The sequence below is a fragment of the Ctenopharyngodon idella genome, chromosome 20 (assembly GCF_019924925.1).
Source record: "Ctenopharyngodon idella isolate HZGC_01 chromosome 20, HZGC01, whole genome shotgun sequence".
Lineage (NCBI taxonomy): Eukaryota > Metazoa > Chordata > Actinopteri > Cypriniformes > Xenocyprididae > Ctenopharyngodon > Ctenopharyngodon idella.
The window spans coordinates 32153214-32287239 of record NC_067239.1 but is presented as its reverse complement, the minus strand read 5'-3'; the positions used below and the strand labels follow the sequence as shown (position 1 = coordinate 32287239).

General features: G+C 35.8%; 7 protein-coding genes and 1 non-coding gene across 16 annotated transcripts in view; 6 read left to right on the top strand and 2 right to left on the bottom strand.

The window, feature by feature from the left end:
* The window catches only part of LOC127501915 (MAM domain-containing glycosylphosphatidylinositol anchor protein 2-like), a 157920-nt gene extending 149479 nt beyond the window's left edge, over positions 1-8441 (top strand). For all 4 annotated transcript variants that reach the window (XM_051874239.1, XM_051874235.1, XM_051874236.1 and 1 more), the window contains exons 15-17: positions 538-671; positions 893-992; positions 3350-8441. In XM_051874239.1, coding sequence (XP_051730199.1) covers positions 538-671; positions 893-992; positions 3350-3438 — 323 coding nt within the window. In that variant the 3' untranslated portion in view covers positions 3439-8441. The remainder of the gene's footprint in view (positions 1-537; positions 672-892; positions 993-3349) is intronic.
* A 43439-nt stretch (positions 8442-51880) lies between these two features.
* Positions 51881-51962, top strand: trnas-gcu (transfer RNA serine (anticodon GCU)). The gene has a single exon. It is a non-coding gene; the product is annotated as a tRNA-Ser (tRNA).
* Positions 51963-54162: 2200 nt separating this feature from the next.
* On the bottom strand, positions 54163-55725 carry rps29 (ribosomal protein S29). Its single transcript, XM_051874346.1, has 3 exons — positions 55558-55725; positions 54403-54502; positions 54163-54274 (listed from the first exon to the last, which is right to left on the bottom strand). Exons 1-3 carry the CDS (start codon positions 55617-55619, stop codon positions 54266-54268), a joined length of 171 nt encoding a protein of 56 aa, XP_051730306.1. The 5' UTR covers positions 55620-55725; the 3' UTR covers positions 54163-54265.
* Positions 55726-56267: 542 nt separating this feature from the next.
* On the top strand, positions 56268-61489 carry mgat2 (alpha-1,6-mannosyl-glycoprotein 2-beta-N-acetylglucosaminyltransferase). Of its 2 annotated transcripts, none has more exons than XM_051874302.1 (2): positions 56268-56330; positions 59798-61489. In XM_051874302.1, exon 2 carries the CDS (start codon positions 60014-60016, stop codon positions 61355-61357), a length of 1344 nt encoding a protein of 447 aa, XP_051730262.1. In that variant the 5' UTR covers positions 56268-56330; positions 59798-60013; the 3' UTR covers positions 61358-61489. The 2 variants fall into 2 exon arrangements, with proteins under 2 accessions (XP_051730262.1, XP_051730261.1); XM_051874301.1 differs by lacking the exon at positions 56268-56330 and adding an exon at positions 56520-56687.
* Positions 61490-67347: 5858 nt separating this feature from the next.
* Positions 67348-73962, bottom strand: wdr20b (WD repeat domain 20b). The gene is made up of 4 exons (XM_051874275.1): positions 73676-73962; positions 72549-72731; positions 69951-71186; positions 67348-67803 (listed from the first exon to the last, which is right to left on the bottom strand). Exons 1-4 carry the CDS (start codon positions 73931-73933, stop codon positions 67750-67752), a joined length of 1731 nt encoding a protein of 576 aa, XP_051730235.1. The 5' UTR covers positions 73934-73962; the 3' UTR covers positions 67348-67749.
* A 4127-nt stretch (positions 73963-78089) lies between these two features.
* Positions 78090-84951, top strand: LOC127501923 (heat shock protein HSP 90-alpha 1). Its single transcript, XM_051874260.1, has 11 exons — positions 78090-78740; positions 80376-80528; positions 80631-80997; positions 81085-81218; positions 81304-81603; positions 81693-81858; positions 81956-82146; positions 82221-82368; positions 82457-82725; positions 82820-83153; positions 84609-84951. The coding sequence occupies exons 2-11, from the start codon at positions 80376-80378 to the stop codon at positions 84716-84718; spliced, it is 2172 nt and encodes a 723-aa protein (XP_051730220.1). The 5' UTR covers positions 78090-78740; the 3' UTR covers positions 84719-84951.
* Positions 84952-85058: 107 nt separating this feature from the next.
* Positions 85059-94043, top strand: hsp90aa1.2 (heat shock protein 90, alpha (cytosolic), class A member 1, tandem duplicate 2). Of its 2 annotated transcripts, none has more exons than XM_051874259.1 (11): positions 85059-85297; positions 86522-86671; positions 88112-88478; positions 88592-88725; positions 89937-90260; positions 90413-90578; positions 91381-91571; positions 91667-91814; positions 91895-92163; positions 93163-93496; positions 93659-94043. In XM_051874259.1, exons 2-11 carry the CDS (start codon positions 86522-86524, stop codon positions 93766-93768), a joined length of 2193 nt encoding a protein of 730 aa, XP_051730219.1. In that variant the 5' UTR covers positions 85059-85297; the 3' UTR covers positions 93769-94043. The 2 variants fall into 2 exon arrangements, with proteins under 2 accessions (XP_051730219.1, XP_051730218.1); XM_051874258.1 differs by having other exon boundaries at positions 88112-88484.
* Positions 94044-95733: 1690 nt separating this feature from the next.
* ppp2r5cb (protein phosphatase 2, regulatory subunit B', gamma b) lies at positions 95734-127131 on the top strand. 4 transcript variants are annotated; one of them, XM_051874270.1, is made up of 16 exons: positions 95734-95964; positions 96578-96637; positions 99076-99238; positions 110786-110985; positions 113713-113823; positions 114930-115022; positions 116341-116471; positions 116762-116821; positions 118241-118349; positions 118852-118905; positions 119167-119337; positions 119439-119566; positions 122558-122659; positions 122740-122812; positions 122988-123104; positions 125444-127131. In XM_051874270.1, exons 1-16 carry the CDS (start codon positions 95929-95931, stop codon positions 125576-125578), a joined length of 1743 nt encoding a protein of 580 aa, XP_051730230.1. In that variant the 5' UTR covers positions 95734-95928; the 3' UTR covers positions 125579-127131. The 4 variants fall into 4 exon arrangements, with proteins under 4 accessions (XP_051730230.1, XP_051730232.1, XP_051730231.1 ...); XM_051874272.1 differs by lacking the exon at positions 95734-95964 and adding an exon at positions 123643-123679; XM_051874271.1 differs by lacking the exon at positions 95734-95964 and adding an exon at positions 123640-123679.
* Positions 127132-134026: the final 6895 nt, after the last annotated feature.

Here is a 134026-nt window from a genome sequence, read left to right as displayed (position 1 = left end):
ATAATTTGTTCGCTTGTCTTACTACATTGTGAGTGCATGATATAATTTGTTGATATAATTCTTTTGCCTACAAATCAGGCGAATCAACCCTTCAGAATATAGATATTTATTTTTAGTTTTATTAAAGTGGAGATTTCTGACTCAAACTCACTGCCTTTAAAGCGATGGATTGTGATTGAAATCTACAAACGCAAATAGATAAAGTGCAATAAAATAAACACTTAAAAGTGTATTTTGGATGTTTTTTTTACACTAGTCTGATGTTAAAGAAGCAAAAATAGACCTCAAAACTATAAAAAAAAAAAAAAAAATGTTTTTGCCTGTAATGTCTTGCCTTAATGTTTCAACATACCTTTTGGCCAATAAAGCAGACATGTTTGCTAACTGACTAAGGTCGAAGTGTGTACAATCCACCTCCACTCTGTTTGTAACTGGATTGATAGATTGATTCTCCAGCAGCTTCAGATACTCTTACAGTCTGTCGGGCCGCACTGAGGAGGTCAGTTGTTAAATTAATTGATTGTGTTTTTCCCGCAGGCACTCTGAATGCGTTTGTGAAGCAGAAAGGTCAGTCGACTTCAGACGCAGGTCCAGTGTGGTCCCTCAGCGGGAACCAAGGGGACCGATGGAGACAGGCCAAAATTAGTATCCATCCTATTTCCTCCTTCCAGGTGAGTGAAATGTACAGTGAACATTTAGTCAGTATTTATAGAGTATTTATTCAACTGTATAGTTATGTTAATGAGATATGAGATATATACCGTGTTTGATTTTTCACTGCGCTCATCAGAATGCATTATGGTTTTGTGCACAACCTCTCAAAGATGCTGTCGACTGCAGAAGAGGCTCTTGAGACGAGCGTTTGTTTTTGTGTTCTATTTCCATCACGCAGGTGATATTTGAAGGCATCCGCGGTCCAGGGATCGAGGGGGACATTGCCATTGATGATGTCACGCTGGAGGAGGGGGAGTGTCCTGACCCTCCGTCCAATCGTATGTATCGAGCATGCATCTCCATGGTAACCAGGCAATAATTGCGTGCGCAGCAGCAAGCACAATGTTGTCCAAGAGAGCTCAGTAATTACACTAGAACAAACAGCGAGAAAAACAGAAATGAGGGCAGGTAATGGGCTGGAATTGACAAGACTGATGGTGAGAGCGAGACGTGGCTCGGCTTCTGCTGAAAATACGTGAGCAAATGGAAAGCCTTCCTTCTGGAGCCAAACTAGGGCTGTAATCATCGAGTGAAGTTATGTGTTAATCATTATTATTAGTCTGGAGTATAACAGCGCATCAGGTTTTCCATTATTATTAAAAGAGTTTCATATATCGATCTCTCCATCAGGTGTGTTTGTGTCATAAAATACAAGCTTCATGGATATCTAGAGAATAGTCATATGCACTGGAGGATGCTTGTGAATCACAGAAATACAGTTCTGACATTTATGGCCAGCCATAAGTGTGAAAAACATGAGGCGGATTTTAATGCTGTTAACTCGCTTGCGCTCCAGACATGAATGATTGTCAGTGTTTTCAGTGATCACAGTGTGTCTTTAGCACACCTAACTCTTAGTGAAGTCAAGTAATCACAAAACATGTTCATGTCAGTGTCTATAGGGCCATATTTGAACACCCTATAGCAACATGCAGAATACCTTAGCAAACTATACACTATATTGAGTAGGGCTGAGTATCAAAAATCGTTTCTATTTTAGAACCTGTTCCAAATTTCCAAGAACTGGGCACACGTGCATTTTGATTCCATTTAACGATTCCTGTGTTCCCATTTCAATGTGGTTTTAACCATTCAAGCGAAAGAAGATGCGAAAGAGAATCCAATTCGGCACTAGAGCGCTGTTTTCGGTGCTGCGCACATATCTAAAGCGTCCTCTCATGTAGTGCGCGACTAAATTGAGTTGTCTTTTGCATCTTCTTGCGCTTGAATGGACACGTGTGAATCAGTATATTGGATCCGTGCATTTAGTCTTAAAGTGACAGCAGCCTCATAAATCCGCTGAAGCCTGTCATTAACGTTAATCAAAGAACAAAAGAAAAAGAAAATCACTCATTGATCTTGACTGAATAACTTTTGTAACTTTAATAAGGATTAATCTATGTTTCATTAATAAAAAGTGAAAAAAATAAAAAGTAAAAATTTGATTACATTCTATTTCAATTTTTGTACCTGAACTTTGTTCAGTTGTAGGCCTATTGATTTGTGCTTTTGCTAATTTATTTAATTTAGCACAAACAAACCCAAGTTGGGTTGAAAATGGACAAACTCAGCGAAAGGGTTGTTTTATCCCAGCGATTGGGTTGTTTTAACCCAGTGATTGGGTTGTTTTAACTTAGCGAATGGGTTGTTTTGACCCAGAGATTGGGTTGTTTTAACTTAGCGAATGGGTTGTTTTGACCCAGAGATTGGGTTGTTTTAACCCAGCGATTGGGTTGTTTTAACCCAGTGATTGGGTTGTTTTAACTTAGCGAATGGGTTGTTTTGACCCAGAGATTGGGTTGTTTTAACCCAGCGATTGGGTTGTTTTAACCCAATGATTGGGTTGTTTTGACCCAGAGATTGGGTTGTTTTAACCCAGCGATTGGGTTGTTTTTAGCTAGTGATTGGGTTGTTTTAACTTAGCGAATGGGTTGTTTTAACCTAGTTTTTTTCTGCTGGGTAGTTTTATTTAACTCAACTATTGTTTAAAAATGACCGCATTGCTCACTTAAAATGAACATGTTGGAAATGAACATTTATTAATATATTTAATAATTGAATAATAATTAACCAATAAACATTTATTAAATTGTTTATTAATAAATGTTCACCGTTTGATTATTATTGTTGTCTCTAGTAATTATGTGTCTGATTTTTAATTTACAACCTACTTTGGGTTAATTTTTAAGCCAGATATATAGTCATTTTTAATCAATAGTTGGTTTAAATAAAACTGCCCAGCACGTTGGTCAAACATTTAACCCAACCACTGGGTTAAAAATAACCCAATCGCTGGGTTTGTCCATTTTCAACCCACCTTGTTTTGAAACCAGTATTTTTTAGAGTGTAGTTGTTTTTGCCGTGGTATTTTTGTTAAAATCACAGGCAAAAGCTCCTTGTGTAAGGTCTTTGGGCTGCTGATTTTTGTTCATGGTATTCAGCAACAGAATGTTTTGCAAAAAGACAAAATAAATATGTTTCATATCTAAATGTTTGACTTTTATTGGAATCGAAACTTGGAATTGTGATCATAATCTCTAAAATTCAAACGATACCCAACCCTAATAGCGAGTTTTTCCTATAGTGATGTAGTTCTCTGGTTAACGGTAACCTCTTTCTCCGTGTTTCCCCACAGCGATCAGAGGAGCGGCTCCACACACCGGCTCCAGTATATGGCCATTGAGCGTCACACTGTTTTTTACCGTATTCTTTCATCAGAGGTGACGCTCCACATGAGAAGAGACTCGAGATGCGTCCCGTAATATTTTATCACCAAAGATTTATGCTTTTGGATTGCTGAGAAGGCACAACACCGGGAATAACACCATGAAACAATGACAAACCTAAACAGAAAAGTAATAAATATTTTGTCGCTGTCCAGCAGAAACCTCGTATCTCCATATTTCGTAATTTCTCTTTTTTTCATAAATCATTACTATCGGTCAACCTTTACATCCATCTGTAGGTTTTGCAAATATTTAACCATTGAAAAGTATTAAAAAGAGCTTGTGACTAAAGCGCGTAACTCCATTGGCTCCTCACACTGTCAGTCAAACATCATAAGTTTAGCACGTCTCTGCTTGTTTGCAATGCAATGATAAATAAAGAGCTGTTTCTTTGAATAACTACAGCGTTTTCTTTCCTCAAGAAACACTAAATATATATATAAAGGCTAATGATTATGTATTGAGGAGTAGAGAAGAGTTTCTTGGTCTTGCATTTGTCTTTAATAACATGAGTTTTTGGTCAAATGACAGAAAAAACTGAAGCTACAATAAACTTTATAACTCATGAAAATGTAATTTGAAGCACTTAATTCTAATGACAGACAAAACACGCATTTCCGACATTCGCTGGTCAAAAACTCAACTTGAGCTTGATTTTGGTAAAATGTTAATAATATAATGACACATGCAAGTGTCTGACCATATATAAAACTAAACCACAGTAATAACACTGCGGTGTTTAATTATTTAAATAATACCGATTTTTTTTCCCATTTCCTGAAAAGTAGTGGTTTTGGAGATACGAGGTTTCCGCCCGACAGCGATGACGCAAACAAAAAAATATTTTCTGCTGAGGTTCAGAAGGATTCTCCATCACGTCTGGACCCGACAGAGGATTTGAACACAGTCTAAAAAAGCACAACGACTACTTCGCCATCTGGATGTATGGATTTAACCGAAAGGGAAGCAAAACCAGTTTTACACGCAGTTCCCTTTCGTTCAAGATTCAAACGCTGGTGATTTGGAGTACAATCAGCAGAACGTCTCACCTTCGGGTCTACCTTTTCTCACATCTCTTGATTTGTTCTTTGGTTTCATTTGGCTTGGTGCTTTAAAACGCAAATAAAGGAGCGTTTCCAGTAGCAGCCTGATTTCACAACACTGTGCTCACGTTCCCAAGCGGAAGACAGACAACATTTTGTGCGGTTACGAGCATCCGTGACGGTAGAAGACTCTGGTTTGTCGCCGTTCCCAGTTCCAGTTGAGTGACAGAATTTCTGCCATTAAAAAAAGAAGTGCCTTCAGGTTAAAAACCGATCCGTTAGCCTGGCCATCGACACCAAACGTCAATGTTTCTAACATCTCTGATGGGCTATTTTATACTCATTTCTATCGCCCCTCAAGTGCTGGAATGCGGCGCGACTGTGACCGTCACGAATGGACGACGCGGGGACGTCATGCAGGTGTTGCGCTGAATGTCTCACGCTCTCCATCGATAAGGAAACGCAAACGGGCCTTGGAACGGACAGGCCTGCCGTCCCTCCTCATGCCTCTGTCATTTATATACCGAACAATGTGCATTCTGAGAGAAAAAAAAAATGAAATATTCATAATTATAATAATATTTTATTACTCTATCCAGAATGTGTCTCAGCTTTTACACACAAACTATGAAGAAACGGTGGCGGTATCTACCTGAGCGCTCGGCCGGCCACCTTTTAAAAAAGGGTGTTGTAAAAAAAACTGTTTTGACAAGAAGCTGTGTCTCGTTTCTTCTTCTTATTTACGTTGAAATGTTCCAACTTTACTGTCTTTATTTCTCGTCGTCTCCCTTGCATTGCTGAAAATATCCAAAGTGGGCAGAAAAACGTCGACTTTGCTGGTTTGGTAACTGTACTTGTATATGTAAAGAAGCTCTATTCATTGAGATTTATATGAGATGTTTTATGTACAAGTCAAAGGAAGCACAACATCTATTCAACCATTAAAAATGCTGTTCTAAAACATCATATATGTGACCGTCCCCCTGCAAAACCAGTGTGAAATTAAAGTGCACGCTTGTGTTTGTGACGAAATTCACAGATTGTGGAATAATGAAGATTTTTTTGAAAGATTCTCTTCTGCTCACCAAGGCTGAATTTATTTGATCAAAATACAGTAAAAATTGTGAAATATTTTTACAATGTAAATCAGCTGTTTTCTATGTGAATATATAGTAAAGTGTAATTTATTTCTGTGATCAAAGCTCATTATTACTCCAGTCTTCAGTGTCACATGATGTTTTTCTAATATGCTGATCATCATTGGATAATCACTTTTTGTTAATTATGATTGGTGCTCAATTATTAATAATGGGTCTTATTATCATCAATGTTGAAAACTTTCATATTTTTGTGAAAAACGTTGTACTTTTTTTCAGGATTCTTTGATGAATGGAAAGTTTCGGGTCACTTCACTCTCGCTTTTGATCAACATAATGCGTCTGTTCTGAATAAAAGTATTAATTTCCTTTCATAATAAAATCTTACAGACCCCAAACCTTTGAATGGTAATGTATGATGGTTTCCAGCCACAAAAATATGACTGTTTTCAACATTGATAATAATCATAAATGTTTCTTGAGCATCAAATCATCATATTAGAATGATTTCTGAAGGATCATGTGACACTGAAGACTGGAGTAATGATGCTGAAAATTCAGCTTTGATCACAGGAATAAATTACACTTTACTATATATTCACATAGAAAACAGTTATTTTACATTGTAAAAATATTTCACAAATGCACTGTACTGTATGATGTTTATAGATATATATGAATGGTAAAGCGAGTCAGCTGAAGGTTGATCATGCAGACGTGTGAAGCCTCTCATTTCAACTCTTTCACTTGAATGGCCACAGAAATGTATTCGTACCTCAGTAGCCTGTTTATAACAGAAACATTTAATATTCTTCAGCGCTCGTCACATTGTCGCATTACATTAGTGGCAAACAACAAGAAGTTAAGAACCGCCGGTCGTGAATCCCCATACCATAATGTACAATTTCCTTCCAAAACAACCTTCAATTTGTGACCTCTAACTGAAATAGCTGGTGAATAATGAAGATGATCCGCTGGTTTTACTGGAGCGTGTCACATATATGTGCAGGTATATGCAGTGTCCCACAGGTCAGGTAGAAAAACAGTCACATGATGTAAAAGATTCCATTCACAGAAGAATGACTGACGCTCATTACAGGACTTCAGAATCGAACGTTTTAAAGGTCAAATGCTGAATAGTCTGTGTTTCTGTATGATGTTCAAATGGGCCGTCTACAATAAAACAAACCTGTACATGATATGAATTAAGGGCTTAAGGCATCTTAGCTTGTGTTATCATTGCCAAATGAATCGTGTATGTAATTCCAGCTCACAAAAATATGTTCTAAGAACGTTTTGCTAACATTCCCATTAAGGTAACGTTATTTCTGAAAGTTCTCTGAACGTTCCAAGTGTTTTTTTCTTGGTTATGTGAACGTTCAGTTTTGCAAACATTGTGAGAACGTTACTTTTGAATGTTCTCTGAACGTTCCAAAACAAGTCGTAACATTTAAAAAGCGTTAGATGAACTTTCAAATAAAATGATCCAGAAAAAATGTATGTATAAATATTGTTTTTGTGCTAACGTTTTGAGAACATTATTGAAGACCAGATAACATTGAACGAACATTCTATTAACGTTACTGGAAGAACGTTTGTTCATAACCTTGAGAGAAGCTGTTAGCTGGGATGTTTTTTCTTTGTAGAGCTGGGCGATATATTGAATACTCTGAAAATATTTGCGATGATTTTGCTGTTGATAATAAATTAAGCAACATTTGTGAGTATTGAGATGATTTTTAAGCACTTTTTTATGTCACTTTTTTTCATTTCAGTAAATTGATTAATCAGTTCCTCTAAAAATCACTAAAGTCCTTGTGTGGCATTTTTCATGCATTAAAATGTCTTAGTAAAAATAAAATGTAGGTGAATATTGCTGTTTATCATTATGTATTGTTGGTGCATATGAATGAAAAATGTTCTCCGTGTTCGTTTAGTGAGAAACAGTGTTTTACTTTTTACATCTCAACATTAGTATATTGAATATTGTCTGAAAAATATTGGGATAAAGATATCGCCCAGCTTGAATGCCATGATAAAATATTGATAAAGTTTGGTAAAATTTAAGCTAACAAAAATATGTTCTAAGAACGTTTTGCCAACGTTGAGAAAACATTATTTCTGAAGAACGTTCAAAACGTCCACTTTTTAAATATATATAAAAAAAAGAGTTCTCGGTGAACGTTTGATAAAACATTTTAGCATTTTGCAAACATCATGGGAACGTTACATTTGAATATTCTCGGAACATTCTGAAACAAGTTTAAAAAACATCAAACCAACTCAAATGTTCCAGAAGAGCGTTCCATGATTGACGTTATTGAAGACCAGATAAATCTGAACGAACGTTCTATTAACGTTACTGGAAGAACGTTCCCTGTCAGCTGGTCTTTTCCACCAGCGAGAGAAAATGTATGACTGCAGTTTTCTTCGAGAGAATCAATGTAGACGACGACCTTCCAGAATGTCCCGCATATGTTTCAGTGTTTAGAAGTCTCTCAGCTCGAGCATCAGAGTGTTTTAGTGCTTCACACTGGAGCTTCAGAAGGGCTTTATGACTGCAGATCATCCACTGCTTCACTCAGTCTGAGAATCTTTCACAAACACCAGTTCATGAATGCAGCAGCTTCTGACAGTGTAAAGTGTGTGTTTATTGTGTGTTAGTAGATCACTGGAAATGTAAGACCTTTGGTTGTTCTCTATCCATGTCGATGATCCGATGTCCTGTAATGATCCTTCAGTCATTCCACTCACTTATATCCAATAATGCTTCCTTTCACTGTATTTCTTTGGATTTACCATCCATTTTTGTGTCATTCTTGCAACTAATGATGAAAAAAATAATAAAGAAAGCTATTTTACATCTGTGTCGGTGAAACGCATTGCGGAAAATCTTTCTGCCTGTTCCTGGAGGAATTTGCATTCTAACTAGACATTATTTATTTATGAAAGTTTCTGTTTAGTCATAAACATTAGAGTCTCGACGACAAAAAATAATGGTACTTTAAACCGGGGCATGTTGTCACAGCGAGACACTGATTATTTGATTGAAATATGAAGTATTGTCAGGTGTAAAACCATCTTTCACAACATTTAAATGCATTATAGGCTATTTAATGAATAGATTTAAAGAATAGAGCAATTCAGAACAGACGCGAAAAAAAATATATATATAAAATTTACTATTTGATTTTGAAAATGTTGCTTAGATCAGAGGTTTACAAACTGGGGCCTTTAACTAAATAAAATTAATAAAACCAAATTATTATAATATTTATTTATAAATACATAATATAATAGATATAATCAAATGTACAGAGTTTGACATTACCGCTTATTCTGATTTTTTTCTCATTAGGTTTATACATACAAAAGTAAAAAGGATGCAGATATGTAAATATATTTAAATATTTTCCAGATAATATTGCATTTCTAACAGTTTTTTACTGTATAAATAGGTTTTTAACCCTCTGGTGCTCTTTGGTCATTTTTGACAGAAAAAAATTTACGTTTTTTTTTTTTTTTTTAATTTTTTACTTCATCGGAATTTTACGAAATTTTGTAAAGGTAGTTCACATAGCACTTGCTAAATTGAGTGCATTGGAAATAAATGGGAAGTGAATCTAGTGGAAGCGTTTGGTACTGCAGCCTAACTAAATCTGACTGAAAGCTCATATTTTGAGATATCAACCTCAAATTTGGAACACAACTTGTTTAAGTTTATGGCTTTGATTTTCTCAGAGTTTTAAAATAAAACATGTTTTGAAATATATATATTTCATATAAAATTTGAAAATAGTATTTTTGCGGAAACTGTATTATTTATTTCGATTCTGAGCTTAGCTTTCAACAGCAGATGGCGCTGTATGCTTTAGAAACAGCTGCTTGCTTCCAATTCCTCACACACACCACTTGAACCTTCTATAAAATAATCATTCATAAAGTTCGAGAAGGTTAAAGTGAATTACAAGAGTGTTTGCAGTGGGCTGTTTATATTAATATCGCGTCATAAAAGCATTCGGAGGTGCAAATACATTCTCAGACTCAGTCGAACGCACGAGCGCTCTTCTTCATGAGCATTTGAGTGTGCTGTTAAAAACTAGCCTAGAGCGCCATCTGCTGTTAAAAACTAAGTTCAGAATTGATTTGCGATGCATTTGGAAAATATCAGAAATGATCCACGAATTGCAATGCATCGATAGTATTGTCCCTAATATTTAACCCTTGGTTTAGATGATATAAATCACAAAATAGTTTTGATGTAATAAAATATGGTGTTTGAAACCAACAGAGCAGTATTTATGCCTCAAAAGCTTGTAGTTACTGAACCACAGAAGCTCAGTGACCTTGATCTGTGTTTCTATGGGGTGTTTGAGCGGTTTCTGTGGTTGTGCTGACGCTGCTGATGGTGTCTGAGTCTCTCGGCGTCTCCTGACTCTTGATCTGATGCTCTTGCTGTGTTTTTGTGAGCCATTATATGTTATTTTTCCTCCTGTCTGTATTGGCTTTACATCAACACCTCCGTGTGAATGTCATGAATGTGTTTTTGGATCGATTTTCTGATCTTTCAGCTTCGCACTGTTGGAATATGATATTGTGACAATATGAAATCGTTTTGAAGCATTTGAGTAGAGTGGAAGTGTGTCGACTGATGGTAGTTTTGTGAAGTTACTGATTTCAAAACAGCTTTTCCAGAAACAAGCTCATTTTCCCAACCAGCATCACAAAACACGAATGTGTTGCTTTTTATGTCACTGAAAATAACTGAAAATAAAAGGAAATTTTAGCTGGAAATAATATATATAAAACATTTTATTTTGGCTATTTTCCAAGGCAACATTTCTAATTTTCATTTAGTTTGAGTTGAAGTAAAATAACTAAAAGTAAATAAACTGAAACTAATAAATAAAAAGTAATAAAACCTATATAAACATTGTTTTCTTAAAAAAACGAATAAAAATGACAAAAAAAAAAAACACAACACAGATCTCTAAAACAATATTTAAAAATATAAAATCTTATTCAAAATATATTTTATTTTTACTTATTTTATTTCAGCTATTTTCCAAGGCAATGTTTCTCATTTTCGTTTAGTCTAACTATTAGTACTAAAACTAAATAAACTAAAACTAATAAATAAAAAATCATAAAGACTATACAGACATATTTTTTAAGAAAAAAAGACAAAAACTAGACAATTACTAAAACTTTAAAATTAAAATGGAAACGTAAAATTCATAATATTAACAAAAACTATATTGATACAAAAATAATACTGATTATCTGAGATAATAATTGGATGAAATTATGACTTAAAAATCAATTATGACAGTCTAAATTATGATATACTAAGTCAAAATTATGATTTGAGTCACAAAATTGACTTTAGTGTACCTACTAAATAATATGCTTGTTGCTTGTCAATGTTAGTAAATGCATCAGAAGTCCATGTGCGTACAGTGAAGTATCTGTGCGAGATGAACCAAACTTCACTTGGACCTTCTGTTTGTCATGATGATGATGTTGATTGTGTTGTTTGTGTCCTACAGCTACACTGGGAAGATCTGTGGTTTCATGAGCTGCAGACCTTCATTCTGTGTCTCTGCCGCCTGCAGGCGTGTGTGTTTGAGTTCTGTTATACTTTCATGTACCCTTTTTCCCCACAGGTGAAGCTCATATTCATTTCTCAGATAACCTTGGTTTGAATGTGAATCTGGAGTTACATCAGGTCATGTGACCCTCAGACGCTCATTAACATGCAGAGGTGCGTCTGTCTGATGGGACATTACATCACATTCCTGTTCTCTGTGACGCCGCTTTCTTTACACGGCCGGTCCGGCTGCTTTAGTGTGCTTAATCATGCTTTAGTAAAATGTAATTATGATGTACAAAGTCAAATTATGGCAGAAAAGGTCACTTAAAAAGCCATAATTGTGACAAAAAAATAGCAAAATTATGACAAAAAAGTCGAAATTATTATTTAAAAATATTACATAAAAATTAGAATTATGACAAGTCAGTTATGACAAAAAATTTGAATTATAATTTAGACTTTTTAAGTCATTACTTTTATAGTCCTAAATGACATAAAAAGTCAAAATGATGACATACTAAGCCATAATTCAATCAAAAGTCGATATAACAAAAAGTCAAAATTATGACAAAAAGTCAAAATTATGACAAAAAGTTGAAATTTATGATTTAAAAAGTCCATTATGACAAAAAAAGAATTGACAAAAGGTCGAAATTATGACTTAAAGAGTCAGTTATGACAAAGTCGAAATTATGATATACTAAGTCAAAATTGACAAAAAGTAGAAATTATGACTTAAAAGAGTCAATTAAGACAAAAAAAATCAAAATTATGTCAAGTCAATTATGACAAAAAAAATAAAAATGACAAAAAGTCAAAAATATGATTTAAAAAATCAAATTATGACAAAAAAGTTATGACAAAAGGTTGAAATCATGACTTATGAGTCAATTATGACAGTCTAAATTAATATACTAAGTCAAAATTACGACAAAAGTTCAAAATTATGACTTAAAAAGTCAATTATAAAAATAAATCTAAATTATGACAAAAAAATCTAAATCATGACAAAAAAGTCGAAATTATGACTTAAAAAGTCACGATTACGACAAAAAGACGAAATGATGACATACTAAATTAAAATTGACAAAAAGTCAAAATTATGACTTAAAAAGTCAATTATAAAAATAAATCTAAATTATGACAAAAAAATCTAAATCATGACAAAAAAGTCGAAATTATGACTTAAAAAGTCACGATTACGACAAAAAGACGAAATGATGACATACTAAATTAAAATTGACAAAAAGTCAAAATTATGACTTAAAAAGTCATAATTTTGACTATCTCAGAATTTTGACTTTATAATCTTTAAAGACTTTTTAATCTTTAAAGACTTACTCTGTCATAATTGACGTAGTATGTCATAATTTAGACTTTTTCTCATTATTTCAACTTCCAAACTTAATAAATCTGACTTGCTAACTCTAACTCTGATTCGAGGAGAAACAGAGTCTAATACATCTGAAAGACGTGTTTTAGTTGCAGACATCTGTTTTGTCCGATGCTTCTGGTTTCGTTCAGGAGCGTCTGTTGATCGACTGTATCTGAGGCGTCAGAATCATCACAGAAACACTCAGTTCAGTTTTGCATCACAGGAATGTTAAAATATATTGACACAGAAAACAGTTTTGAACGCAATGAGCAATCCAATCATTTACACTGCAACAACCTGACCTGCAGTTTTCCTGTCACACTGAACATGAAATTGCTTTTGGTCGTGACAGAAATATGAAATCTTCAGTTTTGTGGGCATGTCCTCCACATTCTTCAGACGAATGCACTGAACACATCTGCAGTAGTTTGTCAAGTGAATCTGAAGCACAAGGTCAATAGATGAACTTGCATTTGACCCAAGTCCACTCGAGAACAACGGCTTCTTTAATACTTTCAGACCTCGTGATCTTCACAGTATTGACGTGCATGAACAGTGGAGCGTGAATTTTTAATTGTATGTTGCGACGACCCGCAGCGCTGCAGATATATGGATTGTTCAGGAGCAGGTCTCATAGCCAATCGATCTGAAAGGGGTATAATTAGTGTGTCGAGAACTGACGTTCTTCAGAAACAAAGAGAAGACTTGATGAGAGGGTTTTTATCGCTCGAGCGCCATAAACACACACTTCATCTCAATAAATGTTCTGCTCTTTTCATTCCAAAATCAAAAGAAAGTAAATGAAGAGAAGAAAAGGTTCTATATGGAACCTAAAAGGGTTCCGTCAGGTGCTTCATATAGAGGATTATCCTATCATGGGATCAGTTTATGGATTTAGACTCAAATTTAAAGATCTCCTTATGCCAAAAAGGTTCTATATAGAACCCTAGGGTTCTTATATTGTTTAATACTTTTTCATATTAAACAAAAAAAGTGATTTAATGTATCATTGGAGAAAAATCCCATCAGAAACTCATTCTGTGGTGTTTCATCACTTCTCACTGTCCTTCTAGATTTGAGTCCGCTAAATTTCCTTGAGCTGCTCAGTTTTCAAAATGCCAAAATTAATGTCACTTTCATACTTTTTAAAACACGATTACAGATTCTGGCTGTATAAAGTGTTGGCAGGAGCTGGACTGACCTGCTCTGACTGGCGCTTGACCAAAACTTCTTGGCAAAACCCGCCGTTCTTCATAAAACACTCCAAACTATTGTTATAATAAGAGTTAAAGCCGCCCACTGAGTTTAGAATAAAGTGACACCTTTAGCGCATGTTAAATCACAATCACAATTTTTATTAGAAAAATCACAATTAGATTTTTTCCTCCAATTTTTACCCTATTTGCATCCATTAAGTTGAAGCTGTGTTCACTGAGATCCCCTCAGAAGCAGCACATATTGCTGCACAAAGTCTCGACGGTCTCATATTGAATGTATTTTTCATCTGTAACAGAATTTAACTGAATGCAAATGAAAAACAACTCGCTCGGATGCTTATGCAGCAAAATCAGTTTTATCGATAATCATTAACTTTATTTATTGTCTGGTTGAATTTAGCGTCCAGAATTACATTACAGCAGCGGCGCGCTCATATTTCACCCATGGCAGTTTTTTCGTATCTCTGTCTGAATGGATCTGTGCCACACACCACTCAATTCATCATGATTTCAGCGTCTTTTGTCCAGCAAATGCTGTTTTGTGAAAGAGTAAAAACATTTTAGAACGCCGTTCTGAACGGATACAGACAGAAACAACCGCATGGTGTTCATAATAAATGACTGTTTTCAAACAGGTTTTCGTTCAGAAACACTCACTTAAATGAATGGAACAATGTTTTGAAAGAACCAATAATGTGTTCAAATGTCTTTCTTATAGGGATTGTGAATGTTAAACTGGGAAGCCTGTTTTACTAGACGAAATAGACGGACTTCAGCTTCATCATCGTTCTGTCAGATGCTCAAACATGCACACGTGACCGTCAGAAATGTTTTGCATCTTGTCTCAGATTTTCTCCTGAGGATGTGAGATTTTTTTTAACAAATGAGTTGATTTGAGCCGTTTCTTCTCCTTCAGTCTGCATCGCTGTGTTCTCTCTTTCGTTCTCGAGAGGATCATTTCAGCAGCAGATGAAGAGCGTCAGATAAGACTGATCCCAGCTCATCCTCTTCCTCTTTCATACGAGAAAACACATTTGAGTAAGGCCTATTAAAGCACCGTGTTTGCCGCTGTAAAAAATTATTTTTAAAAATTGTAAATAAAAACAAGTTTATACAACAGTTCTTTCTGGTTCTCAAATCTGATTGGCTGAGAGTCGTGTGATATTCTAGTGATAACAGCACTCCTACCTTTTCACCATTTGTATCAGTCCGCTTGAAGCGACTGTCATGGCAGCCGTGGAAATCCACCATATTTCCGTATTTTTTTCAAATACTACACTTGTACCACGAACTGTAGTTTTAAGAGTTTTTTAGGCAAGAATGTAGTTGTTTAGACCTGAAATATGTGACTCGTAGCGCCTCCAGCGGCCGTTCAGTGCTCGTGTACCCGCCGAGAACAGCTTCATCTCAGCCTTCGGGAATTTGCTGCTGGCTCTTATAATGGTTAAACGAGATATAATTCATTTTGTGAATTAGTGTGTAATATGGATTGAGTGAAAGTTACATTAATACGCCATTAGATGGCGGCAAACTTTACGAGTGAATGAGTCAGTCGCAGGAGACTTTTAAATTGAAAGGGACTTTTGTAAGCAAAGGACGTTGTTTTAGTGCTGTATGTCATGGAAAATTCCCTTAACTGTAAAAAGGACAAAAACAAAGATCACTTTCCTCAGCGGACATTCAAATGGATTTTAACGGATATAATATTATGGACATCAACCTGAAGAATGAATGTTATATCAGACACAGGTAATGCTCGCACAGGTGATCTCTCTCTCTCAATAATACTGTACAAAATACAATGAGTTTTAATGGAGGGACTCAACATTCATTCGTTACTAGTAAGTGACATTTTAGAATTAGTAACGGAGCCTTGGTCAAACTCTCAACTTAAGATTTGAATCCGTGGCGGAAGGAAGTAGTTCCTCACAAAAGAGGGTTTTAAAGACACTTCGTTGTTATTTCTTATTTATTTACACACTCGTGCCGTCGAACTGTTGTATAAACGCAATATCACACTCGTAGCCGTGCGATATGACTGTATATCAGCACGCTTTGATTAACTACGGCCGAATCACAGTGTGCTGATATACAGCCATATCACACGGCTACGAGTGTGATATTGCTCATAAAGAAAATACTATTTCAGTGTTTCAAAATTTCACATTTCAATCAATGGGCCCTATCATACTTGTGTTTTTTGCTAGTTTCAACCTAATGGCTTGTAAAGGGAATGGGAGATGAGACTTCTGATTGGTTTATTGCACGTTATGCCTAAAACGGATGACTCATTAAGAGACTAGGGACAACCCTTTTAGACCATGCGCCGGGCGCGCCGATCGTTTTTTCCGTCGTTAAACTAGCAAAAGTGGATTCGGACACGCCCTAAGTGCACCTGCGTCGTGCGCTTTAGACCATGTGCTTGCTGTTTTTTTCAGGACTTTTATGCTCAAGTTTTCCAGTCGTACTTAATTCTAAATTATGTAATTGGTTAGATATTGTTCTTTTTCAGTGCAATCCCTATAAAATAATTTGTATTTTTTATTAAGAATTCATTGGTCAAAAAGTGTTGGGACTTTGAATAAAACTGATAAATCTGTGTTTCTCTAAAAAATGTTAAATGGCCTTCAGGACATTTATTTATATCTTAAAAATGTATTTTAAATCAGTCACTTTAGTTTTTTGTTTTAGTGTTAGTGACATAAGAATGTAACAAGAAAAATTTTTGCCATTAAACAAAAATGTTAATAAGAACATTTTGCTAACATTTCATAACTAAAGTTATTTCGTAATATTCTCTGAACATTCAAAACATCTAGTTTTTTAAATGTTTTAAAACTGTTTTGTCTTGGTTATATTCGAATGTTAAGTGAACATTCCATTTTGCAAACATTATGGGAACGTTACTTTTGAATGTTCTCTGAACGCTCTGAAATGTTAGATCCAAATAAAACATTTCAGAAAAAAACGTTCCATTATCAATTTATAAATGTTTTTGTGCTAATATTATTAAAGACCAGATAACTTTGAATGAACGTTTTATTAATGTTAGTGGAAGAACGTTTGTTCATAACTTTGAGAGAACCTTGAGTTCCCTGTCAGCTGGGATATATTATAACCTTTTTAATGAACATAACAGCACACAAACTTTGCTTGCATCATGAATATTATGTCATGTAATGTGAGTTATGGTAGTTAACTACATATTTTAGTTAATTTAATGATGTTGAGAGACTATGGTAATCTGAGCTCCGTTTCACAAGTTTTACCATGTTAAATCCATTCTGGAGAATTTCACAGATTTTCATTGATCTAAAATCTGCTTCGCTCATATTTTGAGACTCAAACCAATTGAAGTTGTGTATTTTCAAGGCTCTGAATTTGTACAATTGCAGTATATTTTTAGTTAATGTATTGGAGATACAGAACAATATGCACATTCGTTCCATTCGTTCCATTCGTTCCATCTTTTAATGTAAGACTTAAAATTGGAATTTTCCCATTGGCCCCTGGTGTGTGTGTGTGTGTGTGTGTGTGTGTGTGTGTGTGTGTGTGTGTGTGTGTGTGTGTTTATTGTTGGAGGTTTTGGTTAAGTGAGATTTGTAATCGTTTTTTTGAATATCAAGCATTGTGTAGTCTTTTATTTGTTGCTTTGCTTTGTTCTGAACCTCACTGCACTTTTAGCAATTATATTTTATCCTGCAATGAATGTTTTACATTCCCAAAATCTCCACGTCTCCAGCAGTGAATTTCCACTTAAAATAATCGCAAAAGAGGCTATTGTCTGAAAAATAAGGCCTTAATTTCTGCAAATGATCCACTGATTACAACGAGGTGCCATTGTGAAGGAACAAAGACTCATTTCAGTCTCTAGTGTTTGTCTTTGGAAAGCGTTTGTGTGGAAGTCACGTTTGTAAGTTCATATCGTGAAGTTTGAATGACCCTGATTCTCCATGAACTCGAGGTTTTGAATGTTCAGAGAACTTTCAGAAATAACGTTTTCATAGCTTAATGGGAACGTTAGCAAAACGTTTTTAAAACATATTTTTGTTAGCTGGGTTATTATATACAGGAAAAACTGTAATAGATCTAACCTCACAGTTCATGTAATTGTACTGTAAAATCTTTTAAGTGTATCGTTTTTTGGAAGTAAAAAAAAGAACAAATCATCTTATAATTTACAGTGAAAAGCAGTAAACTGACATTATCCGCTAAATAAGATTTACCAGTTTAAAATGTCTTTCAGGTTGTTCTGTAAATATGTTTAAATTTTTACTGTATTCTTACAAGGAAATGGCAGGATTTCTACAGTGTAGTTTTGTGTCAGAGCTCGTAGTTCTCCTGGTGTTGGCCGCAGATGGCGGTGTGCGTCTCCTGAGAGAGCAGTTCTGCCGCGATCGGTCCAGATGTGCCGTTTATTTACACCTGTGTGAGAGGAGGAGCAGTCGTAGCTCTGCAGATGCCAACATCTGTGCCAGCTTTGTGTTGATGCCACGTGACGGAAACACATCTGATGCTGTCTGATGATCCCAGAGGATCTGAACACTGTGTTCTTCTGTCACTCGTGTGGGTGAAGCTCTTCTGAAACGGCAGAGATTGTTCTTTTTCAGCTCAATACCTTTTTTATTATTATTAAGAATTTTTTAATCAAAAACTGTTATATAACCCTGAATATAAATGATAAATCAGTGTTTCTGTAAAAGTTTATTTCTCATGGAGCTATTTTATAGCTTAGAAATTAATTTTAAATCAGTTACTTTAGTGTTTTTGACATAAAATATCTTCTACATGTGATTTATGTCTGTTGGTAGTAAAAGATCAACACTGAACAACATACAAGCAACATTTATCTCGCTTCTGGGGAAACGCTCATTATATTTACTGCACATATTACTCCATTATCTCGTACAGCTGCTCTGATAGCCGTGAACATTGATTTATGCTGTTTATGAAGCCGGTTCTGGAGGTCTGGGGTCGGGAACATCCGATACAGACCCGGACTGGCTGATCGTGAGCTTGTTTCCTGAAGCGGAGAACTGCATGAACCACCGAAACACGAGATGAAAAGATGATATTTAAATGCTTAGTTTTCTAATCAAAGCTCTAGTTTTAAAACATATAATGCAAATCAATACAATGATGATTGAGAGATGAACAAATAAACCTGATGATCATATTTGATACTTATTTTTATAATAAATGATGTCTGGATAATCAAGTAAACCTGAAATATTACTAACAATATCAAAGTTATTCTCACGTTTACTTGATAAAAATCAGTGCTGCTTGGTTTGATTCGTTTAAAATTCTTATGAAGGGAAATAGAGTTGAATCAGGGCTGCTGTGAAAGTGAGTGATCATGTGACAGACGATGATATAGACGTATGATGTGAGAGAGAGAGAGAGAGATTGCAAATAGAGACACGAGCGCTAATGAGGGAGTCGAGTGAAGAGCAGGAGCTCAGGGGTCACGGATAAAGGTCACGGCAGCACAATTACTATGCTCTCCACAGGTAAAAAGGTCACCGCGGTGAGAGTCAGACTTTACCGCATTATCTGTGTCACCCCTGCGCTTTACTCAACACCCGTCCCATCCGGACTCAGTACCGGCATTTTACACTCGCATTTACAAAGATGTTCTTCTAGAATATTATTAGAAATCAGTTTGATTTGCTGCTCAGTTATTAATAATGGTTCTTACTGTTATCATTTTTTTTTTTTTTATTAGATTCTGTGATGAATATGAAGTTCAAAAGAACAGCATTTATTAGAAATAAAATCTTTTGTAACATTATAAGAGTCTTTTGATCACTTTTTGTGTACCTGATGAAAAAAGTATTAATTTCTTATTCTTATTAAACTTTTGAATGATAGTGATCACGGTTTCCACAAAAATATGACAGTTTTAAACATTGATAATAATCATAAATGTTTCTTGAGCATCAAATCATCATATTAGAATGATTTCTGAAGGATCATGTGACACTGAAGACTGGAGTAATGATGCTGAAAATTCAGAGGAATAAATTACATGTTACTATATATTCACACAGAAAACAGATATTTTAAATAGTAAAAATATTTCACAATTTTTACTGTATTTTTGATCAAATAAATGGCTTTGGTGAGCAGAAGAGACTCAAAAACTCCTAATTATTCTAGTCTAATTATTCTCTAATAACTTTTAACCGTTAGTGAAAAATGTTTGATAATAATAATAATATCATGAAAAAAAACGCTATTAACTTGCTTTGTGCAAACTAAATGAACCACAATAAAAACTTGGCAGCAGGAACTGAATACTGAATGATATTACACACATTTTGAAGGCTTGTAAATAATCAAAACTTTGCTGTCGCACAGAATCTCCTCCAGTCCTTCTGTCGTCTGATTGATAGTCTAGACTGTTTTTCCTCTCACTGTATCAGAAGATATGATATCAACAAATAAACTTTTTTTTTTCTCAATAAACTCTTCCGTTTAGAAAAAAATGATTATTTCATGTGAGGCTTTACAGGTTTAAATTCTAAAAATGTATCATGTTTACATCTTTCACGTCTCACGTTCCACATTCTGAGGGTTTGATTTCGTTGTTTTTAGTGTTTGGCTTCCACCTTTAATTCTGAAAGCATCTCATCAGCTTCAGGTGAGGCCTGTGGACGTTTCTGTCTTCTGTCCTACAACTGATGAGGTCTGACGTCGCCTGGGGCTTCGCTTTCCCAGCATGCTTGGCACAGCCGTCTGCATGCATCCAAACAAAATGGCATAAACAGGGCAAAACGTGACCTTAAAGGCTTCAGCTCGACAGTCTCACGCAGAGACACGCTGTGAAACAAGACCGCTTTGTGCTTTACTCCTTTGAGGGGAAAAAATGTTTTTCGACACTTTTGTTGAAGGAAGAGGACAGGAAATGATGGAGAAACAGGAAGTGACATGAGCCAGACTTAGCCTGCATATGATGCCTTGTAAATCAGCTGTGAATATATAGTAAAGTGTAATTTATTCCTGTGATTTTCAGCATCATTACTCCAGTCTTCAGTGTCACATGATCCTTCACAAATCATTCTAATATGATGATTTGATGCTCAAGAAACATTTATGATTATTATCAGTGTTGAAAACAGTCATATTTTTGTGGAAACCATCATACATTTTATTTTTCAGGATTCAGCATTTATTTTCAGCATTTATTTGAAATAGAAATTTGACATTTTGTAACATTATAAATGTCTTTACTGTCACTTTAATGCGTCCTAATGAGCAGTAGTTCAGTTTTCAGAATCAGTGGTTGATTTACTCCACTAGTGCACTATCATGAACAACAGATGAGTGTAACTGACATCAGCCGGATTAAACTCACACATTAACATGTTCCTCTAACGAGCTGCTGAATCTCTAACGAGACGAGGTTAGCAGGTTTGACTCTGCGATGGCAAGCGGATCTCCTGGATTCCGAACAGAACGACGCAGGTTAATTAGCTGACATCCGTGTCACTCTGAACTCTCCTGCCAAACGCTAATTGAATTCCTCCATCACACGATTGAATTGCTCTGATCATATTTGGAGAGTGTGAGGATCTCCTGTATGAGCTGAACGCTTTAGTCGAAACTCATCAGAATGGGTGACGCGCTCCTGGCATGAAACACTCTCACAAACTTTACCAACTGTAGTTTCAGCAAGAGAGAAAAAGTCAAATGTGAAGATGCCTTCCAGTTAGTTTATATTCAGATTGATGAGATTTGAGCTGTTTTTTCATCGATTTGATATTTTGCAGTTTGCGGCCTTAAGCAGTAAATTCTAGTAAAATCCAGCTAACAGGGAACGTTTCTGGAAACATTTATGAACAAACGGGTTGCAGTAGCTTTTCTATCTGATCCGACTCACGATTTCCGTTAAACAGACGATCAAAACTACGAATAGTCCTGTAGACTTTCATTCAGGGGTCAAAACTTTTGTACAATAAGACTTCAAGAGTATTTAAGCTGTCACTAGCAAAGCTTAACAACTATCCTAGGACAACATGATAAAACATGCTAGTAACATGCTAATCATGCTAGCAACATGCTAATTCATGCTATCAATGTGTTAAAACATGTTAGCAACATGCTAAATCATGCTATCAATGTGTTAAAAAATGTTAGCAACATGCTAAATCATGCTATCAATGTGTTAAAACGTGTTAGCAACATGTTAAATCATGCTATCAATGTGTTAAAACATTCTAGCAACATGCTAATTAATGCTATCAACGTGCTAAAACATTCTAGCAACATGCTAATTAATGCTATCAATGTGTTAAAACATGCTAGCAACATGCAACTTCATGTTAGAATGTTAAAAACACATGTGTTAATGTGTTAAAACATGCTAGAAACATTAATTCATGGTAACATGTTAAATCATGTTAACAACATGCTAGAAACATGTTAAACAAGCTAGCAACATGTTAATGAATGGTTACAGCATGTTAAAACATCCTAACAACAGGCTAATCCATGCTAGCAATGTGTTAAATCATGTAATCAACATGCAACATGCTAATTTATGCTAGTAACATGCTAATCCAATGCTAGCAACATGCTAGTAACATGCAATCATGCTAGCAACATGTTAAAGCATGCTAGCAACATGCTAATCATGCTAGCAACATGCTAAATCATGCTATCAACGTGTTAAAACATGCTAGCAACATGCTACTTAATGCTAGCAACATGCCAATCCATGCTAGCAAAGTGCAAATACATGCTAGCAGCGTGTTAATACATGCTAGCAACATGCTAATTCATGCTAGCAGCATGTTGAAACGTTAGCAACATGCCTAATCATGATAGCAAAATGTTAAATCATGCTATCAATGTGAAAAACATGCTAGCAACATGTTTGCAGAGTGTTAAAACATGCTAATTCGTGTTAGCAAAGTGTTAGAACATGTTAGGAACATGCTAATTCATGTTAGCAATGTATCATAACATGTTAATTCATGCTAGCAATGTCTTTCTTTCTCTTTCCACTTCACTAAATTTAAAGCTTATAAAACTTTCATACGGCTTTGTCAAGTCAACATCAAAGTTTGTCCCAACGAACTTTACTCATCTAGTTTTAAATGTTACTACTAGTTTCGGAATGTTCAAAGAACATTCAAAAGTAACGTTTCCATAATATTTGCAGAATGATAAAATGGAATGTTCATGTCAAACATTTAAAAAACTGGATGTTTTGAACGTTCAGAGAGCATTCAGAAATATTTTCATAACTTAATAGGAACATTAGCAAAATGTTCTTAGAACATATATTGTTAGCTGGGAAACAGTCAGTGAGCTCAATTATTCTTACTTTTCATGAAGAGAGTTTAAATAAATCCTCCACACTCCTTCAAAACGTCAAGATTTTGATATTTCACTTAAAGATAGAAGAAAAGAAAAGAAGAGAAATAGAAAATAAACCAGCTCAAATTGACAGCCAGATGTAATTTCCACAGCCTAATGAATATGTTAAAGGAACGTGTTCGATGCGAGTTAAACTCTATGGACAGAGTTCGGATAATAAAGTTGAGTTCGGATAATAAACAGCTGAGCTGCATTAGTGTGTGATATTTGAAAAGCAGTTCTACTGCTAAACAGTTTACAGATTAAAAAATAAATAAGAATAAGTGAATGCAAATGATGCTAATCAGCATTACGCCACAAACGCTGACAACTGAGCTTAATTTATATGCTGAAACCTTCCAAACTGCAGCAACACACACAATGAGTTGCTTCAGGATTGCGTTTGCATGTTCTTATCCATGTAGAAATTACTTCGAAGTCCCTGAAGTTCCGGAACGAGGCCGTAGAACAATCGCTGTCTATCTCCGCTTGGGAAATGAGCTTTAAATCGTGAGGAAAAGGAAGGCCGTTTTTGACAGCCGATGTGCAAATATGAGGCGATGGAATCTCAATGAGGCTTGAAAAAGGGAATGCATAAATAGATTAGAGTGAATGTGCCCAAGCAAATCTAATTATGAAGCCGCCGTATCTCCTGATTTAGAAAAGAGAGAGCACTTTCCTTCAGACGACAGATTCAGATGATTCCACACTCTGGACGGCCGGTCTTTGGCACGTATGTGATGAGAGACATTCGGCTGATGCAAGTCAGAAACTAGAGTCTCAGATTTCTATGTAAATAGGATGACCTTCTGATGCAGGTTTACATGAGGAATAGTTAACAGTCTAAGATGAACAATTCAGCTTTCATTAAACTCAAGGACTTCAGAAGGATTGAATTTACCAAGAGAGAATAAGAGAATTCTTTCATTAACTCTTCTAAATATGTCAACCAATTTCAACTTTTTTAAGTTTAACTAGGCAAGATTTAAAAAAAAAGTTGAAATGACAATTTGATTATACCAACGCTATCTCACGTTCAAATTAGCCACCTCGTAAAATATGTACAAATTACCGTGAGATCGGGTTGATTATACCTAAAATTTAAGGCAGCAACTGAATTCAGGTTTCTATGCTGAATTAGGCGGAAATTTGCATTAGTTTGTTGTGTTGCATGACAAATTAAGTTCTGATGAATATTAAAGAGTGGATTTTGAACAATGTTCCCGTAGTGCTACTTTCTGTAAAAAATAAATAAATAATAATAATAAAAAAATTGATACGATCAATAAGTCATGGCAACATTTGTTTTTCTATTACTTTAAGTCCGGGGTTTCCAAACTGGGGTGTATCTACTCCATAAAATTTTGGCAACAGATTACAAGCAATATTATTAATTAAATTCAACAAATAGAATTGAGTTAGAATTAATCAAATTAATTCCTTAAATGTTAACCATTTAAAAGGAGTAAAATTTAAACAAAAATACCTGAATAACAGACAGACGTCAAAGATGAATTAAGAACTCTTTATTTTTTATTGCCAACATTGAAGACACCTGATGATAACAAGCAGAGTCATTGAAGAAAAGAGAAACACAAGAATTAACAGAGGTTAAGATATTGATGTTGATTTTATTGAAAATGTTCGGTCACCAGTATGGTGATCAGTGTTTCATTTAGTTGGGCAGTTTGACTCTTTGATTTCTATGTCAGTTTGTGGTTTATGTAATGATGTTTGCTAATTTTACACATTTTAAATGGTTGACTTTTAAGGAATTAATTTGATTAATTCTAACTCAATTCTTATATGTTGAATTTAATTAATAATATTGCTTGTAATCTGTTGCCACAAACTTACTGAGTAGGTAGAGCGTATTACTTTTTACAGTGTAACTTAATAGAATCGAATTTTAGGTTTATTCAAGTTTTGATTAAACCCATCAAAATATGAGGAAAATATTTTATATTTTTTCAATATTTTAAATATCAGAGAAGAACAAAACACTAAACTTGGTTACGGTATTCATCTGACAAAATTATTTGACAAAAAAGGCAAACTACAGTTACAGGAAAAAGCAAACATTGACTACAACATAATCAGTTATTAATATTTAGTTGGTTCTCTCTTGTTTTTGCATGCGTTCATAAATTCTTTGTATGACAGTCTGGCCAAAAATGATTTATCATGTTTCATTGCGTTATTATCACTAATAAAACAATCGACTCCACAATATAACTAAAAAATCTTTTAATAATATTTGACTAAAGAGCGAAGATATAAATTTTTTCTAGGCCGAACATCACTTTCAGCCACTACTGTATATATTCCCATATTTTTGTAATTCTGCTAACCAGTAGGCCGTTGAAAACTGGTGGTAGAAATATGAACTAACTCATTTTTAGAAACAGTGTAACAATTACGATTCGTTTTACAATAATTAAATGGCATTAACTCAAATGCAGTTCATATTGCTCACAGGCTTTATGAACGACTCTACTGGACATGCATAATTAAAACAGTCCAGCATCTTAATAGGTCATGCAATTAAAATTATATTCATAGTGGCCTGTCGTAATTATTCAAGCACATTATAAACTGCCATGCAGATTATTAATGCTCACGCTGACTGACTTTATCTCGAGCGGTTGAAAAATGCTCCTTACAGACAGACTGTCTGGTTTTAGTGAATATATTTTGAATTTGTAAAGCATTTCATAATGTGTATATATGAATTTGTAGAGTCATTATATAGAAATATCTCTGTCAAAGAATCATAATTCATGTGTTTATTTGGCTAATTGACAGCGTGAGAGAGAATCGTGTAAGTTTTGGAGGACAAGAACCATCACAAATACACATTAGCTTTGGCTTTTCAAGGACATGATGTATAATTCATTTTGGAGAGAGGAAGGGGAAGGTGTGGATGAAACATTTATTTGGGTGAATCTCTTTTCCGCTCCCATAAACAGGCCTTTTAGCTTTTCAGATGCCAACTTGTGTGAGGAGAATCCAGACGAGTTTTAAATGAGTAAACCATCGTGACTCGTGACTGAAGTTTGGATTAAGAGATTCATTCTTCACATTTCACCCTGAAATCAAAAGAAGAAAAAGAATTTATGTTATGTAAATCAAATTACACATAAATATATATATTAAGAAATTATTAACACATTTTTCACTCCAAATTTCAAAAGCTCATTTGCATTTAAAGATACATGCACGAAAACAGCATGTTTTTCCTTCCACTTAAAAATGGGCATTTACAACAAGCTATAATAAATGATCTGTGGGGTATTTTGAGCTGAAACTTCACACACACACATTCTGGGGACACCAGAGACTTATATTACATCCTGTAAAAAGGGGCATAATAGGTCCCCTTTAAGTGTATTAATGGCACAACATGCTTATGATCAGTCACTAGACTTCAGAATCAGGCCACTTCATGAGGATTACATTATCGTCATTAGTTAGTTAGCCAACATCACCTGATCTCATTTTGTCTTGGCTTCCTTTGCTACAGCAAATGTGTTTTACAGCAGCCAGAGAAGACAGAAACAAAAAGTCAAGGGTCAAGAGCCCAACTAAAGCGAACACTGATCACCATAATAGTGACTTCCAACAAAACCGTGGGCGGTGGAAAGCACAAAGTGATGCATTTTTTAAAAGATAAGCTTCTTTTAACTTGAGCGCTGCATTTTTAGAACAGTGTTTCCTGCGTGAGACACTGTAAAAGATGCAAGACATGAGGGCAAAGATCAAACACGTCCCTCTAATGCATTTACTTAGAAAAGCAATGGAAAAGTAGCGCAGTGGAATTCTTGCTGCTCTGGTGAGGAGATAAACATGGCGGACTGTGTATGCCTCACTCAGGGGCGGAGCTAAGTTAATAGGGCGGAGTCCATCACCAGTCGTGGGTGGGGCTTGTTACCTTGTGACATCTCAATGTATAGAAAATGGCAATGACTCATTTTGAGAAACTGTTCATGATTTATGGAGATTATAAAAAAGAAGTGGGTGGATTTTTACCATTGTAGAGTGGTTGTGTACACACATTTATGTTCAAACACCATGTAAAAGTGAATTTTGCATAGTAGGTTTTTGTTTAGTAATAGTAATTTTTTTTTTGTTTGGAGGTTCTCAACACAAGCACACACCCAAAACTTCACTACAATGGTAACCCCCCAAAAACACCACCATAACAGAAACTTTAAATACCCCCATAACAGAAAAAGTCTCCACATTTTCTCATCTCGCTAAAAATGCATAAAATATCACTTTATTTCAACGTTTACTCTCTCTATCCAGCCCCCTCCAAAGCATGATGTGAAATGGAAAACCTGTTCTCTATATATTTGAGCTGCTTCACTGAAACGTGAAAACGTCGAGTTAAGCCAAAGAGTAAGCATTTCAAATCAGTTTAACATCATGCAATCATTTTATTATCAAATTATTATATTGACCTAGATTAAGTAACATTTTGTCTCATGTCTAAACCAAACAATGAATGTAATTTGAGGAAAAACTAATACATTTGTCAGTAAGTTGGTCCACATGATTTTTTTCAGTGAAGAAGCTGGTTGCTGCAACACTTTTATCCACAGAGATTCATTTCAGGCCTGCGGTTACGGTGAACTCAAGCCTAATCCCACATCAGAGAGCCGAGCCAATCCATCCAAACAGCCACGAGGAAGGAAAAGTCACCAGTATGAAAGAATCAGCTAATCAGATGAGTGAGGATGACTGCCACGTGCTGCTGCCGCCCGAGGGCCCTTAATAGATGTCACCCGGTGCTCAGGAACACGGCGATCTCTCCCCGGTAGATACGTCCTAATAGGCATTTATTTATGTCTTCAGTCATGACAGCTGTCATTAGTCGAGTTTGGGTTTACCACGTTAACAGCTGTATATGTTCAGGTTCGTCATGACATGCTAATAATCTCATGTCTATAGAAGCCACACAAGAATAATTATGTCAAAATTATGAGATAAAAAATTGAAATTATGACTTAAAATGTCATAATTATAACATTAAAAAGTCAAAATTATGACATAAATCGAAATTATGACAAAAAGCCAAAAGGATGACATAAAAAGTTATAATTATGACGTGAAAAGGAAATTATGATATTAAAAAAATCTAAATTATGACATACTGTCAATTATGAAATAAAAAAATTATAAAAAGTCAAAATTATGATTTAAGACGTTGAAATTATGACATAAGTCAATTATGACATAAAAAGTGGAAAATAATTACTTAAAAAGTCAGTTATGAGATGGTCAAAATTGACAAATCAAAATTATGACAAAAAGCAGAAACGATGACAAAAAGTCATATTTATGACATAAAAAGTGTAAATTATGACTAGAAATCACACTAAGTCAATATTATGATATACTGTCAATTATGCAATTAAAATTATGCCATAAAAATTCATAATGATGACATAAAAAGGACATACAAGTCAACATTATGACATACTAAGTCATATTTATGAGATGAAAAGAAAAAATTATGATTTAAAAAAGTTGAAATTATGATATAAAAAGTGGAAATTATTTAATAAAAAGTCGGAATTGAAATACTGTTGAAATTTACAAAAAGTAATAAGTCAGATAAGTCATGTGATAAGTCAGAATTGACATATCAAGTCGAAATTGGCAAGAAGTCTAAATTTATGACTTAAAAAGTAATACTTATGATAAAAAGTCGAAATTATGACATAAAAAGCCATAATGACTTTTTAAATCTCATTTTTATGACTTAGTATGTCAAAATTATGACTTACTGTCATGATTTATCTCATAATTTAGACTTTATCACATAGTTATGACTTAGTATGTCATAATTATGATTTTTTATGTCAACATTAAGATTTACCGAAGCATGATTTTTTTTTTTTTTTTTTTCTAATATGGCAGAAATGGGCTTCCATACATTGCATGAATGAGAATGATGAACAGCTGAAGTTCGCTGTGGGTCAGACTCACAGTTTATTTGAGATGACTGATGGATGTTTACGTGTCGTGTTGCGGCTGCGTTTAATGCAAATCTTGCAGAAATGACAGGCATTGTAAGCGTAGATAGAGGTGCATCTGAAGCAATAGTTCACCCAGAAATAATGAAGCAGATATGTCATATTGCTGAAATCCTATTTACGGAAACGTGTGTTGAAATATGAAAGTGATTTGGAGTGTCACATTATCAATTTGACAAACGAGGTTTCAGAACTTCAGATTTTAAATAGAAGTGTTTCTCACACAAAGCAAAACCATCACAGGACATCATAAGTTCTGATTCTGTTATTTTCCTGTTTATTACTGTGATGCTTTGAAACAATTGTATTGTATAAAGCGGAACAGAAATAAAGCTGACTTTAAATTTTTGAAGATTGACGGAGTCTGTTTACTTTTTCGTGTTTTACAGAAGAACGAAACCATGCAGATTTGGAGCGTCACGAAGGCGAGTAAATGATGACTGACTTGTTTTTGGATGAACTAGTCCTTTGCCTTTGTAAAGGTAAAAGGTGGAAAAACTGGAGACATCTTCTAAAAATAATGTTGTGTTGGACTCCATTCCCGAGCTAATGACTGCATGTGTCTGAGACTTCAACAGAGACTGCTCTCATTTCTGGGACTTTTTTGGGGCGAGCTCGCCGAGGACTAATGTTGTCTTTTGCTTCTATTATTGCATGCAAATGAAAGTGATATTTCATAGTCAGAGTTGTTTTCTCTTAGCCGTGCTCCAGTTCATTCTGCAAAAACCGAAACAGAACAAGATAAAAGTGCATCCTGGAGGTGACAGCTTTTGTTCTGAGCAATTAATTTGCACTTACCTGACGGACTGATACTATACAGCAGCTAAAATAAAGTATTCGGACACTAAACTCTTAGAAAAAAGGTTCAGTGGGGTTCTGTATATATAGTTCTTGACTCAGGTTTAAAGAAACGTTTGTGCCAAAAAAAGTTCTATATAGAACCCTAGGCATTTTGGCTTAGATTTAAATAACCTGTTCTATATAGAACCTTTTTGACATAAAGTGTTCTTTAAAATGGAGTCGAGAACCCTAGGGTTCCAAATAGAACCTTTTTGACATAAAGTGTTCTTTAAAATTGAGTCGAGAACCCTAGGGTTCCATATAGAACCTTTTGGCATAAAGTGTTCTTTAAAATTGAGTCGAGAACCCTAGAGTTCTATATAGAACCTTTTGGCATAAAGTGTTCTTTAAAATTGAGTCGAGAACCCTAGGGTTCCAAATAGAACCTTTTGGCATAAAGTGTTCTTTAAAATTGAGTCGAGAACCCTAGAGTTCTATATAGAACCTTTTTGACATAAAGTGTCCTTTAAAATTGAGTCGAGAACCCTAGAGTTCCATATAGAACCTTTTTGGCATAAAGTGTCCTTTAAAATTGAGTCGAGAACCCTAGAGTTCCATATAAAACCTTTTTGACATAAAGTGTCCTTTAAAATGGAGTCGAGAACCCTAGAGTTCCATATAGAACCTTTTTGACATAAAGTGTCCTTTAAAATGGAGTCGAGAACCCTAGAGTTCCAAATAGAACCTTTTTGGCATAAAGTGTCCTTTAAAATGGAGTCGAGAACCCTAGAGTACTATATAGAACCTTTTTGACATAAAGTGTTCTTTAAAATTGAGTCGAGAACCCTAGAGTACTATATAGAACCTTTTTGACATAAAGTGTTCTTTAAAATTGAGTCGAGAACCCTAGAGTTCCATATAGAACCATTTTGACATAAAGTGTTCTTTAAAATTGAGTCGAGAACCCTAGAGTTCCATATAGAACCATTTTGACATAAAGTGTTCTTTAAAATTGAGTCGAGAACCCTAGAGTTCCATATAGAACCATTTTGACATAAAGTGTTCTTTAAAATGGAGTCGAGAACCCTAGAGTTCCATATAGAACCTTTTGACATAAAGTGTTCTTTAAAATTGAGTCGAGAACCCTAGGGTTCCAAATAGAACCTTTTTGACATAAAGTTTTCTTTAAAATTGAGTCGAGAACCCTAGGGTTCCATATAGAACCTTTTGGCATAAAGTGTCCTTTAAAATTGAGTCGAGAACCCTAGAGTTCTATATAGAACCTTTTTGACATAAAGTGTCCTTTAAAATTGAGTCGAGAACCCTAGAGTTCCATACAGAACCTTTTTGACATAAAGTGTCCTTTAAAATTGAGTCGAGAACCCTAGAGTTCCATATAGAACCATTTTGACATAAAGTGTTCTTTAAAATGGAGTCGAGAACCCTAGAGTTCCATACAGAACCTTTTGGCATAAAGTGCTCTTTAAAATGGAGTCGAGAACCCTAGGGTTCCAAATAGAACCTTTTGCCATAAAGTGTTCTTTAAAATTGAGTCGAGAAACCTAGAGTTCTATATAGAACCTTTTTGACATAAAGTGTTCTTTAAAATTGAGTCGAGAACCCTAGATTTCCATATAGAACCTTTTGGCATAAAGTGTTCTTTAAAATTGAGTTGAGAACCCTAGGGTTCCAAATAGAACTTTTTTGACATAAAGTGTTCTTTAAAATTGAGTCGAGAACCCTAGGGTTCCATATAGAACCTTTTGGCATAAAGTGTCCTTTAAAATTGAGTCGAGAACCCTAGAGTTCTATATAGAACCTTTTTGACATAAAGTGTCCTTTAAAATTGAGTCGAGAACCCTAGAGTTCCATATAGAACCTTTTGGCATAAAGTGTCCTTTAAAATGGAGTCGAGAACCCTAGAGTTCCAAATAGAACCTTTTTGACATAAAGTGTCCTTTAAAATTGAGTCGAGAACCCTAGGGTTCTATATAGAACCTTTTTGACATAAAGTGTTCTTTAAAATTGAGTCGAGAACCCTAGAGTTCTATATAGAACCTTTTTGACATAAAGTGTTCTTTAAAACACTTTAAAAAACTGTCAGATGAAATTTACGCCCCTGCACGTCTTAGTGTTTCAAAAAAACATTTTAAAAATTCTTTTTTTATTGTTTCTTTTTTGAATTTCAAATCAATGATTGAAGCTCAAGTAAAAATCAACAAGACTCTTTTTTTTGAGTGTAATGAGGCCAATAGGCAGCGTCATCTTTCCTGACCTCTGGTTGTAGTTCGGATCACATCTTCCACACTGGCACAGGGTAATGTACCAAAATGTCTGACATCCACAACAATCTATGACTTATATTCTTCATCTCTGCTTCTATCCTCCTTGATCTACAACTTCTTCTTTTCTTACTACGACCGTATTTTCTGATGCACTGCCCTCACTATCATTAATACTTTCAGGAAAATGTACAGCTTTTCCTCTCTGTCTTCTATAAAACTTACTAACATCAACCTAAAACACAGGCAAAAAAGCTATTATACTGCCTGCCAGTACTGAACAATAGTGCAGCTACACAGAAATATATATATATTGCCTAAAAGGACACGGTCATTTATGCATGACACACAGATTTTTTGGTCTTTGAGTTATTGATTTTATAAAATGTGCATTAAAAATGAGCAAAAACACATTTGGATGTGCAATGATATTTTCTTAAAATTCTATATAATTAATTTTATAATCATATAATAATACTAAAATGTTTTTTTTTGTTTTTTTTTGGTTGAATATTCTTATTGCATTTTAAATGCAAATTTCTCTGCGTCATTTATAAATTACGACACACCATAGAGGGTTACGAGCTGCTTAATTCATAAAGTTTAATTAAAAATTGAAGCTAATAATTCTATGTATGAAGCGCCTGACGGAACCCTTTAAGCTTCTATCAAAGTCCAGAGTAAAAATAAACATAACAGTCCAAACAGAATGAGCAGCAGACTAAAGAAAGATGCATCAAAACATTTAAGAAAAAGATGTGATGCAGCAACAGAAGTGATTTTTCTGAACATGGTTTAATAGCAGCTCCAGAGTCCTGTGAGTCTCTACGCCTCCGCGTGGGCCTGATTATATATTGTGCGTGACAGGCAGACATTAAAAGTACTTCCTCCATGACGATGCTTATTATGGACCCTCATTAAGTCTTCCAAGCTGATCCCGTGATAACCTCGTGTGTGATCCGGAGGATAATGATGATTCCGGGAGCTTCGCTCAAGTGCTTTTTCTTCCCGTTCCGCACATTTGGAGTGCGGCTCGTTGGCTAAAGATCAACCGGAGAGTTCGGGATGGCGGAGGACAATTGGCCAGCCCGTGAAACTTTAATAAAGGCCATGAATTAATCAATAAATGGGCAGGACAGATGAAGAGGAGTCAGTGTCGGTAAAGAGAGACTATGTGGCCCACAGTGCCGGCTCTCCTGAATAAATCATTTCCCATGATGCTCTTGTGCTGTCCTGCTGACTGATAGGTTGCCGCTGTCAGACCTCTGTGGTCTGAGTGAATGCGAGCGCGTGTCCGTGTCTGTGTGAATACTAACCGCAGATGCTATTTGCATATTTCAAACTCATGCTGCACGTTCATTTCTGCGGGGAGATTCTGTGGAAGCTGCAAGTGGCATTTCAGAGCTGCACAATTAAATTCTGTAGTTCACTCAAATAAATTGGGATTTAATTGGCAAAAATTAACATTTGTTATATATATATATATATATATATATATGTCAGAATACACAGTGCATCACAGTTTGTTGCGTATGGGGCTGCATAGCTGCAGACCAGTCAGGGTGCCCATGCTGACCCCTGTCCACCGCCGAAAAGAGCCAACAGTGGACACGTGAGCATCAGAACTGGACCACGGAGCAATGGAAGAAGGTGTCCTGGTCTGATGAATCACGTTTTCTTTTACATCACGTGGATGGCCGGGTGCGTGTGCATCACTTACCTGAGGAACACATGGTGCCAGGATGCACTATGGGAAGAAGGCAAGCTGCCGGAGGCAGTGTGATGCTTTGGGCAATGTTCTGCTGGGAAACCTTGGGTCCTGCCATCCATGTGGATGTTACTTTGACACGTACCACCTACCTAAGCATTGTTGCAGACCATGTACAGCCTTTCATCGAAACGGTATTCCCTGGTGGCTGTGGCCTCTTTCAGCAGGATAATGCTCCTGCCACAAAGCAAAAATGGTTCAGGAATGGTTTGAGGAGCACAACAACGAGTTTGAGGTGTTGACTTGGCCTCCAAATTCCCCAGATCTCAATCCAATCGAGCATCTGTTGGATGTGCTGAACAAACAAGTCTGATCCATGGAGGCTCCACCTCACAACTTACAGGACTTAAAGGATCTGCTGCTAACATCTTGGTCCAGATACCACAGCACACCTTCAGGGGTCTAGAGGAGTCCATTCCTCAATGGGTCAGGGCTGTTTTGGCAGCAAAAGGGGGACCAACACTATATTAGGAAGGTGGTCATAATGTTAATGTGTATATATTAGGGGTGTAACAGTACATTTATTCGTTATTCGACCCTATAGGTAGTTTTTTCAAGCACCTTATTACGACCTATATTTATGTTTTAAAGTCATGCGCCCTCTAGCAGGTGTAAAAATAATGACAGTGTCGTGTTACGCCTGTCGTCATGAAATGACGTATGACCGTCTTTACCAATCAAAATGCGTGTTCATTTAAATGTAATGTGTGGACTTTTTACATGGTCCCTTACCTGCCATTTGTCCTATTTGCATTTAGCAAAACTCTTTTTTTTTTAACAACTACACCTACCCCAACCCTAAAACTACCATTAGTGATTTATAGTGCATATACACTTTTTGAGCATATGCGTTCCCTAGAATTGAACCCACGATCGCATGATTGCATATTGTTGTATGTTGCAATGCTCTACCAATTGAGCTACACGAAACCCGAAATATGATGCAGATAAAAGGGAACAATGCATTAAAATGAAAGTGTCCTGTTGTCGATAGGGGCGCAACTTAGTAAATGCTCCTATGGGTCGTATTTCAGGGAAGTGACAAATGACCTATATGAGCGTATTGGTTGGAGGACATGTTGGAAGCGGAGTAACCCCTTCAGCCGTGACTTATTCATGATACAGCACTAGCCTCGAGTACCTTATTGCTTTTATAAAACGGTTACCGCACAATACAAATATTAAAGCCAAAAATATGTATCAATGCAACTTTCATAAAGTAAAATCACTAATTTCCTTCCACCGGAAAAAAATAGTCCCTGACCATCAACAGCAACAGAAGTTACATTATTATGCCATTAGATGGCGGCAAAGACTGTCTTTATGAGTGTGTCAGTAGCGAAGACTTTTACATTGAAAATCCTGAATTGTTGTGAACACGGAACAAGATGCAACTGACAAATGCTTTGACTAGCGCCGTCAGTCACGGGAAAACCCCTTAACTGTTAAAAGGACAAGATAATACATCAGACATTTAAACAGATTTTTCATTATGAACATAGCACTGACCTGAAGGAAAATGCTAAATCTGAATGCAGGTAATAAACTTCCACCGTTGGGTGAAGCGGTCATAGTCGTGTTTTATTGTGAATAAAGGAACTAACCATTTGATAAAAAAAAAAAAAAAAAAAAAAATATATATATATATATATATATATATATATGGTATTTAGGAAAATGCTGCTTGTCAAAGAAATTGAAAGTGTAATAGATTATTAATAATTTATTACTTTAAATACTTCTAAGTCATCCTAAGGGCTTCTTTGTTGAGAAGAACCATGTGATTCTTTAACTTTATAAAACACACACACACACACACACAGATAAAATAGAGAGTTGGAGTGAGGAAAAAGGTGAAATAGATAAGGTTCATTTGGAGAAGCAGGTTGGAACGGAGCATAATCTCCACTTTAACCTTAACCGGGATCACGGGCCACAGTTCGGACGTGCTGAAGGATTTCTGCAAAGTAACGACGTGCCGTGAATACAGATGACAACGGCAGCTTCGCTTATCTGCAGCCTTCAACTAATCGGCCTTTGTTGAATATAATGCAGTCGTGGGTTCACTTTCACTTTGGCTCTTCTCCAACATCTAAGTGAGCTGCTTTGCTGTCTACATAGGCAGCTCCCTTTTAAGACAGCAGTGAACTGCAATGGATCCTCATAAGTAAGGGATTTGAAACTCGACTCAGCTGTTTCAGAGGCGTTTTCATATGTGAGCATGTTGCTAATAGACTTGATAATACACAGAACACAAATATTCACTAAATATTAAGTCAACTTTTGACATTTCTGCAGTTTCAGAGAACATTCAGAAATACCGTCTTCATAATTTAATGGGAACGTTAGCACAACTTTTTGTTGATTTAAATATCATTGAAACTTGTGCTACTGCAAAAGTTACAGCAATCAAATCCAGTCAAACAGCCCTTAAATATTATATTCAAACTTTCTGGCGAGTCGCAAGAGGTTGTGGTGTCTCTCCGGGGCCGCAGGGGACCATGGGAGATCAACACACAGACACTTAATGGAATCCTGCTCTCCTCACTTCTTCTCATTTATTTCCCGTCCGTCTCGCTTGATGGATTAGGCCATCAGTAAGAAATAATTACCGGCGCTCCGGAGGCCTGTCTGAGTGAATACGGCATCAGTGCAGGGTCAAAGGTCGACTCCTCTTAGCAACATTGTTCTTCCGCAGTCTTTCAAGTCTAATTGAACTACATTCACCCGTCAGCACTGCGAGAGAGATGAGGACGACGGCGCTGGGTGTCAAGAAAACCATTTACACCTCAGAAGACCGTGACATTTGTCTTTACAGTCTGAGTGACATTCCTGTAAGGTTGTTTTTGAAACGAACTTTTAACTTGTGTGAGCTGATTGATTTTTTGTTTGTGTCTGCAGTAATTTCAGCCGGCTCTTGTTGACTGACCTCTATCACTTGCAATTATGTTCAATGTCCAGAATCTCCTGACGCCTTCCACCAAAACTGTGAGCGCTGCAGTTTACACGGCGATTGATGTTTCGCCAAGCGAAGTGAAATGGGACTTCCTGTAATTAACAAAGAACAAACACTAAAACAATCATTGATTATATTAATAGAAAAACAATGTAATCAAAGGCATATGTACATCCGAGTGTAACGGATTATTGAAAAAGAACAAATGTAGGGTGGGGACTTGTGGGCGTGGCACTCAAAAGTGTATGCAGATGAGCATGAGCTTGAAGGGCGGAGTTTAATCTGAGTTTAATGATTAGAGAATCCTGTATATGTCACCGGACAGAAGTCTGACGCTTTACTGGAAGATTCAGTTGTGACATCAAATATAGGTCAAATATTAAAAAAAAAAAAAAAAATGACAACAAACTTAATATAGCAATACACAAAATTTCACTAAGAAAATAACACTAAACAACTGAATTAAGTGCTAAAATGTAGATATTTTTCAACACTTATATTATACATTTAATTATAAAATGCTTAATTAAATAAATATTAGATTATCCATGTCACAGTGAGACTCTGTGACTAGAGACTTCTATTATGAAAAGGACTCTTATTTTGACACTGGACTGTGAACATACACAGGTAGTGTTTTATAAAATTATTAAACGTTTATCTGACACAAAACAATAAGGATATCAATTAGGTTTACTTTCACTAAATTTTCAGTAAACAACTAAAAACTGAATCAAGTACTAAACTTCAGCCTTTATTGAACCGTTTATTTCCAGACCAAATTATGATATAAAATACTGCATAACTCGTAATTCTGACTTTATAATGCAATTCTGACTTTATATCTCACAATTCTGACTTTATTTCTCGCAATTCTGACTTTATAACGAGTTGTGATTCCAAAGATTTTTTTTTTTTCCATCAAAGTGAGCAATCCAAATGAATCAACTCACCAAAGTTAATCTGGCTTCACTTTAGATTATTTCTTGATTACTTAATTATTTTGCTTATTGCGCCAACTTGCTTAGCTGTTTGCACAAACCTAAAAACAGCAAAGTACAGGAGATCTTTTTCATACTACACCGTAAAAATAGCTTGTTACTGTAATAGCAATACTATTTACTGTGATGCTACTCAAAAAATGCAATTAAGTTAGTAGTGTTGCTACTGGAGTGTGTGAATTGTGCGTTCTCAACGGCAGTCGATTTGCAATTCAAATGCAGGAGGAACGGGGTTAGAAATTATGATGCACCGACAGTTTAAGCACTCGTCAAGGGAAAAAGATAGAGAACCAGGGCAGATTAAAACATACGTTAGTTGTAAAAGTTAAACACCCACGTGCGGTGCACTCCAGATCCTGATTTACCCACTCGTTCGCTCTTCAGAGGCGAGACATCCACGCATCTCTGGGTCCTTCAGCGTTATTATCGCAGTAGGAAATGCAAGGCCACAGGCCAACGCTGATGGCGCTCAATGACACCAGCGCATGCCCATCACGGCCACAGGGCAGATTAGCTCTTTGTGTTGGAGATTCGAGAGCTTCTCGATGGGCTAATCACCCTGTGCTTCACGCAACGACAGCTGAGTGCTTTGTAGACTCATACAAATGTGTGTCTGATTCTGAGTGATGAACTCTGGAGCTGCTGGAAGCATCTGATGCATTCATAACGTCCCTGAATTAACGTCATTGTTGGCTTTGGAACAACATTCCCATTAAACAATCAATGTCCTATTCTTGCATAGATAGACCTTTGACTGTCGGCTTTTACATGTCGTTTAGAGTTATCTGAATTAGTTGATAACACAATCTAAAATGTAACTGAGAACTCCATTAAGACAAGCTTTTGAACGTTTCCAATGAATGTTTTCCAGAATGTAGTAATTTAAACTGGTAAAAATGGCAAGGTCATGATGAGTTTGATTCCCAGGGAATTCAAGAACTCATGAAATAAACCTTAAATGCAATGCAAGTCGCCTGGAATAAAAGCTGCCAAATGCATAAATAAAAACGCTTATGATAAGGTTAACATGCAATTGTTAACAAGAACTAACAATGAACACAACTTAAAGCATGTATCAGTTGCACCCCATATGCAAAAGTTTCACATATTTATATTAGTTTTGTGATTACAAAAAGATGGCATGAAAGCAAATTTATGAGTCCATTTTGTGCCTGTTTTTGATGTCAACATACAGACATTTGCAGTTAATCTTTGCTAGTAAACATATTACTTTTTCAGTGTTGACTAAACTTCGCAAACGCAATGTCTTAGAAATAATGCTTTCCTCTTGGAAAACATGCACACAGTTTTAGAACATATTAGTGGTCAAACTTTTTTTGCACGTTTCTAAGTATGTTTTCCAAGTTTTTGCAACTTAAACAAGCAAAATGCACAAATGCATTAATACAAAGTTCTGTCATGAAACACTAGATGGCACAGGCTGATAGGTCCTTTACTCAATCTGCTTGCAATCACATCATTCTCTATAGGGCACAGCTGATTGATCCTGCTGTATCAGTAGACAATGAGCTCGCTGCTCAACCTTCATATACTTGGTCAGCATTTGTAGCAGAAATTGAGAGCTTTGTCCCGCGTCCCGCAAAACTTAAGGAGTGTCCCGCATTTCATTTATGTCTGTATTATAATTTTTTTGTTCATCCCTGAAATTACAATACCACAGTAAGAAATATAATAAAGCTGTAACTGGCATTTAAAAATCTATTTGTGCAGCCGTCATATTCTAGCTGTGGAAATAATCAACCAATGCAATCATAGAGAGAGGTTTCCCCGCTGATGACAACTGAGTGGACAGCGCAAAGGAATAGCTAAGTGCAGGCCTCATTAAAGTTGGTAAACACAACTACACCAGTAGTTTCATCTCACATACTGGATAACAACCTCAAGAGCTTCTCAAAGCTGCCCAAACTGATGATTTACAGCATGTAATCATCCAGCCTGATTTTAAATATTTCCAACGAACATGTGCTGATCCCGTGGATGCTCGAGCGCCACCCACGGAAATGGTCGAGCACCTTAGGAAACACATTAGATATTCTCCCTTCGCTTAAACTAATAAAAAGTTGATTGCAACTTTCAGACATGACTTTCTTCTCACGTTAATAGTTCATTTAATGCAGGTTCTATGGCGTTATTATAATGAAAAATGTCGAGAGCGCATTATTGTAACACAAGCACATCAAATGTGCTAGCAGGAATCTATCCGCTCACAGGTGGATTCCCTTCTCTCACAAAACTGGACGCATATGCCAAGTTTGCCAACAAATGTAAATCAATATTTACATAGCATAGTAGTTGTAAATTTATCTGTCTCACATGTGTCCCGCATTGTCCAGCAAAATCACATCTACTGTCCTGCAACAGATCAATAGCCAGGTGGTCACCCTAACCCACACACAAACGGTTTAGTCTAGGGCTGAACGATATACCAACATTAAATAGAAATCGCAATATTGCTTAGTGCATTTTTCAAATCGCAAAGGCTGCTTGTTTTGAAGTGCACATATGACTTGTAATAACAGCGTGAGGGTCTCAGAGTGACTCAGTTCATTATTAAGCGGCTCGGTCTGCATTATTAATGAGAAGAAACTCGTTCACTCCAATCACTGAGCTGTAGTCTGCATGAGATTGCATTACACAATTCAAATGTCACAAAAGGCTGTTTCAGGTCTGTTCATTCATCTCTGTTGTCTGCTCACAACAGCAATAACCAACAGCAGCAGCAATAACAACAGCAGCAGTAGCAGCAGCAGTAGCAGTAGCAGCAGCAGCAATAATAACAGCAGCAATAACAGCAGCAGCAATAACCAACAGCAGCAGTAATAACAGCAGCAGCAATAACCAACAGCAGCAGTAATAACAGCAGAAGCAATAACAGCAGCAGCAATAACCAACAGCAGCAGCAATAATATCAACAGCAGCAGCAATAATAGCAGCAGCAGCAATAACAGCAGCAGCAATAATATCAACAGCAGCAGCAATAATAACAGCAGCAGCAATAACAGCAGCAGCAATAATATCAACAGCAGCAGCAATAACAGCAGCAGCAGCAATAACCAATAACAGCAATAACAGCAGCAGCAGCAATAACCAACAGCAGCAGCAATAACAACAACAGCAGCAGCAGTAATAACCAACAACAGCAGCAATAACAGAAGCAGCAGCAATAACCAACAGCAGCAGCAATAACAGAAGCAGCAGTAATAACCAATAACAGCAATAATAGCAGCAGCAGCAATAACCAACAACAGCAATAACAGCAGCAGCAGCAATATCAGCAGCAATAACCAACAACAGCAATAACAGCAGCAGCAGCAGCAGCAATAACCACCAGCAGCAGCAATAACAGCAGCAGCAGCAGCAGCAGCAATAACCAACAGCAGCAGCAATAACAGCAGCAGCAGCAATAACCAATAACAGCAATAACAGCAGCAGCAGCAATAACCAACAACAGCAATAACAGCAACAACAGCAATAACAGCAGCAGCAATAACCAACAGCATCAGCAATAACAACAGCAGCAGCAATAACCAATAACAGCAATAACAGCAGCAGCAGCAATAACCAACAACAGCAGCAATAACAGCAGCAGCAGCAATAATATCAACAGCAGCAGCAATAATAACAGCAGCAGCAATAATAACAGCAGCAATATCAACAGCAGCAGCAGCAATAACCACCAGCAGCAGCAATAACAGCAGCAGCAGCAGCAATAACAGCAGCAGCAGCAAAAAACAATAACAGCAATAACAGCAGCAATAACCAATAACAGCAATAACAGCAGCAATAACCAACAGCATCAGCAATAACAACAGCAGCAGCAGCAATAACCAATAACAGCAATAACCAATAACAGCAATAACAGCAGCAGCAGCAATAACAGCAGCAGCAGCAATAACAGCAGCAGCAGCAATAACCAACAACAGCAATAACAGCAGCAGCCGCAATAACAGCAGCAATAACCAATAACAGCAATAACCAATAACAGCAATAACAGCAGCAGCAGCAGCAATAACCAACAGCAGCAGCAATAACAGCAGCAGCAGCAATAACCAATAACAGCAATAACAGCAGCAGCAGCAATAACCAACAACAGCAATAACAGCAACAACAGCAATAACCAACAACAGCAATAACAGCAGCAGCAGCAGCAATAACCAACAGCAGCAGCAATAACAGCAGCAGCAGCAATAACCAATAACAGCAATAACAGCAGCAGCAGCAATAACCAACAACAGCAATAACAGCAACAACAGCAATAACAGCAGCAGCAATAACCAACAGCATCAGCAATAACAACAGCAGCAGCAATAACCAATAACAGCAATAACAGCAGCAGCAGCAATAACCAACAACAGCAGCAGCAGCAATAACCAACAACAGCAGCAATAACAGCAGCAGCAGCAATAATATCAACAGCAGCAGCAATAATAACAGCAGCAATATCAACAGCAGCAGCAGCAATAACCACCAGCAGCAGCAATAACAGCAGCAGCAATAACAGCAGCAGCAGCAAAAAACAATAACAGCAATAACAGCAGCAATAACCAATAACAGCAATAACAGCAGCAATAACCAACAGCATCAGCAATAACAACAGCAGCAGCAGCAATAACCAATAACAGCAATAACCAATAACAGCAATAACAGCAGCAGCAGCAATAACAGCAGCAGCAGCAATAACCAACAACAGCAATAACAGCAGCAGCCGCAATAACAGCAGCAATAACCAATAACAGCAATAACCAATAACAGCAATAACAGCAGCAGCAGCAATAACCAACAGCATCAGCAATAACAACAGCAGCAGCAGCAATAACCAATAACAGCAATAACCAATAACAGCAGCAGCAGCAATAACCAATAACAGCAATAACAGCAGCAGCAATAACCAACAACAGCAGCAGCAATAACAGAAGCAGCAGCAATAACCAATAACAGCAATAACAGCAGCAGCCGCAATAACAGCAGCAATAACCAACAACAGCAATAACAGCAGCAGCAGCAATAACCAACAGCATCAGCAATAACAACAGCAGCAGCAGCAATAACCAATAACAGCAATAACCAATAACAGCAGCAGCAGCAATAACCAATAACAGCAGCAGCAATAACCAATAACAGCAATAACAGCAGCAGCAATAACCAACAACAGCAGCAGCAATAACAGAAGCAGCAGCAATAACCAATAACAGCAATAACAGCAGCAGCACCAATAACAGCAGCAGCAATATCAGCAGCAATAACAACAGCAGCAGCAATAACCAACAACAGCAATAACAGCAGCAATAACCAATAACAGCAATAACAGCAGCAGCAATAACCGATAACAGCAATAACCAATAACAGCAGCAGTAGCAGCAATAAACAACAGCAGCAGCAATAACCAACAACAGCAATAACAGCAGCAGCAACAGCAATAATATCAACAGCAGCAGCAATAACAGCAGCAGCAGCATTAACAGCAGTGTAGCATATCTATTCTGCCAAGAACAAACATATCAACATTGTAATATCCAAGACCATGCCAAACACACCGAGAGTTGACATCATGACAGAATTAACACTGGTAACACTGTAACTCCAATAGTTGAGTATAGCACTAACAATTCCAAGGACTTGATTTTAATTCCCAGGGAATGGGAACTAAAACTTAACATGACAAACCTTAAATGTAATGCTAGTTTCTTTAAATAAAAGCTAGCAAATGCATAAATATATAGGTGTTTACAGTAAGTTCGTTAACAAGAACTAACAATGAACACAATTTAAAGCATTTATCAAATGCGCCTCATACACAAATACCTTGAACACAGTTCTAGGACATACCAGTGGTCAAACTCAAAACAAACGACAGCACATCTCATGCAGCACAACTGGTCGACACTCTAGACTGCACCTGTGGATTAGGATTCAAACTAAACGCCTGGGTTTTCACATGGATGAAGACCTTTTCAATTTGCCCATCTCAGTTTGTCTGTTGGAAAACGAGGAGCGACAGACAAGAGTAAGTGAGCGGAGTTTAAATTAAACAACTCCCGCTGAACTTGATTCAGTCTGACAGAGAGAAAAGGGCAGCTGTGGCGATCCGGTCTTTTCATTTCAGCCAGCCGAATATAAGTCGGCTTACTTGTCTATCATACGCTCGTCTCAAAGCTTGCTGCAAAAAAATATGTGGTTTTCTCCCAGAAGCAGCTCCGTTCGAGTGACCTACTGTAGCTGAGGGCAAGATTTAGAGAAGTATTGTTTATTTGAAGTGATAGTGTCTCTACCATTGGCATCAGCTCAGATTTATGTTTACAAAAGAAAGGTCTTATTCATTCAGTGCTAGAATTGTACTGAAGAGGAATTACAGTCGCAGATATGGGAATATGTAAAGCCAGGACTATGTAAACGTGGAATATAAGGATTAAAAGGCTAAATATAATGATTGTTGTCTTATAATTGCATTTATCAATTTCACCTCATATGCAAATATCTTAATACATATCTCATATTCCAAATTTTCAGTTTAATGATTCCAACAAGATGGTATAAAGCTAAATTCATCAGTCCATTTTATGTCTGTTTTTGTTGCCAACATCCAGTTAATCTTTGCTGTTAAATATAACGCATTTACTTTCAGCGCAGTACAAAAGGCGGCAAATGAACTGAAAAGTCTGATTGTGTCGGTGGGCCAGAATTTAAGCACTCCTGACCTACGGCAACTCCAAACCGTCTGGAGATTATCCAAACCTGCGGTCCAGAGTCGTCTGAAGAGGGTCGGTGCGCGTCGACTCTTGGCATGATGTTAAATGTCACTCCTGGATCTTTCTGCACTCAAGAGTAATTCAACTTCCTGTCAACGTTAAGCAAGAGGCTACACAGCTCACAAAAGACACTTTTACGCTTTATCACTCGCGTCTGATGGTGTTATCAGTGCACACATCTGACCTCATGCAGGATGATTCGTGTGATGAAACTACAATTAATATCAATCAAACCTGAAACTGTAATTGAACTGCAGCTATATTTAAAGTAGCAACGCTTAACTAACTAACTAACTATACTTTTTCAGACATAACTGCATGATGACAGATGTATAAATATATACACTACAGGTCAAAACTTTATAAACATTTGCACAGGCCTGTTAACCCTCTCACTCTGTTCTTGAAATATATATATATAAGTACAAGCACATGCTGTGTGCGCACACACACACACACACACACTCTCTCTCTCTCTCTCACACACACACACACACACACACACACACACACTCTCTCTCTCTCTCTCTCTCACACACACACACACACACACACACAAACTCTCTCACACACAGACACACACTCACACACCTTCATACACTCTCTCTCTCACACACAAACACACACACACACACACTCTCTCTCACACACACACACACAGACACACACTCACACACCTTCATACTCTCTCTCTCTCTCTCTCTCTCTCTCACACACACACACACACACACACAAACTCTCTCTCACACACACACTCACACACCTTCATACACACTCTCTCTCTCTCTCTCGCTCACACACACACACACTCTCACACATTCTCTCTCACACACACAAACTCTCTCACACACAGACACACACTCACACACACACCTTCATACACTTTCTCTCTCTCTCTCTCTCTCTCTCTCTCTCTCACACACACACACACACTCACACATACACAAACACTCTCACACACACAAACTCTCTCACACACACTCACACACCTTCATACACTCTCTCTCACACACACACAAAGACACACACACACTCTCTCTCTCTCTCTCTCACACACACACTCACACATTCTCTCTCACACACACAGACACACACACACACACTCACTCTCTCTCTCTCTCTCTCTCACACACAAACACACACACTTTCTCTCTCTCTCTCTCTCACACACACACTCACTCACCTTCATACACTCTCTCTCTCTCTCTCTCTCTCTCTCTCTCACACACACACACACACACAGTCTCTCTCTCTCACTCACACACACACACACCTACACACATACACACACTCTCTCTCACACACACACACACACGCTGTTTACACAGGCCTTGAGTTATCGCCGTGCAGAGCACTTCAAATACCGTGGAATATTTAATTAGCTCCGCCTCGGTTGATCGTCTTATCATGGCTGACTCTGAACTTTCCTCTTTTAGCAGTGGTTCAGAAGCGCCTCGAGGGGTTAAATCAGCCCGGCACCTTCAGCTCACCCGCTGCACATCTGCAGCTCTGAATACTGCGGTGCAACAGCGCCTCCTCAGGACACGACAGGCACCACAACCAGGGAAACAAGACTCTTTTCACGCCACTATTTACTTACACCCTAGCAACAACCCAACAATACCATAGCAACCAAGAATGATAATAAAATGAAATAGCAATATAATCAGGCATACAGTCATCCGCTAAGAGTGAATCTCACAAAACCTGTAAAGACAAAGTGTGCATATTTCACCCCAAAATCAAAAGATAAATAAATTATTATAAAATAATGTTTGCATTTAATTAATTTATACTAATATGCTAATTTAGTGGAAGAAATGTATTACTGTCACAAAATTATAAGTAAAATCTGGACGCATTACAGCAACGATAATTTTGAAAGAAATATTCGTGATTGTCATGAAAATAATGTCATGATGAATCATTTCATGTGAAAATACTTCTTTTTATTTATGCAAAATAATAATTTATTTTAATTCTTTTAAATGCCATTTGATTTTAAGCTGAAATGTGACAGTAAAAGGATTCCAACAGAGCAAAATTAAATGCTCTTATCTGATCTTTGTTGAAACCTTGTGGAAAAGGAGAAAAATATTTTTGACCAGACTTATTGTTGTCATATCGAGATGAAGTCATGCGTACATGTGGAAAAAAGATAAGCTCAAAGGTCAAACCCCGTCGCGAAGACAGAGAAACAAGTGTATCTTCATGCGCGTTCAGAGGCGAGCGGATGCGAACCATGTGCAATGTTTCCATGCCAACCAACCTCACAAGAAACATCTGAAATTTCTTGTTATCTTGGAAATAGATGGCAAGCCAAGGGAAATACGGCTGGAGGAGTAAATCACACACAGAAAGGGCAAGGCCTCCGATCTGCTGTTACAGCTTCACATTTAACTCTGCTCTCAGTTCATGGTCAAAAGCACTTCATTAAAAATCCATAAATATCATTCTACTGTAAATCCATAACGTCATTGTTCAGATCGTTCTCCTGTAAGCTCACAGTTTGGGCTGTTTGGATGATGATGAAGACCGCTATTAAACCGCAGGTTACAAAACGCTTTTATTGTCTGGCTGATATAAGATATCACACACACAAACACACACACACACACAGATATAAACCAGTTTATGACTCTCCCTTATGACAATGAGCCATGGTTTTACTGCAAAAACTACAAATAACCTGGTTTTACTACAGTAACTATGGTTTAATTATGCTTTTTGTAGTGAAACCACAGGAACTACAAAAATAACTACAAAAATAACCTGGTTTTAATACAGTAACTATGGTTTAATTATGTTTTTTGTAGTGAAACCACAGGAACTACAAAAAAAAGACTACAAAAATAACCTGGTTTTACTACAGTAACTATGGTTTAATTATGCTTTTTGTAGTGAAACCATAGGAACTACAAAAAAAAAAAAAAACTACAAAAATAACCTGGTTTTACTACAGTAACTATGGTTTAATTATGCTTTTTGTAGTGAAACCATAGGAACTACAAAAAAAAAAAGACTACAAAAATAACCTGGTTTTACTACAGTAACTATGGTTTAATTATGCTTTTTGTAGTGAAACCATAGGAACTACAAAAAAAAAAAAAAAGACTACAAAAATAACCTGGTTTTACTACAGTAACTATGGTTTAATTATGCTTTTTGTAGTGAAACCATAGGAACTACAAAAAAAAAAAAAGACTACAAAAATAACCTGGTTTTACTACAGTAACTATGGTTTAATTATGCTTTTTGTAGTGAAACCACAGGAACTACAAAAATAACTACAAAAATAACCTGGTTTTACTACAGTAACTATGGTTTAATTATGCTTTTTGTAGTGAAACCACAGGAACTACAAAAATAACTACAAAAATAACCTGGTTTTACTACAGTAACTATGGTTTAATTATGCTTTTTGTAGTGAAACCATAGGAACTACAACAAAAAAAAAAGACTACAAAAATAATCTGGTTTTACTACAGTAACTATGGTTTAATTATGATTTTTGTAGTGAAACCACAGGAACTACAAAAATAACTACAAAAATAACCTGGTTTTACTACGGTAACTATGGTTTAATTATGCTTTTTGTAGTGAAACCACAGGAACTACAAAAATAACTACAAAAATAACCTGGTTTTAATACAGTAACTATGGTTTAATTATGTTTTTTGTAGTGAAACCACAGGAACTACAAAAAAAAGACTACAAAAATAACCTGGTTTTACTACAGTAACTATGGTTTAATTATGCTTTTTGTAGTGAAACCATAGGAACTACAAAAAAAAAAAAAAACTACAAAAATAACCTGGTTTTACTACAGTAACTATGGTTTAATTATGCTTTTTGTAGTGAAACCATAGGAACTACAAAAAAAAAAAGACTACAAAAATAACCTGGTTTTACTACAGTAACTATGGTTTAATTATGCTTTTTGTAGTGAAACCATAGGAACTACAAAAAAAAAAAAAAAGACTACAAAAATAACCTGGTTTTACTACAGTAACTATGGTTTAATTATGCTTTTTGTAGTGAAACCATAGGAACTACAAAAAAAAAAAAGACTACAAAAATAACCTGGTTTTACTACAGTAACTATGGTTTAATTATGCTTTTTGTAGTGAAACCACAGGAACTACAAAAATAACTACAAAAATAACCTGGTTTTACTACAGTAACTATGGTTTAATTATGCTTTTTGTAGTGAAACCACAGGAACTACAAAAATAACTACAAAAATAACCTGGTTTTACTACAGTAACTATGGTTTAATTATGCTTTTTGTAGTGAAACCATAGGAACTACAACAAAAAAAAAAGACTACAAAAATAATCTGGTTTTACTACAGTAACTATGGTTTAATTATGATTTTTGTAGTGAAACCACAGGAACTACAAAAAAAAAAAAAAAAGACTACAAAAATAATCTGGTTTTACTACAGTAACTATGGTTTAATTATGATTTTTGTAGTGAAACCATAGGAACTACAAAAAAAAAAAAGACTACAAAAATAATCTGGTTTTACTACAGTAACTATGGTTTAATTATGCTTTTTGTAGTGAAACCATAGGAACTACAAAAAAAAAAAAAGACTACAAAAATAACCTGGTTTTACTACAGTAACTATGGTTTAATTATGCTTTTTGTAGTGAAACCACAGGAACTACAAAAATAACTACAAAAATAACCTGGTTTTACTACAGTAACTATGATTTAATTATGCTTTTTGTAGTGAAACCATAGGAACTACAAAAAAAAAAAAGACTACAAAAATAACCTGGTTTTACTACAGTAACTATGGTTTAATTATGCTTTTTGTAGTGAAACCATAGGAACTACAAAAATAACTACAAAAATAACCTGGTTTTACTACAGTAACTATGGTTTAATTATGCTTTTTGTAGTGAAACCATAGGAACTACAAAAAAAAAAGACTACAAAAATAACCTGGTTTTACTACAGTAACTATGGTTTAATTATGCTTTTTGTAGTGAAACCATAGGAACTACAACAAAAAAAAAGACTACAAAAATAATCTGGTTTTACTACAGTAACTATGGTTTAATTATGATTTTTGTAGTGAAACCACAGGAACTACAAAAATAACTACAAAAATAACCTGGTTTTACTACAGTAACTATGGTTTAATTATGATTTTTGTAGTGAAACCACAGGAACTACAAAAAAAAAAAAGACTACAAAAATAACCTGGTTTTAATACAGTAACTATGGTTTAATTATGCTTTTTGTAGTGAAACCACAGGAACTACAAAAATAACTACAAAAATAACCTGGTTTTACTACAGTAACTATGGTTTAATTATGCTTTTTGTAGTGAAACCACAGGAACTACAAAAATAACTACAAAAATAACCTGGTTTTACTACAGTAACTATGGTTTAATTATGCTTTTTGTAGTGAAACCACAGGAACTACAAAAATAACTACAAAAATAACCTGGTTTTACTACAGTAACTATGGTTTAATTATGCTTTTTGTAGTGAAACCATAGGAACTACAACAAAAAAAAAGACTACAAAAATAATCTGGTTTTACTACAGTAACTATGGTTTAATTATGATTTTTGTAGTGAAACCACAGGAACTACAAAAATAACTACAAAAATAACCTGGTTTTACTACAGTAACTATGGTTTAATTATGATTTTTGTAGTGAAACCACAGGAACTACAAAAAAAAAAAAAAAGACTACAAAAATAATCTGGTTTTACTACAGTAACTATGGTTTAATTATGCTTTTTGTAGTGAAACCATAGGAACTACAAAAAAAAAAGACTACAAAAATAACCTGGTTTTACTACAGTAACTATGGTTTAATTATGCTTTTTGTAGTGAAACCACAGGAACTACAAAAATAACTACAAAAATAACCTGGTTTTACTACAGTAACTATGGTTTAATTATGCTTTTTGTAGTGAAACCACAGGAACTACAAAAATAACTACAAAAATAACCTGGTTTTACTACAGTAACTATGGTTTAATTATGCTTTTTGTAGTGAAACCATAGGAACTACAAAAAAAAAAAAAAAGACTACAAAAATAACCTGGTTTTACTACAGTAACTATGGTTTAATTATGATTTTTGTAGTGAAACCACAGGAACTACAAAAATAACTACAAAAATAACCTGGTTTTACTACAGTAACTATGGTTTAATTATGCTTTTTGTAGTGAAACCATAAGAACTACAAAAAAAAAAAAAAAAAGACTACAAAAATAACCTGGTTTTACTACAGTAACTATGGTTTAATTATGATTTTTGTAGTGAAACCACAGGAACTACAAAAATAACATGGTTTTACTACAGTAACTATGGTTTAACTATGATTTTGTAGTAAAATCATAAACAAAAAAGTAAATATGGTTTTACTATATCATGTGTACGAACTCATTTACACTGTGGGAGAAATTCAAATCCAAATTAAATCAAATTAAAATGATTTTATTTCATTTAAATTCAAATTCAAATTATTTGAATTATGTTTCCATAATAAAAAATGGCTTTTATTATCACTGTTCTGAAGTCAAACAAATTATTATTAAGCTCAGCAATATGATTCATCTTTTAAGCATTAGAAGTCGAATATTGGGTTTCTAAAGGATTTAAGTGATTATGTATTCTTTCAGTTGTGATGGAATTCTTCAAATGTTTCACGTTTGTGCCATCTAGTGTCTGAGAGCAGATTTACACACTGGTCTTGAGTTTCAGTAAGCTGCATTTATATACTTATAAGCATTAGATAATATATTAAACATATTTCTATAAAATATACTTAAATATATACAGTACATTTTATATTAAATTTAAATATGTACACTGTAAAAAAAAATATTTTTTCATTAGAAGATTCGTTACACAAGTACGTTTTAAAGAAAATACTATTTCAATACCATTTTATGCCATCACATTGAAAACAGGAAAAACTGCTAAAATGTATAAATCAGGGGTGGCGATGCCTTTCCTAAGGGTGGCAATAGACCCGCCCCTGCAGGCGTTCCTCATGAATATTAATTATGTCATGACGAGGGCGCTTATTAATATTCATGAGTTATGTCATTATTGTCATATCGTTTGTACTATTTGTTTGTACTATTGTTTATAAACAAAAAAACTGGCTGCAGTCAGGACGAGGTGGCCGAGTGGTTAAGGCGATGGACTGCTAATCCATTGTGCTCTGCACGCGTGGGTTCGAATCCCATCCTCGTCGACTGGTTTTGAGTGTAAATAGTTACTGTTGCTAAGTTACTGTAAAAGATAGCAGAGGTTCGCTTCTCCGTGAGAGAATATTGTGTGATCGCTGAAAGAAAAGCAAAGAGGAGACGGATATGTGTGGAAGCTCTTTTCAACAACATAAGAAAAAAAAAACATGATAATGGCACAAAAAGTCAAACAATGTGGCAGAAATGGACTGTCTTTATACATTTTTCATTCTTTAATTATATTTGTGTGTGGTGTGGACTGGAAGCTTCATTCCACATGAAAATAAAGCTCTTTCTGAAAAACAGATATACAGTGGGTATTGACAGAAAAACACAGAATTGTTGACATTTTTGCAGATTAATTAAAAAAGAAAAACTGAAATATCACATGGTCCTAAGTATTCAGACCCTTTGCTGTGACACTCATATATTTAACTCAGGTGCTGTCCATTTCTTCTGATCATCCTTGAGATGGTTCTACACCTTCATTTGAGTCCAGCTGTGTTTGATTATACTGATTGGACTTGATTAGGAAAGCCACACACCTGTCTATATAAGACCTTACAGCTCACAGTGCATGTCAGAGCAAATGAGAATCATGAGGTCAAAGGAACTGCCTGAAGAGCTCAGAGACAGAATTGTGGCAAGGCACAGATCTGGCCAAGGTTACAAAAAAATTCTGCTGCACTTAAGGTTCCTAAGAGCACAGTGGCCTCCATAATCCTTAAATGGAAGACGTTTGGGACGACCAGAACCCTTCCTAGAGCTGGCCGTCCGGCCAAACTGAGCTATCGGGGGAGAAGAGCCTTGGTGAGAGAGGTAAAGAAGAACCCAAAGATCACTGTGGCTGAGCTCCACAGATGCAGTCGGGAGATGGGAGAAAGTTGTAGAAAGTCAACCATCACTGCAGCCCTCCACCAGTCAGGGCTTTATGGCAGAGTGGCCCGACGGAAGCCTCTCCTCAGTGCAAGACACATGAAAAAACACCTGGAGGACTCCAAGATGGTGAGAAATAAGATTCTCTGGTCTGATGAGACCAAGATAGAACTTGTTGGCCTTAATTCTAAGCGGTATGTGTGGAGAAAACCAGGCACTGCTCATCACCTGTCCAATACAGTCCCAACAGTGAAGCATGGTGGTGGCAGCATCATGCTGTGGGGGTGTTTTTCAGCTGCAGGGACAGGACGACTGGTTGCAATCGAGGGAAAGATGAATGCAGCCAAGTACAGGGATATCCTGGACGAAAACCTTCTCCAGAGTGCTCAGGACCTCAGACTGGGCCGAAGGTTTACCTTCCAACAAGACAATGACCCTAAGCACACAGCTAAAATAACGAAGGAGTGGCTTCACAACAACTCTGTGACTGTTCTTGAATGGCCCAGCCAGAGCCCTGACTTAAACCCAATTGAGCATCTCTGGAGAGACCTAAAAATGGCTGTCCACCAACGTTTACCATCCAACCTGACAGAACTGGAGAGGATCTGCAAGGAGGAATGGCAGAGGATCCCCAAATCCAGGTGTGAAAAACTTGTTGCATCTTTCCCAAAAAGACTCATGGCTGTATTAGATCAAAAGGGTGCTTCTACTAAATACTGAGCAAAGGGTCTGAATACTTAGGACCATGTGATATTTCAGTTTTTCTTTTTTAATCTGCAAAAATGTCAACAATTCTGTGTTTTTCTGTCAATATGGGGTGCTGTGTGTACATTAATGAGGAAAAAAAATGAACTTAAATGATTTTAGCAAATGGATGCAATATAACAAAGACTGAAAAATTTAAGGGGGTCTGAATACTTTCTGTACCCACTGTATATATACACACACACTAATTAGTTAACCTCAGAGTTCTTGTATTGTTTTGATCTTTTCTTCACAAACATTTATCATCTGCATCCCTTCAGTTAAAATAATTTTGTATTGACGCCCACATCTCAGCTTTTAATTGCAGATATATTTAGATAATTGCTATACATGACATTTCCAAGTTTATCACTTTATTGTAAAATGATTACAGCTCAGTTTCTGCAACCAAACAACTCATCTTTATCTCAATTATAGACAAGCTTCATTAACTATGATCATTTCCAGATAAGTTTTCCAAGGAGTAAAAGGTAGTTCATGTGGAAACAAAGCATAACTACCAATAATCCATCAGTTCACTGAACTCAAACCTTTTCCATTCCCTCTATAATTAAGACGCATTGAAACTTTTGAACAGAAAGAAAACATGTTTATTGAACTTTCCAATGTAACTTCATGACGTCAGGTTGGATGTTGATTCCTCATCATGGAAGTTCAGCTGTCCACAGGTTTAGTCCAGCTGGATTAATAAAGCAAGAGAAGAGAAATAGGTCAGTTTTACAATGCAACCAATTGAAATTAAATCTACAAATGAGTGAAATGCAAATTACTCTAAACACAATTAGATTAAAATGCAATGATACTTGCCTTGACGAAGCCGATATCTTTAGCGTACTGTCTGAAGCACTGACGGCACATGTTGAGTCCGTATTTACGGATCAGACCGTGTCTGTTTGAGCAAACTCGGCTGGAAAAACAACAACACAACAGGTTAGAATAGAAATGCATGCAAATGCACAGTAACGTATTAAAATTATAAAATAATTACCATGCATTACTTTGACAGATGACAAAATAAAGCCAAAACTAATCTACATATACACAATCAATACCTAATTATTAGAGAAGCACCGTTATATCGGCCAATAGTTTAAAAACAGAAAATATATCCTGTCAATCAAAAGAGGGCGGGAAAATGCACTGAATTTGTGCTTTGTGTAAAGAAAATGCTAAGAAACCAGTTTGATGTTCAATATAGTAATTATATGAATTAATAACATTCAGAAAGTTGTTATATTAATTTAATCTTCAGGATTTAATGTGTTATTAATTTGAGTAATGTCTGTTTATAACTGACATGGAGAGAATAAAGTTATTTGCATTTCTCTCAAAATATAAATTATTAATTTAAAAGAAGATATAAAAGGCAGAACCCACAAACTATCGGTATCTGCAGATATCACTGAATAATCGGCTATCGGTGCATCTCTACTAATTATATTTAATAATTAGCTCCTGTCACAAGCTTTGTATTCGTGGTTTGAAATGTACTAACAAAATGATAAAGTATAATCAATTATATTAGTATAAGTATAATCAATCATCCTTCCCCATTAACAGTCAACTTCAAGCTGTAATATGAGATTTTGGGTAAAGATTCACACAACTTATATCAATTAATTTAATGATGCGGAAGACAGTAGATGTGCTTTGTTCTTCGGGCTTAAACTCTTCATAAACTCTTTTAACTTTATAAAAAGCATCATTACAGCAATAAAAACATAAGAAAAACAAAAAACATTAACGCTATTACCCATCTGACTACAACTAACACAGATAAACTATAATCACTAATCAAATGTTGAACAGAAGCAGACTGATCGCGGCCGCCATGTTAGTTCGCCGCATCACATGTGCTTTACATTCCTGAAGAAATAATAAACACACGACGGACTGAGCGAGCCGAACCCTCGCGCATTCATAAACCCTTCATATTAAACATGCGACAGAACCAGAACTGACCAGGATCTGGATCCCTGGCCGTATTTTCTAGGATGACTCCAGTAGAGCTGCTGATGGCCCATCTCGTCTCTCTCGATCGGGATGTCGAAAAGGAAGTCGAGCTTGTGCGCAGGCGCAAAAAAGACGCTCTCCTTCTACGGAACGTGGCGCTTCCGGCGTCAACATCTAAAATGGCGACGTTCAGTGGTTGAGATGCGCATTAGATGTGGAAATAACCCCAAAATATTGCAATAAATGAGTAATTCAAAATATTCTGTCATTATTTATGTATGCATGTCATTAAAAATGAGTACACCGAATTTACTATAGTTTTTAGGCAGTATATGTACTGCACACTGTGCACTATTCATAAACCAGCTAGTATTTTAAAGGGATAGTTCACACAAAAAAAAAATGAAAATTTTGTCATCATTTACTCACCCTCATTTTTTTCCAAACCTGTATGAATTTGTGTCTTCTGTTGAACTCAAAAGAAGATATTTTGAAGAATGTTGGTAAGCTGACAGTTGATGGTTCCCATCATAGGAAAAAAATACTATGGGGTCCATCAACTGTTTGGCCACCAACATTCTTCAAAATATCTTCTCTGGTGTTCAACAGAAGTAAAGTAAATTATGACAAAATTTTCATTTTTGGGTGAAGATGAAAGTAAATATGCCCAAAGAAATCTCCGCCTAGTGGTTGCAATGGCAAACTACGCAAAAGCGTCATGCATTCTTAACTATTTAACTGATCTGCTGGAAAAAAAAAAAAAAACACATTTCATTCTAAAGGTAAAATCCCATAGATTACATGTATTTTGACAAGATTCGGTTGTGAAAATTTGTTAGGTACACCAATTAGACAGATTAGTGTAAGTGGAATGAACTCTAACAATCATTATGTTCGCTAAATATGCCTAATATGAGCTTTTGTTGCATGCATTGCGGAACTTTTTTATTCAGAATGGTGAAACGCGAATTGTGGTACATGTGACATCACGCGCGCGCTGACAGTCGAAGCCCCCCCAGAGGTTTGGTGAGATTGTGGGAGCCGTTGGTTCCGCACGGAGCCTGAGCAGCATGACACACTTGAATTAAAATGCGCTTTTTGTGTGGATATGACAGCCGCCTTACATGCCTACATCTGCGGTGAGGCTTTTATTCTCTTTGCATTTGTGTGTTTCTTATGCATCTGAATGCGGCAGCTCAATATTATGCTTTAGGAATCGGTATAGCAGCAAGCTAACTAGTGACAGTGCTTCACCAAAATACACACATCGGCATGCATATACGTGCATTGATTATCTGCCGTTTGAAATGAGTAATATTAACCAAATGTAGGTGTTAGTGAATGCAGTGCAGTGTTTTTGCTTTTATGTTTTTTTCTGGCTCGCGCAGCTGCTTGCTTTAGCTCGAGCATGCAGCTGCAATGAATGCATGTATGTGCGCGAGCTTCCGTCATACTTTCTTATTTTTGAACTTTAACCAGTGCATATTCGTGCAGTCAAACTCTTTCACTTTTATGAAGCTCTGGAGTTGCATTGGTCGTGCATATGTGTTGTAAACATGGGTTCCATATTGTGGTGGTTGTGCGCCTGAGCATGGTTGTATTTCCCGCAGGTTTATTAATAGCCGTTTTGGTTATAGAAATACGAATGCATCGATTAAGGCAGTCAGTGGTATCTGTAGAAATCAAGGAGTGTTTGTCCTGCTGACTCACTGCATCAGTTAGGAATTGTCTGGACTTGATTAATCCAACATGTTTCAGAAGATCACATATTTTGTTTTTCCCATTTGAGAGGTTCAAAATATGTAGTCATGATTTCAGAAAGGTTTTTATGTTGCTGTAGGCTAGTTCAGGTCACACTGTTTTTGGCCTTTTTCTTAGACTGGCCATTGAAATGTTTGAAACAGGGTTCAGACATTATTGATAGTGCAAACAAAACATAAACAAAGGTAAAGTATAGAATGTGGAAACTTATCTGCAAAACATGCTTTCTATTGCTCTCTCTCTCTCTCGGTTGTTACATGTAAGCTACTATCATTAACCACTGTTGCATCTCACTGTTTTTTCAGCATCTCTCGCCATGAGCACTTAAAAGGTTTAGTTCACTTTAAAATGAAAATTACCACAAGCTTTACTCACCCTCAAGCCATCCTAGGTGTATGAATTTCTTCTTTCTGATGAACACAATCGGGGTTATATTAATAAATATCCTGACGCATCTAAGCTTTATAATGGCAGTGAACAGGACCAACGGGTATAAAGCTCAAGAAAGTGCATCATCCAAAGCAAAACATACTCCACACGGCTCCGGGGGATTAATAAAGGCCTTCTGAAGCGAAGCGATGCATTTGTGTAAAAAAAAAAAAAATACATGTTTAACAAGTTATATCTAACAAGTATAATATCTAGCTTCCGCCAGACCGCCTTCCGTATTCAACTTACTAAGAAAGTGTAATGCCTCTCGCAGTTCAAAAAGCTTACGCTACGTCCTACGCCTTCCCTATTCAACTTACAAAAAAAGCTTAACGGGCGCAACGTCAGTCAGTTACTTTTTCTTCTCAAGTTGAATACGGAAGGCGGTCTGGCGGAAGCTAGTTATTTTACTTTAAAAATGTGTTAAATATGGATATTTTTCTTACACAAATGCATCACTTCGCTTCAGAAGGCCTTTATTAACCCTCCGGGGGCGTGTGGAGTATGTTTATGATGGATGGATGGATGCACTTTCTTCAGCTTCATACTCATTGGTCCTGCCATTATAAAGCTTTGTTGCGTCAGGATATTTATTAATATAACTCTGATTGTGTTCATCAGAAAGAAGAAAGTCATATACACCTAGGATGGCTTGAGAGTGAGTAAAGCTTGGGGTAATTTTTATTTGAAAGTGAACTAATCCTTTAAGTGTTCAAAATTATTTACTAAATAATTTCATTATAAATAAAAAAGACCTCAGTTCCATTCTGTACCTGTGCACAAGATGATAATAATGCTATGTAAACATTGATACGAAGTGCCATGTTACAGAAATCTGTGTATTCTGTGGTACAGATGTTTTCATCTGATTGTAGAGTTTATTATTATAAACGGTTAGAATCATGTTGAACCTTTTTAGATTGGCGAAATTCTTCTGAATTGGAAACATACTTTATATTTTATTGTCTGCACTGCATCTGTGCTGCACTGTCACTGTCGTAATCTTCTAATTAGCAGCTCTTCAGGTTAAATCCGCAGAGACTAGTAATTAGGTCTGGACCCCTGTGAGTTTATACTTTAGTTGCCTAAGAATACAGGGCCACATTTGTTATATTCATACTGTTAATCTCGTGTTTCTTAGGGCACTTAGCAGAGAAAGGTTTGATGGACCAGAATGTTGTAGATCACAGAGTTTGTTACAATTGAAATAGTCATTTTTGGTATAAGTTTTGAGTTTGATCAGCCATAAAGCAGTAAGCAGTGATCTAAGAATAGGCCACATTGAGAGGACTTGACATTTCAGCAAATAATCCTTCCTTGAAAGTTTTAGGAGAATAATGCTTTTCTTTGAGCATGCAGAGTTGTATTTTTGTGTGTATTTTGTCATTTTGTGTAACGATGCATGGCTTTTCAAAGTTATTAAAATCAATTCCATTGTTTACAATGAATATTAATATTTTTGTAAGGTGAGTTTAGAAGTATTAAACTGAATTTCTAAATTGTCATTGGTAGACTTCTGTACCAGTCGGTACTGAAATTTAAAAAATGTGACGCTTTGAGCACTGTTGAGCGGATTCGTAAACACCTCTGATTGGCCATTGTGTTGATGCACTCCTTATGGATATGTCTGTGATTGGCTACAATGATCAGACGGGAGCGTTTAAAAGCACACGGAAGTGTTTGAATTTGAAAGAGTTTTGAAAGCGGGAGCGTTTGAAAGCAGGCGTCTATCAGTGGCACTGGACTGGTCCACGATAGACACCTGCGTTCAAACGCTCCCGTGTGTATCTGTGTAAGCGCTCAGTGAAGAGTGTCATTTATGACGTTTTTGAAGCGTTAATCATCGAAGCCAATCACAGACATATCCGATGAGCACGTCAACCCAATGGCCAATCGGAGGTGTTTACGAATCCACTCAAAGCATCACATTTTTTTAAATTTCAGTACTGACTTGGTACCGAAGTCGGTACTTTTGACAACTCTAGTCATTGGCAAAAAACAACAACAAGAAAATCAGACCATGCTAATTAAAATCATTCTTTCAATTTCTTTTCCTTAGGTTATAAAAGGCGACTCATTTGCCTCTAAGAAAATGCCTTATGGGAAACACTATCATTCGAATACATTCCAAAATTAGAGGACCAAGAATAAGCTGCATTTTCTATGATAACGTTTTGTACCCAATCTGCTGGAGCAGACCTTTTTTGCATCGCCAACCTGCCGCCCTCGTCTCCAGAATCGCTTCAACGACCGTCCCGCAGGGCGACTGCCTATCATGAGATTCCGAATTTACAAGCGAAAGGTGGTAATACTGACTCTAGTGGTGGTAATCTGTGGATTCGCCGTCTGGAATAGTGGTAAGACGAAGAAGGCAAGCGCCGTGTTTCCCAAGGAGGTGGAGACGGGGAAGCGGAGCAGCGCCGCCGGTCCAGTACAAGTAACGATACCAGTAACCCGGAAACCTGTCAACGAGACTCTTCCGGAAAAACAGCAAGCAGTTGCCAAGCCTGAAGCAGACAACCAGACTCTGGTGTACAGAGGGATCGTGTTTCAACTCAACTTTGACCAGACCCTCAGAAATGAGGAAAAGTTTCGCAACGTGCGCCAGAAGGACGACCTTGTCATCGTCGTTCAGGTTCACAACCGTCCCGAATACCTACGGCTTTTGGTGGGCAGCTTGAGAAAAGCGAAAGGAATTGAGAACGTCTTGCTGATATTCAGCCATGATTTCTGGTCTCCGGAAATCAACCAGATAGTCGCGTCCGTCGACTTCTGTTTGGTCCTTCAGATATTCTTCCCCTTTAGCATCCAACTCTATCCTCAAGAGTTCCCCGGGAATGATCCCAGAGATTGCCCTCGAGACATTCCCAGGAAAGATGCCTTAACGTTAGGCTGCATAAACGCAGAGTACCCGGACTCCTTCGGACACTATCGAGAAGCCAAGTTCTCACAGACCAAACATCATTGGTGGTGGAAGTTGCACTTTGTTTGGGATCGAGTCCGAGTGTTGAAGGAACACCAAGGACTCTTGTTGCTCATCGAAGAGGACCACTACCTCGCTCCCGACTTTCAGCACCTTCTCAAACTGATGGTGTCCCTAAAGAAAGAACAGTGTCCCGACTGCGATATCTTATCTCTGGGAAGCTACGGACACATCGGCTACTCCAGCAAAGCAAACAAAGTGGAGGTGAAAGCGTGGAAGTCCACCGAACACAACATGGGAATGGCGTTGAACAGAAATACGTACCAGAAACTCCTCAGATGCACCGATGCCTTCTGCACCTACGACGACTACAACTGGGATTGGTCGTTGCAGTACCTTACCGTGAGCTGTTTGCCCACGTTCCTAAAGGTCATGGTGAGCGAGGCGCCTCGGATTTTCCACGCCGGCGACTGCGGCATGCACCACAAGAAGTCGGCTTGCATGCCGAGCAGCCAGAAGACAAAGATCGAGAACATTCTCCAGAGCAGCGGGAACCAGTTGTTCCCGAAACAGCTGCTTATCACAAAGAGACTCCCTTCTTCCGGGGCCAAAGGATTGGCTCCGCACGTCAAAAACGGAGGTTGGGGAGACATCAGGGACCATGAACTCTGCAAGAGTTACCTTCGATTACAGTGACTTTACATTCTTTCTTTTTTGTTGTTTTTGCATCCTCTAATGAAAGCCTTTAAGAGTTCTTTATGGACTACTACTTCTTATTGCCTGTTTTATTGAAATATTCCAAATAAAAAAAAGTATGTGACGTTTGGATTTGGTGGTTATGAGCATCATTGAAGTATTATCACTGATAAAAGTGTTATTGTTGTCACTCTTATATCTATTATTAAAGACTAGCATTTTTGTGCCATTTCAAAGACAACATTTGTATATATGATGATTTTAAAATCTGCAAAAGCATGAACTTTCTTATAATTATGTATATATGTGTGTGTGTGTGTGTATATATACAGACCTGCAGACAGTGTGCTTTGGATCATTAGGAGCTTTCGCACCAGGTAGTTTTAGGAACTAGCCACCAGGGCAGTCCCCTGAGAACTACATTTTCCCCTAGGGCCATTTTCCTGGTTGCATTCGCACCGCCAGTAGGAACTCTGAAGTGAAGTAAGCCATCACTTTTTGGGTGCGTTTCCCAACAAGCATCGTTAGCCAACTATGGTTGCAAGTTCCCCTGACCTCTACTGGTAATGACGGAACTTGCGACCATAGTTGGCTTTGGGAAACGCACCCCTGGTAGTTGTGCGGGACTTTTATTTGGATGGCTTTGAGAACGCCAGCCTGAGCACACTGCGCTTCCATTCCCCATCTTCATTAGTTTGATCTGTTAAACAGTCCTATCCAATACATTATTAGAACTGTTAAACAAAGAAAGTAAACAGTATACGAAAAAGTATTATAACCGTGCGGTTGATACCCGCTTGGTCGCGTTGTATTTCTTCCTTAGTGTAAAGGTTGAGAAGTGCCTGGACTTCAGCGTTGGTTCATCTATCGCTGTTTTCCATGTTTGTAGAGTAAATATATAGGCTATGAACTGTGTTTAACACATCTTTTAAAAAATGGCGGGTACCAGTGTTTCACATGCGTTCAACCAATCAGCGTACACTTACGTCACTGGTAGTTCCTGTTTTGCTGGGTTAGATCCTACTCTGAAGTAGGAGCTAATTTAGTCCCCCCAAAAGGCATTCCTATAACTAAAAACGTTCCGAATACGCCAAAAAGCGTAGGAACTATAAAAACGTTCCTCCAGTGCGAAAGCCCCTATAATTCCACCATCTGTTTAAGATTATGCTGGGCTATTTTTGATATGCAGATGAACTATTTTCTATTTGCTTGAATGTGACTGACCGTTTTCAAGGTGTAAGGTTGTGCTTCATATTGAACATATTCCAGTATTAGAATGGTTTTGAAGCTTTTGCAAGACATTAAAATTGCATTGACTATCTTGCAGTCCTCATTAGCCCCTTATAGACGCTTTGTCCTATTTACACAAGCTTCCAGATTTCTGGCCTCAATCTTCACAGATCCAACAAAGTGTGAGAAAGTAAAGCCTTCGGAGCTGTATAGTCGGCTTGGGTTGTACTAAGGTTTTACGTTTAGTCCATGTGACCTGGGTTATTATTATCGTTAACTAAAACTAAAACCATAACTGTTTTCATTATTTGAAATAAAATGCAATACAAAAGCTTAAACTTATTTTATTTCAGCTAGTTGCCAAGGCAGCACTTCTCATTTTCGTTCAGTTTAAGTTGAAGTACTAAAATAACTAAATAACTCAAATTTACAAAGACATAAAAAAAAGTAATATAAATGACAAAAACTCATAATTAATTTACCAAATCTTTAAAATTAAAAACAAATTATAAAAATAAAATCTAATTCAAAATATCAACAAAATCTATAATAGTATCTCAATGATACTAAAACAGCACTGCATGTGACTAAGATTGTTGTTTTTTTTTTTATTTATTTTCAGTGTTTTGCATCCATGACAACCACAGTCCAAAACCTTAAAGCAATAGTTCCCCAAAATCATTTCCTCTTTCTCATTTCATTCCAAACATGCATGACTTTCTTTCTTCGGGTTTTTTTTTTTTTTTTTTGTCCTTCAGTGGGAGCCAGTGTTGTTTTGGACCCTGTTGGCTCGCTAGTTTAAATATTCATCAAAAAAAAAAAATATATATATATATATATAATTTTTTTTTTTTTTTTTTTTTTTGGTGCACTTTAACCTTTAACTAACGGAAATGGTACAACACCCCCATATCTCCCTTTGCATGTTTATTTATTATTTTTACTTCATTTAATAATTTTATGATGCTTTTAGCTACCAATTAGTGTCAATTTAACAGATTTTCAGTTCAGAAAATGCAAAAACAGTTCGTAGATTCCTTGTGGTAATGCTTACAGGTCCACTAGAGGTTTTCAAGCACTTTGTTGAGGGAAATATCAGCTAGTCAGTTAAAAGTGCTGCATATTAAATGCATATTAAATTGGTAAAATGTTGAAAAATTAACATGTTTTTGTTTCTTCCAGGGGTTGGTTTGCATCCAAAGTTGTGAATTTAACTTGTGTGCAAAATTGGAATATGGCATAAAACATTTGCAAATAAAGTAGCGTTTCCATCCCATTTGTTCCAAGAGAACAAAATCGTCACTTCCTGGTAAATTGGTGCAAATTATCTGTAATAAAAATGTACGTTTCTGTAATCAGAGCGTCAGATGAAACACAATAAACGCTGTCATGTGATCTTGCGTTCGGATGCTGGTGTTTGGGAACACGATCCTGTGAGACGCTTCTGGAGGGAATTAAACCAAATCATTCTGATGACAGACTTTGACTCAGGCGTTTCAGAACCACCAAACCAACATTTGAGATGCTGCGATGCCATTGGTCCGCTGGTTATTCTAGTTATCCTATCACAGCCTCTGCTGAGGAAAACACACATGAGTTTTTTTGTTGCGCATCAGGGGATTTATTCGCTTTTCATTATAGTTTATGTGCATGTCTTCTTATCGGATAAAAAATTATCCGACTCAGTTGAGCGCATACGTTTTTATGTGCATATTTCAAATTTATGCGCATCTTGGCGTTTCCATCCAGGGTTTTTTATGTGATATCCCAAAATTTGCATAAAAATAGGTGGATGGAAACTTGCTTGCTTTCTTACCAGAATCCTTTCTGCTTTAACTCAAAGCACATGAAATGCATCCTATTAATCATGAAATGCTTCAGTTAGCAGTGGTGACAAAATGCAGTAAACAGAAAACAACTGGTTGAAAGAAACCCCCTGAAAACAGTCAGAAAATGTGTGTACACCAAGTCAAAGATCTTAATATGACCTCAAACATTCAGATTCTCTCAAGATCAAATGATCATTGATTTTATAGCTCAATAATACACTTATTGTATTGAATTATTTGGTTGTTTTTACTTCTCCTGAGGGATTTGAGGAGAAACATCTGACTAAACACTTGAATTAAATGCAATTCATAGCAATGGAAGCAACCTGTAAAAAACCCTTGAATACTGCACACAGATCTGTTCATAAATACACTGCACATGCACCACTGCAATTTTTCCAATTACAAATGTTCAGTTGACATTAAATCCTTCAGCATGGTGTGACCTTTCAGACCCATGACATGACAAATTACTCAGGTGCCCTCATGCGTTCAGTGCGCATCTACTGCTGCCATATAATGCTAATGGATATAATAGTTAAATGCCAATTTATATAATCAGGAATAAATTATAATGTAAGTGACAAGATATAATTATGTGAATGCAAACATCAGTATTGCTATTGCTAGTGATTTTAAACACCATTGGTGCTACAGAAATGAAATCAAGATGTATTTGTAATGGATTTTTCAGCATTTTACCAGCAACAGAGAACTATGGAAGCTTGTTTCTACTACATAATAAAATTGCGTCTTTTTATCTTGCAATTCAGACTTTTTTCCTCAGAACTGCAAATTTGAATTGCGAAACTCACAGTTGTGTGAAATAAAGTCAGAATTGCAAAACTCAGAATAATCAGAATTGCAAGATATAAACTCGTAATTGCGAGAAATAAAGTAAGAATTGCGAGATATAAACTCGTAATTGAGAGAAATAAAGTTAGAATTGCGAGATATAAACTCGCAATTGCGAGAAATAAAGTAAGAATTGCGAGATATAAACTCGTAATTGCGAGAAATAGAATTGCAAGATATAAACTCGTAATTGCGTGAAATAGATTTGCAAGATACAAACTCAGAATAGCAAGATATAAACTCGTAATTGCGAGAAAGTCAGAATAGCAAGATATAAACTCGCAACTGAGAGAAATAGAATTGCAAGATATAAACTCGTAATTGCGAGAAATAGAATTGCAAGATATAAACTCGTAATTGCGAGAAATAGATTTGCAAGATATAAACTCGTAATTGCAAATAGTCAGAATTGCAAGATATAAACTCGTAATTGCGTGAAATAGATTTGCAAGATACAAACTCAGAATAGCAAGATATAAACTCGCAGTTGAGAGAAATAGAATTGCAAGATATAAACTTGTAATTGCAAGAAATAGTCAGATTTGCAAGATATAAACTCATAATTGCGAGAAATAGAATTGCAAGATATAAACTCAGAATTGCAAGATATAAACTCGCAGTTGAGAGAAATAGAATTGCAAGATATAAACTCATAATTGCGAGAAATAGTCAGAATTGCAAGATATAAACTCGTAATTGCGAGAAATAGAATTGCAAGATATAAACTCAGAATTGTGAGAAATAGTCAGAATAGCAAGATATAAACTCGTAATTGCGAGAAATAGAATTGCAAGATATAAACTTGTAATTGCGAGAAATAAATTAATAATTGTAAGATAAACTCATAATTGCGATAAATAAAGTCAGAATTGCAAGAAAAAAAGGTCACAATTACCTTTTTTTTTTTTTTTTTTATAATTCTGTGGCGGAAACAAGCTTCCATAGAGAACTAAATGTTCAAAACATAATCGTCTTGCATTTTACAAGACATGTATTTTAAAATGCATATAAGAAAAAGTGTCCTGAAAAAACTCCCTGTGCGTGTGCCAAGACCAGCCCTCCAAAGGCCGAACTGTCTCTCTGTGTTAATTTCCCAATTACAAGAGCCCAAGTCTGGAGCAAAAATAGTTTGGCACATCAGATGTGCCTTTCGGAGGGATGAACGTCGAACGGTTGAGCATTACTGTGGTGTCGTGGTTAAAGATCTGGTCTAGTAACTCAAAGTTGTAGCTCTGAATCTTGCAAGGGTTTATCATCACCTTTGAACCCTTGATCAAAAAGTGTCTGTTCTAAAATAAAAGTAACGTCATATACTCTCTTTAAATTAATAAATATATTAAAACCATACTCAAGAAAACACATATAAACCACCAAACATGCAGTGAAATTAAATCAAGAGACAAAAATATGCTTATTTAAGATGATTTTAATTATATATATATACACATATATATATATAAATTCCTTTGTATTAGAAATACAACTTTACTATTTTGTGTAATTATTATTTCAATCCACCATAAATCCATAATTTACAGTATTTACACATTGTACATCAACCCGTTTCATCTGAAACAATATTAAAATAAATGTTCAAAAAGATATTTAGTTCTCTTTACACTTTTACAGCATGTCCAGGGAGTCCTTAACGACTCCAAACATTTGTAAAGCCATTTTCTTCGAATTATTTAGTGCAAACAATTTCCTCCTTTCACTCTTTCACAAAAGTATGAGTGCAACATCCAGCGCTGATGGAGGGAAGCGACACGCCGTTACTGAAACGCATCAGTGGCTTCCAGCGTGTGTTTGTTCCAACGCTATTATGAGAGTTGCAACACGATCAGTGCAAAACATCTCGACAAACTCAGTTCTGAGCTCAGAAATCCAGCGAGGACAGACGGAGAATCATCATAAAGACGGACGGAATGGACTGCAAATTATAGTACTTATAAAAGACACAATGAACAGAGATGAAACAAAAGTAATTATTGAAAATACTGAACACAACAGTCTTTGAATCTCTCAAATCCAGTCAAGAACATTATATTTCACCCCAAAGGACCATTCGTTTTTGGATGTTTTTTTTCTCATGACAATTACACACATTTGCCCCAATTCTTAGTGTTGAAGAATCATCCTGTCTGGACCCTGACAATATTTAGTTTTCAATTAAAATCAGATTCAGAACAAATACTATTATGTACTTACAGTTGTACATCACAATATATTGCATGACAGTAATGAGTATTTGGGGGTGAAATGTGTTAAATTGTCATGAAAAAATGCATAAAATCAGCATTTTGTTTATGCAAAATATTTATTTTCTTACTGTTGATTTTAGGGTGAATTATGAGCTTGACGGGCTTCTTGAGATTCGGGATGAACAGTAAACACGTGTTTCTCGGCAAACATGACAACATACATGTGACACAGCTGATATGATGCGTTTGAAGGTCCCGGTCGGCTCGATCACGGCAGCTATACGACCGTCCCGCTGGGAGAGTTGGCTGGGTTTTGGGGAGGCAAAAGGCCCTAAAGAGAGAAAAATAGGATAAATGACTCATCACACATCAGTTTACACGGATAAATGACAAGTTTAGAGCTGCTACCTAAATCATTTTATACACTACTGTTCAGAAACTTGGATGCATTAAATTGACATTTATAATGTTCTTTTGATCAAAGAATCCTGAAAAATAAAATGTATCACAGTTTCCACACAAATATGACAGTTTTCAACATTGATATTAATCATAAATGTTTTTTGAGCATCAAATCATCATATTAGAATGATTTCTGAAGGATCATGTGACACTGAAGACTGGAGTAATGATGCTGAAAATTCAGCTTTGATCACAGGAATAAATTACACTTTACTATATATTCACATAGAAAACAGCTGATTTACATTGGAATAATATTTCACAATTTTTACTGCATTTTTGATCAAATGAAAACAGCCTTAGTGAGCCGAAAATCAAAGCATTTGCATTCGTACAATGTAAAAGATTATTTTTCAAAGTTGTAAATAAAAGAAAGATTATTGGAGTGCGTCTTACAAGAAAATACTATTTCTACTTCAAAATTTCAGGTTTAATTCAATGTTACTTGCTGTTTCCTTTTAATTAATTGTGAAATTTACAAACAATTTCTGAGTGAAAATTGTTTTTTATTTGTTTTTTTAGTGTAATAAGGTAAAAATGTCCTTAAAGTGTTAGTTCACCCAAAAATTTCTGTCATTAATTACTCCCCCTCATGTCGTTCCACACCCGTAAGACCTTCGTTCATCTTCAGAACAGGATATTTTTGATGAAATCCGATGGCTCAGTGAGGCCTCTATTGACAGCAAGATACTTAACACTTTCAGATGCCCAAAAAGACATATTTAAAACAGTTCATGTGACTACAGTGGTTCAACCTTAATGTTATGAAGAGACGAGAATACTTTTTGTGCGCCAATAACACAAAACAATGACTTTATTCAACATATGCTTCAGTGATGGCCGATTTCAAAACTCTGCTTCATGAAGCTTCGAAGCTTTACAAATCTTTTGTTTCGAATCAGTGGTTCGGAGCGTGTGTCAAACTGCAAAAGTCACGTGATTTCAGTAAACGAGGCTTCGTTACGTCATTAGTGTTTCGAAATGTCAATGGTTCACCACTGGGGGCGTGGCTTTTGCAGTTTGATACACGCTCTGAACCGCTGATTCAAAACAAAAGATTTGTAAAGCTTCGAAGCTTCATGAAGCAGTGTTTTGAAATCGCCCATCACTAGATATTGTTGAATAAAGTCGTTATTTTGTGTTTTTGGTGCACAAAAGTACTCTTGTCACTTCATAACATTAAGGTTGAACCACTGTAGTCACATGACTGTTTTAAATACGTCTTTAGTAGCTTTCTGGGCATTGAAAGGGAGTGTTACTGCTGGCGATGCAGGCCTCACTGAGCCATCGGATTTCATCAAAAATATCTTAATTTGTGTTCTGAAGATGAACGAAGGTCTTACGGGTGTGGAACGACATGAGGGTGAGTAATTAATGACAGAAATTTCATTTTTGGGTGAACTAACCCTTTAATGGGGAAAAACATTGATTCGTAGTGGAAAACTTATTTTCTGTCACTGCTGTGAACAGAATATGAAGAATATGAAAATCTTTGGGTTGGTTGACTCAGTCAAAAATTTCTTCTAAAGTGTTTGCCAAATAATAAGAGAACTTAAAGCATAACAATTTAAAGGGATAGTTCACCCAAAATTGAAAACTGTCATCATATACTTATCCTCATGTCATTTCAAACCCATTTCGTTCGTCTTCAGAACACAAATGGAAGATATTTCTAATGAAATTAGAGAGATTTCTGTGCGTCGGGTCAGAGGTCACTCTACGGCTGTCTGCTGGAAGCCAGTGTTTATAGTTAATAAAGTTGTAAATATGGATATTTTTCTAACAAAAAACCCTTCGCTTCGCTTTTTAAACATTTTTTATGATGAATGGATGCACTTTTTTGGGCTTCAAAATCTCAACCCCTATTCACTCCCATTATAAAGCTTGGATATTTTTTAATATAACTCTGATTGTGACCATCTGAGAGAAGAAAGTCATAAACACCTAGGATGGCTTGAGGGTGAGTAAATTTCATTTTTGTGTGAACTAACCCTTTCACTAGGAGTCGCTACTCACCACTTTTCCAGGCCGTGCCCATGTGCAAATGAAACCCTCCTGGCAGGCTGTAACCAGACAGTCCTCGAGGAAGATCAACACGGTGAGTCTCTCGTGGGCGATTTTCTTACAAACCAGTGGTTCCAGCAGAGGGATTTCCTCCATGCGCGGACACAGCGTCGTTCCCAGTGCCTTAGTGGTGTCCGTTTTGCCGGTGCGTGCGCCGATGATCTGGTTGAGCTTCTCGCTGCTCTTGTTGCTGATGTAGCTTATGCTGTGATTGCGTTTGTGGTCCTTTTCCTGATGCCGTTCCTTGCGCGTTTCGTGTAGAGCCAACGTGGCGAATTTGCCGACACCCGCGGCGATCACACCGTCTACGATGCTGGTGGGTTTGTGGATGTTCGGGCTATTGCCCGAGGAGTGCGGCAAACTGTTTGAGCGCGGTAAAGGCGAGTTCGACGGGGTTACGCTACTGTTACCGTTAGTTTCCCAATTCATGACATTCGTGTGAGTCCTAGTTCTGGGTAAGGGGAACAGAATGTCTTCCGTAAGGTCCCACAAGCACAATTGGGTGTCCTGACCGACCGAGCCAAAGCGATAAGTCACACTGAGGCTTCGCCCATCGGTAGAGTTTCGTTTGGATTGGCCGCTATTCGTCCGTTCTCGGGTTCCGTTGAATTGCTGAAAGTCTTCGTCGCTTCCGCTGAACTCCGGTGGCGCTTCGCAGTCCTGAACGCTGGTGATGCAATGATCGAACGCCACGACGCTCACCCACGACTTGTGCCCGCGGCCGCGTGCGATGACCCTAGAGTCCGAAACCGACCACACCGTCACAAGGTCGTCTTCCCCGCCGGTCACAATGTACCGTCCGTCGGGGCTCCAGCACACGCACAGGAGTCCGCCGAAGTAGCTCTTCATGGTGCCTTGGAGTTCTGCCGTGTCGAAGCAAAACACTCGGAGGAAGCCGTCCTGACCGGCGCAGGCCAGAAACTTCCCGTCCGGCGAGAAGGCGAATTCGTTGACCGCGCCCTCGCCAACCGTCCAGCGGAGGAGAGGATTGCGGGCCGTTTTGCTCTTGCCGGTGTGTACGGTGTAGTTCTCGCCTTGCTTGAGGAGCTGGTAATGTGGCGCTGTCGTTCCACACGTGTGCTCCACGTTATACAGGTACAAACATCCACTGGCGTGAGCCACCAAGAACAGGCTCTCTGAACCCGGGACCCACTTTAAACACGTCACCGGAGACTTGTCAATGAGTCTCTGTTAGAACGGAGAAAGAGAGACAGAATCACAAAAATGTGCCAAGAATATCCTAACGGTTCTAAAACAGATATCATTTTCTTAATGTAAAATATCATTTATTGATGCATTTTTATTTTTTAAAAAATAATAAAATATATAATTTGAAAAATAGCATTAGCATTTTTAACAAAAGCCTTAAATCACAATTTTTTTTTACAGTCATGTTTTTTTTTTTTTTTTACTGTAATGTGTTATTGCAGAATATACAAAAATAATGTAAAAAATATTTCTTAATGTAAAATTATAATTTATTCAATTATTCATTTTATTTAATTTTATAAATTAAAAATATTTTAATTGCATATATATATATATATATATATAAAATTTAACTTTTTAAATTAAAATAAAATGTATTAATTTTATTCAATTTTTCTAAATTAAAATTATTTTTATTTATTACAAAAGACTATAATATGTAGCATCTCTAATTTAACTTTCTTATTGTAAAATATATTTTATTTATCTTTTAAAATATTATTTATTTATTATATTTAATTTTTATAAATTAAAATTTAATTATTACAAAGACAATAATATGTAGCATATATATGGTATTAAAATAATTTAACTTTAAATTAAAATAGAATTTATTTATTAATTTTATTACATTTTTCTAAATTAAAAAAATATTTTTATTTATTACAAAAGACTATAATATATAGCATCTCTAACATAAAAGGCTTAAATCACATAATTTTGTGAGTTCTCGAGGAAGATATATATTTTAATGGTATTAAAATAATTTAACTTTCTTATTGTAAAATATATTTTATTTATTTATTAATTTTATTTAATTTTTATAAATAAAAAATTAATTATTACAAAGACAATAATATGTAGCATATATATATATATATATATATATGTTCCAAAAACAATAAAATTAAGCTTATTTAACATAAAAGCCTTATTAAATCACATAATAATTTTTTTACTGTCATGTATTGGTCAGATCACTGACTTCACAACTAGGTTAAATATGTGTTGTTGCAAAATATACAAAAAAAAAAATATTTTATGTAAAATATTTTTAAAAAAAAATTTTTTTTTTGGAAAAAAAGTATTTAATTTTTTTTAAAAAGACAATAAAATTTAGCATCTTTAACATAAAAAACGTATATCTTTAAAGTAAAAACTTTTAACATAAAAAACTTTGTGTAATCTTTGGTTATCTCACCAAAAAATGACATTAAAAAAATAATGTCATTTTTTGGTGAGATAACCAAAGATTACACAAAGATTCACAACAAGGTTAAATCTGCGTAGGCTAAATCACAAACAAACAAAGAAGTTGCTAGAATGGATTTGAGGACTCACGTCTTCATTAAAAAGTTTGCTGGTTTCCTTTTTGATGGGGTCAATGAGCTGTACTTGCCCTGCAGAAAAGCCCACCAACAGTGAGACGCTCTCCGCCGTGGCCGTCAGGGCGTTGGAGTCGTGACACGTGGGAAGCGTTCCTTTATAGATCCGCTTGTCTATGGGTTTGCTCATGTCAGCGGCCTGTTGAAATCCAAAATCAGCAGCAATTTAGTTTCTTCACATGCATGATCATAAAGAGAGCATCATCTGCAATCAAAAGCCTCAGTCTGATTGACCAATAAATGCACACACGTGTATATATGAATGTTGTTATCAGTAGTGCCAAGTTTGGATTGCATTACATGCATATACTTTCAACATGATGCTGTTTGTACATGTTCATAAGGATTCAATGTCTTCAGCACCTTACACTAAAACACTAAACTTAATTATATCACTCAGGACCCTTTGCAATGTCATGCAACACACACCTCAAGCATCATGCATTAGCCCAGATCTGCCAGAAATGACAGAATGCATAGAATATCTTGGGTTGCATTTACATGTCAATCATATTATACACACAAATATACACTCAACAGCCTTTTCAGCATAACTTACCCACCCAAAACCTCATGCATAACTCTGGATCTTCCCAAAAATAACTCAATATACATTATATTCTAGGATGCATTCGCATATAAACTCAGCTTTAAACAGTGTTTACATAAAGTTACCACCACATAATGCCCTATACATTATGTATAACCCTAGATCAGTGAATGAATGGGAATTTTGTTGGATTTGCAACATAGAGCAAGCCCCGAGCATCATGCATGACTTCAGATCTGATCCAAAACAATGACTACAAACTATGTTCTGGATTGCACTGGTATTATTGTAATGACATGATTACAGTATAATGCAACAGGTTTCCGCATGCATAACCCTTTATATGCTCAAAATCGGTGAACGCACAGAATGTTTTGGATTGCATTTACACGCAACTTGAGTTGTAAACATTATTTACACACAGTGCAATCAAACCCAATGCACACTGATTATCGCACATGCACGTGTCAGTTTTACTGGCATAAACTCGTGTGAAGCTGATGTAACAGTCCGAGCAGCTGTCATGCCGTTACCTTCCTGACGCCTTTATAAATGTAAAAGTAAAGCTCCCGGCCCACATTGAAACAGATTCTCTCGCCGTTACCGGACTGGTCGTTTACGTTCACGAAGGAGACTTTGACCGGGTTCGAGCCCTGTGAATTGAACGGCACCCGGTTCGGGCGGCTGTACTCGGAGTTCGGCAGGAGTTTGTAGACGCCCTCCCGTGTGGTGAATTGAGTTTTAATTTCGTTCGCCTCCTTCCCACCTCCCTCCGCCGCCATCTTCAACATTAGTATTCATTCCGCTGAGTGCACGAGCATGCGCGCGCCCCGTACTCCGCGAGACTGTGAGCTGCGCGTTCACGCAAGTTAAGTAAAATCGAGCCGAGGTTGTTTGTCAAACTGATTTTTCGCGACTATTTCAGTTGTATAATTCCATCGAAGAAAATATAAAATATACAGCTGTTCTCAAACATGATCTTTGCATATACAAATTCTGCTTAAAAACGAGCTGTCAAAGTTCTCACATGTTGTTTTAACCCAGCTGTTGGGTTGTTTTAGCCTAGCAATTGGGTTGTTTTAACCCGGTGATTGTGTTGTTTTAACCCCGCAAATGGGTTGTTTTAACCCAGCGATGGGGTTGTTTTAACCCAGCAAATGGGTTGTTTTAACCCATCGAATGGGTTGTTTTAGCCTAGCAATTGGGTTGTTTTAACCCGGCGATGGGGTTGTTTTAGCCTAGCGATTGGGTTGTTTTAACCCAGCGATGGGGTTGTTTTAACCCAGCAAATGGGTTGTTTTAACCCATCGAATGGGTTGTTTTAGCCTAGCAATTGGGTTGTTTTAACCCAGCAAATGGGTTGTTTTAACCCAGCTGTTGGGTTGTTTTAACCCAGCAGTTGAGTTGCTTTAACCCAGCAAATGGGTTGTTTTAACCCAGCGATGGGGTTGTTTTAACCCAGCAAATGGGTTGTTTTAACCCAGCAAATGGGTTGTTTTAACCCGGCGATGGGGTTGTTTTAGCCTAGCAATTGGGTTGTTTTAACCCGGCGATGGGGTTGTTTTAGCCTAGCAATTGGGTTGTTTTAACCCGGCGATGGGGTTGTTTTAACCCAGCAAATGGGTTGTTTTAACCCAGCGATGGGGTTGTTTTAACCCAGCAAATGGGTTGTTTTAACCCAGCGATGGGGTTGTTTTAACCCAGCAAATGGGTTGTTTTAGCCTAGCAATTGGGTTGTTTTAACCCGGCGATGGGGTTGTTTTAACCCAGCAAATGGGTTGTTTTAACCCAGCGATGGGGTTGTTTTAACCCAGCAGTTGAGTTGCTTTAACCCAGCAAATGGGTTGTTTTAACCCAGCGATGGGGTTGTTTTAACCCAGCAAATGGGTTGTTTTAACCCAGCAAATGGGTTGTTTTAACCCAGCTGTTGGGTTGTTTTAACCCAGCAGTTGAGTTGCTTTAACCCAGCAAATGGGTTGTTTTAACCCAGCAAATGGGTTGTTTTAACCCAGCGATGGGGTTGTTTTAACCCAGCAAATGGGTTGTTTTAACCCGGCGATGGGGTTGTTTTAGCCTAGCAATTGGGTTGTTTTAACCCGGCGATGGGGTTGTTTTAACCCAGCTGTTGGGTTGTTTTAACCCAGCAGTTGAGTTGCTTTAACCCAGTAAATGGGTTGTTTTAACCCAGTGGTTGTGTTGTTTTAACCCAGCGATGGGGCTGTTTTAACCCAGCGATGGGGTTGTTTTAACCTAGCGGTTGAGTTGCTTTAACCCAGCGGTTGGGTTGTTTTAACCCAGCGATGGGGTTGTTTTAACCCTGCAAATGGGTTGCTTTAACCCAGCGGTTGGGTTGTTTTAACCCAGTGAATGTTTTTTTTTTTTAACCCAGCGATTGGGTTAAATGTTTGCCCAACCTGCTGGGTAGTTTTATTTAACTCAATTATTGTTTGGTCGTCACTTCTAGTCATAAATAAGTAATAAATCGATAAAATTCTAGCGGTCAGTTACTATTCTTATTTCTGACTGTGATTATGTAATATTTTTACTAAGTATGACTTTTTTAAACGTGTATGAACGTGTTTCAGTCACATATTCCTCTTCGTTTTTGAGTTGTAAACATGTAAACATCTTGTAAACATGATCTTAAAAATATAAATGTCTAATGCATAAAGCTAAGCAGCAATAAAGAGCTTTTTATTGCACAAAAGATAAATACATGAACATAAAGAAAACAAACACTGGCAGAATAAACAGATTTAAATACATAAATAGGCTAGAAGAAAAGCACAGTATTAAAGCTGAATCACATCTTTAAATAAACTCTCATAAGGCTTTTATTATTGTGTATATCTGAGGGATGAAATTAGAAAGGTTGAATTTATAGTGGAAAAAAACACAATGAATGGAGATGAACGTCATGTAACTTAGTTAATATTCATGAGGCAAGCTGTGTCACTTTTTGTGCGTCGCTGAGAGAAAGTGAATGATTAAAGTAAAATAAAAGATGTGAGTGACTGTATAGTAGCCTATCTTGTCAGTCACTTCTAAACAGATCAAACACCCACGACTTGTTGTGAGTTTTAATATAGCCCATATTCTAAGATTTAATATCAGACTGAACCTCAAAATGTAATCCAGCATGTAAACTTTGGTGTCTACACTACACATGCTTCTGGAAACGCCTTTGAAACTCACTGTTATGTAAGAGAATGTGCTGGAAAACAGTACAGTGCCATCTTCTGGTCAGGAAACAACTTTACCTAGAAAGCCTCGAGTGTTCCACACTTTAATATAGTGTCATTAATGTAAATATAATGAAAGGTGTTTTCCAATCAGTGTTGCAACATGGCGCATTAATATAAAATGCATGATCACGGGTATCAATTCATCAGCATATTACACCTGAAAACGGTGTTTTGGTGTCATCACAGGTGGCCAAAGTAACAAAAGGCATAATCACCTCACAAAAAAGTGTCGCCCAACTGTAAAATGCTAAATGTGGAGGCCTTAACATCAACTCTGCAAAGCTGCTTTGAAGCAATGTGTAATGTGAAAAGTGACTTGAATTGACAAATCTCCCAAATGCATCTTTTTAAGACTTTGAATAAAGCACTAAAGTGGCCCCAAAATATATTAATTCACTTAAGTCACATTTTAAAATGTCTAAATGTCATTGAGCAAAAAAATCAAAGCAAGTGGCAACTATTTTCGAAGACAACTTTCAAGCTGAACATTGACATGTAGTATAAATTAAAAGAGAAACCATTGTGCCATAACATTAGTGGAACGGATTGCTAACATTAAAAAACAGTTGATTAAAAGACGTTAACCTCGTGCTGTGCTGAAAATCCTTTACCTAATTTGGTGTTCCCGGTCCTGGCCTTTTAAATTGCTTGTAAATCTCTCAGTATTCGATAATATACACCAGAAAAAAGTTCACTCAAGCTTATTCACCCCCAAAAAAACTCTTCTAATTGAAAGAAATCAAAAGTGACCGGCTTACAACACGAGTGTAACAAGGTGGAAAATATATATAAAGTGTATATATGTTTTGGGTCTAGTGTAATTAGTATCTAGCTGTGCTGATGAACTATATTTCTTGTTTTCCTCCTATTGTGTTGCAGGTCACTTTGACCCACATTTAATTTTAGACATCTTGAAACGCTGGTTAAACTGTTTATTACGTCTTGAAATGTTGTGACTTTTTCTCATTTACGGTCAAAGTTTTGACACATAGATGTGTATTGTATTGTTTTAACCCAGCGATTGGGTTGTTTTAACGCAGCGAATGGGTTGCTTTAGCTCAGTGAATGGGGTTTTTTTTACCCAGCGATGGGGTTGTTTTAACCCAGTGGTTGGGTTGTTTTAACCCAGAGATTGAGTTGTTTTAACCCAGTGAATGTTTTTTTTTTTTTTTAACCCAGCGATTGGGTTGTTTTAACCCAGTGAATGTTTTTTTTAACCCAGCGATTGGGTTAAATGTTTGCCCAACCTGCTGGGTACTATTGTGTTGCAGATCACTTTGACCCACATTTAATTGTAGACATCTTGAAACGCTGGTTAAACTGTTTATTACGTCTTGAAATGTTGTGACTTTTTCTCATTTAGGGTCAAAGTTTTGACACAAAGATGTGTATTGGAAAGTTTATATAATTGGTTTCCATGCAATTCGACTAAAATATGAAATGCATGAGAACTTTGAACTCTGATTTAAGACTCAAAATTAAAAGCTCGTCTTCTGAATCATCCAAGAGGAATTTGTTGATTCTTCTTCTATTTAAGTTTTTTGTTAAAAGGCTGTTTTGTGTTTTTACAAGTTTTCCGTAGTGTTTATTTTTTGGCATGGAAACCAATTGACCCCTAAACTATTTTTTAACACAATAGGAGTTGATCATTTCTCACATTTCGTCGCTAACAAGCTACAATAGAGGTTTTATGTTTTTACATGACTAGTGTTTTTCATAGTGATGATTGCAATGAGAACAAATCAAATTGACCCCTAACACGAAGCAAGGAACAATTTTTTTGCATGGGAACCAATTTGGCCCGCAACACAAACGACGTGCCGATATTTACAACCCGACAGGCCTGCAAGTTCCACCAGATCACAGAACTTCATCTCTTGACTTTATTGTGAATTCAAAGCCCTGTGATATTTTGCACCATTTCACTGATGCAGCCAATGAGCTTTCGAGATTTTGCTAGCAGGAAGTCATTGATGGACACACGTGGCATCCGGAACGTTCTCGCCTTGATTGACAGACACCTCTTGTGACTCCCTGCCCCAAAAAGGACAGAAGGGGTCTGCGGTGGAGGACGCCCCCCCTCGCCTCGCACACTCTTACTTTAGCACTCCTGAGTGTAGTGGGCATTCCTTCTGGAACTTTCTCAATGGGGGTTTCGAGAAACTTTGCTCACAAGTATATAAAGACTGATGAAGGCCTGCTGCTCGGCAGATAAAGCGAACGCAGCGACGAGAAGTCAACGAGAGCACAGCTCAACAAACTCAAACCAAACTCAAGTGGAGTAGATCTCCATACGCCAGAGCGCTTGAAAGACCTTTTGCACAGACGTTTTATACCGAAGACAATTATCAAGGTAAGAGGATTGACATTCTATATACTGAGTTAGAATTTTAAAACATGGGGTCATTAGAATGGTCAATATTTATTTTTGCATTTTCTCAGTTTTACAACTTTACAGTTTAACCTTGTTAACTGTCAGCCATTTTGTGAGCACAGACCTGAAAATGACATTTCCAATTAAATTGTAAATCCTGAATGCATACCTAAATTTGGCCTCTTTTGAAAGCAGATGATTGTAGAAGTGAAAAAGTTATTAACATGTTTCAGAATTAATGCCAAAAATATGTAAGCCAATTCAGTGGGTTGCATGTAGAAGCCAAGAGCACGTGTCTGCAATCATGTCGACTCCAGGGAAAAGACAAGCCTAATGACAGCTGTGGCTTTTCAACCTGAGTAACCCAAAACAACACTATCCTAAAAATGAGAATAGGTCAAATTGCATTAGTAAAACCCCCAATAATGGGGTGAAAAGGATAGTATGGGTTGCACAATTACAGCATTTGCCTGCTGGTGGGACATGTGACACTCCTCCCCCACTTGTAGTGACAGGTGCTGAACATGTGCTGTTGATTTTACAGCTATAGAAGGGTTATATCAGCTGTTGCTTCATCATCATTCATTCAAAGTTTAAAGGCTCTTAGAGCTAGAATAGCAAATAAAAAAGTAACAAAATGTATCATTTAATATATAACTTTTTAGTTTTGAATAATCTGCATTTTTAATTTAAAGGAATTTTAATGATTTAAGACGTTAAGTAATGAAAGCATTAAAAATTTTTAGTATAAAAAAGAATTTCAGATATAATTATTAAAAAAAAAAAAAACATTGTTGCCAACATAGGGACTTCTTTTTTTTTTTTTTTTTTCCAAAAAAGTGCCTAGCGACAAATCTAGCTACTTTTTGGACTGCTGGTTAACATGTCATTATAGCATACTTTCAGAAGATTGCTTAATTGGGTATTCGACTATATATTATATATGACCCTGGACCACAAAACCAGTCATAAGGGTCAATTTTTTGAAATTGAGATTTATACATCATCTGGTTTGTTAGGATAAGACAATATTTGGCCGAGATACAACTATTTGAAAATCTGAGGGTGCAAAAAAATCAAAATATTGAGAAAATCGCATTTAAAGTTGTCCAAATGAAGTCCTTAGCAATGCATATCCATTCACAAAAATACATTTTTGATATATTTACAGTAGGAAATTTACAAAATATCTTCATGAAACATGATCTTTACTTAATATCCTAAAGATTTTTGGCATATAAGAAAAATCGATAATTTTTAGCCATACAATGTTTTGTTGGCTATTGCTACAGATATACCTGTGTGACTTATGCCTGGTTTTGTGGTCCATATTATATTAAAATACAGTATGTGAGGACGGTTTGGAAAAGAAAACAGATGTAAAGTGCCGACAATCGGCGCATCTAACTGTATTTATCAACTTTTCAAGCACGCTTTAGCTACTTTCCATTGAAAATAGTTGTCAAACGCTGAAAAGAACAGGTGTCATTCCAAAATTTATATTTAGGATGAATAATTACAGGAAACACAATGTTCAAACATGCATTTGTTTTGGTTATTTTTGGTTATATTTCAGAATCCTCATTTATCTGTTTCCTTCTTTATTTTCTGCAGATGCCTGAGAAAGCCGCACAGCCCGTGATGGAGGAAGAAGTTGAGACCTTTGCCTTTCAGGCTGAGATTGCTCAGCTGATGTCTCTGATCATCAACACCTTCTATTCCAACAAAGAGATCTTCCTCAGAGAGCTCATCTCCAACTCTTCAGATGTAAGTAATTTCTCAGTTTATGCACTAGTACTTGTACCAAAATTCACAATAACCAAAGGCTAAACAGTGGCCCAATATTTTATGTGTCCATCTTTAAAACAGGCACTGGACAAGATCAGATACGAGAGCTTGACAGACCCAAGCAAACTTGATACATGCAAGGACTTGAAGATTGAACTCATCCCTGATCAGAAAGAGCGCACTCTCACAATCATTGATAGCGGCATTGGCATGACCAAAGCTGACCTCATCAATAACCTGGGCACCATTGCCAAATCCGGTACAAAGGCCTTCATGGAGGCCCTGCAGGCGGGAGCAGACATTTCAATGATTGGTCAGTTTGGTGTGGGTTTCTATTCCGCCTATCTGGTGGCCGAGAAAGTCACAGTCATCACCAAACACAACGATGATGAGCAGTACATCTGGGAGTCTGCTGCTGGTGGTTCCTTCACAGTTAAACCAGACTCTGGTATGAGCTCTCAGACGTTTTTGATACTGATCAAATGGATCTTTACTCAAAGAGTACTAAATAACTAATCATGCTTTGCAATTATAGGTCAACCCCTTGGACGTGGCACCAAAGTCATTCTCCACCTTAAAGAGGATCAGTCTGAATATGTTGAGGAGAAGCGCATCAAGGAAGTTGTGAAGAAGCACTCTCAGTTCATCGGTTACCCTATCACGCTCTTTGTAAGTGCCTCTACTTTGGTACCTGGACTGTCAACCTTCCAATGCTTCCAGTGCACACATTATAAAACATAAAAATATCTTGCAGATTGAGAAACAGAGAGAGAAGGAGGTTGACCTTGAAGAGGGAGAAAAGGAGGAGGAGGTGCCAGCCGAAGATGACAAAGACAAACCTAAGATTGAGGACTTGGGGGCTGATGAGGATGAAGACTCCAAAGATGGCCAGAACAAGAGGAAGAAGAAGGTCAAGGAAAAGTACATTGATGCTCAGGAGCTGAACAAGACCAAACCTCTGTGGACCCGTAACCCCGATGACATCACCAATGAGGAGTATGGCGAGTTCTACAAGAGTTTAAGCAATGACTGGGAGGACCACTTGGCTGTCAAGGTTGGTGGTAGTAATATTGAGTCAGAAATGTAACATAAAAATGGATGGACTTTTCATTGAGAAGACCACCAATCTTCTTGTTGTTACAGCACTTCTCGGTTGAGGGCCAGCTGGAGTTCCGCGCTCTGCTGTTTATACCCAGAAGAGCCTCCTTTGACCTTTTCGAGAACAAGAAAAAAAGAAACAACATCAAGTTGTATGTGCGCAGGGTCTTTATCATGGACAACTGCGAGGAGCTCATTCCAGAATATCTCAGTAAGTGTCTCAAGAGTTCATTATGAATGATTCCTAGACATTGGATACTGATATGACACAAGAGTTCAACTGTTAACGAGTTAAACGTTCCTCCCAGACTTCATTAAGGGTGTTGTGGACTCTGAGGATCTGCCACTGAACATCTCCAGAGAGATGCTTCAACAGAGCAAGATCCTGAAAGTGATCCGCAAGAACCTGGTCAAGAAGTGTCTGGAGCTCTTCACCGAACTTGCCGAGGACAAAGACAACTACAAGAAGCTTTATGAGCAGTTTTCCAAGAACATCAAGGTATGTGTGCTTTTTGAGTAACTCATAGATGGGGTATGAAAACAGCCAAGCTAAAATGTCCTTTTCCATTCTAGCTTGGCATCCATGAGGACTCCCAGAACCGCAAAAAACTCTCTGAGCTGCTTCGCTACTACACATCTGCTTCTGGAGACGAGATGATTTCCCTCAAGGACTATGTGTCTCGCATGAAGGACACCCAGAAGCACATCTACTACATCACTGGTTAGTAGTTGGTTAATGAATGTAAACATTATTTTAACCCAAAGATACCATTTTCTTACAATTCTCAAAACTATCTTACTCTCCAAAGGTGAGACCAAAGATCAGGTGGCCAATTCGGCCTTTGTGGAGCGCCTGCGCAAAGCCGGTCTGGAGGTGATCTACATGATCGAGCCCATCGATGAGTACTGCGTACAGCAGCTGAAGGAATACGATGGCAAAAATCTGGTATCAGTGACCAAAGAGGGTCTGGAGCTTCCCGAGGACGAGGATGAGAAGAAGAAGCAGGAAGAGTTGAAGGCCAAATATGAGAACTTATGCAAGATCATGAAAGACATTCTTGACAAAAAGATTGAGAAGGTATAAGCTGTTAGCATACTAGATTATGATTTTGAAGTGCATACTCTTCAGATCCATTAAATGATAATGAATATTTGGATTTGCATCTAAACAGGTCACTGTCTCAAACCGTTTGGTGGCTTCACCTTGCTGCATTGTCACAAGCACATACGGCTGGACGGCCAACATGGAGAGGATCATGAAGTCTCAGGCCCTGAGAGACAACTCCACCATGGGATACATGACGGCTAAAAAGCACCTTGAAATCAACCCAGTCCATCCCATCGTTGAGACCCTCCGAGATAAAGCAGAAGCCGACAAGAACGACAAGGCTGTGAAAGACTTGGTCATCCTGCTGTTCGAAACTGCTCTGCTCTCCTCTGGATTCACCCTGGAAGACCCACAAACACATGCCAACCGCATCTACAGGATGATCAAACTTGGTCTTGGTAAGTTTGATACATTTATTAGCATTATATTTCACCCTGCTCTTTGGTCATTGGCAATGCCCATCAAAAAGCCACTCACTCACTCTTAAAAATAAAGGTTCTTTATTGGCATTTATGGTTCCATGAAGAACCTTTAACATCCATGGAACAGTTCCATTGCACAAAAGGTTTTAAAGGTTCTTTAGAATATTAAAATGTTCTTCACACTAAGTAAAATGGTTCTTTTAAGAAACATTCACCAATCCCAAAATGGTTCTTCAATGGCATCACTAGGGGCTTTCGCACTAGAGGAACCTTTTCATAGTTCCTATAACTAATGGTGGAAGTACCCACTTTTTGGCGTATTCGCACCACAGGAACTTGGAATGATTTTAGTTAAATAAACACCTTTTAGGGGAACTAAATTAGCTCCTACTTCAGAGTAGGGTCTAACCCAGCTCCATAGGAACTACCAGTAAATGTACGCTGATTGGCCGAACGTAACATAGTTTATAGCCTATTTATTTACTCCACGAACAGCAATAGATAAACTGACGCCAAAGTCCAGGCACTTCTCAACCTTTATGCTATGGAGAAGATACAACGCAACCAAGCGAAACATGATTATGTATTTCTGCTCAGCTAGCGACATTGGGCATCAACCACACGGCAAACGCTATAATACTTTTTCATATACCGTTTACTTTCTTTGTTTAACAGTTCTATCTAATAATGTATTAGGACTGTTAAACAGATCATAAACTAATGAAGACAGAGAATGGGAGCGCTGTGTGCTCAGGCTCTGACTGAGCTGTTCTTAGCGCTGTCAAAATAAAAGTCCACCACACCGTCAAAATTAACAACCAGCGCGTCAGGTCGTAAGTAACGGCTTATTTCAGAGTTCCTACTGGCGGTGCGAATGCAACCAGGAAAGTTCCTAAACATTTAGTTCTCCGGGGACCGCCCTGGTGGCTAGTTCCTGTAACTGAGTTCCTAAAACTTACCGGTGCGAAAGCTGGGAAAACACCATTTTGGAACCTTTATTTTTAATGTCGGCATGAAACAGAAGTTGCGATCATCTTTTTGTCCTTATTTTACTATATATCCTAGTGAAATGGCTTCTTGAACAAGAAAAAATGTAGGGCGGGACTTGATTTTGTCCATTGGGAATTGATTGGATTGTTTCATTTGCTATTGCTGAGATCTCACGTGAGTGACAGGTTGTCCCGCCCTCGCGCCAGTAAACACGTCGTAAGATTATCTTTGATTAACAATTATCTTTGATTAACGATTATGAGGGCACATTAATTTGTTTTAAAAAAAAAAATGATTAGCATGGTTAAATCATTTACAATAAATACTACAATATTCCATTAGCAAACTAGAATAGTCAAATTTGATTTCATGGTGACTTTAAGATTGAAAAAAAGGAAAAGGAAAAAGTGACTTAATTATATTTAATCTGTACTCTTGCAGGCATTGATGATGATGACTCTACCGTTGAGGACATTACTCAACCCGCTGATGAAGATATGCCAGTTCTGGAGGGTGATGATGACAGTTCCAGAATGGAGGAAGTTGACTAAAGAGTTTTAGTGTAAATAACACTAATTTGTTAATGTATTTAATTTATTGTTTTTTTTTTTTGTTTTTTTTTTTTGTAAAAAAAAAAAAGAAAAAACAATCTCCACATCCCGAAGTGATCTGTTTGTGTCTACATGTAGTTATCAGAAAATTGTATTTTCTGAACTTTTCTAATTTAAGCTGTTTTTTTGTAAACCTAAGTTGAACATTTTTAATAAATGACTTATAATACATATGATCTGAAGTCAGTCGTTATTTCGCTACAACTTCTGGATTTCCAGCAGCAATCTAGAAATTTCATCTCCCTCAGTCTTGGCCCCGCCCCCTTAACCGTTGTAATGGAGGCGAGTGGATGATTGACAGCCAAGTCCCTCCACCCGCGCCCATTGGAAAGCATTGAGAAGATTCGAGAGATTTGTGGAACGTCTACGTTCTCGAACTCTCTCAGCTGGACGTATATAAGCGCCACTGGCGTAACGCACGCGCTAGTTACGGATCTCTCAAAGTGACAGTTGAGGAGAAAAATCTCTCAGCTTGCAAGAGAATCGCCTAAGCTAATTCACTTTAATAAATCGTTAAAGGTAAGAAAATATAATCGGAATAACTCCTTATTTCAATAACAATTGACTTGTTTTGTTATTTTACGCAAGTGTTGTGAGGATATTCGACGTTTAATCGCGTTTCAGTCATTCTTGAACACATTATGGTACTGGACGGAGATTTTCTAAAACTTGTATCTTAGCAAATATGAAATACATTTGAAGTTTAATGGTTTTCCTACATCATTAAGTTGCTATTACTATATTTAAAGTGGCATAATTCTGAAATGAATACTTAAATGATGCCGTGAATAAGTCCTCAGACCATCTGGAGTTGATCAGTTTTACCTCAGAGGATTTTCATCCGATTAAACGAGGCTATTAAAAGATCCGCGATCAATAAATATGTTTATGAAAGCATTTGAGGATATCATTATTGCATGTGCATGTTTATAAGAGTGCGTTTTAAATATTTGTGAATATTTATGAGTTTTATACGTGCATATCGAGGATGTTAATATTAAAGCATACATTACGGATAAATAATTATTGAAATTAATTGCATTATACTGTCTCATTCACATATTAAACGCTTGTACAGTGATAACTGAAGTGATGTACTCCATGTTAATGCATGTGGAGAGTTTAGTAGGTTCTAGAAGCTCGTAATGAGTCGCTCGGACCGGCAGGTGGCGCTCAGCTCGTACAGGCTGTTCCCGAACCCTTATCAATCCCGTTCAGCTTCGTGTGTGGGAGTCAAATCCCTGTCTTCTATGTTAAATGTGTTAATAGAAGTAATGTTTTATATGCATAACTCGTTCAAGCTGTCTATGAGACCTTAAATGGTTTAGGTTAGGACTTTTTTACAGTATATTTACATTTAAACCAGCTTAATAGCTTTTGAAAATTATAATTAACTCTTTTTTATTGGCATGCAGCCTTTAAGAAGCACATTACAAACGATATAACAGACTGCATTTTGAAAATGGATAATTATTAAGTCATTTTTAATTGCAAGTATTTTTTCATTAAGTAAACATCGCATCGGTAAACAGCATTAAAATATAACAAAGAGTGCGTGAAGTGTTTTAATAAAGAGGAGAACAGTGCAACGCTGATAGAAATATTAAATTAAATATTCCTTCAACATGATAACGCTTTTCACGCATAACTCAAATCTGATGATGTAACAACAAACCTCAAGAGATGGTGCCAGTGATCCTCGTCAAATATTGTGTATATTTTATATAATATATTCTGTCACAGATGCCCGAGGCACACGACCAGCCCATGGAGGAGGAGGCCGAGACCTTTGCCTTTCAGGCTGAGATTGCTCAGCTGATGTCTCTGATCATCAACACCTTCTATTCCAACAAAGAGATCTTCCTCAGAGAGCTCATCTCCAACTCCTCAGATGTACGTAACTGTGCTGTGAATAGGATGTGCTCGACCAACATTTCACGTGCATACCCTAGTGAACAAAAACCTGTACTAAAGTATATTAAAAATACATTTTAGTATACTACAAATCCATTAACATATTTACTGACATATCGCTTGAGATTTACTGGTATGATATTATAATATAAACTTTATTTGGAGTACTTCTTCATTGCACAATGCACATTTTAATATCACTATTAGCAAGGATAGTGTGATAGTCTTTAAATGCAAAATATATTTAAAGTATACTTGCAATAGTTCCATTTTAACACAATCAAATATACATAAGCATATTTTTAGTTGGACCTCAGCAATGCTTCCGCACAATTAACCTGTTAACTGTCGCCCCCACTTTTTTTTTTAGACATGAAAATGCACTATCCAAACTTAAATGGTTGTAATTCGAGAACACTTTGGAATATAGACATAAGGTTGGTCTTGTTTTAAAGATGAAATTTGGCAGATTATTGTAGAAGTGAAACAGAAAAAAAGTTATAAAAGTTTAAGTTTATGAAAATATAAAATGTAAAAATATAACATATATTTTACAAAACAAGATTTACTCTAAAACTGCAAGGAAATCAAAGCCAAAAATCTGAACAAGTTGTGTTCCAAATTTCAGGTTGATATCTCAAAAAATGAGCTTTCAGTAAGATTTTGTTTGGGCGCAGTACCACACTTTTTCACTAGATGACAACCAAGCTCCATTACTGACCATATAAGGGCGCCTCCATTTCCATATATGGTTTGAGTGATCTGAACCATATATTTCAATTATTTTCATACAATTTATGAAGTAGACATCCTATATAGAAGTAGTATGGGAAGTTTGGCAGAATTTGATATGAATTCAGCTTCTAATAAACATAAAAACAACATGTATGTGGGTTATAGATTGCTGCCACAATCATAAATGTATTTTTTTTTTCTATTAAAAACATTATCAGACCTTTTTTTTTCTCAAAAAATTGAATGAATGTTATCTTTTGAACTCTTGGCATGAAAACAAACATGTTTCAACCAATCTTTAATGATTTTTCATGTTCATCGCTATTTCAAAATAAAGGTCTGAACATGCCTTATGAGTATGAAAATATGCTTGTTGCAAATTGATAAATTACTGCTCCTCTGTAATGTTTTTTGAAAATCAGTCACCATATATGAAAACTAGAGATTCTAAGCTTTAGTTTAGGTTTAGTATAGGATATTACTGTTTTAAATATGTAATGGCTGTGGGCACACCGGTGGGCCAGTGACAGTTAACAGGTTAAAGTGCATTAAACATGTAAACAGTCAGTAATAATATAAAAACAAGTAACAATAATTAAAATGTCTTAATAAAGCTGCGTAAGTTGTCTAGACGAGAACTGTGTAACACATGAGGATTGAAATATTCCTTCTGTTTTCCGTCAGGCTTTGGACAAAATCCGCTACGAGAGTCTCACAGACCCGAGCAAGCTGGACTCAGGAAAAGACCTCAAAATCGAAATCATTCCCAACAAACAAGATCGCACACTGACTATAGTCGACACTGGCATCGGCATGACCAAAGCTGACCTCATCAATAACCTGGGCACCATTGCCAAATCCGGCACGAAGGCCTTCATGGAGGCCCTGCAGGCCGGAGCGGACATTTCCATGATCGGTCAATTCGGTGTGGGTTTCTATTCCGCCTACCTGGTGGCCGAGAAAGTCACGGTCATCACCAAACACAACGATGACGAGCAGTACGCGTGGGAGTCGTCTGCGGGTGGATCGTTCACCGTTAAAGTGGACAGCTGTAAGTGTGAGTTTAATTTTGCGAATGAATTGGTGACACACACAGATGGTTGTCTTTGAAATGTTGTACTGGAACTGTAATGTGAACTGAAGAGTTATTTTTTATTTTTATAGCCGAGCCAATCGGCCGCGGCACAAAAGTGATCCTGCATCTGAAGGAGGATCAGACGGAGTACATCGAAGAGCGGCGAATCAAAGAGATCGTGAAGAAGCACTCGCAGTTCATTGGCTACCCCATCACGCTCTTTGTAAGTCTTTTTTGGGTCATTTTGCAGAACAGAAAATTACACGAATGTATAAATCAAACTGAACCCCTTAGACTTAAAATATTCACTTGATGTTTTATTGTTTAATTTTAAGTTAACACTTCAATAATTTAATAGCACATTCACATGATCAGTTTTCTGATGTTGGCTAATGGTCACGTGACATGCAGGTCAACAAATTAATTTTTAAAGTTTTGTACATTTTATTTTGAATTGTTTTATTTTACAATTGTATATGTATTTTAAATTTACATTCATGATTTGATTTAATTATTAGCTTTTCTTTTGTAAAAGAGAATTTTTGTAAAAGCGAAGATTTTTTTTTTGTACTTTATAATGTATCATTTTGCTACTATTCCATCATTTTAAAAAAATGACATCATACTTAATTGATGATTTTATTTTGTGTTTTATATTAAATTTTTGCTGATGTAATGTATCATTTGGCTACTATTCCAGAATTAGTTTTTTTTTTTTTTTTTACATATTTAATAGATTTTTTTTTGTATTTAATTTATTAATTTTTTGCTGATATAATGACATAACTGATTAATTACATGAATTAAAAGGACATCATATTTAATATTTTTATTTTATTTTAAACTTGCTGATATAATGTATCATGTAGCTACTATTCCACAATTAAAAAATGACATCATACTTAATTGATTTTTTTTTATATATTCTATTTTAAATTTTTGCTGATATAATGACATAACTGATTAATTACATGAATTAAAATGACATCATATTTAATTGATTTTTATTTTTATTTTATTTTAAATTTGCTGATATAATGTATCATGTAGCTACTATTCCACAATTAAAAAATGACATCATACTTAATTGATTTTTTTATATATATTTTGTTTATTTTAATTTTTTGCAGATATATAATGTATAATTTAGCTACTATTCCTTAATTAAAAAATGACATATTTAATAGATTTTGTTTTTGTATTTTAATTTTTTACTGATATAATGTATAATTTAGCTACTATTCCATAATTTAAAAAAAATGACATCATACTTGATGTTTTTTGTATTTTATTTGACCTTTTTTCTGATACAATGTATCATTTAGCTACTATTTTAAGTGACGTTTTCAAAAGGACATAAAAACATCAGCAGCAAATTTTGCTGTATGCATTATTTTTTTTTTTTAAATGATCAAATCTTTCTTTTGGTTTCAGGTCGAGAAGGAGCGTGACAAGGAGGTGAGTGACGATGAGGCAGAGGAGGAGGAGAAGGAGAAAGAAAAGGAGGAAGAGGAGGGTGAGAAGGACGAGGACAAGCCCGAGATCGAAGACGTGGGCTCAGACGACGAGGACCACGATGACAAGAGCTGTGACAAGAAGAAGAAAAAGAAGAAGATCAAGGAGAAGTACATCGACCAGGAGGAGCTCAACAAGACCAAGCCTCTGTGGACCCGCAACCCCGATGACATCACCAACGAGGAGTACGGCGAGTTCTACAAGAGCCTGACCAACGACTGGGAGGACCACCTGGCCGTCAAGGTGACTTTCTGCCTGAAGCAGAGATAGTAGATATGCAGAAACTGATAGATGTGCAGTAGAAAATGATGTAAGCAGCATGTTCCCATTCTGATACAAACATACACATTTACTATCGCTTATCTGACTGATTGTGTGTTTGTTTTTCCGTGCAGCACTTTTCAGTGGAAGGTCAGCTGGAGTTCCGCGCGCTGCTCTTTGTGCCTCGCAGAGCTCCATTCGATCTTTTTGAGAACAAGAAGAAGAAGAATAACATCAAGCTGTACGTGCGCAGGGTCTTCATCATGGACAACTGCGACGAGCTCATCCCAGAGTACCTCAGTAAGAATCAATCAAAGTCTGATTCTGAATATACTCTTAAGACGCAAACGCCAGACAGATTTCCCAGTGTTTTTAGGTAACCTAAAGCCTCAGTGTGATATATTTTGCTATGTTTTTAACCCTGTAAAGCCTGACACACACATTTTTGACAAAAAAATCTAAATAATTATTTTGATACATAAGGTTTTTATGTCTTATATAGTCTGATAAATTGAGAATATGAAGAAAAAAACAGCTGAATTGTATTCAGAGGCCCAAATTGAGCAAAAAATATGCAATTTGGTGCAGATGCTGATATTTATATGGACAAAAAGATGAAATTTTGATGCTTTGTGATGTAAATCAATGACATCTTTATAATATAGTATAACACATAAAATACATATAAATATCTGCCAATTATGTCTTACTAAGATGATATTTAAATGCTTAGTTTTCTGATCAAAGCTCTGTAGTTTTAAAACATAATGCAAATCAATACAATGATGATTGAGAGATGAACAAATAAACCTGATGATCATATTTGATATTCATGATTTTTGTAATAAATGATGTCTGGATAATCAAGTAAACCTGAAATATTACTAACAATATCAAAGTTATTCTTACGTTTACTTGATAAAAATCAGTGCAGATTTCACAGCAGAAAGACACGTGAAGCACGGACTGAAGGAGGACGTTTGTACAATTATACTAATTGTAAAAGTCTAAGACGAAATCAGACGAAAGAAGGAAGTTTTGATAATTTACAGTCCTTCAAATATGATACAGTAGGGTTAATATGATCCATCTTTCCTCCCAGACTTCATTAAGGGTGTTGTGGACTCTGAGGATCTGCCACTGAACATCTCCAGAGAGATGCTTCAACAGAGCAAGATCCTGAAAGTGATCCGCAAGAACCTGGTCAAGAAGTGTCTGGAGCTCTTCACCGAACTCGCCGAGGACAAAGACAACTACAAGAAGTTCTACGAGCAGTTCTCCAAGAACATCAAGGTGAAAACTGACGCACAAGTCTCTGTGCAGACATGTTTTAGTGCTTTAATGGCATCATGGAGGAGTAAATAAATGATATTTTCCTTACAATACAGCTGGGCATCCATGAAGACTCCCAGAACAGGAAGAAACTCTCGGAGCTGCTTCGCTACTACACATCTGCTTCTGGAGACGAGATGGTGTCCCTTAAAGATTACGTCACTCGCATGAAGGACACCCAGAAGCACATCTACTACATCACTGGTTAGTAGTTGGTCAATGAATTTAAACATTATTTTAACCCAAAGATACCATTTTCTTACAATCTATCTTACTCTCCAAAGGTGAGACCAAAGATCAGGTGGCCAATTCGGCCTTTGTGGAGCGCCTGCGCAAAGCCGGTCTGGAGGTGATCTACATGATCGAGCCCATCGATGAGTACTGCGTACAGCAGCTGAAGGAGTTCGAGGGCAAGAACCTGGTGTCGGTGACCAAAGAGGGTCTGGAGCTTCCCGAGGACGAGGATGAGAAGAAGAAGCAGGAAGAGAAGAAGGCCAAGTTCGAAAACCTGTGCAAGATCATGAAGGACATCCTGGAGAAGAAGGTTGAGAAGGTAATGATCGATTAAACCAGGGTTTTTAGACTTTAAGATCTAAAATCCATCCTAAAATTTAAAAGGCAGCTGAATGTTTTTATGAATTAAGACTCAATTATACTGTAAAAAAAATATATTATAAAAAATATGTAAAATATTATTTGGAAAATATTTACTTTCTATTACTCCCTATAGTACTTTACTGTAAGCTGTATTATTTCTATCTAATTTTATTGTTTTATTTATTCTATTCCTTTCTAATTTAATTAACTTTTTTTGTCTATTGATTTTTACTTTATGTATTTTTATTTATTTCTTTTAATCAATTTTATATATATATATATATATATATATATATATATATATATATAAAATTTAGTTCAATTTTATTTTTAATGTTTTTAAATTCAGACTGTGTACCTAAAATTTAAAGTTTACTATATATTTTCATGTTTAAACATCCGATTTATACCATAAAAAAAAATTATAAAAAAATATGTAAAAAATTATTTTGAAAATATTTACTGTAAGCTGTATTATTTCTATCTAATTTTATTTATTTATTTATTCTGATTTTGAATGATCTTTTTATCTATTTATCTTTACTTTATATATTTGTATTTATTTTAATCAATTATATATATATATATATATATATTTTGTTTCTATTTTTTTTCTACTCATTATAATACTTATTTATATCTATTTTATTTATGTTTTAATATAATTTATCTATTTAGTTTATAAAAATATTATAAATATATGTGAAATATTATTTTAAATAATTATTTAATTTTTTCCCATGCACTATACTATACAGTTAGCTGTATTATTATTTTTTTTTTATTATTGTAATCAATTTAATCATATTTGTTATTTATTAAGTTTAATCTTATTGTTATTTATTTTTGTTTAACACTATTTTTCCCCGGATCTCAGTTTGAGAGCCACAGAATTAAACATTGCAGTGGTGTTTCTGTACATCACATTTAACTGGCTCATTTATTCTCGCGTCAGGTCACCGTCTCAAACCGGCTGGTGTCTTCACCGTGCTGCATCGTCACAAGCACATACGGCTGGACGGCCAACATGGAGAGGATCATGAAGGCTCAGGCTCTGAGAGACAACTCCACCATGGGCTACATGGCCGCCAAGAAGCATCTAGAAATCAACCCAGACCATCCCATCGTCGAGACCCTGCGACAAAAAGCAGAAGCCGACAAGAACGACAAATCAGTGAAAGATCTGGTGATCCTGCTGTTCGAGACGGCGCTGCTCTCCTCAGGCTTTACGCTGGACGACCCACAGACGCACTCCAACCGCATCTACAGGATGATCAAACTCGGCTTAGGTTGGTACTTTACTTGAAACTGCATGTACGACTGTGAATGCAAAAGCAAAAATGTTTAAAAACACAACTTAAAACATGTAGAACCTTACAGAAAGCTGTAATGAGTCAAAAGTGAGGGTGCGAAAGCAGAAGCAGATGTGTAACTATTTGTGTGCGTTTCAGGCATTGACGAGGACGACCTGTCCACAGAGGAGCCCAGCTCTGCGCCCGTCGAGGACATGCCGCCACTGGAAGGAGACGACGACACGTCTCGCATGGAGGAGGTCGACTGAGAACGTGGCCTTCGCTAGCTCATGTTTGTAACTCTGTAAAAAGATTTCATGTTCAGATTATCTATTGTTCTTGTTCTTGACCACATTGCAGTTCCAGTTCATTCCAGTTCATTTTTCATTAATTTTTGTATTCTTGAGTTGTACATGCACTTTTTTTTTTGTATTTATTAACATTCCATTGTTGATTTTGAGTGTTTATGGGATGTAAAGTATGACACTGATACTGTATTATTGACATGATGGGATCTTGAAATAAAGTTTACCATATCAGGTCATTTGATGGCAACAAGCATCTGAATCGCTTCACGAGCAGGTCTTTAATATCCAGGTTATGTTACGTTTTATGGATTCTGACTGTAATACAGTAAATGAAAACAAATTGTGTTCATTAAAAACAGCATAAATGTAATTATATGCTACAATGATTCATTCTTATGACTGTACTTTACAATTTAAATATTTTAATAGTCCTAAAAAATGATTCACCCATCATCTTAGAAACTTAATGTACAGCCTTATTGTAAATTGTTACTAAAAAACATCCAAATGTACAAAAACTTTATTTAAATTATTACAAAAATCACATTCAAACATGCTGTAAATTGTTACTTAAACAAAAACAAGAATTTTTTATTAAAAATCATACAAATGTTAAAAATTTACACTTATTTTAAAATGTTGCCAGAAAAAACAAACATGTAACAAAACAATAAAAAACAAAAAGATTTAAAAACAAAAATCTTTAAAGAAACACAAATGTTTACACATTTCCAAATATTTTGTAGATTTTTAACAAAAACAAATGTTTTAAAATGTACAACCTTATTGTAAATAGAAAAAACAAATGTTTTAAATAAAATAAAAAACAAAAAAACATACAAAACCTTATTTTAAATTGTTACCAAAAACAAAACAAAAATGCAAAACTAAAAACATTTAGAAACAAAAATGTTTAAAAACAACTGTTTAGAAATTTCCAAACATATTGTACATTTTTATTAAAAAACATAAAACAAAAAATGTTTAAAAATGTTTCATTAGAAAAAAAAAATCAAAACCTTATTTTAAAATGTTACCACAGAATATAAAGCAAAAACATAAAAATGTAAAAACTAAATATTTAAAAACAAAAATGTTCAAACTAGTGCAGTCAATTAATCGTGATTAATCACACCTAACATTAAAGTTTTTAATATATTTAATATAATCTCCGAATTAATGTAGAAACAACAAAAAATTGTAAATATTTAATGTAACGTAGAAAATACACAGAAATTGAATAAAGTTATCAAACACTTAAGTCTGCATAAATTATAAGTTGAATATACTTATTTAAAGTTATTCAGTCAAAAACAGTGAGTGATTTGTCTTTTGTTATTTGATTATCATTAAAGTTGCAGTAAGCAAATGCTGCTGAGAAGCTGTTGAAAGTGGATCAGAGCAACAACACACACTTACAGCCAATCAGCAGTAAGGGGCGTGTCCACTCGTGAGGGGGGAGGTGCCTGTGTTGCATAGTTTTGGTGATTTCAAATATCAACAGCATTTCTCAGATATCGCTTACTGCACCTTTAATGACAAAACGGGCATTTTGGAATAATTGTACACGTCAGCCCTAGTTTAACCATTTTCAAATATATTGCAATAATAATAATAATGTTTTAAAATGTACAACCTTATTGTAAATTGTTATTAATATATGTACCAAGCTAATATTAATGTAGATATCATACCGCGAGTGTCCAACAGATGGCAGCAAAATAATACAAAACACATTTTACTTCAGCGGCAACGCGGCAAACACTTGAAAGAGACACGAGCCCATAAAGCAGCGAAGTGAACATAAATAATGTTATGTTTATAAAGCACACGTTATTTAATGCCAAAAATGAATAATTAATGCCCTCCTCGGTGTAAAATATCACATTAAATGCATTGCATTAAAATGAGCATCTAATATTTCATCAGATGAAAATGAAACCAAAGTTGAATGAGAAGGGAAGGTGCAGAATGAGTTCATCATCTGTTTAGTTTAATTTAGTTTAGTTTAGTTTAGTTAGGTGATTAAACAGCTGCAGGAGTGAGAGTGATTCTCTCTCAGACACACTGACTGACTGTCTGTCTGCTCATTGACTGTCTGACGGCTGGAAACACACGCGTATGAGTGCCATGCCGAATAAAACCAAGAAAGACAAGGTGAGAGACAAACTCCCGGGTTCTTATGTGGAGGAAAAACGGAACAAATGGAAAAAAATGTGGATTTGTGCTCGGATCAAAGTTGCAGATTAGTTTCAGCTCTCAGCTCGAGACATTAGCATGCATGCTAACTCCAGCTTTGCTCATCATAAACTAGGTTTAATACGAGTGAGATTTAAAACATTCTACAGATTTACATCCCTAGATGTCAAACAAAGCACTTTAAATTACTTTAAATGGACGTTGTGTGTATTTATATGCAGTTTATTGTTGTATACGTTCAGTTTTCGTAGCGAAGCTAACTTTAGCCTGTTAGCAGACTAATATTGATGGTTTCTTGTTTATGTAAATATTGTTTTCACCGAATGCATGCTTACATGTATAAAATTCTATTATATGTGTGTGTATATATAAATAAAGTCCACGCATTGTTAATATATTTGGTGTTGCAGTCAAGGTTTGAACATGAGGTACTTAAGCCGGATTGCTAATGTTAGCTGTCAGTGAGCTCTGGTTTCTTTCTGTTTAACGTTACAAAATTATTAATTTCACTTTTTTTTTTTCAGTGGAAAATGCAAGATCACATTTTTTATAGACTTTATTTTCTCTATAGGATTCAACAAAATCTGCAAAAGTGGGTAAAACAGGAGGGCAGGAGAACTCAGAACATGAGGTAATTCTGACGGGATTTAGTATTACATCCTGATCAAATGTAGAAATTATTTTCATTTCAGGTTTTATTCAGATTTCTTCAGTGTTTTTGGTATCATTTAGATGTTATTATATATTTTTAACACTAATATATGTATATGTATATATATATATATATATATATATATATATATCCACACACACACAAATATAATATATGTGTGTGTATATATATATATATATATATATATATATATATATATATATATATATATACATAAATTTGTATCCTGATCAAGTATAGAAATTATTTTAATTTCAGGTTTTATTCAGGTTTTCATGAGTGTTTTTGGTATCATTTAGATGTTATTATACATATATTTAAAAACAGTAATATATGTATATATATCCACACACACACAAATATAATATGTGTGTGTGTATATATATATATATATATATAATTTGTATCCTGATCAAGTATAGAAATTATTTTAATTTCAGGTTTTATTCAGGTTTTCATGAGTGTTTTTGATATAATTTAGATGTTATTATATATATATTTTTAAATTTTATTTAAAGTTTTAGCAATTTTGTTGCGTGTTTATAATTTTTATTAATATTTTTTTAATATTTATTATATATTTGTAATATTTTTTTACACGTATATATAATTTTTATATTTTATATATTACTAATTTATTTGTTTTAAATGTTTATTTTTTTTTTATTAATTTTTATTTCTGTTTTAGTTATTTTAGCAAGTTAAACTAAATGAAAATGAGAACTGTTTAAAAAAATAAGTTTACGTTTTTTAATATTTTATTTTACTTAAAGGTGCAATATGTAAGAATTTTGCAGTAAAATATCCAAAAACCACTAGGCCAGTGTTATATATTTTGTTCAGTTGAGTACTTACAATATCCCAAATGTTTGCAACTATTTGTAAATCGTGAGAAAATTACAATTTTAACAAGGCTCCGGGATGTGTGAGGAGTCGCCTGTCAATGGCGTCATACCCGCGTTACCCTCAGTTTTATTTTGTAGAAACCATGGAAACACAAAAGATGCTTTAATATGTTACGTTTTAATAGACAAGGGAACAACTGTTTTGATATATTTACAGACAGAAAACTAATTATTGTTATAGCTCAACACGTTTAGTCTTATTGCTTAAATCTAATTTTCTTGATTTTCTGCGAGTACCATGCTTTACCATGCCTCAGAGAAAAACACTATTTTGTGAAGTAGCTAACATAGCATAATCAGATGCAGCTTTATTTTTAGTAACAGTAATACAGCATTTTCTCCATCATACAATACGGTGTAAAATTAATTGCATGCCATTTATCAACACAAGCCATCCAGCATTCAATGGTATTCTAAAATCTTACTGCAGTGTGTAACAGTGTCTCACAGCAGCCGCCGAGCGAACGCACAGAGTAACGTTATATATTTTCAACACACTCAAATGTATCTAATATGATAAACAGAGCTGTGTTACCTCATACTCATGACCAGAATAGCGGAAGCGGCGTAATAAAAGTTCCGCTGCTCGTGAGGCGTGTGTTGCGCAATCGCTCCAGCGTCCTCGTTCAGCTCCCACAACACTCGGTCCTGCTCTGCTTCATACTACAGTAACGTTAATAATCGCATCCATGAACATGATTTCTTCCCGAGTCCGGATTCTTTTACACCGGCTGTGAGGTGAAGACCACATGTCCCAAGATTCCGCGCTCAAACTTGGCGTCATCAAGCTACGCCTTTGTTTTGAATAGGCCTCTAGCGACCTCTAGCGGACATAAAATCTTACATATTGCACCTTTTAAGCAACAAAAATGTTTTTTTTTTTTTTCATGGTTTTAGTTAATGATATTAACCGTGGGTTTCACAACAGACTTGAGCCGATTATTGAGAGATGAGCTGAACTGGGATGTTTTCATGATCCAGGCTCTTTTTGGATACACTCGGCTAAAATTTGGCCGCAGATTAAAGGCTTTGTGCTGAAATGTGTCATTATGCATGCATTGTTGAGATGCATTGATGCTTTGTAGCGAGTTTATGAAAGAAAATGGGTGCCTGCAAAATGTTGCCGTTGCATGATTGATCTGTAATCAATCCTCTCAGTGTTAGAGAACATTACAGTAGGACTGAAAGAGGAAATAGTTCACAGCTGCAGATGAATCGATTCAACTTCTGTGATTGAGGTCATGAATCAGAGAGGTTCAATTTTAAGGATGCTGAAAGATTCAATCTGCTGCAACAGAGGTTACAAGTTAATTTTCTGAGAAAAACACTCCTGTTTATAAGAAAAAATGAATGAGCATCTAATGCACATGTATTCGTTTCTTATTTGGCAACTTGTCTGTCTTTTTCTGGCTCCGTTTGCAATTCTATGATATTGAAATCTCTTCATTCTGAATGCAAACTGTGAAATGAGAATAGAAATTTCTTCATCAGGGGTCGAATAAGAAGGGTGGAAACAGCGTCCCGCCAACCACGCAGCTGCTGAAGGGGAAACAGTCGGCATCTCAGGCGACGGTTAAGAAAGAGAAGAGGCAGAGCTCGTCGAGATTCAGCCTGAGCAACAATCGAGAACTCCAGAAACTGCCTGCGTTCAAAGGTGAGACGCGAGATCGGATGCTCTGTTTATGCGTCAATCGGAAAATATTCAGTGATTGTATTTGTAGCCATTTGATTACACCATGAAAAGTGTCCGGTGATATTATTGGTGAATATTATTTAGCCCCGCCCATATGGCCTTGGTTACATCAGCAGAAAAGGAAAGTCATTTCAGAGGTGGATTAAGTAATTACATTTTGATTTTACAGGCCACATATCATGACTTTTTCCATGATTAAGTGCTATAATCGGATCATCCACCAAACCATAAAATGTGAACGTCTGAAACGTCAGAAACGTCTAAAAGTTGTAACTTCTTCCTGAGTCTCTCCATCAGTGTCGACTCCGGTTTGAACAATGTAAGGCTGAACACCGTTACTGACAATCCTCATTTTGGCTGCGTGAGATTCTCCCGCTTTGTTGTTGTTGAGCGACCGAAGCGTGCGCCGTTAAAGCTCCGCCCTCTTCTGGCATTTTGACATTATTTTGTTTGTATTTGACTGTTTAAGCAGCAAAAAAAACTAATTTTAGTACTGAGAGGCGCTTAATGTGCGTATGAGAACAAAATCTGTAAAATTATGCGCGATACGTGCAATCTCACACCGAAATTCAAGCCTTGTAACACCAACAATATCCATCCGGAGCAAATTAAATGAGGCAGGTTTGTGTGTCGACTCGCTCTTGGAGAGATGAGAGAAAGAGAAAGAGCAGCTGGTATCGTGTATCTGTTCTGCAGAAAATTAGTATTGGAAGTATTTCAGATATTGATATGTATTGAAAAATCAATATTTTTGACAACTGCATTGCGCTTAGTTTATTATTTCAGATGCCTTTTTAAAAGACTACATTTGAAAAACGTATATATTATATATAAAATTCAACCTGCCAAAGTGGCTGTATGAGTGACTGCGTTGCACGCCACTGCTGAAATACACCCGCATTTGGCGCATTGGTGTTAATGTCAAGGCCTGGGTGTAATTATCACGCAAGACTCTGTTTCCAGCTGTGACCTCGATATTGATCAGACGTAAAGATCTCGTTCATTAGAGCAGAACTGAATCCATGCCAATGAATCTTACGTAATTACTGTCACCACGTTTGATCTGTTTGTCCTCTTTTCACTCTTCTTGTCAGAACTGACAGGCGTAGAAATGCTTAAACATGGTTTATCTGAATACTCGATTCTGATTGGCTGGAAGGTGTGTTCCAGTCAGTTTTCATTAAAGTTAACTATGATAACACTGGTTCACTAGTGGCTAACTTTAGACTGACAAATGGGTCGCAGATATTTGGAGAAAAAAGCTAAATATGTATTTGGGCTGCTAAGCGATTAAAATTTTGAATCTAATTACATGTGCTGATTAATTAATCATAAATTAATCACACATTAATTTTGGCAGAGAAATTACCCGCAAAAGATAAAGTCATAATTGAGAATAAGCTTCAAATTGACATTACAAAAAGTAGCTTTAGAAAGTTTTTTTTTTTTTTTTTTTTGATTCAGCATAAACTTTTAAGGTCTTGGCACACTGAGTCTGAAATTTTTGCACGTTAAAAAATAAATACGACCTCAATCACATTTACACACTGCCTCCGAAACTTTCTTCCTCGTAAAAAAATTCGGATCAGGTTCAATTTTCTGCGTTTTTTGTATCCGTAGCAAGCATTTTGAGAGGTGTTTTGACAATTCAGAGCCACCGTACAAGCGAACACCAAAATCCAGAATGGAGTCTAAAAAGTGGCTCCACTTCGTCTCGCAGCACAACGAATTTAGTTCTGGCCAAACTATCCCCAAAATATGAAATTATTATTTTTTTTTTTTAATGAAATGATATTTTAAGTAAAAAACTAAAACTGCCAGTAGGTGGCAGTAAATGTCAAAAATGAGTTTATTCATTCGATTCGTTCAAACAGCTGATTCATTCAGGAATAAGTAAACGTCTCTCTTTATGAATGAGTCATTGAATCATTGTTTCACCCGATTGATTCACTCCAAATGCGAATTCATTCAGAAACGAAACGCCGCTGTGTGCTGCTCTATTTTCATTTGCAGAATCCTGCAAAAAACAGACAATATTGTGTCTAAAATAACACAACTTTAACTTCTTGTTTATTGAACTGTTGCATATAATCTATCATATTTGCACTCGTGCTATTCTGGACAAAAACAACACTCGTGTGATATCGCTTAACTATATCATATATGATATAAATATGAGACAACTCATACGTTGGTATCTTGAATTTTAGGGTCGTTATATCATATGACCCTAATTATTCAACTAATCCTTTAATACAACTAATATACTTTAATATCCAGTGCAAACTGCTTTCTCTTCCTCTTCTGCGGTGCCGCAGAGAGAACCAATACTGTGTGTGTAATCATTTCATATTACATTGTCTTCCCCTTCAGGTGTTTACTGTCCTGCATCTACACATTACTGTTACTCATGAAAATCCAAAGAACGAGAACAGCTGAGATCATATTTAAAAATGCAAAATGACATTCAGATCAGTTCATCGGTTCAGTTTCATGGCTGGTTCCTCCATGACATAAATCACTTAGATGTTCACATGTTCTCTGATCATGCAAATCACATGTTTGCAGTGAAATACATTGCGTGCTGTGCTATTAAAAGTAGTATGCAGCATTAATCCTTTCTGATAGTAGTACGATACAGAAATGTCAGAAGACGTTGCAGAAGACAACATCAGTTCTAGCGTTTATAGCTTGACATTTCAGCCATTCATCATCAACTAAAATGCAGTCAACCAAACATAAATGTTACACTGCTCAAATTAAATGGTCCACAGTAAATCAGCGTGCCCAGCGCCCAACCACACACATTTTTGTGTATGTGAAGGATGCTGGAACACGAGTGAAGCCTTGTTTACATAATGAATAATAATTTAGCAACTAAAATATTACTTGCAAATATAGAAACATACTTGGATTCTTGCCAAATGAACGAGGTGAGCTCATCAATTTCGCTTTAGCCTAAAAAAAATTGTTTTGGCTTGACTTATGTTGATTATAATGAATGACTATCTAATTTATGTTTTATATTATAGTTTAATATATAATTTTTTCTTTATTTTTCATTCTATTTCTGTTCTGAATACCGATAAACTTGTTTTCGAGGGAACTACAATAGACCTATGAATGTTTTGTTTTATTTACCGGTATTAAATATACATAAATTAATGTAATTGATTGCAATTACAAGGTTAACAGGTGTTATAACAGGTGTGTGTATATATATATAATTATTTAGATAGATAATATATTGATTTAGTAACATAAATGCATCTGAAATGTTCCTACATTTGAACTTTGACTATCTAAAAGTGGCAGAATATAGTGTAAAATATAGACAAATGATGATTTCCGTGATTTTGTTCATTGTCCTTATTGCTTTGATACAGATAAAGGCTTTATTCCTCAGAGCTTCGAGGTTCTTGTAGCAGCTGCAGGTGTTGAAATGCGGTTTCCTGTCAGCGTTTCGCTGCGGTCGCTGTTTATCGTGCATCTGAGACGGGCTCTTGTCACAAACTGTTATGTCATCGTTTTTTTCTTTATTTACCATCAGCAGGGCGATGGTTTTATTTCCGGCTGAAACCCTACACAGGTAAAGCCAAGATATGATGTTTCTCGCAAAAGGATGTGTTTTAGGGAAACGACACATTTACTGTAGTAACTGTCAGGATGCCGTACGTGGGTCTCATTTGTGCGTTTATCAATAACATTATGATGCAAAAAGAGCATGATGATGTAAGAGTGATGCTAGGCTTTTGTGGATGGTTACCAGGGTGTTTTTAAAAAGATTAATTAAATCGTTAAAGTTTTATGCACTCATTTTATACCACCCCCTTTTTATGATTCATAATTTTTATTTTCTTCAGTAGGCAAAACAATACATTCCATTTACAGATAATTAAGTGTTTATTACCACCCTTTTTTGATAATAAATGGGTATTATACAACACAGAATCTAGAATTATTAAAATTTAATTAAACTATTAAAAACATAATCCAGAACAGACTACGCAGAATTTCTGAAAAAGTAAATCACATTTCATAGGGCACAAATATTGTTAAAATTTTATAAACTAATAAATTGTTAAAGTTTTATGAATTCAGTTGATTAGACATCATTTTTGATTATTAATATTTTATTTCCAGAAAACACGACATTTCTAAAAAATAAATAAATAAATAAATAAATAAAAAAAATTTAATAGGCCACTATTGTTTTTGTTAAAATGTAATAATAAATAAATAAATTGTTAAACTTTCAAGAATTTAATTTTTGATTATTAAAATGTAATTAAACCATTAAAAACATAATCCAGAACAGACTATACAGAATTTATGAAAAAGTAAACCATATTTCATAGGGCAAAATATTGTTAAAATTTTAATAAACTAGTAAATTGTTAAAGTTTTATTAATTCAGTTCATTAGACATCATTTTTGATTATTAAAATTGTATTTATTCCAGAAAACACAAAATTTCTAAATAAATAAATAAAAAATAAATAAAATAAAACTAAAAAAAAAAAAGAATTTCATTGGCCACAATTGTTGTTAAAATGTAATAATAAAATTATTAAATTTTTGATTGTTAAATTTTTTTTTATTCCAGAAAACACAAAATTTCTAAATAAATAAATAAAAAATAAAATAAAACTAAAAAAAAAAAAAGAATTTCATTGGCCACAATTGTTGTTAAAATGTAATAATAAAATTATTAAATTTTTGATTGTTAATTTTTTTTTTATTCCAGAAAACACAAAATTTATTTAAAAAAAAAATTAAATTAAAAAATAAAATAACTCAAAAAATTCATAGGCTACTATTGTTGTTAAAATGTAATAATAAATTATAAAATTGTTAAAGTTTTAGGAATTTAATTCTTGATTATTAAACTTTCATTAAACCATTAAAAACATAATCCAGAACAGACTATGAAGAATTTATGAAAAAGTAAAACATATTTCATAATGCACAAATTTTGTTAATTTTATAAACTAATAAATTGTTAAAGTTTTATTAATTCAATTGATTAGGCATCATTTTTGATTATTAAAATTTAATTAAACCATTAAAAATGGAATCAAGAAAATCCAGAAATTTCTGAAGAAATAAAACCCATTTCATTGGCCACTATTGTTGTTAAAATGTAATAATAAATTGTTAAAGTTTTAAGAATTTAATTCAACCATTACAAATCCAAAAAAAAACAAAAAAAAAAAACAGATTTTATAGGACCCTATAAGTGTATCTTACATCCGCTTCTGTTTACATTATTAACACACACTTCCTCACAATTCTAAGTATAAGAAGTGCACGTGTCGTGTGAATAGCTGTTATTTATTGTCTAAAGCCGAGGTGATGTATTGCTCTTCACCAGCTCTCTGCAGGACTGGTTAGCAGTGTGAAATATCCCATAATCTGCATGTGGCCTGCATGCGGCCAATCAAATCCACAGGTCCCGCCTTCTCCTGCTCCCACCAGCCAATCAGCAGCCTCCTCAGACGGCCCTCTGCTGGTTAAGATCACATGATCTCCTCCAGCCAATCGGCAGCCTCCCTTTGATGGGTGACATCACTAACTAGCTGCTTCCCTCCAGCAGCGGAGCTTCATTTTCTGCTGAGAGTGTTTGTGCTAAAATGGAGGCTAACAGCTCAACTTAGCCGGCAGCCGTATCGCGCCCGTTTGGACTGATAGATGTTGACATGCTCTAAAGACGAGGCCAGGATGGTTCTGGATGCTCCGAGCGCGAACGGGCCCTTTCAGCCGGTGGCCCTCATGCACTTTAGAGGTGAGACGTTTGTCTTATTGTGTCTGTGTAGGAAGAGAGCGACGAGGAAGGTTGCTATGCGATGATTTGTGGCCGCCGTTACGAAGGCAGAGGAATTTTCAACGTCCAGTGGGTTTTATTTTGAAGGATTTTGGTGTAGATTCAAATGTGTTTGTTTGAGTTTCCTGCTGTTTTTGGCATATGCTTGCAGCGTTTTTGCATGCATTTGTGAGCACACTAGATGCATTCGATGGCCAAAAATGCTGTTCAGGTAGGTTTTGAAACGCAGCCTGTATGTTGCTCGGGTAAATGTGGAAAACTCTGTTTACAATGCGCTGCTGCTGGTTAAGGAGGAGGAGGAGGAGGAGGAGGAGGAGTGGGTCTGTTTAACTAGTCCCATCCCCCCTCACCAGACCACTGATGATGTCAGGGGAAGTGATGTCACAGCTTCAGGAAGAATGCATGCATGCTTGCTAGAAACTGCATCCTGACGGCCAGTTTCTTCTGCTTTACGTTTCCTTTTCTTCATGTGTTTGTAATTATCCATGCATTTGTTGCATGTTTATTGCAATGCTTTAAATATGCTGCTAGATGCATGCATACTGACATACTGCTCTCACCATTCCTGCAGTATATAGTGTGCATGCTTATGTAAATATGCATAGAATATCATTCATCACACTGGAAAAGCAAGGTCAAGCCGATTGCATTGCATTGTGGGATGCAGTATTCAATGCATGCAGAATATTTGCATACTTCACATTTCTCACGCAGTACATTCAAGGACTGAAGTTGGTTGTTCAAATGCTTTCTCGATTGAATCATCTTGTTTCGAATCAGATCGAGTTGTTTATGAATTGATGCATCAGTCAGACCCGTGTTGACATGGGCTCACATGTCAGTGTCATCGCGGTGGTGTTTTCACAAGTAAACCACAGCTGCCACTCCCATGTGCTTAAAGGGAACCGTGAGTCGAGTTTCTCACAGGCGTGACCTTTACAGATCGCGTTCAGTGTCAGGACCAAAATAATGAAGGGGTTCATATTATTTTAGACCGTCTATACTTGGTATTAAGATTCTAGTGATCTACATTAAATACAGGTGTAAATGGGGTCCTAAATTCTTCGTTATTTTGTGAAGAATCACTGTGCAAAAATAAAACTAAAAGAAAACCATGTGATGTAAACATTTACCCAAAAAAACCCAATACGATATGCAAAAGCACTTTAACCTGTACATATGAAATAATTGTCTGGAAAAAATCTTTTTCTTTTTTATATGTATCATATTTGATACTTAAATGCCTCATATAGTCTGATATATTGAGAATATGGAGGGGAAAAAACAGCTCAGTTTTATTCAGAGGCCCAAACTGAGCAAAAATATGCAATTTGGTGCGTATTGGAATTTATATGGACAAAAAATAAGATTAAATTCTGATGCTTGTAATGCAGTTTTGAGAGCAAATTTAGATTTAGTCATAGTCTTTTGACTAAAATGGCATTTAGTTTTAGTCATATTTTAGTCATAATTCTAAATATCATAAGATTTTAGTCAGCTAAATCTACAATCGAATGTGTTTAGTTAAATTGTAATGCTTTAATTAAGAATTTCTCTAAAATTTCCAAACCCATACTCCTGGAGAAAACATCTATTAACATGTAGATATAAGTATTAAAGTTTGAACATGCGATGCAGAAACAGATTTAGCTGCTGTGATATACAACTTCTTTATTTATCTTAAAATTAAATAAAACCACTTCTTTTCAATTAATGATACATGTATTTATTCTTTATAACAACTTGCATACATCATTCTTTATTCTTTCAAGCAGACTGTATAAATTATTAAAGCTATGAAAGAGCAGTGAATGCTTTTCTCTTTTTCTTTTGGTGTTTGATTAATATTAAGGGCACAGACAGCATTAGGTTTATTAGGCTGCTGTCACTTTAAGACCGAATGCGCGGATCCACTGATGCACATACGATAGTCTCACAACTGTTTACGTTCTCTTAAGACATAACCGACTCTGTTTATGTGAATACTCTCCAAAATGGACATTTTGACTTAATGTTGTGTGTATTTGTCATTCAGATGCGAAAGAGAGCTCAATTCAGTACTCGTGCGCTGTATAGCTTCCTGTATACGCGGCTGCGCGCTTCGGGTGTGTGTGCACAGAAAACTGTACTGAATATAGTTCTCTTTTGTGTTGTCACGCTTTATCAGATCTATCCATATGTCTGCTCTTCTCTTTCTCCCAGAATTTTATATTTTTGAACATTTTATGAGGCATGCATCAAGGGTATGCCAACTCACGTCCCGCCGGATAGATCAGCACGTTACAATTCAAATGTTGGTTATGGCCCCTCCCTAACATTTTTGTCTCATTTTTATTAGTTGACGAAAATGTCAGTTTATAGTTTTTGACATTCAAATCTGTTTATTTAGTCATCTTCTCATTTTCATCTGTGAAAAAATGTTGTTGATAAATTATTCGTCAACAAAATTAACACTGTTGTAATGTAAATCAATGAGATCTTTGTAACATTATCGCAGATACTGACATGAAATGCATATGAAATATCTGTCAATAATCTTAGTAAGGTGATATTTAAATTAGTGGTGTGAATCATTTGGTACCTATTCTCGATTTTGAATCAAATTTCGATTTGATATATGCATAGATTGTTACTTTTCCTATTTGACGGCGGTAGACGGTTTAATCAGTCTTGAAGAAAAAAATCCCACTGAATTAAATGTGAACCGTGTTTTTCTTCTCATTTTAGTCAACCCAATATTATAAAATTTAAGCTGACTGCGATCATTACACACATGACTGGCAGTCTTCTGTAATTAAGCAAGGCAGGCAATTTTAATTTACTTTTGATATTAAAATAGGAACAAAGAAGCAAACATTAGGACAAATACAATAGAAAAAATATACAAATTAAATCAACTTTAGGTTTTTCCAGGTACAGTAGCCTAGGTTTATTTAAAATGTAGTAAGAAATGCTACAAAAATTGAATAATCAAATGTAAAAAAAACCAAACACTGTATAGTCTTCACTGTACAAATATAAATTGAATTATATTAAAGATACAAAAGTGATTTTAGTCAAAAGCAGTGAGTTATTTTGTTTTATTAACATTAATAAAACAGACGGCAGCAGTTTATGATTCTGCTGTCCCTTTAAGATTGAATGCACGGATCCAATATACTGTTACACATCCGATTTTCTCCTAACTGTTTACATTCGCGTAGGACATAACAGACTGTGTTTGCACGAATACTCCACACGATGGGTATTTTGACATAATTGTGTGTGTAATTGACCATGTAAGCGCAATAAGATGTGAAAAAGAAGTGAATTCGGAATCGCATGCATCTGAGAAGAGGCATATTTTGAGTCCTTTTCTACAGCTTATTGTGATTAATAACACTCTAACATGTTCACCCTCAAAAACCTAGATGGCCGTCGGCGGCCAGAAAGAACTATCATTCTAAAATGTTTAATAACTTTTGAACCGCTAATCCAATCTGTATGCTTTAAAATGTACCGATTCTCGGCTTTCCAGTGATATCGCATTTATCTCATTCTGACATTCAGAGGCTCCGTGGTGAGACTGGTTATGTCATCAAAATCTGCAGCATTGATTCGTTAAGGCAATGCATGTGGTTTGTTCCAAACAGGAACGATTGTTGATGCCTAGTCCCGCCTCCTATGCCCAGATTGGTTCAAACCATCATCATCTCAACCAGTAAACATAGGTTTTGGTCATCTGAACCACGATACTATCATGTTTCTTTGGAAGTATGAATAAGCGCAAAGTGAAAGTATTTGCGTGCGCGTGTATCTGCGTGTATGAAAACAAACACAAAAATTACAGATTTGAAAGAGAACACTCATGTTACAAAGCATGACTTTGTTTTATCCTCATGTTATGTCAGTTTCACATCAGATAAGTTATTGCAATTTATGTTTTCAAACGTGTCTCTACGCAGTGAACCGGTGCAATCAAATGCAACGCGAACGTGAGGAGTACAGCCACAGGACTGCTCTGTTTGGTTGTTATATTATCTAAATACTTATTTTATAGTTTGTGAAGATCATTAAAATTAATAGTTCAGTTGAACTACTTATTTTTCTCTTTCATTTTGTGTGTATTTTGTGAAAAAACTGTTTTTATTTTCGTTGCACAATTTTCATAATTGTTTTCATTACTTGCAACACTGTTTGTTTTTATTCATGTTCAGATTGAAAAAAATATTTCTCTAATAAGTCACTTTTGCTTTAGTGTTCTGTTGTATAACATTTTTTTTGTATTAATTTTACTCCCTGGTCTTTTTTGGACACAGATTAGGGATAAACAGGTGTACTTTATTTATTGATAAAGAGTAATATTGTAGTTTTATCTAGAGTAATATTGTAACAAATGGCTATAACTTGCTTAGAGATTGTTAAATTTATACAAAATTTCATGTGAAAGTTTAAAACATCCAAGTATAACTTTTTAAAAGAAAAAATCCAAACTTCAGGAAGTTTTGTGTGCATTTACAGTGAAAAACACTAGATTTTTGCTGGCGTTTTTTTGAAATTCTGGGAATTTTATCCATTCTCAGACAAAATAAATGTAAAATTGGCACTTTAAATGAGCTAAACGGAAACTTGTCCTGTTTATTATTATATATAGCACTTGATGCTGACTGCTAGAATGGGTTAGAAAACCAGAGAAAAGTGCAGGTGAGTCAGGTGCCCAAAAATGCTCTAGGTCTTTAAGGCTTAATAACTTTAGTAGTACTGCAACGTTAAAGAAGTTAGGGTTGGGTTTTTGTCCCCCACCGCTAATCTACATTAAATACAGGTGTAAATGGGGTCCAAAATGCTTTGTGATTTTGTGAAGAATCACTGTGCAAAAATAAAACACTGCCAATCATGTGCAGCTTTAAAAGAAAACCATGTGATGTAAACATTTTGAAAAGTCAATGCAGGAAAAACACAATACAATATGCAGAAGTTCTTTAACCTGTAAATCCTGACATATGAAATATTTGTCAGTTTTTTAATTGGAACAGTTTTTGAACCTTTAGACAAAATATTTCAATACAGTTTGCATGTGTGTTTTATGTTATTTGATACTTTTGACTCATATAGTCTGATATAGTGAGAATATGGAGGGGGAAAAAAACAGCTCAGTTTTATTCAGAGGCCCAAAATGAGCAAAAATATGTCATTTGGCTGATATTTATGGACAAAAAGATGTAAATAAATGAGATCTTTATAACAGTATAGCACATAAAATGCATATAAATATTAATATCTGCCAATAATATGTCTTAGTTTTCTAATCAAAGCTCTGTAGTTTTAAAACATATAATGCAATGCAGTACAATGATGATTGAGAGATGAACAAATAAACCTGATAATCATATTTGATACTTATGATTTTTCTAATAAATGATGTCTGGATAATCAAGTAAACTGAAGTAGAAATATTACTAACAATATCAAAGTTATTCTTATGTTTATTTGATAAAAATCAGTGCAGATTTGACAGCAGAAAGACAAGAGCTGAAGGAGGTTTGTACAATTATACTAAAAGACTTTTACTGGATAAAACAGTCTAAACTATCAATCAGACGACAGAAGGACTGGAGGAGATTGCGTGCCTTAATTCATGTATCAAAACAGTTGTTTTTGAGATGGTCGTGTTTGATTAATTCTCCTCTTCTCCGTCGCTGCAGATGTTCCTCCTGCCGAGCAGGAGAAATTGTTCGTGCAGAAGCTGCGTCAGTGCTGCGTGCTCTTCGACTTCGTGTCCGACCCCCTGAGCGACCTGAAATGGAAGGAGGTGAAGCGGGCGGCGCTCAGCGAGATGGTGGAGTACATCACGCACAACAGGAACGTCATCACCGAGCCCATCTATCCTGAGGTGGTTCACATGGTGAGCTCACACGAACACACGTTGAGCGCTGTTTTGAAGCATTGAAGTCTCCAAAATCCAATTTGAGACAAAGCACCCGAACGTTCAGAGAGAGTTTATGAAACGTGTCTTATGCAACCAGAGGAAAGTTCCTGAACTGCTTGAAGTCAGCATGAAAGGGAAGTTTCACTCGTTTTCTTTCCTATTGTGCCGCATATTCAAGTGAAATACTTCTGGAACAAGAACAAATGTAGGGCGGGGCTTGATTTTGTCCTATTTATGTTGCTCATTTCAAACACAAAGTGCTTTATTTAAAAATAATCATTAAGAAATAAAATGGTAACACTTTACAATAAGTCCCCATTCGTAACGTTAATGCTTATTGTTAGATAGTGATAATTAATGCAAAACAAATCTTTGTTAACATCATTGTTAGTTCTTGTTAGCTCAAGTCCATTAAATATTAACACACCGATTCTTGAGATAAGGGACAAAACATGTCCTACACACAAAAGCCCTCTTTATGTTAAAAATAAATTCATCAAAATAAAAATACTTCAAAAAATTACATCTAAAGGAAAACGGGATACTCAGGACATTCATTGCTTTTATTTTTAAATAATTTTGTTAGTATTATTTTAAATACATGCTCTAAAACACATGTAATTTAGCCTGTCCTCAGCATGAGGTCACAATGTAAAATTGCCAAACAAAGTGTATAAAATGCAACAAATTCAAAAATATACATTTAAATTGAAAGGCAGAGATCTGTAATATATCAAACAATACAAAAAGTAAGACTTGAATTATATTTTCCCTTAAAAAAAAAAGCCTATCAAAGTTTGCGTCAACCCCGTCAGGATTTTTTATAATTCTGAATAAATCAGGCAATGTTATGGTCATCTTTACCTCTGAGGAGCACTTACTATTTCCTGCACATTGTGGATCTCACAGCAGGACACGCAGTTTTATATTTTTTTTATATTTTATACAAACAATGTTGAAGTTTCAGTGGTCACAGCTTTAACATGTCAACTCCGTCATCCCCGTGTAATAGTTTCTGTAAATAGTTGTGGGATAAATCTTGGCATTTTTGATCTGTTTATTAAGAGCGCTACAACTGAAGAAAGAAAACAAAAGTTCTCAACTGTACAGCATGTGGTTAAGAAGGAAAAACTTTAAATTTTGTCAACTCCGTCAGATGTCAACTCTTTATGCCTGATGGTTGACAAGTGCTATCAAAAGTCTAATGTGACTTTATGTTTTTTGCATATGGGGAATTCTTCTAATGTTGTTTCATAATCCTATTTACATATACTGTATATTTGGCCCCAGCTAGACCTTTGTCAACACCGTCAGTTTTTGTCAAAATACGGACAGTATTTGTCCGTATTTAACACCGTCAGGTGAAGGTTTTTGTTAATTTTGAAGGAAATGCCTTATTCTTTTTTCAATTCATTGTGTTAAAATATTAAAACATCAGCTGAACTACATGATATCATGTCTGATTTACCTAAGTACATTGGTTATATATGTTTAATATTAAAAAGGAGGTTAGAGAATTAAGGAATTTAGGAACTGGATTGTTCATAATAACTCTAACCCAAGAAAAAAAAAATTAGAGAATTAATTTTTTTCACTTAGCTCCTTTACTGAACACCATTATTACATAATTGAAGACTTTACACTCTTGTTAGATGGGTCAAATTAAAATATCATGCTTTTTAATGCGTCTGATGGAGTTGACACAAATTAAGTTCCAAAGTGAATAAATGTACATTTTTAGAAAAAGCATTTTCAGAAAAACCTGTTCCCTTACATGGTTCATTAGCTGAGACATTTGTCTACAAATATATCAGTTTAAAAATAATGTATTATTAAATAATAAAAACTACCTTCTGTGTACTACCTTAAGTGTCCCTTATCTCAAGAATCAATGAACATATTAATATTGACACTTTTAATTTTAATAATGTATTAATTAACATTAGGAAATTAAGATTATTAAATGCTTTTCATATTATATTTTTATATTTATATTGGATTTCAAAATAATAGCAGATGATTAAGCAGTAAAAAAAAAAAAAAAGATTCTAATAAAAATTTATTTGAGAAGCGTGAATAAGAGAAGAATTGATATGATGATGCAGTGAAGGCACAGCGGAAAGCTTCTTTCCGGTGAACGTGAACAGTATATAAACCACTGACACGCGTGGCTCGGCCATACAAGGTGGTGTTGAGCGTTTGGGCAAATCTGTTGGCTCCTCCAAATCAGATCTGTCGTTTTGCCATCCTTTTAAGGGGCCGTTTTTGGCCGAGAGCTTTGCGTTTAGCACCAGAGAGTCGATTGACCTGCCGTTGGCCTCGGTGCTTCTGCCAGCTGCAGTTATTCCAGCGCTGAATTACATCTCTTTGATATTTATTAGAGCCTGCAGCTGATGTTAAGCCGCGGCCTATCGAAGTGCAAATGGACTTGCGAAATAAGCATGATAATATGTTCTCAAGCACATTTCCCCTTAAAAACACACACACTTTGATGATTAAAGCCAAGAACTTCAAAGTGCTGCGATCGGGAGGATTAAAACCTTTTCTTATGATTCATCTGTGCCACGATTCATTAATCAACCAGCGCTGGTTAGTTGATAAAGACCTCCAGAAAGTTTGTACAGAAATTAGTATATGTCTGTTCTTGAAACTGTAATCATGGAACTGATTATAAATCTATGTACACACTCTTGTCCATTTCAGTTTGCAATCAACATGTTTCGGACGTTACCACCATCATCCAACCCAACCGGCGCAGAGTTCGATCCAGAGGAGGATGAACCCACGTTAGAGGCAGCTTGGCCACACCTGCAGGTGAACACTTTTATTCAGCAAGGATGCGTTAAACTGAACAAAAGTTGCAGTAAAGACATTTATAATGTTTCTGTTTCAAATAAACGCTGTTCTTTTGAACTTTCTATTCATCAAAGAATCCTGAAAAATAAAATGTATCACAGTTTCCACAAAAATATGACTGTTTTCAACATTGATAATAATCAGAAATGTTTCTTGAGAAGCAAATCATCATATTAGAATGATTTCTGAAGGATCATGTGACACTAAAGACTGGAGTAATGATGCTGAAAATTCAGCTTTGATCACAGGAATAAATTACACTTTACTATATATTCACATAGAAAACAGCTGTTTTACATTCTAATAATATTTCACAATTTTTACTGTATTTTTAATCAAATAAACGCAGAAGAGACTTCTCTCAAAAACATTAAAAATCTTACTGACCTCAAACTTCTAAATGGCATTATATATAGGCCTGTTTTATTTAAATTGTATGTATACATCATAGTATCACTTTTATTTGTTAATTTAATAAAATCATTTATAATTAATTATATTGTTTGGTAACACTTTACTTGAAGCCTTTATGTATAATGCATTATAAAGGTGTTAAATGCATTATATCTTTTCATAAATAATTTTAAGCAAAGTTGAAATGCATCATAATATTTGCAGATTCCTTGTTACATCTGAAACTGGTTGTTTGTTGTGTTTTAATGCATTATACTTTCTAAAAGTGTGTTAAATTAATAGATTAGTATTATGATATATTATAACTGTGGTTACAGTTATTCATGAGATCATACAATGCATTATAAGGTGCATAATTTATACATTAAAAATACATCTAATGCATTATATATAAAGGCTTTAAGTAAAGTTTTTACTGTAATACATTAATAAAATCATATAATTGAGAATAATGTGTGTAATTAAGTGGACGCATTAGTTTTTTCTTTAATACAAAAATAAAAAATATTTGGGGGGGTAAAATGTGCTTAATTGTCATGAAATTATTATTATTATATAATATAAAATATAATAAAAAATGTTTAAGAATAAGTGTTCTGTGCTTTGGATAAAAGTGGCCACTAAATGAGTACTTATTTTTCTTTCCACAGCTCGTCTATGAATTTTTCCTGAGGTTTTTAGAGTCACCAGACTTTCAACCCAACATAGCTAAGAAATACATCGACCAGAAGTTTGTGTTGCAGGTATGTTGAAATGAACTCGTCATATGTGTTCAGGTTTAGTTTGTCTTAGATTTTCTGTAATCAACTGGCATTGAAAATCAATTAATCGTTGGTCTTAAAAATGCAAAATGCATGTGCAGGACTCCAAATATCATGTGCACATAGCAGTTTAAATTAATATACTTATTCAGTGTGAGAGTTTCTATTTCCCTGCATTAATATATTGTAAGTTTGCTGTATTTAATGCATTTGTGTGTGTTACCCTCAATAATAATGTTAGTTTTAAAGGGTCATGAAACCGTGTTTTAGTTTTGAAAAATGCTCCAAAAGTGGAGAACAAGAGTTTTATTTTGCTCTCATTGAGTTAAAAGCATTAAAGATTCCCACAAATGCATGCTGCACTTCACTGTTACATGCAACAAAATCATCAAATATATTATACAAGCTCACTGTAAATTACACAAATACATGCATATCCTGTGACAGCAATAATTTAATGCACAAATAACTGCACAGACATTGTGCATCAAATATATACATATGTGAACACGCTGTAGCATTTTTAATAACTTCTGAGACTGTTGTTTTGCAGCGTTTATTCAATCAGTTATATTAATTATGAGCTCTGTGAGGAAGTGAACACTTTTTACAAGTTGAAGTCTTGTAATTATGGTAATTACAACACGGTGTGCGAGACACAGATGAGTCATATGTGCTATAGGTGTAAGGAAAAAAACCTCAAAATCAACAGATGCTAACATTGTGCAGTAGAGCTGCATGATTCTGGGTAAATTGACAATCATAATTTTCTTGTTTAAAATGGAGATCACGATTCTCCCAAGATTCTGAGAAGAGAACTAATCAAAACATGCAATTTACTGGAGGTTCTGACAAAATGTTAATTGCTGCAAATATTTAATAATTTGGATTAATTATTTTCTTTAAAAAAATCAATTTTAATGAATGATTCAATGACTCACTCATAAAGACTTCACTTGTTTCATTACTGGATGAATCAGCATTTTTGAATGAATCTCTTGATTCAATGACAAATACATTTTTTTAACAGTCACTTGTGTGTGTAACGATGTAATGATTCAATCATTATTTGAAGCATCAAGTTTCTTTCAGAAGGTTTTTTACTCTATTTTGATCTCTACTGTAGACATCAGTGTTTATATCTGAACTATAAACTTTTATCCCAGTACTACTGTGATCATCTGAATGATTGTAAGACAGAAATAATGATTCTGTGTGGTTTGTGAAGCTGTTTCATACCTATTAATTCAGCATTCTATAAGTGAAATCGATTGATGTTTGGTGTGTGATTTGATTGCAGCTCCTGGAGCTGTTCGATAGTGAAGACCCTCGAGAGCGTGACTTTCTGAAGACGACTCTCCACCGCATCTACGGAAAGTTCCTGGGTCTCAGAGCTTACATCAGGAAACAGATTAATAATATTTTCTATAGGTGAGACTCATGTGATCTTAGAATAACTGTATAACTGTATAACATCCAGATGATGAAATTAATTAATATTGTTTTACTGCCCACATGACCTTGATTACATTAGATGAAATGTTGTTTCAGAAACAGTTTGATGTTTTGAAATATTTTTTTTCCCCTTTGGAATAATGTGAACTTATTTTAATGAAGAGTCTATTTTGATTCCATGACTTTTAAAGAGCCTGCTGTGTGTATTATGGGTTTTCTGTTATAATTATTGTTCTGCAGATTATCTGATTTTTATCTCCATGCAGGTTCATCTATGAAACAGAGCATCATAACGGAATAGCCGAACTACTGGAAATATTAGGAAGGTATGAAACATTTTTTCCTGAATAAAATCTATCTCTGCTCTCAAATCTGATGGGATGAGCAACATTGAAGCTGTTACTGTTACACACACACACACACACACACACACAGCTAATTTGATGCAGTATTATTGTGCCAAATCTATGGAATCTTTTTTCTGCCTCAGAATAAAAAACAAAAAAGGTAACCGCTACTTTTTCTCTCTCAAACTTTTTTCTCAGAATTCTGACTCGCAAGATCCACAAGTCGGAACTGCATGTAGTAAAGGCGGGAATACTAGATGTAAAGTCGGCATTGTGAGATGTAAAGTCGGACTTGTGAGATGTAAAGTCGGACTTGTGAGATGTAAAGTCTGAATTTTGAGACACAAAGTCAGAATTGCAAGCCGTAAATTCGGAATTGCGAGCCGTAAATTCGGAATTGCGAGAAATAAACTCAATTGCGAGATGTAAAGTCAGAATTGCAAGATGTAAAGTTGGAATTGTGAGTCGTAAAGTCGGGATTGCAAGATGTAAAGGCGAATTGCGAGTCGCAAAGTCGGGATTGCGAGAAACTCAATTGCGAGATGTAAAGTCGGAATTGCGAGACGTAAAGTTGGGATTGCGAGAAATAAACTCAATTGCGAGATGTAAAGTCGGAATTACAAGATGTAAAGTCGGAATTGCGAGTCGTAAAGTCAGAACTGTGAGACAAAGTCGGAATTGCGAGATATAAACTCTCAATTGCGAGTCGAATTGCGAGTCGCAAAGTCGGGATTGCGAGAAACTCAATTGCGAGATGTAAAGTCGGAATTGCGAGACGTAAAGTTGATTGCGAGACAGTCGGAATTGCGAGATGTAAAGTCGGAATTACAAGATGTAAAGTCGGAATTACAAGATGTAAAGTCGGAATTGCGAGTCGTAAAGTCGGAATTGCGAGACGTAAAGTCGGAATTGCGAGTCTTAAATTTAGTATTGTGAGATGTAAACTCTCAATTGCGAGACGTAAATTCAGGGTTGCAAGAAATAAATTCTCTTATCTTTTTTCAAATTTTTATTCCACGGCGGAAACAAGCTTCAATACAAATCACTATGTTCTTTGGCGAAATGGCAACTGATATGGCATAACCTTAGGTTAATGATCTACTTACTGGAAGTTATGTATCATAATGACGCTATTGGTGTCTTCATCATAAGTTTTATGAGAGCGGTAAGACACTTGAGGCCGTGTATTAGTGGTTTCAAACACTGGTTTACAGTTAACATACATGTTAGTCGTGTTTACTCTGCTGTCGACCTTCCTGTGTTCATATTATCGAGTCATTCATGATCTGACGTTCGTTCTGAGTTTTAGTGCGTCTCGAGCCTCATTCATGATGAAGTCTTTGTAATTATTTTCTGTTTCAGAATGATCCATGTCTCTTTCTTTCTCTTTCCCACCAGCATAATCAACGGCTTTGCCTTACCGCTGAAAGAAGAGCACAAAATCTTCCTTTTAAAAGTTTTGTTACCTTTGCATAAAGTGAAGTCACTCAGTGTTTATCACCCACAGGTACGACTACTGTGTGTACATGATTTATTGATTTATTTTATTTTTTTTTTAATTGTATTTTTGTAGCTTAAGATACAATTAGAAATAATGCAGAAGATCTGTTTGTTTCATTCTAACTAAGCACATTTTTCATATATTTTTCATGTGTACTGTGGTTAAAAAATAAAAATTCAAATATATATGTAAATGCATTAATATTTATTAAAAAGAAAATTGTAGTTGTCTTGTATTACTTGAATTCAGCATTAAGAAAGATGTTCATTGAGTAAAATTGGAATTACAAACAAACTCAAAAGTGAAACATCCATATGTATTATTGAGAATTTTCATAAAAATAATGTCCTAATATAAAAAAAAAAATAACTTAATGATTCTAAAAAAGGTTTTATTTTCTTTACCCAAAATATAATGTCTTGCTCCTCATTTTTGTGGAGCGATATGAAGAGTATTTTAATTGTGATGGTTGTGGTTTGTCAGTGACCCTGATGTTGTGATGTTTCAGCTGGCTTACTGTGTGGTGCAGTTTCTAGAGAAGGACAGCACGCTTACTGAGCCGGTGGGTTTCAGCACCATCTTGTGTTCACTTTCTGTATTCTGTCAGCTCTTATAAAGCTGTAACTGCTTTATGAACATGTGTTCGTGTTGTTATTCCTGCTTAAAAGAGAGGCAGAGCTGGTTTTTAGTGTATGTATGTGTTTTTGGGTGATTCTTTCATACATTTCTGTCGTCAATTATGTTGTTCCAGATCTGTACGACTGTAACACCAGCTAGTTTTAACCAGCATATGTGGGCTTCATATTTGATGTTTGTTTGTCAGGTGGTGATGGCTCTTCTAAAGTACTGGCCAAAGACTCACAGTCCAAAGGAAGTGATGTTTCTGAACGAGCTGGAAGAGATTCTGGACGTCATCGAGCCCTCTGAGTTTGTCAAAGTGATGGAGCCGCTCTTTAGACAGCTGGCCAAATGCGTCTCCAGTCCACATTTCCAGGTCTGCTCACCCTGACAGACGTATCACATTAAATAAGCCAGTAATTAAAGCAGAAAGTAAAATGTCATTCCACCTCGTTTACATGTGTGTGTGATCCTCAGGTTGCAGAGCGAGCTCTCTACTACTGGAACAACGAGTACATCATGAGTTTAATCAGTGACAACGCTGCGAGGATCCTGCCCATCATGTTCCCGTCGCTGTACCGAAACTCCAAAACCCACTGGAATAAGTGAGTCACACTGTTTACAAGTTCAGCTGCAGCTAAGGCTTATTTTGGTGAACTACCACCCCACTGATTATTGAGAATATTGACTGATATGGTAAAACAGTCCCGCGGATCCTTAAAAAGAAGTCTTAAATTAAATTTTTAAAATTTAAGGCCATAAACATTACTTATGAGAGGTCTTAAATTTTAGATGAAATTTTGACTTAGACATATCTAAATCATTTACCAAATTAAAACTATCTAATTAGTGTACATTTTATTTTTCTTTGTGGATTTGCTTGTTCACGTGACAATTCGTGGGCCTCGCGGCATTTACCACAGCGTATAACGTAGGCTAAGGTCTTCTGCACACAAAAGGAAGAGAAAGCAGAAGAAAATGGGTAAATGTCAGTTCAGTAACCGTTGTAAGTTCATTCTTTATGTGCGTAGGGGTGTGTGATAAGTATGTCTATGATGATATCGTAATTATATGTTTTAACGATTATGTGCGAGCTGACATTGAGTTTGTCACTCACGCTTTCATTGCATGATGTATGCAGTTATATCCCCTCAAAATTCAAGATACATGGGCATTTTTGCCCTGATGAGTTTTTGTCTCATAATTATATCATATGATATGATGTAGTTATACAATATCACACGAGCAAGAGTGCCGTTTTCCTCAAATCAGCACGATTGCAAATGTGATATTTATTTTATACAACAGTTAAATTAACAATAAGTTAATTTAACAGCACAACAGTCTCCGTGCGACAGACAGACAATAAAGACGGTCGCTTGTTTGGTTTCTAAATGAATCAGTCGTTTGAATGAATCGGTTGAATGAATGACTCGCTCATTAAGACAGTGACTTGCTGCCCCCTACTGTCAGTTCAGTTTTTCAAAAGTACTTTTAATTAAAAAGTTAAAATAATTTTATGAATTATGAAATTTATGTAGACAAATTGTAAATGCTGTGTCATGCCACTTCTCATGCTGCTTCTGTGTCACCTCTGCATTGCAAAGATGGGTTTTGTTGATAATGATTTCATTTGATTAGTAACAGCCCTATACTGTGCTATTATTCTAATAGAATTTAATTTGAATGTTAGAATTTGACCTAAAAGGTGATGCATACATCTAATAAGTTTAGAAAAATGCCATTATGCAGGGCTCCAGACTGCGCCTAAAACGGTCGCATTTGCGACTAAAAATATTAATTTGCGAGTGATATTTTTGCCATTGGTGACCATACAAATTCACACGTTATGACTGTAAAATTTGCATGTTATTTGCATGTTCTGTGACCAGTAGCCTATCACATCATTTGCTGTGTTGACGTAATTAAATGAGATGCTGCGTGTGAATGTTTCACTGAGTTAAAGCGCATATGAGTTATATGAACAGGTAGGGAAAAATTTCACACACCAAACAGACGCCAAAGAACTAGAGCTGATGAAAGCTGACTGTGTTGTCGCCTGCGTCAGTGCAGAACAGCTGCATTTGAACACACCGTTCTGCTCCTGCGTAAAGGAGACAACTGCCTATTTCTTCATATAAATTCATCTATATTCATCATTCAAAAGGGGAAACCGGCTCTTTTGTAAACAGTAGCAACGTACTTTTTTAATCCTCATCTGAACTTGAATGAGCAGCAAAAGTAAAGCACAGACATTTCAAAATAAGAGTCCCGCTGTATTTCAAAGTAATCAAAGTCAAGCAGTATGTATATCAATTGCCCGTGTTTGTTATTTGGTTACACAAACCAAATTTAATATATTTATTTCCGTATATTTATATTTATTTTCATTTGATTGAAAGTAAACTGTTGTAGCTTCAGGAAGGAAGGACTAAGAATATTATTTGACACATATTATTCAATATAAAGATTTTACTAGCATCAGGGTTATTATAGTTAACTAAAACCATTAAAAACATTTTTTAATTGCTTGAAATAAATGTTAATACTAAAATAAAAATCTATGCAAACTAAACAGACATGTTTAAAAACAACAAAAAATTAAAACTTAAAAAATGAAAGGAGAAAACATAAAAATCTAATCGGATTCAAAATATTAACAAAAACTATAATAGTATTAAGTGAAAATAGTGACATTCATTTCCCAGAAAAGACACCAGATGAAAAAGCTGAAACTGTAAAGGGGAGATATATAAACACAACAGGATGACTAAAAGTAAGTGATTTAAATTGTTGTGTGGCTCTTAAAAAAATTCTTTGGCACCTGTTAATGAACCTCCTTAATGAATTTTTTTGTCTGAAGCCCTGTTATGTAGGTAAAAATGCCCCTGGAAATCAATTTAAGGTGGCAAATATTGCTTTTGAAACGACTTTAAAAATATCGAGATAAAATCTGTCAATATTGCACACCCCTAATGTATAGTATTCATTTTTATTTTTTCAGGTCTTAAAAAGGTCTTAAAAAGCCTTAAATTTGACTTTAAAAATGTGCAGCAACCCCTGTAAAAAAATAAATAAATAAATGAGTAACTCAAAATGTAACCCATTTTGAAGGGTCTTTTCACATGCAAAGAGGCTGGCCAATTATAAGAGAGCTCATTTACATATAGAGGTCTTATTGAAGGACTACAAACAACCTGTTTAACCGCAAAGATCAGAGAGGGTGGAAAATAAAAAAACTACATATAAAACTAATTTATGACTTTTTGGTAAAGAAGAGTATATAAGCATAAGATTTTTAATGTTTTTAAAAGAAGTCTCTTCTGCTCCCCAAGGCTGCATTTATTCGATTTAAAAATACCAAAAATAAATAAATAAAATTGTGAAATATTATTAAAATGTAAATCAGCTGTTTTCTATGTGAATATATAGTAAAGTGTAATTTATTCCTGTGATCAAAGCTGAATTTTTAGCATCATTACTGCAGTTTTCAGTGTCACATGATCCTTCAGAAATCATTCTAACACACTGTTTGATGAAGAGATTTTGACATTGTCATATAATGAATAAACAGCGGTTCCTCTTCTTGTTGTCAGGACGATCCACGGGCTGATCTATAATGCTCTGAAGCTGTTCATGGAGATGAATCAGAAGCTGTTTGACGACTGTACGCAGCAGTTCAGAGCAGAGAAGAACAAGTAGGAAGCACTTACTCAGAGTTTCACACTGATGTTCTCCTGCGTGTTGCTAAATTTTTCCTTTCTCTGTGAAAAATTAGAGAAAAGGCGAAGTGGAAAGAGCGCGAGGAGGCGTGGATAAAGATCGAGAATCTCGCCAAATCAAACCCACAGGTAAACAGCTCTGATACCGCGGTTTTACTCGTGTGGGCATGAAGAACCCAGATCTGCAAATAACACAGCTTATATAATAGACATTTCAGTCATTTATTTCATATGAAATATTACATCTTTATTACTCCTCCTGTTATTTATAGAATAGTTTTAGTAATGGTTGTTTCTGCTTTAGTTTCTCATGTACATCGACTCCTCCAGCCTCAGCAGTCCGATGGACATGGAGACGGACGGGCCGACAATTGATGATGTCATGATGCTAAAAAAGACCGTAGAAGAAGAAGCCACTCAGGTAAAAGGGCTTTAAATAAGTCTTTTCTGCTAACCAAGGTTATCTGATCAAAAATACAGTAAAAATAGTGAAATAATTTTATTTTTCTGTGTAAATGAACCTGTAAATATATATTCTGTTCAAAGATATAATGTACACTACCTGTCAAAAGTTTGAAATAATTAAGATTAAGATCTTAAGCTCACCAAGGCTGCATTTATTTGATCAAAAATACAGTAAAAATTTGAAATATTATTACAATTTAAAATAGCTGTTTTCTTTGTGTAAATAGCCAATTTGGTTTCATGTTGACTTTAAATTAGAATATGAACTTTTTTTAAATTGTTTTAAACGGAAAAATGCCAAAAGTGAAAATTCTGTCATAATTTACTCACCCTTAATTTATTCCAAACCTGTATGAATTTCTAAAGGAAGATATTTTGAAGAATATCGGTAACCAGGGAACCATTGACTTCAATGGTATGGAAAAAAATACTATGGAAGTCAATGGTGCCCAACAACTATTTAGTTACAATCAATCTTTTTTTGTGTTCAGCAGAAGAAAGAAACTCGTACAGGTTTGGAACAACTTGAGGGTGAGTAAATGATGACAGAATTTTCATTTTTGGGTGAACTATCCCTTTAAGAGACATCTAATAACACTATTGGATGAAAATAAAATATTCAACTGAAATGATCTGAATAATGACTATATAGAGCTGTTTTACAGTGAAGTTTGCTTTACTGATTCTGTTATTTTCCTGTTTATCACTGTGAAGCTGCTTTCAATCAATCTGTATGGGCATAAATAACTGCTTTTGGGTCATTCTGTGTCAAATCAAACAAGTTTTGGAAATTTCCCCCGCTCAAATTTTTGATTTTGTTAATATTTTTTCTGTACAAAGACAAACATAAATAGTGATGAGAGGCAAAATATTAAATGTCTCAGATGTGTATTTTCTGAGTAATCCACTATTTTGTAGAGGAGGATCAAAATGACAATTTTCACCTGAGATTTGGAGCCAAATTAGAGGGTGTAAAAATGACTTTAGAAAGATGGAGCATCATTATTTTATTTTCACACAGAGATTGGTAGATCTATTAGTAAAATCTGTTGACTTTATCAATCTTTGTTTCATTATATGCCAACAGTGACAGCTCAAAAATGGCAGAAAAGCATTTCTTGCGGTTTTTGCCTCAAGTTTGCATGCCTGTAACTCAAGAAGTATTAAAGATATCTTAATATCCTTTCAGATTCTGGTTCTTAATAAACTTTCCTTTTGAAATCTTCATTTTAAAGGCCCTCGATGGTTCAATCCCAGAGATCTTAATGTGGCTCCATGAGTAAATTGTACATATTTTCAGTGGTCAAAAACCACAATTGGTTTACTTTTCATACAGCTGATATTTTTTTCTTTTAAAGAGGAATATCTGAAGAACAAATAATGTTGAAACTAGAATTGTATCTCGTGTTTTTCTATCAACTCATTTGCATAGAGCATACGTTTGAGTGCCATAAATATTCCTTTTCTAAAGTTATCATGCCTGTAACTCTAAAAGTATTCAAGATATCTTAATATCTTCCTAAATTCTCATTCTTAATAAACTTTCCTTTTGAGATCTTCATTTTCAAGGCCCTATATAGTTCAGTCCAATAGATATGAGAATCTCAAAGCAGCTCCATGTTCAAATTCTTGAATTTTACGCATTTTCAGTGATCGAAAACCACATGTTTCACTTTGAGATCCCTGTATCTTTTGGACTGAACTATATAGGGCCTTGAAAATGAAGATTTCAAAAGGAAAGTTTATTAAGAATGAGAATCCAGAAGGATATTAAGATATCTTGAATACTTCTTGAGTTACAGGTATGTAAACTTGAGGCATAAAAACGCAAGAAGTGCTTTTCTGCCATTTTTGAGCTGTCACTGTTGGCATATAATGAAACAAAGATTGATAAAGTCAACAGATTTTACTAATAGATCTACCAATCTCTGTGTAAAAATAAAATAATGATGCTGCATCTTTCTAAAGTCATTTTTACACTCCTCTAATTTGACTCCAAATCTCAGGTGAAAATTGTAATTTTGACTCTCCTCTACAAAATAGTGGATTACTCAGTAAATACACATCTGTGACATTTAATATTTTGCCTCTCATCACTATTTATGTTTGTCTTTCTTCAGAAAAACTTAACAAAATCAAAAATTTGAGCCAGGGACCTCTGGTTGAGTTGACCGTTTTGTCAATTTGACAAACACAGTAAAATCATATTTAGTTTAGTAAAATCTAAAGCTATATTTTACAGGTCAGACTGCAGTTGCGACTGTGATTTCATGGTGTTTCATTCTCTCTGCGCAGCTCCACAGAGACCAGCGTAAGGAACGGCCCCTGATGCGCCGCAAGTCCGAGCTTCCTCAGGACACGTCCATGATGAAGGCCCTGGAGACGCACCGGCGCGCCGAGGACATGATCGGCACCCAGGACAGCCACTAGAGGACCACAGACGCCCAGAACCAAACCCAGCCCAGTCTCGCCCCGTCGCGTTCGGCACCGACGGCAGCAGCGGCGCAGGACGGCCCCGGTGTGACCCACAAACACACACAGCCAGTTCTGCCCTCCAGAAGCCACCGCACCGGAGTCCGTCCCCCATCCAGACCCCCTCAAACCGCGCTAATCTAGTCCCGTCTCACCCTCGGGTCCGTCTTCTTCTGCTTTCCTTCTTTTAAGCTGTTACGTGCCTCTGCACCAACTGGAAGAGCACTTGACGCGACTGCGTTCGGAGCGAGCGATCGATTCTCAGGTTGTTCGGAGGGCCGAGAGAGCAGCGCTGATTTTTGGGCCGACGTCTCGCTTTCTTTCTGTGTCTTTTATGTATGAACTGTCATTTTAGTCTGCGATGATATGGTCCGTCACTCGCCAGTGCAAGTACCCTTCCGTTTTTGTCAAGAAACTTGGCAATAAGTTCGTCCGGGGAGATTTTGGTTGTTCAAACAATGGTGAAATGGCCTTATGGTGGTTAATTTCTTTTTCCCAACAGGCAATATTAAACGTATTAAACCCAGTTACGTGTGCGTTTTTCTGACCGAGCCTTCGTTTGCATAGAGTGCCTTTTTAGATAAAGGAAACCTTTTATTTTTAGTCTGAAATTTGCTACTTTGGCTTCATACACGCGACGTCAAAATGCGTTTCGCCCAACAAAAGTCAGAAAACTTCTCCTGATAAACTTGAACTGAACTGCGTTCGTTTCGCTCACAGCGAATCCCTCTGAACCATTGTTTGAACTTCCATTCGGTTGGAGCTACGGTGCAGTTCTCTTTCTGCGTTTCCTGTATGTCCGTGACATGATTTTTTTAAGACGCTTGCAGGTTTTTATTCTCGGCCCTTGTTGATGCTTGTTGATGTTCGATTTGAATGTGCAAATTTAACTAGATATAGACGAATGCATTATTTTTCTCTCTCCCAGCCTTTCTCTGTTTTTAATTTAAATTCCTTCCTCTTATCTTTTGGCTGTAGTGCTAAAAACATAGTCTATGAAAGATTAATTTCTCCTCCAGAAAATGCCGGTGTCGATAGCATAACTTTTTTCCTGCTGGAAGCTTTTATTGTGGTGAATTTCACTTTCCGTTTCGTTTCATGAAAGAAAAATACAACAGCAAAGTGTCCTTTAGTATGCATCCCCCTACTAAATGGCTTCATCTGATATTGTACATATTATGTACTGTTATGATCCATCTATTATTGAATGGTAGATCTCTTATTTTGTACAAATTTTCTTGTGTACAGATGAAAACCGTTATTAGCCACTTGCAGACAGTTGGTGTTTGACAGACTTCTGTAACTGCGTTAGAAATGTTTAGAGTTTAATTTCTAATGTTTTTTTTTTTTTTTACTCTTTGTAATTGAGAACTTTTCTGTCTCTGCATTCAGCTGTCTGATGAGATCATCATAAAATAGCCTTCATATGTGCTTTTCTCCAAATCTCAAGTGGTATATGTCTATATACAGGAAATAAAGAAAACGTGTTTTATATTTTCATCTTAGAAGAACGTGTTCATTGTATTCTGTTGAGTGTATGTGTTTGTATTACCTTTGACAGTTATATTTTAAGATTTTGAAGACACTTCTCATCCACCGCGTACAATCCTTAGGTATTCTCACTTTTAGTTTGAATGGATTTTTGGATTGTGAGTGCAGAAATCATTTGATAGAAGCTCTTCATAATTGAACATAAAAGTGGGTGGTGAACATTTCATTTTTAATTTTTGAAAATTTCAGCTGTGATTATAACTTTATTGGGAAAATGTGCTTAATTGTTGTAAACATTTTACAATACAAAAAAATCTTCATTCTCTTAACGATTATTATGTAAATGTTTTATTTTAATTTTGGCATGAAGAATTTTGTGTGATCCACCCTATAAAATAGTGCTTAAAGATCATTATTTAGTGTTTTCAAGCAAATATAAACAAGGGTTATTCTAGTTAAAACAAACTAAAAAAAAAAAAAAAAATTGTGACTTGAAATAAAATAAATGCTAACTGAAGTAAATATATAACTTTATGTACTACAATAACCAAAACTGAAATTAACTACATACAAATTACAAATGCAACTATATAAAAACATTAAACTAACAAAAAATGACAAAACCTAGAGGAAACTTTCAAAATATTTATTAAAAACTAGTATCTCGATGATAAAATAACATTGATGTAAAGTCCACGAAATGACTTGAAAAAATTTCACAGTATTGCATTAAATAATGAAAAGTTACTGCTAGGCTATATGTATATGTGTGTGTGTGTGTGTGTGTGTATATATATATATATATATATATATAATACAGCGTTTCCTGCCCTGCTGTGCCACCGTGTGGTTTCCTTCAATCATACTTTAAGTTCACCAAAAAAAATAATAATGACAGAGACCCTTTTCACAGACTGTGATGACGCATTTTAACGGTCATCAATATCGTAAATCCTGCAAAGTTTTTTATATTTTCATTTTTTTTTTTTTTTTTAATTTATGTACATTTATAACACTATACTTAGTATTATATTACCATTGCACTAAATTACAAAAAACTAGTTAACTCTGCTGTGAGGGTGTTTCTAATACAGCGGCTGTGGAAGTGACGGTAAAAATTACATCTTTCTCTCTTCTGACTGCCGTTATCAATCTCTATTTTTTTTCCTCTTTTTGAAAGTTATGAAAAAACTTTTTTGGAGTTTTTCTTTTGCTATTTGTGCAAATGGAAACGTAAAAAATATATTTAACGAAGTCTCTCATTCACCGCTATAATATTTTACCCAACTATGACGACTTCCGCTTCTGAGAAACCCGGAAATGTGAAAAGGGTCTATTTTTGGGTGAACTGTTCCTTTAAAAGACTCAATCAATCTCTCGATTAAATGCGAGACATGTTGACTGTTGAAAATAATTTTTTTGTTGTTTTTGTTTTTTGTTTAGTAGAGCGGTCACCTTCAAAAAATGTAAATCTGTCGACACAAGTAAAGACCTATATGTCATTTTTCTTTACGTCATTGATATTTCCATGTGACATTCAACCTTGAATGAAAACGTCGTCAGATGCCTGCGCTCGTCCAATCACGCACATGACTAGCAGCGCGCGCAGCGACTCAAACGGAAATGGCGCGCTTTTCTGAGGTAAGGCAATTTTAATTAATCATGAACGATTATATCAATAATTACATTAACGTGCAGTTATAATCGAGCCACAGTCTCAATCTCTCTGTCCAAGTCTACATGAAACACCTTGTAATCGAATATTTGTAGGATTAATGCACTTCGAACGGCACTTTTCGACACACCTGAGGTTAATTATTGCCCAATTAAAGTCACCTCATTGAGTAAAATTCGACGATTTTTATTTTTTATGTTTATATTAAGTATATAGCTTACTTTAAGTCCCCCTGAGATTTTAAGTTAATATTTCAATAATTTAACAACACTATGTTCAAGGTTCTCTGATGTCAGTAGTCATCATAGTAATGGATGTTCATGGTCACATAAACAAACTAAATATTTCGTCTTTTTTAGCAAGTGTTTTTATTTTAATTTCACATTCTTATTATTTAACTACTTATTAAATTTTCATCAACTAATGAACATGCTGCAGTTCCCTCATGAACACCACTTTGGAAACCCCTAATTGATTGAGCGGACATTTAAGCCCTGGGTATACTTTGTTTGTACATGCACAGCCTTGGAAAGTATACTTCATTTGACTCGTACGCATACACAGGCGTTCAACGCATGTGCAGTTTTGAGGAATCTCTCGCCCTGGGTTACAACCCATGAAAACATCTTTGTATTCTTCCATGCTAGAGTTGTACAAATGAGGGTACTTTCTAACCTCTTCGGACAATCTGTGATCTAAGTAGGCCTCCATCGTCGCTGTAGCTTGCATGCATTCCGATCGTTCTGTTTATGCAGGTTTTCTTCAACTACCTTGTGAATGGATGCCCCCAGGGCACGGGTTGCCACCTTGTGGGTAAACTAATTACTGCAAAAAAAATTAAATGCGCATGTGCGACCTGCGTGCATCTGGTGGTGCGCGTACAGTACGCGCATACTCTTCTGATGACGAAATTCGTGTCGCGCGCACTGTACACTGACCCTCGCATATGCGTAAAAAGTGAATGGTATTTTGGGGGCCTGAAAATGCAAACATTTGAAAACATTTTTCAAAGTGCACGTTTTTGAAAACTATACCATTATCGTCTCCGTGTAAACTACAAAAAAAAACGTGAATTTGTGAAAACGGTGATGTCATGCACATGCATATTATATGTTCAGTCTATGGATCCATAGTGTTTCTTTACAAAGTGATATCGCCAACTACTGGCCTGGCATGAATAATGCAGCGTTTTTAGTCGTTTTTGAGGATCCCTGTGAACAGGGATCGTTTTGACAACATTATCGTCTGTGAATGAAAAACGGAAGTTTGAAAAAACTTTTCCATTTTTAGAAATTTAATTGAGCGCACGATTTACTAATTCGTTCCCTCGATTTACTAAATCGTGCGCATGATTTACTAATTCGTGCGCATGATTTACTAAAATGTGCGCACGATTTACTATTTCATTCCCTCGATTTATAAATCGTGCATGATTTATAAATTGAGGGAACGAATTAGTAAATCGTGCGCACGATTTAGCCCACTATTTTTTGCCTGCATGTCATGTCCAGGGTTCCATAGGATTCTGTTTTCTTTAATGGACAAAATTAAATTTCAGTCAAAAAGCATGACTAATTAGTGTAATCGAAATCATGAAACATACAATTTAACAACAGTTTTATTACCACTTTCAGCTCTGTTACTACAGTCACTTCTTAACTTTTCATTAACACATTAAAAACAATTTTTACTATCTTTTTGGCTTCATGTATAGTTTGGAAGGTAAAGTTTTACACATCATTTAAGCTTAGTAAATGTCTTCTGATAACATCAATGTAAAACATTTACATTTGTAGTATTAAGTTTATTAGTTTTTTTTTTTTGTAATGTACAATTTTGGGGTTTTCAAACTGCTTAAAGAAGGTTCAGCAACATTGTCTTCAGATCAAAAAACAAAAAGGAGATCTCTATTCATAAAAAATGCATCACATCAGACTGAATGGGGCGAAAATGTTTTTGCCGAAGCAGCTCTCCACTGGGGAATACACGACCTCAAGAAGCTTGAAAGAAACCCAGAAAAAAGGACAGAAGTCTTCGACTGGAAGATCCATCTTCAAGGAAGCAAATCCCACCGAAGAACCCCAGAGGAAGGACACGAGTCCAAGACCGAGACATCCATCTTCAAAGAAACAAGTAATGCATCCCTGTATCAGTGTAGATTACTGTAACGACTTCCTTCAAGAATAGATTTACTGTCTCAGCTCGGATAACAGATGATTACAGTACAAAGATCAAACATATGTCTATTGTGCTGTTCTGACAGCAGACAATTAATCAAACGTAAATTCGAGGCACACGATCGATACATATAGGCTAAATGAAAGGAACCTGATGAGTGGCTCTTGATAAACGTGAGGATAAAAGGTTTAATTATGGACAAAACTCAATATGTGTTTGACGCATGAAGATAATTAATCTGCGCAAACCGTTTTATACACTGAAACATATCATATAGCTCAAAGGAAACATTAGAAAGAGAAACACAGGATGATTATGTGTCGGTAGGCTCTTCTGTGTGGTTTTTAGGTGGTTTGTTACTGGCACAATTCAAAGAGTCCATCCTCAACTCTATATGTGGTTTAGTTTAAACTTATGAGAATTTTTTCCCACTTGTTTTATCACTAATTACAATCCAAGATTTAAAATTCCAGTTTACGCTAAAAAAAAAAAAAATAAATTCACAAACGATTACAGAGAAAACGTGGATGAAACGGAAAATGAAATCGTATTTTCTTACTTCAATATTTGTTTTATTTGCAACTTTTAAGTTTGAGTTCTATATAGAACTCTAGCGTTCTTGACTCAATTTTAAAGAACACTTTATGCCAAATTGGTTTTATATAAGGAAAATTGTTTTAAATGATTGCATATAACTTTTAATGTGTTGTTATATAAAGGTTTAATGGGTTATTTCAGTTTTTTTCTGGTGGTACAGTATGTTTACGAGTTGAAACTAAATCCATAAAATGCAGTCCCATGATGAGAACCCCTAAAAGTTATATAATATATATGAAGTGGCTGACAGAACCTCTTAAAGGGTTAGTTCACCCAAAAATGAGTTACTCACCCTCATGTCGTTCCACACCTGTAAGACCTTCATTCATCTTCGACAGTGTTGCCAATTTAGCAATTTTGACGCTAGATTTAGTGACTTCCCTTTTGAGACTTTTTTCCAAAAGTTTAGGGACAAATCTAGAAACTTCTTGGACAAACCTTATCTACATTCTTATTTTGCCCACTGATCTATATTCATATTTATATAGATCAGTGAATTTGCCATTATGATGTAATCTAGTGACATTTAGCTTTCAGTTTTAGCTAATTTCAGATGAAAGCAGTTGGCAACACTGATCTTTGGAACACAAATTAAGATATTTTTAATAAAATCTGAGGGTTTTTTTATCCTCCGTTGAAAGCAACGAAATTATCATCATTTAAGGTCCAGAAAAGTAGTAAAAACATTGTTAAAACAGTCATGTGACTGCAGTGGTTCAACCTTAATGTTATGAAGAGACGAGAATACTTTTTGTGTGCAAAAACAAAACAAAAATAACCACTTTATTCAACAATCTCTTCTCTTCCCTGTCATTATCCTTACACAGGTGACGCAGTAATCACAGTGAAGGCTTCCGTGTTTACGTCCGAATACCGGCTCAGTATTGGCCAAAGATCACGTGATGCTGACGTAGTAGCCGGCCAATAATGAAGCGCTGGACGTAAACAACCTCATATACCTCTCGGATTTCATCAAAAATATCTTAATTTGTGTTCTGAAGTTGAACTTACGGTTGTGTGAACAAAATGAGGGTGAGTAATTAATGACAGAAATTTCATTTTTGGGTGAACTAACCCTTTCTTCTTATAGCCGATTCATATAGTGTGTTTTTTCGTGCACTTTTTCTTTGTTTTCCAATGTAAACGTGCACTAGACATTAGGCTTTTAACCATTGCACTCGCATCTTTTGCAGCATCTCGTGCATGACATGGCAATCTAAAAAAGCGGTGCTCAAGTTAAAATAAGTTAAACTTTTAAAAAATGCATCGAGGGGACGGGGTTTCGCTTGTCTGACCTGCGTCTCGCTTTTTTAATGGCAAAAAGTGTTCTGCGTGAATGGCCACTAAGAATGCATATATATCCATAATCTATAATATTTATATAGTTTTTACTAATTTTATCAATTTGACACACAGCGATTAATTTTTAATCTGATTCACAGATGAAGAAACTGGCACCTGGAATCGAAGTTTCACCCATTACAGAAGACATCATTCGATTTGACAATACAGAATGCAGAAGTTTGAAGAATGTATAAATATTTTGCTCACACATCTCACCAATATTACAGTAAAGTACACAATCTTTCTTTCATTTTCAGACACAGCGGTGTTCTTTAGTGTGCCACAAGATGGAGCCGAAACCCTCAAGACTGCAAGAACACAGACACGGATCAGTGGTTCTCGACGGGTGAGTCGCAGGTCTGTTCTGATAGAGTTATGAATAACAGAGGAAAAAAGCAATGGTCATTGCAAACAATAAAATTCTACTACATATATGCTCTTAAAAATAAAGGTTCTTAGTGGCATCGATGGTTCCATGAAAAACCTTTAACATTCATGAAACATTTCCATTGACAAAAGGTTCTTTCAATTTTTCTTCACAATAAGAAAAAATGGTTCTTGGTTGGTTCAGAAATGATTCTTCAATGGCATCACTGAGAAAACACCCCTTTTGGAAGAGTGTATAGTTAGGACACTAAAACGAAACAAATTTATCCATAAAAACAGTGAGGATGAATCAATCAATTCAAACATTTCAATATTCGATTTCAAACATTGCACTTGATATATCTGGTGTTTGTCGATATAATCTCAATAAATGACATCCTTTGAAAAAAGTGATCAAAATCCTATAAATCACCCGGTTATTTTGTTTTGCTCATATAATGCAGAGTTGCGAACCATATAAGCACATTGCAAAGGAAATCTAACAATGGTTGTTGGTACTTGCAGGACTGGAAAGATTTTTTTTTATTGATTCGTTTGTGTTTGTTTATTCAGTCTTAAATATTTTAAAGGAAGTGTTTGTACGGAAGAAAAGGCAGGTAATGTGTGAGCCCGATCTATAAAGAGGCCGGAGGGCAACAGGAACCTCTCTAGATAAGCACTTGTTCATTTAAGACACAAAGCACGTATTTTGTGCAGAAGCACAACACTGAGTTTCATCATGAGCCGCTCAGATT

Excerpts from the sequence above, each read along its gene's own strand:
- rps29 (XM_051874346.1), bottom strand. The coding sequence starts at position 55,619 with ATGGGCCATCAGCAGCTCTACTGGAGTCATCCTAGAAAATACGGCCAG. Across the intron at positions 54,503-55,557 it reads GGCCAGGGATCCAGATCCTG|CCGAGTTTGCTCAAACAGAC; the intron begins GTCAGTTCTGGT and ends TTGTTTTTCCAG.
- mgat2 (XM_051874302.1), top strand. The coding sequence starts at position 60,014 with ATGAGATTCCGAATTTACAAGCGAAAGGTGGTAATACTGACTCTAGTG.
- wdr20b (XM_051874275.1), bottom strand. The coding sequence starts at position 73,933 with ATGTTGAAGATGGCGGCGGAGGGAGGTGGGAAGGAGGCGAACGAAATT. Across the intron at positions 72,732-73,675 it reads TTTATAAAGGCGTCAGGAAG|GCCGCTGACATGAGCAAACC; the intron begins GTAACGGCATGA and ends GGATTTCAACAG. Across the intron at positions 71,187-72,548 it reads GCAAACTTTTTAATGAAGAC|AGACTCATTGACAAGTCTCC; the intron begins GTGAGTCCTCAA and ends CCGTTCTAACAG.
- LOC127501923 (XM_051874260.1), top strand. The coding sequence starts at position 80,376 with ATGCCTGAGAAAGCCGCACAGCCCGTGATGGAGGAAGAAGTTGAGACC. Across the intron at positions 82,147-82,220 it reads AGTTTTCCAAGAACATCAAG|CTTGGCATCCATGAGGACTC; the intron begins GTATGTGTGCTT and ends TTTCCATTCTAG. Across the intron at positions 82,369-82,456 it reads GCACATCTACTACATCACTG|GTGAGACCAAAGATCAGGTG; the intron begins GTTAGTAGTTGG and ends TACTCTCCAAAG.
- hsp90aa1.2 (XM_051874258.1), top strand. The coding sequence starts at position 86,522 with ATGCCCGAGGCACACGACCAGCCCATGGAGGAGGAGGCCGAGACCTTT. Across the intron at positions 86,672-88,111 it reads TCATCTCCAACTCCTCAGAT|GCTTTGGACAAAATCCGCTA; the intron begins GTACGTAACTGT and ends GTTTTCCGTCAG. Across the intron at positions 93,497-93,658 it reads GATGATCAAACTCGGCTTAG|GCATTGACGAGGACGACCTG; the intron begins GTTGGTACTTTA and ends TGTGCGTTTCAG.
- ppp2r5cb (XM_051874270.1), top strand. The coding sequence starts at position 95,929 with ATGAGTGCCATGCCGAATAAAACCAAGAAAGACAAG. Across the intron at positions 113,824-114,929 it reads CAGCTTGGCCACACCTGCAG|CTCGTCTATGAATTTTTCCT; the intron begins GTGAACACTTTT and ends TTCTTTCCACAG. Across the intron at positions 119,567-122,557 it reads TCCAAAACCCACTGGAATAA|GACGATCCACGGGCTGATCT; the intron begins GTGAGTCACACT and ends TCTTGTTGTCAG.